Source organism: Elaeis guineensis, chromosome 8, assembly GCF_000442705.2.
Source record: "Elaeis guineensis isolate ETL-2024a chromosome 8, EG11, whole genome shotgun sequence".
Lineage (NCBI taxonomy): Eukaryota > Viridiplantae > Streptophyta > Magnoliopsida > Arecales > Arecaceae > Elaeis > Elaeis guineensis.
This window is the reverse complement of record NC_026000.2, coordinates 4,774,826-4,885,585: the sequence shown is the minus strand read 5'-3', so window position 1 is coordinate 4,885,585 and position 110,760 is coordinate 4,774,826. Positions and strand designations below refer to the sequence as shown.

The 110,760-nt window shown below is 37.0% G+C and overlaps 5 protein-coding genes and 1 long non-coding RNA gene across 11 annotated transcripts; 2 read left to right on the top strand and 4 right to left on the bottom strand.

The window, feature by feature from the left end:
* Window positions 1-10,245: 10,245 nt before the first annotated feature.
* Window positions 10,246-21,026, bottom strand: LOC105050927 (transcription initiation factor TFIID subunit 10). Of its 3 annotated transcripts, XR_012143244.1 has the most exons (7): window positions 20,834-21,026; window positions 20,688-20,752; window positions 19,418-19,480; window positions 16,371-16,425; window positions 16,240-16,290; window positions 11,661-11,798; window positions 10,246-10,651 (listed from the first exon to the last, which is right to left on the bottom strand). XR_012143244.1 is itself a non-coding variant. In XM_073261681.1 (6 exons), the coding sequence occupies exons 1-6, from the start codon at window positions 20,933-20,935 to the stop codon at window positions 10,571-10,573; spliced, it is 417 nt and encodes a 138-aa protein (XP_073117782.1). In that variant the 5' UTR covers window positions 20,936-21,022; the 3' UTR covers window positions 10,246-10,570. The 3 variants fall into 3 exon arrangements, 2 of the variants coding, with proteins under 2 accessions (XP_073117782.1, XP_073117783.1); XM_073261681.1 differs by lacking the exon at window positions 11,661-11,798 and having other exon boundaries at window positions 20,834-21,022; XM_073261682.1 differs by lacking the exon at window positions 11,661-11,798 and having other exon boundaries at window positions 20,849-21,022.
* Window positions 21,027-23,725: 2,699 nt separating this feature from the next.
* On the bottom strand, window positions 23,726-30,557 carry LOC105050674 (protein FLX-like 2). Of its 3 annotated transcripts, XM_073262243.1 has the most exons (6): window positions 30,250-30,308; window positions 27,612-27,692; window positions 25,750-26,320; window positions 25,456-25,613; window positions 25,244-25,344; window positions 23,726-24,587 (listed from the first exon to the last, which is right to left on the bottom strand). In XM_073262243.1, exons 2-6 carry the CDS (start codon window positions 27,619-27,621, stop codon window positions 24,150-24,152), a joined length of 1,278 nt encoding a protein of 425 aa, XP_073118344.1. In that variant the 5' UTR covers window positions 27,622-27,692; window positions 30,250-30,308; the 3' UTR covers window positions 23,726-24,149. The 3 variants fall into 3 exon arrangements, with proteins under 3 accessions (XP_073118344.1, XP_073118343.1, XP_073118345.1); XM_073262242.1 differs by lacking the exon at window positions 27,612-27,692 and having other exon boundaries at window positions 30,250-30,557; XM_073262244.1 differs by lacking the exon at window positions 27,612-27,692 and having other exon boundaries at window positions 30,182-30,320.
* Window positions 30,558-35,689: 5,132 nt separating this feature from the next.
* On the top strand, window positions 35,690-39,546 carry LOC105050675 (protein trichome birefringence-like 19). Its single transcript, XM_010930788.2, is given in 5 exon segments — window positions 35,690-36,245; window positions 38,470-39,007; window positions 39,010-39,138; window positions 39,141-39,179; window positions 39,182-39,546. Coding segments are annotated over 5 exon segments (1,359 nt in total). The 5' UTR covers window positions 35,690-35,702; the 3' UTR covers window positions 39,292-39,546.
* A 6,696-nt stretch (window positions 39,547-46,242) lies between these two features.
* On the top strand, window positions 46,243-51,129 carry LOC105050677 (uncharacterized). The gene is made up of 6 exons (XM_010930789.4): window positions 46,243-46,565; window positions 47,131-47,253; window positions 47,609-47,788; window positions 47,870-47,951; window positions 50,584-50,648; window positions 50,737-51,129. The coding sequence occupies exons 1-6, from the start codon at window positions 46,284-46,286 to the stop codon at window positions 51,034-51,036; spliced, it is 1,032 nt and encodes a 343-aa protein (XP_010929091.2). The 5' UTR covers window positions 46,243-46,283; the 3' UTR covers window positions 51,037-51,129.
* An 11,003-nt stretch (window positions 51,130-62,132) lies between these two features.
* On the bottom strand, window positions 62,133-65,594 carry LOC105050678 (uncharacterized). 2 transcript variants are annotated; one of them, XR_012143403.1, is made up of 2 exons: window positions 62,489-65,594; window positions 62,133-62,407 (listed from the first exon to the last, which is right to left on the bottom strand). It is a non-coding gene; the product is annotated as an uncharacterized lncRNA (long non-coding RNA). The 2 variants fall into 2 exon arrangements; XR_833061.3 differs by having other exon boundaries at window positions 62,505-65,594.
* A 10,832-nt stretch (window positions 65,595-76,426) lies between these two features.
* On the bottom strand, window positions 76,427-104,690 carry LOC105050679 (methyl-CpG-binding domain-containing protein 9). Its single transcript, XM_010930790.4, is given in 11 exon segments — window positions 76,427-77,176; window positions 79,307-80,124; window positions 80,127-81,642; window positions 85,499-85,930; window positions 86,819-86,917; window positions 90,512-90,844; window positions 91,773-92,081; window positions 96,654-97,346; window positions 97,487-98,629; window positions 99,033-99,717; window positions 103,774-104,690. Coding segments are annotated over 11 exon segments (6,798 nt in total). The 5' UTR covers window positions 104,301-104,690; the 3' UTR covers window positions 76,427-76,933.
* Window positions 104,691-110,760: the final 6,070 nt, after the last annotated feature.

The window sequence follows — 110,760 nt, the reverse complement described above, 5'->3', positions numbered from 1 at the left end:
TTGAGATGAAGGATATGGGTAAAGCCTCTTATGTCATTGGTATAGAGATTCACAGAGATAGGTCACGAAAGATTTTAGGTTTGCCTCAAAGGGCTTATATAAAAAAAATTTAGAAAAGATTTAAAATGTTAGATTGTACTCCTACAGTTGCATTCATTATGAAAGGTGATAAATTTAGTCAGAACCAATGTCCACAAAATAAATTAGAAAAGGAGCAGATGAAGAATATTATATATGCATCTACAGTGAGAAGCTTGATGTATGTGCAGGTCTGTACAAGATCTGATATTGTATATGCAGTAAAAATTTTGGATAGATACCAAAGCAATCCAGACCTTAATCATTGGAAAGCTGCAAAGAAAGTTATGCGGTATCTACAAGAAATCAAGTATTATATGCTTACCTACAGACACACCGATCACTTAGAGGTGGTTGGTTATTCGGACTCAGATTTTGGTAGATGTGTGGATATAAAGAAATCTACTTTAGGATACATTTTTCTTCTTATTGATAATGCTGTATCTTGGAGAAGTAATAAGCAATCTATAGTTACTTCATCTACCATGGAGACAAAGTTCGTTGCATGCCATAAAGCTGCTTCACAAATAATATAGTTGAGGAATCTTATTTCTAATTTGAGAGTTGTCGATTCTATTGCAAGGCCAATAAAAATTTATTGTGACAACTCCACTGTAATTTTTTTTTTCTAAGAATGATAAAAGTAGATGTCGCAGCAAGCACATCGATATAAAATATCTTACTGTTAAAGATCACATCAAGAAGCATGAAGTGGATATTCAGCTTATCAGTACTGAATTAATGATTACAAACCCCATGACTAAAGGATTATCGGTCACATAGTTTAGAGATCATGTGGATCATATGGGAATTATTAGTTCTATTCTTGTTTGATTCACTTCTTGTATAAATATTTATGACATTCTTAGAAATAAAGGACATTATTTTGTTTTGTGCACATAAAGTTCATATCATAAAGTTGAACTCTGAATAACTTATAGAAAGTTATTCATAAAGAAAAGTATAAAGTGCTTAAATAAGAGGTTTCATGCATTGTAACACATGGAAGAGAGTATTCATTTTATATAATATAACCATCATGATTCGTATATTGAATTTTTTATTTAAGTGGGAATTTTTGATTTGAGTTGATTTATGGCCGTACTATAATTTTGTTTATCATCTATTTAGTATCTTGATTGTAACATGTGGGCCAAGTGGGAGAATGTTATGCTCGTCCGAATATTAGGAATTTGATGTGGCCCACATATGACCTAATCTTAAAGACAATTCAAGATAATTAAGGTGATAATAAATAATTAAAACTCTTTTGAGATAAAGTTAGACTTTGGTCAAATTAAGGACTCCACAATGGTTATGATTTTTTGATGAACAAAAATTTATGTTAATCTAAAAGATTCCCTGGTCTAGCCATAAATACAGCCTATGACTCTCCATCAGTAATAGGCATCGAGATCCTCTAGGCATAGATTGGAAGAACTTTTTTTCAGTTTCTTTTTCAGGATAGAAGCAAGGCAGATCCGTATCGCAGATTTGTCTTCCAGTGTTCTCGCAATATTTTTCATCTCTAATCTATTTTTGGACTTGAACAACAATGGCTGGAGGTATGTTATTTTTGCATCAAGATTAAATTTTCTTATATGATTATCCAAGGACTCATTTGGTTGATGGGAAGTGGAGGGGTAAGAGGCATTTCCTCAGAAGTAGACAGAGGGCCTCATGTTTAATTGAAGTTTTAAGAGGAGAGAGAGTGACAAAAATTATTTTCATTGGAAGTCGCTTCCCACATTTTATGAGAAGTGAAAATCTATAAGGGAGCTGAGTTTTGGCACTTTCTATGAAATGAAAAGTGGTGCTACTTTATTTTTTCTCAAAATATCCTGTTAGATCAATGTCTAAGATTTTACAAAATATCAATGGATGGTTAAGATAAAATACTGAATAGTGATATAATATAATATTAATATTAATATAATATATATCAATATAATATTATATATTAATATAATATAATATATTATTATATATTAATATATAATATATATTTATATTTATATCTATATTAATAAATTTATTATATTAAAATATTAATATTATATTAATATATACTCGTATAACATTAACATAATAAATTATTATAGTCTAATATTATATTATAATATATTAATATTATTTTTATATTAATATAAATATTATTTTAATTTTAATATTTAAATAAAATTTAAGAGTAAAAAGATATGGTCTTATATCTATTAAGGATATAATAGGTATTTTATATAATTTTTTTAAAAAATAAATATTTAACTAAATATAAATTACTCTGAAATAATCATTTTTTCATGATCAATTAAATATATCAAAATTTTATTTTTAAAAAAAATAATTTTTTTATAAATTAAATGAGTTTCAATATATATATATATATATATATATATATATATATATATATATAAAGAAGAAGCAGATTAGAGTTGTTGGAAAGCGTCACTTTTATTAAAATGATCATTGTCTAAGCGAAAGCCATCCCCACTCAGTTATCTTCTAGTCCTGCTTCAATCGAATCGTAACTAAATATTTAATGGTCAATCACATTGTATATTAAATGAATATAGGCAGAATCTTAATCACATGGAGAGCCCTCCATTGTTAAGTAAAGCACGTCCATCTCTGTGGGATGTGAGATTCTTATGGTATCAGTACATTGACTGGACAGCTGTCACGACGATGAGAAAGAGGACGTTCAACAGGGTGCAAGATTTTTAAAATGGAGGTTTGTACATGCTAGCTGACTGGTACCAACAGGACATATGTAGCAGCACCATCTTGGGAGTCCATTACCCAAATAATATTAAATCTTTTTTTTACAAAAATAATATATTATTTTAACTTATTTATAAAATTAATACAAAACTATAAAATGCCATTTAGAATGGTATTTTCTTGATAGAAAACGTCATTTCAAATAGCGATTCTTCACTCCACGTCACCTCTCCCCATCCTCCATGGACCATCCCCCATCACCTCCCCCCATCCCCCGTAGACGTGGATCCCCTTTGAAAATGGTATTAGGAATGGTATTTTTGAACATGCCATTCAAAATGGTGTTTTCAATCCTCACCTGTCCATCGAAAAAAAATGAAGTCGGCCATAGAAAAAAAAATAATATAGGAAAAAAAGGATTAAAAATAGAAAAAAAAAAAAAACCATCCCGTCAGGACACATAGGAAAAGAAATTAAAAAAAAAAAGAGAGAAGCACTGTGTGAAATGGCGTTTTTGAAAGCGTCATTCAACATGACGTTTTTGAAAACGCTATTTCCACTTTCGTTTCTCCTATATATATATAATCATACAAAAAAAAATCATACATCTTCCTCCTCTCCGGCAGCGACTTCCTCCTCTCCCCCTCTCCGACGGTGACTGATCTCTCCTCCTCCTCCTCCATGCCGGTAAACTCCTCTCCTTCTTCTCTCTTCCTCCTCTTCTCTCTCTCTTCCTCTTCTCTCCCTCTACCACTACAGGCGGCAGCCACCCCTCGGCCACCCCCCACCCTCCCGACCCCGGCAGCTCCACCCCCCTTTTGGCTTGAGGCGGTAGCTACACCCACCCCCCTTTAGCCCCTGCCCCCCTTTGGTCCGACGGCAGCCCCGCCCTTGGCGGCGACCACCCCCATCCCCCTCACTCGCCTCCCCTCACCCCCTGGTGGCAGCCTCGCCCCCCGACGGCGATCGCCCCCTCCCCACTCGCCTCCCCTCTATCCCCGACGATAATGGTCCGATGGCATCCCTGTCTTCCGGCAACGGCTGCGCCACCTCCCCACCTGCCTCCCCTCACCCCCACTGACGACAGTGGGCTGGTGGCAGCCTCACCCCCTGGTGGCGACCGCCCCCCCTCTCCTCCTGCCTCCCCTCACTCCCTTTAGCGGCAGTGGCCGACGGCAGCCCCCCCGGCATCCGCCCCCCCTTCCCACCCACCTCCCTCACCCTCTGGAAGCAGCGGCTACCCTTGCCCCCCTCACCCCCTCTGACGGTTCCTCTCTTATCGTGGGACCCTCCTCACACATTTTCAATCGTGTGGGGAGAACTAAAGAGAAATACTGTCGAAATTTTTTTCTGTCCCTATTGCGTATCATTTAATTACTGTGATTAACTTAAAGAATTGATGCAATTTATGAATGGGATAGAATCTATCTTTACCTATTAGTTGATGATAAGATGCATTTATTATGTAAGTCATTTGAAATGATAAAATAATTATTAATACAAAATTTTTGATTTTGATATTGTCATAGATTTTTGTGAGAAAATATTCACTACCCGGGTTCGTCTACTATTGTATTATGATGGCATAATACAGAATGACGAAGATAGCGTGCAGTACAGTCACCCTATAAATCGGATGATTAGGGTATCTTCATCATTATCACGTTAAAAATTATTGGACTATTTATACAGTAGTATTCTTGTAGACAAAAAAACATATGAACTCAAATTGAAATGGAGATCTCCTAATCTGTTGGGGCAGTTAATGCAAAGTAGGTATATCTTAGTACCAATTGATGATGATGAAGATGTCCAAGAAATACTGACATTTTCTTTGAAATATTCAGAATGTCAATTTTTGAAATTATATATTGAAAAGAAAGATGTACCGAGTTTTGGATACTATAGTCGGCTTTTAACCTAAGATGGCAATATTCTTGAGCCTTCCTCTCCTTTAGTAACTCCGATGGTGCAAATGGATAGTATTGAGACTATGTTTGCAGAACAATATTCTACTACTGCTGGTCCTAGTTATCCAATTATTCAAAGTCCTATGATGACTTCTCCTATGATATCTTCTGCTATGGTGACTTCTCCTAGGTGGAAATAGTAGTAAGTACAGGATACGAGACTCATATAGGAGATGATGATTGGGTAACTGGTGGAATAAATTCTGATAATGTAGATTTTGAGTCAGATGAAAGTGAGGATGAAGACTATGGATGGATGAGGACAGTAGCGGTGATGATGATGAAGATGAAGATGGTGATGAAGATATTCAGCCTGATATTAATGTGGGAGAACCTCAATCTCATTTGCACGAACCTTCATAATTTTTTAACAATATAAATTTAGATGATGGTGGTTGTGTTAGTGCTGGTCGAAGATTGAATTCTGACTATCAATTTTGAAACTCCTCGATGACTGAATTTTTTAAAGGTCTAATGTTTGAGAGTAAAGATTATCTAAAGAGAGCTGTTGATCTTTATCACATAATGAAGCATCGGACATACAATATGGTACAGTCATATTCAAAATTGTGATCCGTATAATGTGCATCATCAGATAATGTACAAAATTATAAATGGAGGATTCGTGCTGTATTGTTGAAAAAGCATAGATATTTTTAAATTATAAAATATGAGAGTCCTCATATTTATTTACGGAGTTGAGTCGAGACCACAAACATATCAGTGGAAGGATGATTGGCACACTAGTCCAACATATTATTGAGAAGAATCCTAGTGTTAGAGTTGAATCTATTGTGGTAACCATTAATGATCAATTTCAGTACACAATATCTTAAAGGAAAGCATGGTGTGAAAAGCAAAAGGCATTGATTGATATTTATGGAGAATAGGAGCCGTCTTATACAAAATTATCTTATTACATGGCTGCACTCCAACATGCAAACCCCGATACTGTTATTTCATGAAATTTTTTTCAAATTATAAATTTCGATGTTCGGATATTTTTTGGACTTTCAAACCATCCATCCAGGATTTTAGGCACTACCGTCCTGTAATCAGTATTGATGGCACGTGCTTGTATGAAAAGTTTAAAAATAAGATGTTAATTGCAACAGGAATTGATGTAGATAATGAGATTTTTCTCTTAGTATATGCAATTATGGATGAAGAGACGACTGCCAGTTGGAGTTCGTTTCTTTTTCAGCTCAGAACACATGTCATCAAAGACAGAAATGGAGTATGCTTAATTTCGGACAGGCATCCAGATATATTAAATGCCATTACAGATAAATCTATTTGATGGAGTCCACCACGTGCCTATCACCGATATTGCTTACGACATATCTGCAATAATTTCAACACTCATTTTAAAAATATGCAGCTTAAAAGAGCAGTATGGTAAGCAGGAAGCACTCATCAAGTTCACAAGTTCAATTTTATCATGGATAGGATTAGAACAGTGAATAAAGAGGCTCGAAGTTGGTTGACTAAGTTAGAAAAAAAGAAGTGAACATTGGCACATGATGACGGTCTGCGCTATGGTGTGTTAACTACAAATTTATCGGAGATTTTTAACAATATTTTATGAGGAGCTAGAAATGTGTCAATTACAGCTCGTGTTCAAATGATATTTTACCATCTCGTGAAATACTTTAATACGAGACATACCCAAACCTTAAGATATATATACAGGAGAACTCAAATAATTTTTTTACTCCTCATATTGCTATTAAAATTGCTGAAGATTAAGTTAAAGCTAATCAATATCGAGTAACGGTGTTCAACCTTCAAAGAGGCATATATGAAGTGCTGACAAGGAGAGCAAGTGCAGGGTTACGAGATGGAAAAAATTCATATACTGTTACTTTAAGTGAAAGAAAATATTCTGATGAAAAGTGGAGCATGTACAAATATACATGTTCACACATTTTAGCTGTATGCCAAGAAATTACTGTATATTTTAGTGGATTTATGGATGATGCATATACAATTACAGCATATATGAATGCTTGGAGTGGTGAGTTTAATCTATTACCACATGAAGATTATTGGATGCATACAGGTATGTTCAAATATATTCCTGATCATCATCGTTTGAGACTCAAGCAGAAAGGCAAACCAAAGTCAACAAGACTGCGAAATGAGATGAATGATAGGCAAATAAGAAGCAAAAATCATTGTGGTATTTGTAAGGATAGGGTCATGATCACTGCCATTGTCCTAAGATACTTCAACACACTTCAACTTCAAGCAGTGGAAGAAATTAAAGGCTGCAGAGATATATTTTTAATATTATTTTATGTCTTTTTGTGGGCTTTATTTTAAATATTGTTTTATATCCAGAAACGTATTATGTGACAATGTTGTGCTACCAGACATTTACTAGTAATGAAATAATCACATCATGGTTTTCATATATTGAAAATTATATTTCTTATGCTCTAATACACTTGGGATATATATCATTATTTTAGATATATTAGCGTATTATGGCATACGATCTACGACATCCAGACCCTCGAGACAGGAGTATTCTTATATTACAGGAGCACCATCGATCACAGACTATTTTAGATGACGGTGTAAGCATTCCATACCTACTCTTACTATTTATATTTTTTATAAAAAATATTGTTAAAGTCCTATACATTATCTAATTATTGTATCTTATTTCAGGAGCCCAGACACCTTCGACTACGACAATCTGATGCTGACTTCTGGAAGACAGAGCATATTCCAGCTAGAGTGCTAGATTATTTACGATATCTAAAATTCTATGGAGTATATCAGATTGGTCGCATACAGATGGATGTTGGTCTTATTACTGCCTTGCTTGAGAGATGGCATCCAGAGACACATACATTTCATCTTCCATTCGGCGAGGTGACCATCATATTACAGATAGTTAACACCTAATTTTTTTTATTTTTTTAAATGAAATGCCACTATCTATAATTAATTAAAAAAATTAAAAAAAATTAGGTGCCTAACCTGGATTGTAGGCGCCTACAATCCAGATGTAGGCGCTTACATCTGCTTAGGAGCCTATTTTTTAGTTTTTTTCAAAATGAGATGTAGGCGCCTACAATCCAAATATAGGCACCTACATGGATGCTTAATTTTTTTGATTTTTGTCAAAATTGGATTGTAGGTGCCTACAATCCATGGTTAGGAGGCGCCTACAATCAGATGTAGGCACCTACATCTGGTTAGTCCTGTTGGGTCACGGGTGGCTCACTGGGTCACGGGTCGGTCAGATCACAGAAACTTTAGGTCACGGGTTGGTTAGATCACAAGAACTTTAGGTCAAATCACAGTATACTTTAGGTCAGGTCAGGTCACACTGAACTTTAGGTCAGATTAGATTACAGTGTTCTGTCCACATTAGTGCACATCACAAGATTGCTTGGATATTAGCAACCTCTGGTTTAGGGTTTAAGGTTTAAGATTTAGGGTTTGGGTTTAGGGTTTAGGGTTTAGGTTTAAGGTTTAGGGTTTAGGGTTTAGAGTTTAGGATTTATTGGTCGGTCAGCATCCATTCACACATCCATGATGATGATGGTTTGGAGATCATCCCCTGATTGATCATCGAAAGTTTGATTTTTTGAAAACGTCATTTCAAATGGCGCTTTCGATTTTTTCTACCAGGATGACGTGTACCAAAGTTTGATTTTTGATGCCATGGAGGCCACGGAGGTGGGGACGTGTAGCGGAAAAAATGCCATTCCAAATGGCGTTTTCTACCAAATAAACGCCATTTCAAATTACATTTTGTAGTTTTACATTACTTCTATAAATAAGTTAAAAGATGCATTACTTTTATAAATTTTTTTTTTAATATTATTTGGGTAAAGAACTCACCGTCTTGGCAAGTGGTCTTCTATTTAAAAGAAAATGATGGGATTAGAATCTTATCTCAAATATGTTAAAAACCCAGTAACTGTTTAGTCTAAAAATTGGTTGTAATCTTCTTTTTTTTTTTTTTTTTAAGAAATAAAATTAGTTGTAATCTTACTAAACAAGTAGATTTGGTTAGAAAGTGGTAGAATAGGAAAAGAGATGTCAGGCCGTGCCCATTTTTGGGTGGCTTGTGTTCTACTAAGCTTTCAAATTCCACCAAGTTCATCGTTGTAGACACATCCACAGCCGAAAAGAGAGGATCCTTAACGCTGGTATTATCTACTAAATGTACGTTGAGGACGACTATTTTTATTTCTCCTACCTATAGTTTCAATTTTCAGGCAGTGCAAGTCAACTTGAAACAACTGTTTTACAGCAGACTCCGAAAGCTCTCTCTCTCACTTTCACAGCCTACCATTCCAACTCCGGTCTAATCTAAGTTGCATGGTCTCCCGCCACCATTCAATCCACCCAACTCCAAAAGTTTATGACAGTAGTTGTTTCCATATTTTCTTGGAGGTAGTCCAATCTTCAAGATGCTGATACTGCAACAGATCATGCACTACAGATGTCATGTTTGAAACAGAGCAACGATTAACCCGTCCCAAGCTGAATATAAATTTCATGAATGTGAGCACAAAGGTTCGACAGCACGGCACAAACAGCAACATAGCTGAATGTCCACATATTGCATCAGAGTCGGAGAACAAGATGTCATGAAATTGAGCAGTGATCGAAGCAAATAACTTCCAGATCACTGAGCCTACAACGAATGTTGACATCCAATCCACCACAAAGGAGCTGGACAAAAAAAGAAGCGCAATCTTATGCTATGAGGTGGAAGGAATATTAAGCTCGGTTCGTGTATGTTGATACGAATATTCAAGATAGCATATGGCTGTAATTTACCTGCATTATAAAATACTATTTATAAGATTCGAGTGCATAAACGCAAGCATTATAAATATACTCAGTGAACTAAATAAATATCTTCAACACGTGTTTACAACTGCTTTTTGGTTTCCCTCTTTTAAGGTGCTGCAAGTGGCTCAACCTGGCCAGCTCACATGGTCCCAAATAAATTGAATAGAATAGCTATAGCATTGCAGACAGAAGACCAGGTCCCTAATTGCCCACCAGGCCGCATTGCCTGCAGTTAACCCAGTTCAACCATTCATCTGGTCCGGTTCTTTGAGTATGAAAAAATTGCCTTTTAAATAGTAATGCCTGGCTTACCAAAAAAAGAATAGTAATGCCAGCACTAAGTCTACTCTCTAGCTCAGCACCGGGCAACGGTATGCATAGCAAAAAGAATCTGCTGCATTTGCATGAGAGTGAGGAATGATGCTTCAGATAACTGCAATAAAACACCAGAATCAAGACAATGAAAACATTGTTCCCAGTGTCACGATCATTCACTGGCTAGTTACCATTCCTCGTTAGTAGATCACTGATGTCCAACGCCATCATTGGTGCAACCTTGCCAAAAAATGCTGCTAACTGTTAATAAAGGAAATTATAGGTGGCAGAAACTCCTTTCTCGCAGACATCTAATGAACTGCTAATGCAGTGAGAGTATTGCAAAAACAGAACCATGGAATAAATAGGTGAAACATACAGCATGTTTTCAGAAAGCCGAAAAATAGGACAAAGCAAATAGAGTTGGCCTGTAACTTCTACCACAAATGTCTGGCTTTGACAGTAGTGACTCTACAACATATGCTAGCTGAAGCCCGTCACATATGATCAGAGAAACCAACAATGGAGAACCAATGATAGTAGTGATCAATCAAAAATAATAATACATCAATGACCCCAACATGGCCTCTAACTGCCCAAGTAAACGGCCTTCAGCCTCTCCAATGGGTCCTGAGGAAGTCAGAGACATCATCCATCATTAACTATTCTTCTCTTGACGAAGGTTCCATTCCAGTCGAGGGACTGTCAGCAAAATACTCTTGGTGTTTCAGGTTTACACCATACTGTCAGGTAACAATGAATAAATGTCAGTTTGAAATCTAAGCTTTTAAAAACGAAAAACCAATCATACTAATAACAATAATAACAACAACAACAACAACAACAATAACAATAAAAAGAACAAGAACAATAACAACAACAACAACAACAACAATAATAATAGTAAACACAGACATGCGCATGCATTTATATATATATGGACATATATGAATTTAGATATGGATATAGATTGATATATTTGATTGATGGTAGGCAGGTAGGTAGATGGATAGACAGATGGATAAAGAAACATACTTGCACAAAGAGTCATCGATTTTTATCCACAAATACGAAAATAGGAAAAAGAATACGTGGTACAAATATTCAAGACCTACTAGGAATAGGAATGATGAAGACACCAAAGAGAGTTGGCGCCAGAATGAAAGTAGACAAATAAAAAGCCTAAGCTGTGATCACCTGTATCTGAATAAGTATAAAATGAGATTAATATCTACATTACCGTGATATTAAACAATGAAATATAAATAGCAAATTGAGACCAAGTGAATTTAAGTATTTAACTGATCTCTACTCATGATAATATTCACTAATAATCTACTGATGGCATCCATTTGCCTTTTATTTGATACACTTCCAATGACGAACTGAAGCTCCAGCTGTTGATGTTCATCAAGCAGTCTGATCAATGATGGGCCCATACCAGAGGCCAATCACTATCTGATGGTCCTTAAAGTTCAAAAAGATCAAAAAATTAAAAGGCATGAAATGAAATGTACATTTAAAGGACAGGCGATTTTAAAGTTTGCATTTGCTTGTCTCATCATTTGCATGGTTTAAGTGAACTGTCTTACAGCGGTTCATTAATTGAATGACAGGAACATATACAACACAGACATGCACTTGGTGGTGTATGATACCCATGGCCATGAGGAACCATAAGATGCAATTATCATGTAAATATGGAAAAATATGGAAAGGCCAGTGCATTAAGACAATTTTGACCAATCTTACACTTTAGAATGTCCAGCACAAGGTTGAATCTTCGACAACCATATGAACAGATTAGCATAGGACTGGCTAGCAATATGGGCAATTCAATAACCAGATTCATCAGCTAGAGGCCATTTTTTCTGCCTGCAATTAAATTACCTACAATTCACGTGCAGGCTGTCATTGGAAATGCTGCCATTCGAATTGCAACTGTGAAAAATATATCTATTTGGTTTACATAAATGAAAATTGCAAATGCAATCATATCTGTTTGGTTTTATGATCCTGAAAAACCTACGATAACCCTGCTAATATTCTGGTAAGGTTGCCCCCCAGAAAATAGTGCACTATGTACTTTTTCTATTATGGTATAATAATTATCATATCATTTTTATATTTTTAACAGAATGAATTATAATATTAGTAAATTATTATTCAGTTATAATAACAATAACCACTACAGTAACTATATCACTATAAAATAATTTGACATTATGACAATTAGATACACTATTTTGATCACAACAATATATTTATTATAATGTATTATTATGATCACTAATAATTACTATGATAACTATTATAATACAATTATATTTAACTAATATTATAATTATTATTATAATAATAACAATTAAATAAATATATTATCTTCAATTATAGTATAATAATTATCGTATTATTTTATAATTTTAATGGAAAAAGGAATATTATCATTAAATTATTAACGGATCATTCTAACAATAACTACTATAGTAGTTATATCGCCATAAAATAATTTGATATTTTGGACATATGATTACGAAACATAAATACATATTTGTCATATATTATTATTAATATTTAACAAGTATTATATAAATAAAAACTATAATAGAATTGTGATTTTAATTACTATAATATTACATCTAATTATAATTAGAATCATTATAATATACAATAATAACAATTAAATATGTAATGATCATCATCATAATAGACATACTATTAATATTATATAAATATGATAGTAATATGATATTATAATCTTTATTTTACATTATAATAATAATGCAGGTCATACCAACAAATGTATAATTTACAATATATTCATCAAAATAATTAAGATATATCGAATATATTAAAATATATAATATTAAATTTCAAGGGTTGGAGAGTGGTGAGGGGACTCCTTCGATTGGTTGCTTCCGGTTGTAACAGATCTTGTAACTATAGCCAATTTTGCTTGCAATTCTAATTATAAGATCTGGACATCTTTTTACAATTCAAGTATGGCCTACAGTTGCAATTGGGTCCTTTTTTGCCGAATACCGGCAATAATGGCACTTACAACTACCACCTGTCCAAGTGTAGGCAAACAAAACCCTTAGATGATTTTAGTCGGACCTTTGACCCAGAAGCTTTAGAGAGATAATAGATCAAGAGTGCACACATGCAACATGTGTGCATTTTTCCCTACATTTTGGTAAGAACTTATCAATAAATAAGCATAGTTATGATCTTTCTTCAAACTAGTGTTGTAGCTTCTCTCTCTAACCTTTTCTAGATAGAGAAGCTCTTGGTTTGCGCCCCCCCTCCCCCCCTGATAGGTTGACTCAGTCCACTAACTGCACATTATCGACGAGCAAAAAATAAGCCCCACCAAGATGAGGAATGTGAGACCCCAACCTCTCAACATATTGCCTACCACAGCAACAAAAGCAAGAACCAAAAAAGTCATCGAAGCTATTGGGTTGTTGCCTTTAGCCTTATAGAGGGTTGGGATTTAGGAACAAGGGACCCGACAAGGAGGAGATAGCAGAAGAGGAAAAGTGTAGCCAATTGAGAAAAAGTGGTCAGGGAAGGGGAGGAGGAATAGCACAACCAATTGAGTAGAAGCGGTCATGAAAGACTCATGAGGGGGGAAAAGAAAGTTGGGACACTGGGAGTAAGAGGAGGAGAAAGGAAAGGATCGGACAGTGAAGTGGTAGTGGCAGAGGTGAGGTTAAAGAGTGTCAGAATTTCAGCAATCGCCAGAGAAATCAGGTCAAAGAGTATGTCAAAGCTGAGTCAAGGATGTAGAGGCGATGGAATGCAACAAGGGCAGGCGTGATATGGCCAAAGCGGAAGTGGCAACTAAGCAAGGAAGAGGCGGCTGAGGAAGAGGAAAAGAGAGGGAACATGGGACCAGAAAGGATAGAGAGGTGATCGAGGGTAGGTTTGAGATGGTCGGCCAGGGCCAGAAAGGAAGGTCAGTCAGCGGAAGGGTGCCGATGCATAAAAAATGATGCCCAAGAAGGTGCATGGCATCCATGGCGAAGTTCCACCGGATGGAACGTAGATCCCAACGGATGGAAGAGCCTAACAGAATTTCAAATTTTGAGTACGAATTTCAAATCCCAAATTTGAATTTCAAATCTAGATTGTAATTGGGCTATTTGAAATGGAATTGGCTTAAGATGGGCAAGCAGATCTTGATTGTGGTTGGGCCCAATCAGTTTTGTGGGCTGAATTTTTGTTTGACCAGGCTTTGATGTTAGGACTGGATATTGTTGGTTGTCATTTCCTTTCTTCTCTCTTTATTTTTTTCCTTCTTTCCCTCTCATTCCATTTACCAATAAAGTGTTAGTTGGCTTGCCACCATTTTGCTCAAAAAAGAATAGGCATAATTATGCGACATGTACAATCCACTATTTACAGATAACTTTTCATGTTTTGCCTCCCATCCCAAGACCACTTGGTTACCCCAGCTCAATTGTCATGGTCCTAATGTTCTCCTATGATTGGCATTGGTTGTGTCCAACATTAGCATTAAGCCACAAGGTCACTGACCTTGTGCCTTGCGCCCTTGCCTCTAACTCAAGTATATCCCTTCCTCTTTCAATTGCTTATTATTAAGCCTTTTGTTCTATCGATGCATTGGATTGGTATCTTGTAGGATCTTATAGTTCGTGATCCTTGTTTGAATGTATGAAGTGACTGACCAAGCAAGATGATGAAAAACAAAAGAAGTGGAGGAGAAAAGAGAGGGAAACAAGAGAATCACCGCACGACCGCCCGCATACGCCCGCATGCATGCATGCATACGTACATATATATGCGTACGTACATACATATGTATGTATAGGGACGCATGCATGCATGTATAGGGACGCATGCATATGTGTATGTATAGAGACGCATAGACATATATGTATATACTTATCCCCAAGTTCAACTCCATTTGCTCCATCAGCTAATCAACATGTTTGACAGGCTCAACACAACCATCCCATGATAGTACAATCTGGAAACCTTTGGATAGATGGCCAGATACAGAAGGGCGATGCTATTGGGTCAGTAATGGCGTTAATGACTTGAGAGTCTTGCACCACACAATATGCAGATACACATGCATTTAAGTAGATGATTTGCGTTATTCCATGAACCATGGAAATGCAGGACCAACAGCCTGCAACAAACTGTGTAGTTGGTGGAGATAAATGTTAGTATTAGGTTCAGATATTTTGAGTTTTAAATTTAAGGTTTTATTTCAGTTAATCTGCCGATTTATTGAGCATTAGGAATATCTCCTCTCAATCTTTTAGGGAGCACAACATTACTTGTTCTGCATTCTCTTGCAACATGTGCTGATATTTAGAGCTATTTTTAATTGGGTTTTCAATTACTTTAAATAGAGCCAATGTCCATTAGACATAGCTAAGGAATAGAAAGAAATGAAATCTGTACGGAAATTTAAAATGAGTTTCCAAGTGATTTTGATGGCTATCTAATGTAAGGTTTTATGGTATCCAAATTTTTCTTTTTTTGTGAAAAGTCTTACTATATTTCATTCCAAGAATTCAATAATTGGCTTATCACTGTCCTTAGAATTATTTTACTTATGTTATAGAAGGAGAAAAAGGAAGAGGAAGAAACTAAGGGTTTACATGATGAACGAAACAAACCTAATTTTCCTATGTTCTTTTCTTTGTTGAGTATTAGCCCTGAATTGTGCATTCAATTGCGCCAGGCTTTTCGACGTTCTCAGGCTGATTTTCAGCAAGAAGGAACTTGAACTTAATTTAGGTTCAACACAATTCAGATTAGATGCCTGCCTCAGATCCAACCGCTTCAAAGATTCCATTTTTTAATTGGATCTACACAACCAATCTTTCCTGTTTCTCCTTTATCCCATGTCTTAGCTTTAGTTAATTCAAAGGATTCAACTTATCTTTTCCCATCCATGCAGTATGGGCATCCAAACCCACCCACCAAACAATCCTCCACCTCCACCCTAACCCACCATATGGCTATAACACTGTTTATGTAGAGCATTTTTTCTATCTGATAATATGCAGTGCTTCATTTAATCGAAATATTGCATCCCAATGCGAGATATTAAGATGTCATTTCCCAAACAATAGCTTGAGAAAATAACCAGCAGATTCTTTTTCCATTTCTAAATAATTTTTTTAAGAAGCCAGATCAGTTCTACATATCCTCCAACATGGAGAACACTACCTTGCTAGACTTTAATCATAACAAACTTTTTTTTCTTTTCGATCAGTAAACAATAGATTAAAATGCCAAAGAAAGTAACTTCAAAAAAGTAAATGGAAGAGACTGTCAATTTTCTCACCTCACGCAGGGCTTTCGAAAGATCCTCCATTGTCAAGACAAGACGCTTATCCTGTAACATAGAAAGTTCAGTGTTCCTTCTATACCTTTCAATAAAAATGAAATGCTAAAATTAAGAAGCAAAGTTTGCACCTTGGGTTGCTTGCTCTTATCCTTAACTGGTGCTGCTTGCCTTGCCTTGCAATGCCTATTTCATAAAGGTAAAAATGAATGAAAAGGAAATTATTAATAAAATTTCTGTCAAATCAGAAAAGTTGAAAATCCTAGAAAGTATACGACCTGGAAACTTGAAAGGTCTTACCTAAAAAATCACCTTAATGGAAAGTCTTGTTTCAACCCTGCTGGACTTTCAAATAATTGTTTCTATAATAATGTATGAAATACAGAAGTAGGCCCTAAAAGAGCAATACCTTCCCTGGGTCCTTAGAGAAAATTAGAAAACGATATATCAAGTTAACCAGGATGATGCTTTTGACTCTGTCTCATTCATGGGACAAATATGGCATAATTGGGCAAGCAGCTTTGGAATGACCAAGGATAGTCGAATCTGTGGAGAGCATAATATTAAGGTCTATCATAGAGGATTGTGAGAAGGGGTTCTTTTTTTACTGTGACATGGCTGTTATGCATTATGAATTGAATATCAAACTTTAGCACATCAATAAGGAAGAAGAACAACCAAAAGGAAATGTATTGACCAAGTCACAAGGTATTAAAAAGGTCAATCATGATCTGCAGCAACTAGCTACAACACTAGAAAATCTGTTAGTAGTTTACATAAGAATTAATAGGTGTGCCCTTGGACTCACTTGGCTGCTACATCTGTTTTATCATAATTGTGACGAATGCATCTTCATACTGTCCTTAGCATGTTACAAATATTTTCAATGAGTTTCGTTTATTAGTTAACTGGTTATTTTAATTTTTTTTTTTTTTTTAACATCACAAGTTGGGTTATCACCAGTAAAAAGTGTAATTGGCTAATAGATTCATGTTGGAAGCTTAGTTTAGTAGCAGGAATCTTCTGTTTAAGATGGCACACCCACTTCCGAATCTCCCCAAAAACTCATCCCCACACCCACTTCCTCCATATTTTTTCATTAATTTTTTTTTAAAAAGACCTGCTTCCTCATACCTCCACCAGACCCACTTCTGGTAACCAAAGTTTGAAGTTTGCTTGCTGCTAAGACACCAGAGGTACTTTTTAACAGCAAAAAGATTGAAATTTAGGAACCTCGAGATCAACCATAGATAGGTGAGATAAGGCCTGATGCTCATGATTATGCTGTTACAATTACTGCTAAACACTACTATGGCTAGGTTTCTTAATTTAAGGCCCTGTTTGGATGCCAGAATCCATTATCCTGCTGATACAGGATGATGACAGAGGTTCTAGTTTAAACAGATGAAAAAAAAAAAGCTGTGAGAGAGAATCACACGGCCCACTGATGCCCCCTTATCCTGATCTCTCAGGGATTAATGATTCCAGTCCAGAGTTTATTTAACTTAGAAAAAATAGGATAACTCATGCAAATGGTGCCCCAATTCCATCCAACCCCTCCCTATCAACTTTCCTTTCCAACAGAAATTTTCAATGATGACAACCTTGCACCAATAAGGTGATAACATACTCTAGTATCCAAACAGGCTCTTAAGGGTTTGGCATATGCTGGAAGCAAAAGACAGCAAGTAAACAGCAAAACAGAAGCTAAAATTCAGCAAGATTGAAACAGAAACATGAACAATAGATTTTAGATATGTAAATCATTAACTCCTGAAACAAGAACAAGATGGGAGTCTAAAAGACTATTTGTACTAGGGTACAGCAGCTCTCTAATCTCAGCCCTTAATCACAAGTAACCCCTATCTAATCCTAGCCATCCAAATTTATTAAAAGGTCATATGGCTACTTAATATAAACTAAAAACATAATTACTGGCCATAAACTAAAATAAAGTAACAAAAGAACATATTAAAAATAGCTAATTAAGCAAACTTCTTGGATGGTCCTACATCAATATTACTTCTATTTTATTGCAAAGAATGGATATTCTAAAATGACCAATACTACAAAACTTGTGTGACAAAAATTATCAAAAGAATGCAAAGGACATCTCTTATGAAACCCAGACATCTGACCAGCATTCTTGGTCATAGAAATAATCAGGACTATCAGAAATAATCTGGTCAGGATGGTCATCAAGCAACCTGGTCAAGATGCATGATGTGTTGCTCAAGCTATCCAAGCTAGAGATAGCAGGCACACACCTTCACTAAATGCACTAATTAAATATTTATTGGGTTGCTGCACATTATCATGGTGCAACTACATTAGTTGATGTATGGGAGTTCATAAACTAACAAAGTGAAACTTTTTGGTGTATACAAGACCAGGTTAAAGAACAAAACGAGTGACCCAAGTTGTAGCATGCCCAGGTACCAGACAGCATATATAGCATGTTCTGTCATGCAGTACATGCTGGATATATATACTTTGCTATTTGGTTTTATCAAATAACCATATCTATACAGATGAGGATTATCTATATGGCTAAAGCCTGCACGTGCAAAAGAATAAAAGATAAGGAAGTTGAGAACAAGTTATGCAATGTTGAACAATAAAATATAAAGGGAACTACGGAAGCCATTAGGATTAAACTTGACAAGAAATTCTAGACAATGACAGCAGCTTTATAAACACAATTTCAGGCATAAGTACAGAAAAACTGGCCACTTAGGGAGGTTACACTCAATAAATGGACAGTTCATACCCATGATATCATTGTAAAAAGAGTTTGGAAAAAAATAAACATGATGTATTAGAAAAAAGGATCCACATAGTTAGAAAGGAAATATTGTAGGTGCTGCCTTAACCAGTTGTACAAAGCTAACCATATGAGAGGTAGACATACTTCAATAATCATGATTCATGAAAAGTGGATTGGCATACTTCATCAAATGTGTTGGTCCAAAATACATACCATGAACTTAGCACACTAACAAAGACCTAGGTTAGGAAGAATATGAGAAAAACGGATTGATGGCATAGAGTATTTATGGTCCTAAGAAACTACAATAATTTATATGAAATTATACAAGTAGAGTACTGACAATAAAATACATGATACATAGTTCACTGGAGCAAAAGAATGCCAGAAATTGAAAAAGACAGAACATACTGAAGAGCATCACTTGCAACCTCCGAAATGAACTTTTGAGCAGCTACAGCTACCAGCCTTGTTCTGCCAGAAAATAAAAGTTAAAAAAAAAAAAAAAAAACACTAATGGTGTATAAAAAGTACTAGCACAAGAAAAAGCTTTGACCATGACTGATGAATTATTAAGGAAAACATGGCAGCATCTAGAGAATATACTATAAATGCACCTCCCATAGCATACACAACAAACACATGTAAACAATAAACTTGTGCTGAAATATGAGTAATCAATGTTTTTGTCTCCTCAAAAAAGGAATCAAGTTTTTTTTTCCCTTGTGTAAGTTAGCGGAGCATGCCCACAAACTTCCAACTTGGTGGATATTATATGGTCCTGTAATGGCATCTTTGACTAAATTCCCTTAACAGAAAGGAAGCAGCATATTACTCAAGCATATTAAAGAGTAAAAGTTGTGTTTGGTTGTCCCATAGTGATGACATATTAACAAGCAACTTTTAAGGAATAGGAGAGTATGAATGAATACGGCATTCAATTTTAAATCCCCCTTCACATTCAATCTGATCTCCCACTGTTGCCACGTATAAGTGGATTTCTTTCACTTTCCAAAGTAATATATCTCAAGCAAAAGAGGTTGTCCAAACTCCAAAAGCAACGGTTACATCCCTCATCTTGCCCTCTTTTCTTTTGATCCTTCACACGAAAGAAATCAAGATCGTACTCTCAACTCTGCTCCTCTACTCCACCTCACAAGGACCCCAATTAACACCCCCAAAGTGCTCATCAAATAATTTTGACTTTTAAGAGACAAATCAAAAGAAAGTTTCATGCTTCCATCAAATCATCCAGCATCATCATCAGTACTCAAACTAGAGGGGAAACGGTCTATATTCTCTCACCTAAAATCTTATTATTTGCAACAAATTTATCCACCGCTTAATTTTCAACCAGCATGATCTATCCAATATGACCATCCACGATACAAAAACTACTGTTTAGCATATAGGATCAATTTCAAGAAAGTCGAATAGCGATTAGACCATCGTGAAGAACAATCAATGTACAAGAAGCATCAAAGCATCACAATTTTCTAGGATTAGAATCAACGGTTTTAAAAATCCAAAGAAAGTTTCACGTTTTTGCCAAATTCTCTAGATTAGGATCAAAATAACAAGGCATCTGGGAGATGGCAGGGACGAAGTGGGGAGTGGGGGTGATTGAAGAAGGGGAGAAGAGGGGGAGAAAAAAGCAAGGAGAGGGGGAGAGAATACCTACAGTCTTAAGTCGGGGCAGTGGAAGCCGCTCCTGGAGAGGTAGTGCTCCACCAGCTCGTCCGGAATCTGCTTCTCTCACCCACACCACCGGAATCAATAAGAAATCAAGATCGAGATAGAAAAAGAGAGGAAGGGTTTCAGTTATACTCCGACGAGACATACGGTGGGGGTGTAGTCCATGAGGGAAGCGAGGAATTCCGCGAGAGCGGAGTCGTCGTCGTGCCTCCCTTCGCCCGATGATGAGTTCATGTCGCCTCCCCGCCCTTCTCTCCGGCAACGGAATCTCGAGATGTTCCGCCCGCACGCCCCCTCACGGTTACGGGCTGTGGTCCTGCAGTCCCTGCTTATATAGCCGGCCGACTAGCTTCATTAGCGCGTGTGATGCACGCGACATAGCGATGGACGGCCGTGATGCCATCTTATGTGATTGATTCTTTGGCCATCAACCATGAATCATAAACAAGCTTTTTTTTTTTTTTCAAAAATTTATATTTTTTTAGATAAATATCTTCCGAACAATATTTAGATAAAAAAATAATTTATTTATCTTTTTTTATCCATGAAAAAGTAGATTCGAAATATATTATCATATTCTTTTGCATTATTATTTTTATGAATAAGCTGCTAAAATTTATCCATATTTCTTATAATACCCTTTATGCTTTTTAGATTTGGAGAATGTGAATGGCTTAGTTATTGGACATTGAATAATGGAGATATTAGAAATGATGATAGATATTTTAGAAATAACATTAAATGCCTACTTTATTAGCTGATGGAAAAATGATTTAACCATCTCTTAGGAGCCTATTCTTTTGTGGGTAAATATCATAAAAAAGCTGATTAACTTTTCTATTGACCAACTTACTTATATTCTCATATTTTTTAAGATAAGTAAGTAACTTTCTCATAAATAACATTTATCCATAAAATAAAAAAAATTTTATCCATCTAGGAGGTGTTTAAATTATTTTCATATCAACTGAAAAAATAGCATTTCTCATTGATTCCTAATATACCCTTGACCTTACAATAATAATATAATATATAATATATTATTATATATTATTATAATATAATATAATATATTTTAATATAGTATATTATAATATAATATAAAATACTATATTATAATATTTATAATAAATTATTATAATATAATATATTATATTATATATAATAATATATTATGGTAATATAAGATATTGACATAATATATTATATTATATTATAATAATAATAATATAATAATATAATATGTTTATATATCATAATATATACTAATATAATATACTATACTATATTATTATATATAATAATATTATATAATATATATATTGTATTATTATAAGATATTAATATATTATATTATATTATATTATTATAATATATAATAATAAAATATTATATTATATTATTTAATTATATATAATAAAGGGTATTATAGAAAATATGAATAGATCTTAATAATTTATTTAGAAAACGGGTAATGCAAAAGAATATAGATAAATTATTCTCCTATCTAAATATTATTTAAGAAATACTTATTCAGAAAAATATAAATTTCTGGATAAATTTTTTACCCTCAAAAGAGTAGGCCCTAAATGAGTTAAGATTGTCTCTTAATTTTATGGATAAATGCTATTAATAGAAAGTAATTTATTTATCTTGAAAAATATAAGAATATAGATAAGTTGGTCAATAAAAAAATTGATCAATTTTTTCATAATATTTATCCATAAAAAAATAGATCTTTAAAAAATTAAAATATAAATATGGCAAGTGGTAACTTTGTATAGTTTTTGGAAGAGCACTTGTCTTTTTGTGTTACAAAAGCAGACTAGCCTGGCCCATGAATGCAAATTGTTGATTCAAGAGCAGGGAATGCTTGGCTCATGAGCTGGTTGGATCCATTGAATGGACGCATCATAACTTATCATAACTTAGCAAGACATACATGTGAAGAATTACTAAGGTATGTAGTAGATAACTATGACCCATTCCAGATGTTTGAGTCATGTTCATTTGCTTGCAAGATGTTTGACATCTTCTGAGCTGCTGCTCTCGGGTATGAATATGCGACGCTAACCACGACAATTTGCTCTAACAGAGAAGATCTCCTGCAAATGGCTGGATTTTCAAAGATGTCTGTTAGATAGAAATGTCAGGGTTAACTTAGCAAATTCAAACCCCAAGGGCTTTGGCTAAAATATTCTTGAAAAGCTTTCTTGGCCTCTTCAATGTGGTTTTGTGCCATCTCAACTTCTGGAGGTCTTACATGCTTTCATGATCATGCAATCCAGAGCATTATTTCGGTTTAGCTCGTGATCATGGTGCCTTCGTCACTATATCCAATTTTGTTCACTTTTTGCCTCTTACGCTAGCTTGCCTTCTTCCTTTCCCATCGTTATATTTAGTGTCATGGTGAGTTTGCTTAAACACTAAATATCTCTATATTACATGATTGGGCATCCAAACATTAAATATAATGTCATATGCATGTCTTGACAAGTAATATGTTATACCTACTTATGGTGAGTTTGATTAAACATCTGTGCTCTTGGAGTGAAATGCATGATTCTATACGCATACACCGGAATTTTGCTTTTAGACAAAAAAACGACATGAAGAGGTCCCACACTAGTCCGTCTTAAATACTGACCTCTGGTAAGCATACCATCCAATAATTTTTATCAGGTTGTAGATGGTTTTTTTTTTTTTTTTGAATTTAGCACACAGTTACCATAAAAGCCACTTTAGCACCTTGCCATTGAAGCTCCATCAGCTACCGAACAGTGAAACTACACGGTGACCATGATCCATGCTTTAGCGTAACACCACTCTACAGCTCATTCAGTGCTGCTACGAGGCATATCCTCTGCTACATGGCCAGGGTGCTTGCTGATAACATACACGCACTTTACAAGAGAGATTGATCAGAGAGCTAACAAGTTCCACAGCAATGAAACCGACACAGCACAACTCACATTATTGAAAGGAAAAAAAAAAAAAAAAAAAAAAATTGTGCAAACTTGCTGATACAGTAATATGGCAAGACCTGGAACGCTATGAATAGGCATCAAGGTGCAAGGCATGTTTTCTTATGCCCACGAGGCCATCAAACAACAAAAATATCCGTGCCAGCAACCCATAATATTTCAGAGAAGCATAAAGAGCATGGGAAAAAAAAGAAGGATAAACATTTGAAATTTAGTAAGCAAATGGAAGAAGATAATTACTCATAAAAAAATCCTAGCTGATCACTAACCAGCTTGTGCATTCCTGTTCACCAAGTATTCTCCACCTCCTGTAAGTCACTAGTTCTAGGAACATCAACAAGAGCTTCCATCAAGTCAGTACGGTGGAATCCTTGAAACCGGTGATGTTTTATAGGGAGGGAATTATCATCTGGAAATCTCCATAGTAAAAAAACCAGAAAATGCTTGGTGGGATGAATTCAAGCTTATCTTCGTACTGCATTCCCACCACGAGGTGCTTCATAACCACCTCCTGCTCGAGTTGGAGTCTGCCCTGATCCATAGGTCGGAGGCTGTGTCGATCCATAGGGTGATGGCATCTGAGCTGACCCATAGGCAGGCGGTGCCTGTGTTGAGCCATAGGGTGCAGCATTGCTGCCAGCAGCAACTGCTGCCTGAGGCACCCCTGATCCTCGAGGAGCATCATATCCAGATCTTATAGGAGCCTCGTAGCCAGCACCTCTGGGTGCCTCATAGCTGCTGCCTCTGGAAGCATCGTAGCCGGCAATCCTGGATGCATCATAACTTGCATTTCTTGGGGCATCATATGTGGGGCCCCTGGGTGCATCATATCCAGCCTGGACAGAAGCAGGTCCAGCTGGACCTCCACCATATGAAGCTGCACCACTTGAAGGCCCACGTCCCTGTAGTTCAGTAATTACAGGGCGTCTTAGATTATCCAGAAGAGACATAAAAAATAGTATGAATCAATAATCTGTCTATTTGGTCCACTGATAATTAATTAAGAACTGAAATGACCAAAGTTATAATTGAAGCCAAATGCAAATACTGTTTTTAAGCAAGGACTGCAACTAAAACAAAATGGTACCACCAAAGTGAAATTCAGAGACAGCCCTTTTTCTTATCATCCATGAACAAAGGAAAAATTAGCAATGCCCATTTATTCAGCATACACTGCCTGCTGGAAAGCCTTTTAATATTTTGAGGTGGCACCTTATTGATTAAAATTTTCTAAAGCAGTGCTTTTTCAGAATCTTCTTAATGGCACAAACTAAATGCTACTGTTTTTCCAGTACAAAAATGCCTACTGCATAATGTCATCAGAATCAATGGCTGTTGGTTGCTTGAAGCAAAAAAGACTGTGCATTAGTGCACAAGCACCTAGTTGATATGCAACTTGAAATTAGACAGCACAGTTAATAAGTCAGCACATTAGAATACATTATATTGTCAAGCAAATGATCTTGAAATGTGGGGCATGCAGATGAAAATTATCTCAGTCAATTATTAAACAGTAATTGGACGAACTTCACCAAAACAAAGTGAAGATGATGCCCACCTGCGAAACTCTGTAACCTTCCTCATAAGCATTTTGTCCACCAGAATGATGCCCAGATGAATCATTTTCCCTGTGTACAGCACTGGTACCAAATGGGCCCCCTGCAACACATTACAAGAGCCATATGAAAAACTTAATATCCACTAGTCACTATAAGTTAAAAAGCGATTGCATGCAGAAAGGCAGGCAGGCAATTATGTGTCTACGCATACCTAAAGCACTGGCACCACTTCTATCAAGGTTAGTAGCATTTGTCAATTCAGCACGCAGTTTTTCCACCTCCCTAACCATGGAAATGTAGTTCCTCTCCATTACCTGAAGAGACTCATAGTGGTCGATGCGCAGTTTCCTTTCATAATCATATGTAGCTCTGCTATGGAAAAGCATGATAATTGAACTAATACATTTAGATTTCACTTTAAAAAAAAAAAAAATATATATATATATATATATATATATATATATGACCTTGCTAAAAAAAACAAACTTAGAACAGAGATCATGACCTGCAATGTTGATATTCTTGTCTAACAGCATCCAGTTCAGACATCAGTGCAGGGATTTGCTGAAGATCCCCATAGCTCTTCTGCAGATCCTGGGTCAGCTGTTGCACTTTTGGAATAAGTTCCTCTCTCGCTGCTATCAAGCTTTGGGCTTCTGCACGAGCATGTTGCAACTCCACTTTAATAGGCTCAGCAGCTTTCAAGTCAGCTTCCATCATTGCTATCTTCTCTTTGAGACCTCTCAACTGTTGCTCTTGCTCAGCATGGACAGCACCACTACGGGTCTGCAATCTCTGCAAATCTTGTTGCGCAGCAGCTAGTTGTTGCCTCAGAGTGGAATGTGTTGCTGCAAGCCTTTGGTTCTCTGTTGCAAGCCTTTGCATCTCCATATGTTGATGAGCAAGCTTCTGCTCCATAATTTCTGGAGGCAACACGTCAAAAGGAAAGGCACCAGGTGGAGGGCGGATGCCTGGACCAAATGGCTCAGGGTGCAGCATGCCAGGGACAGGAAGAGACCGCCGTAAATGAGGTGGTAGACGGCCTTTGCTTGCCATCACAGTCAACAGAATCCTGTCTGCAAATGATGGAATAACAGAAACTTGTCAGCCTAGGGAACATTATTAGACTAATAAATTTACTACTACATAAAAGAAGAGATGTCAAAATGCACACCAAAGACAGGAAAAAGATGATTACAATGTTATCAATTGACAGAACTCAACATAATGCAGTAAACAACTGTGGGCTTAGTATATCTTCTGTCATCATCTCACTCATACCACAATCCAACATTCAGATGACAGGCAAAACACAAAAAATATAGCATATAAAGGAGCAAAATTCCAAAGTGGAATTTATCGCAGTCTCAAGTTCAAGCACCATATTTTAGACATAACAATAGCCAACCAATATCAAAGAGATAAGTGGATTAGGTTTGCAGCTTGTTGTTACTAGATATTTACTCCTCGAACTCACTATGGCTTATATCCAGGGAACAATTTATCTTTCCTGCAAAAATTCAGCAACCTGCATCCAATGAGGGAGCAAGTGCCATGAACCATTTCCCACATCTTTTAGCATAAGAAAAGATAATCAGCAAGCATACCACCTTCCAAATACCACAAAACAAGCCAACATGATCAAGCTTCCCTCTTCTCCTGGCAAGGATGCATTAGACAATTCCTCTATCAAGAATGTTTTAAAGAATACTATAAGTCTTAAAGGGCAAAATCATCCCAGGCCACTGCCGCAAAGAAGCAAAAAGCATGCTGCCACTTAACAAGGAATGCCTCTAATTATTATTGCGGATGAACACATCTAAATATGTAAATGAAGCAAGAAATGAAGATAAATGGAAAGAAAGTGAAATAACAAAAGAGAAAAGACAGGGAAATTTTACTTATTAGCATTGATTTTTTTTTCTCTCAATATGAAAAGGGTAGTTAAACAAAGACAGCAATCACTTGGAAAGGGAAGGAGTAAATACAAGACAATTAAGATAATTGGTTGGAGGCATTCCTTTCAGCAACCACCGCCTGCCGCGCCCCCTCCCCCCCCCCCCCAACCCAACAGAAATAAAATAAAATACTGTGTTCGTTTTTCAATTTCATATGCACTTTGATCTTGTGGATCAAAAAGCCAGTAGAAGTAAGACATTCACCAAACCATGAGCATCTATAATAACTATTGAAATAGAAAATGAGACAAATGACTTGATCCATAAGTGATCAACATCAATCATCCAAATCCTTGGAAACACCCATACCACCTTGAACAAAGCAAAGAATAAATTCCAAATCTGGAAGTAAAACATGCAATGAGGAATGGATGATGAACTAGATCACAATTTCAATGTAATTACCCACCACAAGTCATGGAACATAAGTCTTAAGAGCTTCCAAAAGGCACAAATGCCAATAAGTAAAGGAGGAATGCACACTGCAGACCTGAAATTAGACTCCTCCAGTAATTATAAATCTAAGGACCACAGTCGCAAGTTTAGCATTTAAGAAAAGCAATCAGAAAATTCAGCAAAAGTTTGGAAAGGATCTAGATAGCAGAAGGTTCAAAGTAAATCAACAGAAATAGAATATAAGATTACAGAATAATTTATACGTTTATTAACATAAAACCAGCATGGAAGAGCAAGAACAGGAAATAAGCCAAAATAAACAGCACTGGCATCAGAGAAATAGCAACATCTATGCATGGTTCATATATTTTTCTTATATTATTAGTGATTCATGAATGATACACTGGTAGATCATAAAACTTGTGAACAACTGGGCAATTCTCGAGTAATCTGTATACTGAGAATAAATTCAGATTTTTCAATGATTTGGAGAATGTTGTTAGCCTGGTATGAACAATATTTAACCCTCTTTGCCTTTTGTATCATCCATCTTTAGTTTTTGAATTTTAAAAAAAAAATCATCAAGGAGTCTTTCAGTCATATCCTCTCATTTACACATTTGCAACATGTAAGAAGCATAGCATACCAGATCACCACCAAGTGCTCCACCACTCAGAGTAATTTAGCAATCCCATCTTGTTTCGCATGAGCAACACACATGCATGCACACACGAGCGCGCACGCGCACACACATAGAGAGGGGCAGAAGTCTTGCACAGGAGAAAACTACAAAACATATTGCTCCAAAATACTGTATGCAGCTTCCAATTTCCACTTTATATTTAGCACCCCATAAGAAGCCAACAACCAGAACTCACATTCTGTGATTACCAATGCTCACTAGAACTGTGATGTATGTGGATTAAAGAACCTTACCCAGGCTCAACAAATGGATTGTGTTCTCTCTGTTTATACTTATTTCATGCAAAAAGTTTCTTATGATTGACTCAAGTTTTCTCCCTCATTAGCTAGAATCACATAAACAGATATTGAGATTAAGAAAACTTGAGGAACGACAAGTTAGCTGCTAAGATTTTCCCATCCAATAAGTCAACTTTGCTGTGCATGCACTCTGATACAACCTAAAACATGGTTGGGTAGCCGGCAACTTAGTTCCATATACGGTGTCTTTCATCCTTTTTCCCCTCCTCTTCAATTGGACACAAGGTTTTCACTCTGGCCAAGGTTATCGGTATTAAGGGCAACCCCCAACCACAAAATGATATACAGTCATATATGAAATATTAGCACATAATATCTTGGCAAATAATAAACCTAAAAATTCCAAGACATCAATCAGTGCAAGACAAACATATCAACTAATATTTCCAATCACCTTTTTGCTTCCTTATATGAGTTTCCTAACTGATTAATTTCAAAATCGATGGACAAACATAGCATCTAACCTTGAATTTGGTATATGGGTCAAGATTTTGATATATCGGTACTAAAATGTCAGCTCTAATATTGAAAAAATCTTAGTTCGTTCCATGTTTTTCTAGTTTCACTTTGTCAAGGTAAACCAAGATCTCAGTTCATTTTGGCCTTGGCCACCCATCGAGATGACCGAGAACTCAGTTTTCCAAAACCATGACTGCACCCCTCCTCTCTTCTCCTCTTTCCCTCTCTCTTTTTTAACCCTTTCCTTCACCCTTCTCCCTCTCTACCTCCTTTCTCTCCTCCGATATAACCAAGAGTGAAGCTCTCACAACATCTCCTCTTCTTCTAATGATCCCACTTTGATAAGACACAAATGCGAGGACCAGGTGCACCACAACCCACAAGACTCTTTTCCCACAATTTAGTGATTTTTTTTCATCCTTTCCTTTAGACTACTTTCTCCTATTCCCCTTATCTAGCATAAACTCTCCACCGTAGTTGCAATTAAAATAAACAGGAGTGATTCCCGCGCCTATCTGGAGCATATTTGCTTCTCTTCTCATTGCTCTCTAAATCCTACTTTAAATCATATTGTTTGCCGCATCCAGGTGTTCAAAAACGAAAGCATTTTGATGTTTGTTGTAACCAATTGGCCTTATTCATCTATATGCACTTGGGATTAAATTTTAATCCTTGCTCACCAATCATTCAAGCAATATATGCTATGAGAAAACTTTTCCGACAATTGGGCTTTCCTTAGATGTCTTATCCAATCAGCTCAATAGAAAACTGGAGAACATAGGTTTCCTCCACCATCGCTCTAACGATCCCGAATCATTGCATCTCACTTCATTTTTTCCTTAATAAAAGTGAAAACCCGCAACAATGAACCAAAATACGGAGACCAGCAGTGATGTGGAACGACTGGTTATCTTTACAATCGTAAAATAAACAACCGATCCTACTCGAAATCCAACACAGGTTCGCGATTCTATCTATGTTTCTTATAAAAGAGCCCAAAAATCAAATCAATAAACCGAAAAGAAAACAAAACTTTGACATAAGAGAAAGCTACAACAAGTTAAAATCCACAGAAGATAAAAACATCGAAGAAAAGAGACAATGCAACAAAAGAACACTAACCCTAGGGGTTCGCCGGTCAAGAACGATCGGCGGGAGAACGAAACGGAAGCAAGAAAAGGAGGACTCACAGGTTCTGCGCTCGCAAGGGTTCGGGTTGGGATTCGTCCAGCCTTCGAGCAGTCGATAGGGAGAATGAGCAGGGGAAGGGGGGCCGCCGGAGGGGGTTGTATTAGGGTTTGGGGGATTTTTCGCGACTTGATCTCTGGCGCAGGATGTGGTCACCGCCAGTAAGCACTGTGCACGCATCACGAAGCAGATCACCTGTGGACGGTGCAGATAACTTGTACAGAGATTTCTGTGCGTCCGCAAGATCTGCCGTCCAATGGAAGATCCTCGTGTTTCGTTAGGTTGGTGAGAGTTTCTCACAGTGTTCATATTGTTTGGGCGTGTGCTAGATCTCTGCATTACAAATTCTATTTTATAGTAAAGCATTGCCGAACCGAGATTTATTTATCTATCGTGGATTTGATGAAACGCTTTAAACACAACATATCTGTGAATCTGTGAAGGAAATGAGTGAAGATCTCCTTCATTCAAAAGCCAAAAGTAAAAGAAACCTAGTGGGAGTGCAACTGCCTCCTCAACAACATCATCCATTTCTAAGGACGACTACTAATATCAAGTCAACTATTGGTTACCAATTTTATTATTGTTCTGACACGTTGCCACAAGTTAAATTATCAATTCACTAATGTTTTGGTTTATTGCTATTGCTCATTGGCTCCTACGTACAACTGGTCAGGCATTAAGGTTGATAGACACTGTGAATTCCTATGGATGGTAGTAGTACACTCACTCTTCAGGCTGCAAGAACACTCACATGGCTTTATCTCGTGTCAATTGCATGCTTGGTGGACCCAAACTTTGTAAAATTGGGACTAAGATGATAGTAGAGAAGACTAAAACTAGATTGGCTTCCAAATTGCATTTATGCACCCAGCATTTTACCCTATAAAGCATATTTTGAACCCATTTGGTGGCTAGTAATTGAACCAATGCCCAGCATTTGTATGACCGGTTAACTGGGTTCTGTTTTTTGACCATGCGATGGCATGTTCCTTTTTTTTGAGATTTGGTACTAGGTATGGTTGCGTATTTTGGTGCAGTTTCTCAATTCGTTGTTGCGTCATTTTGTTTTGGTTAGCATAAATGGTTAAAGCAACGACCAGGATTTAGTTAGAATGAGCACATATAATTTGGTCAGATTAAAGTGACCATCACTGGCTAGTCTTACCACAAAATGCATGATTAGCGTATAAGGATGCAGGATGCCAAGAGAATTCCTTTTTTTTTATTTTAGGCTACTAGGGAGCAGTTTAACAAAAATAATTAAAAAAAAAAAAACTTAGTTCAGGCACTTTAGCACTTATATAAAACTTCACTCCATGAGGTTATTGCATGCTTGACAACATTGGTGCACACCATCAATTGTTGAGATACTCGTACATAAATTCTATTCATTATGCGCTCATCTCAATGATGACTCACCACAATACACTATAGCTATTAGTGACATGCACCGATATGGCTATGCATACAATATTTTTTCTCACTCCAGATCCCACTTTACTACACTTCTTGCCCTGCACCCTAATTCACTTTAGCCCCCCACCCACGTAGTCACCATTCACAAGTTACAACTAAACCTATCTCCAAATTCTAAACTATAACTAAAGCCTGATTATTTGTTACTGGCTTCCATACAAATCATTCAGATTGGAGATTGGATCGCATGGGATCTGACACAAATTTCTGCTATCGGTGTTAATTAAATAATTAATTTTCATGAGATGTGATTGATGATTTATTGCATAAACATTTAGGTTGCCAACATCTCATTAGTTAATATATAAGTATCATGCATTTTCATAGGCAATGATGTGAGATATTAATTATTGTAATGTAGAAGGGAGAGTATCATTAGTTCCACATTAGTTGTAAATCAAAACGGACTCTGGCTTATATAGGAAGGGACCATCCTTCCTATGTAAGATGTATTTTGAAGAATAAAACTATAAGGACCATGAGTTAGAGTAAATAATATCTTACGTGCTGAGTCATGAATCTTTGGCTGCAACAGTAACGCACCAGATAGGTGGCCATCTTTATAACTATGGGGCTCCTCCCGCTCGTATATCTTATATAATAATAAAGAATCATTCTTTCAACGTGAGACACTTTTTGAAGAATAAAACTGGGAGGCTCATAGATCAGAGTGGATGATATCTCACGTGCCGAGTCATGAGCTCTTAGCTATAATTATAATATTAAAATTTAATTATATTTTTTTCTTCCGGCAGTGTATTGCTCATCACTTGCTCACACAGTGCAGGTGAAGTGCCCTAAATTGCAAAAGTTCATGGCCTTTTGTGTCAATTCTCTAATGAGTCTTTGTGCTTTTTGGCGGGGGTAGGAGATGACATGGATCATTGTGGATTATCCCATTCATGCAAAGGATATCATACTTTTTTTCCCTATAACTGTGATTCTATATGTGTTTAGAACAGCACGAAAGGTACTCAATCTCTAGGTTCCGAAAGCATGAGAACCGATATGAGAACAATCTTTATGTCACCATTCACCAGGCAGACCATTTCTAAAGAGAATTTTGTAATTATTCCCCCCTCCCGGCTTACACAAAATTTCCCTCCGACCAGATCTTCTGCAGTAAGCGATCATTTCATGGGCGCTTAGCAAATTCTGGATAATTGATCTACCTTTGACACAAGCTGATTGGGATTCATCAATAAGAAAAACAAATCCTTTTGTGTTCCGATTTCAATTCCTCAAACTGGCTACAAATTCCTCTCACTCACCTCATAAACAAGTTCAAATCCCTTTGTGTCTTTTGTTTGGTCCATAAACGGCGGACTTCAGAGCTTGACAATACCAGTCCCTGAGAGAGAGATCAGTTTTGGATAGAAGTTCTGATAGAGAAATGACAAGAATTCCATCCAATCAAAATCCCTCCTGATGAGCCATCGGAATCCAGATAAGACCATTCATCAATTCTAGGCTCATCATAGGTGATGCCACTTTGGCCTTCTGGATAAGCACAATACCACAAGAAGATATGCTTAAATGTTCAACGGCCTTCATTTTTGCTGGAGCACTAGAGCCTCTCACATTCCAATAGATAATGATCAGGGGGTTCTAGAATTCGGCTGGTCCATATCTTGCTAAAAGGACTTAACCCATGGAAAGAACTGATTACAGTAAATGGGACTGGGTTGGTCAATATCTTGCACTACGACAAATTCTGAGTATGAGTTTGGGTTGGTGAGGAGGATGATTAGCATGGAACACCAACCAAATAATACCAACAAACTAATCGTATAATGTATTTTTTATACCTAAGGATTTATTTTGATCAATTAGAATTATAACAACCCATGCATGCTTTCCTACCTCTCTTCATCCTCCATTTTGGAGCCTTCATGATGGCCCTTTGGCAAAGATGCCTGTCGGCATGGTTTGGGTGTATCACTTGGAAACCTAGATGGCGCTTTCGACAGTGACCAAATATGGTGGGTATGGTGTCACCATAGAACTACCACCTCAGAATCATTCAAGTTGCAAAAATTTATGGTTTTATGGATAAAGACAATCACTATAATAAAATGAGCAAATGTTTAAACAATAAATTTAAAAATTTGAAGGCAAAGGCGAATTCTAAAATTCCCTAACGGTTAAGCTCAATGTTGGGCATTTTGTTCACTTTAGATTGGATGAGGCCCTTGTCACCTGCGAAAAAATTATTGGGATATACATTATATTGATTCTTGTGAGTCACACCATTCTCAATTCTTATGTTAACTGAAAAAAATGAAGATAGAACAGTCATTGTCAGGAATAAACCAATTGTGGATCATAATTCCCACAAAATTGACCTTGTACTAGATTGGATAGCGAAGCTTAAGATGCAATTCTACAAATTGAATAACTGCAGCAAATTCTGCACAGATTTCTCCATTAATTGCTTTGTGAATATATATGGCTTTTTTTAAGGTTTTACATGTAGACTATTTAAAAGAATAAAACCAACATCATACATAGTTAACAGAATTATTTAGATGAAACATATCTTCATTCCAATGCTTATCAAACTAATCCAAGTTTAGGTTGACAGATTCATAGAAATTAAATGTTAGCATTGATCTGGTATTCGATTAGGCAGGGTAAACAAATCCAAATGCTCTTGCTTATGAACCCTATTAAGCCAGATTTCATCCAATTTCATGTTTGCATACCCAGCCCAAATACTTTCCAATGCACGGGTGATCAATCTAGGTGGGCAAGACATATCCGATGACTGTGTTTATCATTAGATGTCAGACGCATTGATTAAACCAAGTGCCGCCCGTTCTTCTATCTTTCTTGCTCATAAAATGGCTATTTATCTTTATATAAATCATTCGATCTATCATAATTATTCCTCTGAACAAGGTAATTAATTATGAATGGATTCATTTTGTTATCTAATGTGTGGAAAAGCCTATGGTTGCAAGGGTACACACTCATGGACTAGCATGTGATTGGCTGCACGCCCATGTAATGCTGTGTAAAAGTGTGGTCTTGCACGCCCAGGTGAGCCTCTATTTCATTTGTCAATCATCTCAAGGGAACAGCTTAACTTGGATGGATCTACTTCCCCACTAATATGTATGTATGTATATCTCTGTGTGTGTGTGTGTATGGTATAAACTATGGGATAGCAAACCGGACACCAAAGCCACCACGAGGAAGATCACATTGCTTAAAAATTTGCTGACAAAATCCACAGATTCTATCTGCAGCGAAGGTAATTATAAACTATGCTGTAATTGATTAAATTATCTATGTTTGGTACAGATAATCCGAATCCCTACTTCATGAGTGATGGATAAAATTCTTTTGCTATGTATCTAACAACCTATATAGCTTACACATCATCTGGAGCTTCTATATAATGCATGTCAGTTAAGGATTCCTTTTAGAAACTTCCAAACAAACTAATATGGCAAAGTTATAATGAAGACCCCATTCATAGTGTTTAGGAAGTGGGCCTCACATTAATATAATTTGTGTTACATGAAGGGAGAGGAAGGACATTATCGACCTCTTTTCCTTCTTAGCAGCATCTGCAGTGAGAGTTCATTGGCTATCCAAACACATTATTTAAAGCTATGGTTGACCTGCTTTCACCTGAAAGCTTATATCCTCTCAATATACTCCTTATTTTCTACCACTAAATTTTAATTTCCCACCTACCAAAAAAAAAAGGAAATTTTAACTCCGTATGGATAGGAGTGTCTTCCTTTTAGAATGGGCATTTAGGGAACTTCTCAGTGGCCTTTCGCAAAATATTATCTCATTTTATGTAATAATTACACGAACTTATATTGGTAACAAATATTAAAGGGATGTGAGAAGAGTTTTTTAAATCTAGGGTGTTATTTGTAAGATGGACAATCAAAATGTTCTATAAGTGCAGACACTAGCTTGCAAAATTGTACAAGCTATCTTCTTCCTTTTCCATTTCATGCACGTCTTCTTCTCATCATCCTATTCCACTCCAATGAAGCCTTATGCATCAGAGCTTCCCTCTTTTAGGAAAACAAACCCCGAAAACACCCCAAAAAAAGTTCTTTTTCTAACACTAACACTAGTCCTCCTCACCATTGCTCCCATCTATTTCTACCCTTTACTAGGCTCATCATTTCCATGGAAGAGTAGTGCTGCCTCTGCATCCTCTTCTCCTCCTTCTAATGAAGACATCGATCCGATAAGGAGAGTAGGATTGTCTAAGAAATGTGATATCTTTAAAGGGGAATGGGTTCCAAATCCTAAAGCGCCATACTATACGAATGCGACGTGTTGGGCGATCCATGAGCACCAAAACTGTATGAAGTATGGAAGGCCTGACACTGACTTCATGAAGTGGAGATGGAAACCTAATGACTGTGAGCTACCCATCTTCAACCCTGCTCAGTTCCTAGAGCTTGTTAGAGGAAAGTCCTTGGCCTTTGTTGGAGACTCCGTTGGAAGAAACCAGATGCAGTCTTTGGTGTGTCTCCTATCTAGGGTAAGCCACTTCAATTTTCTTTCATCTGTTCAATTTTTTTCACATCCATTTAGTCATAATAATTTGTCAAATACTATGCTGCACTGCAAGGATGGAACACTTTCTAACCGGTCACGTAGCAGGCAAAGAATCTCATAGGCTTTGCCAAGTTCCCGAATTGAGTCGACAAGGTTCGAAATTGATCCAAGCATGCATGTGGAGTTTCCTTGCGTCTTCATCACTGATCCAAATAAAAAGTTACATGTTCAACTGAATTTTTAGCCATTCACGATTCATATCCATAATATGGATGGCATGACTGAACATTCGCAATATAATTAACCCATATGCCGTTGTCATCATTATCCAAACTATTGACCATAAATTGCAACATTAAAAATATCCAAATGAATTTCCATATTAAATGTTCTTGCAATGAATAAACATTCTAAAGCATAATTTGACAATAGTTTGCGAGTGTTTGAACCAAATAAATGTTGTTTGCACATCGATCCATACATATTTCAAGAGGTCATATTGTTTAACGATTTCAATGGTTTTCTTGAAACCATTTCTCGTTATCCTGTGAAGGATGCAAGTAGTGCGTTGGCTGGGACCAGCTGCGATCACGTCGGTTCTGGCCATGCCTCTTGGCAAGCATTTTGTTAAACATTACATGCATCTGGTAGGTTAGGCTGAGTTTTCGTATTACGATACAAATATTTAAAATTTGGACTGCGGGCTTTGGCTTCCATCTATTGTGCGGTAGACATTCCAACTATCTTTTAATTATGCAACCATAATAGCGGCCTTGCATGCCCCTAATTAATAATGTCATATCTCTCTATATAATATCCTTATCCAACTATTTCCATACCTAACGTGCATGCGCTACGATCACAGCTAATAACATCAAGCATGATAGTGTGTGTTACCAAATTTGGTGGTCCCATCAAAGAATCATGGATCAAAATACATGTCAATCCACAACTAATTGAGTTGGGTGGCTAGGTGGCCCCCTTCAAAATGCACAATTCCATGTCCACATATTTCTTTCATGTGGAGCCCTAGAGAGCTAGCCATTGGAATTTTAAGAATGATGGCTTGCATATGTCGTTTCAAAGTAGGAATCGCTTAAATCGGACATTTTAACCAACATGACAAGGCAAGACTAGGGCAAGCTAACAGCCTCGCATAATTGTGACATGCAAACATGATTTTAGTCCAAAGAATGTGCCTATCTCTTGTTGAGAGGGGGTTTCATTTTAGAATCCACTTATTCTCTAGGTGTATGTCATTAGCAATTGTTAGCCATGATACCAACATTTCGAAAGATTGCCATCGATATGGACCAATGGTCAACATTTTAATATTGATAGTCCCACTTAGGGTGGAAATTGATCTAAATATACTTGATTTAGACCAGCACTCAATTTGATTTAGACATGACCCACATGCAAATTCCGGACCTGTAGATTGTGGTTTAGGTCCCAAACTACCAACAAAAAGTTGAATCAAAATATAGCAAATTTGGGTCCAAAATAGTAAGATTTTAGTTCTATCAAAGATTAAATCCAGTCAGGAACGTGGTTCTATCTCTTGTGAGAAATAATAATAATAATAATAATAATAATAATAATAATAATAATAATAATATAATGTCTAAAATCTAGATCTGGTCCAAATATAATGGGAAATTGAACCCTACCTTACTTGACTAATCGAAATGAATGAACCAGATTTCAAAATTAAACCTAAACTCAAAGCCGATTCAGACCAGATCAAAAAAAATTAATCAGGCTAGAGCGCCCAATACTCAACCAGGTCTAATCATAATTACATAACTTATTGTACAAAAAATTGAGATTTTTTCCCATCCGTGGTAACCGGTAGCACTTAATTATTGGGTCAAGTCTGAAACACTTTCCTAGTCTTGAATCCATTTGTACGCAAATTATTCAAATGGTCTATTTCAAGCTTGGCACAAACAGATTTCAAGGCCGAGACCATATCTGCATCCTTAGCAACAAATATATCAACACACACACACATGTTTACAGATGCGGAAGTTGAGATTATTTTTAAAAATTTCTCAGATTTTTTAATAAAAAACAAAGGAATATATATTGCAACCTGCAGAACTATGGTATTCAAGGATATCCAACTAGTTGGAACAAAAATTTTTTAATTAATGTGTAAGATTGTAACTTTCCCTTGCACTTCCTCTTTCATCCACTATTTTCAGGTAACATACTTGGAAGATGTATCCCCAGCTACATTTGATGGCAAGTCCAGGCGCTATTTCTACCCAACCCATAACTTCACTCTAGCCAACATCTGGTCGCCATATCTCGTGAAGGCTTATGATGCTGATCCCAATGGCCCACTACTCACTGGTCTCTACGACCTCTACTTAGATGAACCTGATACCAATTGGACGACCAAGATCGAGGAGTTCGACTACGTTATCGTGTCCGCCGGACACTGGTTCTTCCGGCCCACCATGTACTATGAGAACAACCAACTTGTAGGGTGCTTCTACTGCAAAAAAGAGAACATCACTGATCTCACCATGTATTACGGCTATAGGATGGCCTTCAGAACCACATTCCAAGCCTTGCTCAATCTCAAAGGCTATAAAGGTATGACATTCCTTAGAACTTTTGCTCCAGCCCACTTCGAGAACGGTGAGTGGGACAAGGGAGGGGACTGCATTAGAAAGAGACCTTTCAGAAGCAACGAGACAAGACTGGAGACCTTCAATCTTGAGCTCTATTTGACACAATGGAGGAGTTCAAAGCGGCTGAGAAGGAGGGCAGAGAGAAGGGTCTCAAGTTTAGGTTGTTGGATACTACTGAAGTCATGCTGCTGAGACCGGATGGGCACCCCGGTCGTTATGGCCATCTGCCAAATGCCAAGTTGCATTGAACAATGACTGTGTCCATTGGTGTTTGCCGGGCCAATCGACACGTGGAATGATTTCTTGCTTCATATGTTGAAGATGGAGGGTGGGAGATCGTCCTCAGGCCGGCTTAATTGGAGTGAGAGAAAGATGAGGATCAGATAAAATTGGATAAAAGAGGGATCAATTATTAGTTGTACGATGCTTTTCGTTATTGTTTTATGTACATGCATGATTTGTGATTTTAAGTTATTGTAATTATATTGGCTCGCAAGGCAGGTGCGTTGCACTGCATAAAGCTACATTCCTGAAATAAAAGTAAATTTTCAGCAAGATCTAAAACAAGATGATCTTTTGTTAGAGGTGCATGTATAGATTAATGGGAGGTTGAAGGAGGCTTGGAAATGGTAGGATTAGGTAATAATGGAAATGGGAGCCCTGAGATACAAGATATGTATGGCTGCGAACCCCACCTTCATAAAAAAAACCCTTTATGTTACCTGGTGCACCTCTTATGATTCTCTCCCTTAAAAAAAAAAAAATTAAAAGATAAAAAAGAACAAAACAGAAAGGGTCCATTTATTCAGGATAGGAGCAGGTACGTACAATTAGTGTTATGGCTGAATTTGTGTTATTACAATAGACGTTTCATATGAACATGGCAAATGATTTGCCGTCTCCATCAAATGATACGTCCTAATCCGACCAGTTTCAGTTCTACGCTATTCGTGTAAAAAGATTTGAATTTATGTGAAAATTATTACCGGCTAATCTTCTAATTCTCCCAAAGAAATTTCTTCCACATTATAACGAGGCATTTCCCTCACATTTCTAAACGCAACGTTACCTTACTTCAAATTTACCCTGTTTCTCAATTTAATGCATAATTTATAAGTATTCATAATGAAACAAAGGATTCATATATAAGTTTCCTCAATAAATCAACATACAATTTTTTTTTTCATACTTCTAAGTAATTCTGGTTCAAAAAAAGACCGGAAAATAATTTTTCCTCGATGTACACTGTACGCTAATGCGAGGCTGGTATATATTCAACGTCAAATTAAGTCGGCAGATGTTGCCGACTCTAAGCAGGGATCGTACTCGAAGAGCTAATGAGTAATTTTCGTTGCAAGGAAGGGCCAGTAAACAATTTTGCCTCGACGTACAGTATGCGCCGCCGTACGGATTCCTTGGAACGCTGGCAATTATCGGATGGCGGTCCTCTCCTCGCTTCCCGCCTCTCTTGTATGTCCTCCTCGAGAAGAAAAGAGAGATTCTTCTCGCTGAGCGCCGTTTCCGTTCCAAAAACCCAAAGCCCCAAGATTAGGGTTTCCCACGAAGGAGTAGAAGAAGAAGTCGGGATTTAAGCGACCTCCGCCTCTGGCGGCGAGCGTGCCGATCGTTGGTGGCGGTACCAGTCGGCCGCATCGCCTACTCCGCCCCACTCATGGAGGAGCTCCCCTCCGAACCCTTATACCCTTATATCAATCGTTCCTGTCTTCTTTGATTCCGATTTGTGTAGGGAGTCGTTCGAATCATCTCCCCTGTTCTAGGGATTAAAAATTCCACCAGACAACGTATAGGGAGTTGTTCGAATCAGCTTGGGGAATTTCTTGTTCTTTACCATCGTGGCAATTCTGATGGCGGGAATCGAGAGTCAGAAGAATCCGCGCAATCGTGTACGCCATGCGGGTGGGTGGTGAAGATAGTTTTCTGGGGCGTGCTGGTGATTCTCATGTTCTTCGTTCCCGATGGCCTCGTCACCTTCTACGGTGAGATTTCGGAGCTTTATGTGATTGAATTTTTATTTAGTGGATTTGTTGGATTTGTTCTTTAAAGGAGAAATCTTGGTCGATAGAAGATGACAGTTTCTTGAGGTAGAAACTGTGCTTTCTTTTCGTAAATTTAATGGAGATTTTGTTGGGTTGATAAGTTCAAACTGGGTTCTCATCGTGTATATGTATCTGTAAACTTTGATCTAATAAATTTTGGGTGGCAAAGCTTTGCTTCCCTTTCCATCAAAAAAAGATAAGTTCAAACTGGGAATAATTAGATTGGGTTGTTGGGAAATCCCTGCTTATTCGAGGAGGGTCGGATGATTTCGCTCATAGATAGTTTAAGGCCAAGACTCTAAGATGAAGCCAAAATGTGGTGCTAATGGAGGATGAAGTGATAGGTGATGAGTCGCTGTTTGGTATGATGTAATGAAGGCAAGATATGGCAAAAGGTGAGGTTAGGTCTCAGATGTTAGTGAGTGTGTATGAATGAACCCCATAGAAGCACCATTGCAGGCTATGACAAAGTTTTGGGAAGTTCTCATTATATAAGACAACTTTTAAATATGAACGATGAAATAACAGCAAAGAAGTCTTCCAAATTGCTGTGCTGAAGCTGTGTAGTTATGGTCGTTCTACGTGTATCTGCTACATGTATTGTGACATCATATTTGAGCTTCTTCATTTGAATAAGTTAATAATCAAAGTTTCATCAGCTACTCAGGAAGATGGCTGAGTGTATGTATCACTCTTAGTTGAGCTTGTATTGTTTGCTAATGTGTTTGATTGTTATCTTGTGACCTGAATGCTCGGTTGTTTCAAGTCTCACTACTCCTCATTATCAAATACTTGAAGCTTTTGAAAAAAAGGTTCTGTAATCGTGTGATATTTTATTGAAGATGCCGGGATTTGCTTGAATTGTGTCTTCAAAGGCACATGGTTCTTCCATTTCCAGTTATTGTGGGCTATACGTTCTGATCTTGCTGTAAGTTTTTGACACACTAACTGTTTTTGTGAACCAACACAAAAACAAGCTGTTTCTTTTTTCCCTTTCTGTTTTGGATTAGAATTTGCAAAACAAACCTGACAAACCAGTAGAAAGTCTAATATTTTCTTGATGTATGATATTATGAACTATTGAGGCGAACCAGAAGCCTTTCTTGTGCGATGGCCCTGGCAATAATCTTATAATCAACTTTATTATTGTAGAGAAAACATCATAATTTGGGCCAGGATTATTCCTTCTGGGGCAGGTTTTTCTCTTTTTGGATTTTGTACATGGATAGAAGATCAACTGGGTTGTGAAAAATGAGCAGTTTTGTTTGTCTTCACCTATGCATATAGCCTAATACTCTTTGTTGCTGATAGATTCTAGGCTTAGGGTAATAATCATCTTTGCATATGGCTTAAAAGAATTTGGAGTTTTCTCTTAGACCTTTCTATTGTAGATACACGGCATTGTTCGTTGTATCACTTGTTTGCAATTTAGCTACGCTCTCCTTTACAGGACTGCTCTTCTAATGGTTTATTCCATCTGGACATGACTCTGGCCTCGACACCTTTAGTATTATTTTGACACTGATTTCATTTTTCATTTTTGCAACTGTTGTTCTGCAACCAAAGGTATAACCTTACCATAATCATTAACTTCACTGATCTGTTCATTGAATTATACAGCATTTTTAATTCTTTTAAACACTCAAACATTTTTTTGGTTATTTTTTGTGTTGTTCGCCTTATCAGGTTGGTTTATCACAAAAACACTCTATGAATAATACATAAGCATTCTGTCTAGTTTTGATTTTTATTCCTTATTTCAACTCATATATATACTTATTCTTTGTTACTTTTTTTTAATTTTTATTCAGTTGGTATGAGGACTCCCGTGATGCTATAATAATATAGCCTACCAGCCATCAACTGACTTATGTCATTAAAATTATCTGGAATTTCTTTCTCTTCTTTCAGATATCTTACACACATCTGTATATTTTTCCTTCTTCATGTATCCTGCTGACATGTAGATTGAACTCATGGTTTTGATTGCTATTTCACAATTCCCTAGGCCAGAATCTTTTCTTTTTTGCTGCCAGGTTTTATATCTATATACGGTTCATTTATTTTTCTATGGCCATGTTTGTTTTTTGTGGAAATGCAAAAAGTTATTCTGTTGGAATCTGATTAAAAGAAAAAAATTATCATGTTTCAATAAAAGTAATGTTAAGAGTTCAAATGAGAACTTTAAAGGTTGAAGAAGTTTTGCAAAGCAGTCATTGCATTGGCCATTGACTTATTCCCCTTAAAAAGGCTCAGGTCGGTCCCAAGGCAATTCTAGTGGATTGCTCACTGCTCAAATGTGCTCCACTGTTCAACCACCAACTAATGTCTTCCTAGATATCAATAAGCTTTCTACATCACTTGAGACTTCTCTTGTGCCTAAAATTAACTTGTCCAAGAATTTAACAAGGATATTGGAGAGTTGATGTTGGATTAACAGCTGCTTATAGTGTTCTACTCAATTCTTCTGCGGAGCCACCCTCGGCTTTGATCTTTATGGCTGACCTACTTGTTGGAAAACTGACGATAATGATAATATAATAGCTAGATTTGTCAAGTCCTTGTTATGTCTTGGCTAGAATTTTTATTTCACGGAGAAAGAGAGGTGTACAAATGAGGCAAAAATTGTATGGTAAGGTTGTAGGCACAAAGCATTATGATAGACAGCAAGGTATGTTGTGAATTGCCGTATTTCATGGGCATGAGAGCTCTGGACCCAAAAACTCTGGATTGGGAACTCAATTGTGTAAATCATATGGGCAGTTTTTTCACTTGGTTGTGAATTTTATGAATATGGATATTGACAAATATACAATTTTCCTGCAAATCAGGAAGCAGTCTAGTTATTGCACCCATCCTTTTGGAAGAGGTTCCCACTCTGTGTTCAAGCCTTGAGTTCCTCCAAGCTTTTTGACCTGGGTAATTCTCCCATCATTTCATTGAATGATTAGTGATGGCCTCTGCATACAGACTAGATAATGTGACTAGATCCTTCTTTTTTTTTTTTAAATGAATTAACAGATAGAAAGGAGGGTTAACTCAGGTGGCGTAGACCTCACATTAGTAGAGGATGGGTAATTGTAATCTAACATGAGAGAGTAAGGGACTGGGAGATCCTAAAGTACCGGATCATAGTATACTCAGAAGAGGTTAGTGTTCTTTTACAACCGTTGCACATGAATTAGTGTTTGAATTGATGTACCAGTTTAAAAGGTTTCCTTTCTGTTTCAGCACACACTATGAAGTGCATGGAATCCTCTGAGTCTAGAGTGTAGAAGTATTCGAAAGGGGATGGTGTTCTTTTCCAATTGATGAACATGAACATGCATTTGAGGTGATGCACTGGTGCGAATCGAGAATAGGGACTAATTGTATGACTGTCTGGGTCCCATCTTTGGCCAATCCTATGTCTAAAACTTTCCAACATTCAAAGAAAGTGTTCCTATCCCATGTTCGAAACATGCGCATGTGGATTAAATAAGGGAGTGGATGCTCTATGTCCTGATCGATCCATAGAAATGCTATCTGGTCTACTTGATGGTCGTTGGGCATGGAGTAAGTACTCACATGTGAAAAGAAATTTCTCGACTCAGATGAAGAGAATCGCCATTTGAGTCTTGTATGATTTGTGATTCGATGATTGGTCATAAACGAAAGTCATGCGAATCGAATATTTTTTTAATAATAATAATAAAATATTTTTTTATTACAGTAGATCTGATCCTCGGTACCAACCTTAGAACTGTTCCGTTTCTTTTTAAGTACTTGCCTGGATTCTTCTTCTCGTAGCTTTTCGGCTTAGGGTCTCTTGAAAGATTAATCAGTCCCTACTGCCTGTTAAGTAAGTGATATTATTAATGTCACTTTTTTTTTTTCTAATCTACAATTCTTTTTTTCTGACAAGAAATTTGTGGTGTTTTTTTTATGTTTTATATTTCCATCTCCAGAAAAACCTTGCAGTCTTTCCTTAAATCATAAATTTTGGTTTTGATGCGTTTTACCAGATGGGTTTCTAAAAAGTTATATAGGTCTGATTTGTTGGTGGTGTTATGACGTTTTGGCTTACGTCCTAGTGCCCGATCTGGCGTGGTCAAGAAAATGCTATCCCGTTCTAAAGCACACTACCATGCCTTGAATGTTGATTCTGTGTCATCGTGCATCTTTTCTAGTCCTCTATTTATCAAGAATAATGCAATAATCCTGATAAAGCTAAGGGGAAACATACTATGATCCCAAAATCAAAAGCTTTCAACGTATCAAAGGCCAAACAAAATTGAATAAGTACAGAAAGTTTTTTGTCACTTCTCGTGTGTCAGATTGGTTTTACATTAACATGACATCCAGCCCTTACATGCTATCAGCAAATTTTTTGGTTAATAGGATAGCTACAAGTTCAGCACAATGAAAGTAGTTTGTTCGAGAGTAAAGCTTGAGTTTTTGCAAAGAAATTGAGTGATGTTCACCAGAGCCTATGAAAGAATTCAACAATGAAAACTGGAATAATCAAAAATGTATCAACACATGAAATAATTTTTTATGGCAATATGCAACAGCATGCAGTTGAACCAATGGCAACAAAATGACCACCAATAAATAAAATACGCTTTGTCAATTAGCAAATGTAGTTGATCGTGTATCATACTTTCTCTAAATAGGATAATGGTGCGGATATAAAGCTCTGAATTTCTTCTTTTTTTTTTTTCTTCTTAGAAGAAAAACCAAAAATTATCTACTTATGCCCGGGATTCTTTTCCATAAAGAATCACTGATCATGATACCGTGAGTTTGAGATCAACCCTTTTTTTTTTTCTCCTTTTTTGATTAGAGTTGCAGTTTTATATGGCCCTTGGGGTATACATATCCCCTAGCATCAGTTATCAAAATATCCTATAATATCTAAAATAATGACATTGATGTCCCTAATAGCACGAATCCATCGTAATTGATCATAAAAGATGCTATCCAATCAGTTGTACTCTATAGATATATCCAATCAACTCTTTCTTCAGCTGATTGAGTATACAACCCTAGCCCAACTTGGCTCTAGCTTATCAAGTAAACTTGTCTCCCATCCTAACCGGACTCTACAAATTCTAATCCAAGCATAGGTCAGGTCATTCGTGTGAAAACGTGTGGATAAATTCGATTAGATTGGATGGAGAGAGAATATGGAGAAATTGAGTCTAGGTTGGGTCAGGTTGCCGTTAACCCAAACCCAATGTAGCCCAGTAATCCTGCCTCGCGTCCATCTCGCTGCATCAAAAGGGGGAGGGAGGGAGGGGGGGAGGGAGACTCAGAGAGGGGGAGAGAGGAGACTGAGAGATGGCGGGTCTGTTGGCGTGGGCGGCGGACGTGGTGGGCGGGAGCGGGCAGGGCGAGGAGGAGGAGGAGCGGCTGCCGGTGGTGTTCACGCCGGAGCAGCAGCAGTACGCGCTGGAGCTGGACCAGAAGGCGGCCTCCCTGAGGAGATCGATCCAGGATCTGCGGATCCGGATCCCTCCCGCACACATCTCCCAGCGCCTCCCCCACCTCCACGCCCACACCCTCGCCTCCAACGCCGCCCTCGCCCTCCAACTCAACGCCCACTCCGCCACCCGAGAACAAGTATGTCTAATCCCTCCTCTGTCCGTTCCCTAAATCAATTTCTATACCATAAAAAATTCCATTAAATTCCATTCCGCCTTTGTAATTTCATGTATATTCTGTTGCATTTGTATGGATCGCATGAAATTTTCGTGTAAAAATATGTTCATCCATTGTTTTCTTCATTAATTTTCCTTATTTGGGTTTTGGGGCATTGGGATTGACCACATCAGATCTCTCTCTCTCTCTCTATGTGATTAGTTGATAAAATTATGTTATTTGAAAGAATTCTCAAGAACGCGTCGAAAAGATTATTCTTTAAATCAAAAGGAAAGACCAATTTGAATATTATGCGTGAAATAAAATCAGAGTGATCGAGTACAACTTGCATACTTGTTCTGCCATATCAGTCTTTTGCATTTAGTCAACTTCATTCATTTTGATTTCTGCTTTTTATTCCGCTGCATGTTCTTTTTTTTTGGTTGCTATAGTTTGTATCCGGACCAGTTGCTTAGAACTTGTCATGAAGCTGACTGCTTTCATTTCTTGTTTTATATCCCTAGTTTAACATTGAGATTTTCTGCAGGCACAATTAAGAGAGGTCACTCTGCAAGAAGAAAATGCTGCATATGAAAAGGCTATATCAAACTGCCAGAAGAAAATTCAGGAGAAGTTGCATGAGGCTGACCTACTTCAGAGTAAACTGAGGGTCAGGAGCGATAACTTCCAAACCATTTCTCTTTACTTCTTCCTTCATTAGCTCTGTTAACTGCTGGAGGTTTAACTGCATTTCAAATTTGTTTTCACCTTAATATTTAGATGTTCACTAAGTATAAATTCCTTGGTGCAGTGCTTTTACTTTTGCTTTACTGATATGCCCGTGTTCCTTCAAGTTTATCCTTACCTTAGAATTCAATGAGCGTAACTCAACAAATGCTTGTCACCCAGGAGAATTTATAAATTTCTCAACTATCAAATAGTTGTTTTATTTTTACATTAATTTTCTTTGATAGGCATTTTTATTTTTCACTGGCAAATATTATTCTAAAGATGTTTGCTTGCAGGAAATGGACCTAATCGAGAAGGATTTAAAGACTGATCTGGAAAGGGCACTTGCTGCAAAGGAATTTAATCAACATGAAGTATCGATTGCTAAGTCCAATAGTACAGAAAATTTACATTTGGAGAAAGGATCATCAAACAGTGTCAAATTAGAAGAATTAGAGGAGAAGAAAAGAGAGTTGGTTCGTTCCATTCTTCATTTCATTTAATAACATCAACTATCAGTTTTGGATGACACTGTTACTCTTCATCTTTCCTGTCAGAGTTCAATGGAAGAAATGGTCCATAGATTGGAGAATGAGTGGTCACTAGTTCAACAAGAGTCAATCAAGAAGCCTTCACCAGGTACTTTGAATGTCACTTTACATCAAAGAGTTTTTTTTGATCCATGTGGGTTGCCTGCATGCTGCCCTGCTAGTTTAGTCTAATAAGAGCACCATATACGCCATGTAGAAAATGGCATTCAGATAGTTCACTATCAATCGCATTATGTATTACTAAGAAGGCCAATCATTAAGGAGGCTGTTTTCTTGATCGGACACATGGCTTTACTTGACTGGGAAGCACTAAATAGAGTATCAAAGACATAAAATGATGGGGTCAAGGACCTGATATATGTCTAAAGATATCTGTGAGTTTTAAAAGAAACTGTCCTGAGATAAGCAATTTCTGAAAATGATATGCTTAGTATTAATATAAATGAGAATGAGGTCCTGATAGAATTGATAGCCAAAGATATCTCATTACGATCTTTTTGCTATCAGGGATTGATTGTACAAAGTGATAGGACATATACAATCTAATTAGGACAGGAGTGGTGAAGTTGAGAGAAGTATTTGAGTTTGTCATTCCTATATCAAGTTTCCAATACAATCTTCCAAGTATAGACTAAATTATGACATCATTTTCTTTCTACTTTAGAGGGTGAATGGGACCACAAACGTGTGAAATTCATTGGTGACTCCAGCCATGGCAGTAAGGCCTACAAGCATGTGGCATGGCAGCAAATGAACCAAGCTGTTCGTGAACAGCTTGGCCTTCGCTCAATAACAGCCTCAATTGAGCTCATTCTAGTAGGAAACCAGCCAAGCTCAAACTGCATTTAGACCTTTGACTTATAAATAAGCAGATTCTGAACACTTTGGGCTTGCAAAATAGAAGCTCTGGCTCAGTCATAACAAGCTCCGTCAGTTAACAAAGAAGCAAAGCCTGAAAATCTGTCACTAAGTCAAGCTTGAGCTCAAATACCCCTTTCATATAATGAGCTGATTCTGAGCAGCCCAAGGTTTGGCGTTGCTCATGCCAAATGTAGGTGACAGACTTCTGCCTCTTATTTGACCATGGATTATCCATCACTGAATTCAAATTTATTATTTCTTTCTATACTTATTCCAATTTTGAACTTTATTTCTCTTATAAAAGGACAGATGTAATGAATTGCTTACATTTATATGCTGAATAATAAAGGTTAAGAATACTTCATAAATTAGACAGTCATAATGGTGGAATGTTGGAAGACCTGTGCTTTGAAATTTTTTGCAGCTTCTTTAATAATTTAAATTATTTTGTTAACTTTTAGCTATCACCATCCATTTAAATTTCCAGTCCATATCTCAAAGTTTAATTATGAAACTTCTTGTGGGAATTCCTGATCATTTATGTAAGAAAACGAGACTGAGTTCTTTTGGGTATTGATTATTCACCAAAATGTTAATAGTCTCTCTCTCTCTCTCTGTTTGTGTGTGTGTGTGTGTGTGTGTGTGTTCCCTAGTTATGCACCACTGACACATCTATCTGATATTATGGTTAAGTTCAGTAGACAACATTCAGCGTTTCATGCTTGCTTGCATTCAAGGTTGTGCTTTAACCAACAGGCATGAGTTCGTAAGCTGGTGTGTGAACTAAGAATTTTTGTGGGTTGGCTCTCAATATTTGATCTTAGTTTCATATGAACGATCATTTTTGCATGTACAAGTTAGAACTGCATGTAAAATCTTATGAATTTCAAAATTTCAAGATGCACAGACGTACGTACCCACTATGCTTTGTCCATTTGCATTATATTTGATTTTAACTCTAAATTGTATATGTACTTATGCACATTTGCATTTCCTTGTCAAGATATCCGCTTAACACTACAATTTTGAATTTCTACCCCTTGATCTACATAACTACATTAGAATGAAGACTTATCAATTCGACTGGGCAGATGAAGAGAAGTGTTTCTAAAATATATGATTCATACATGCTTTTAAGACCAAAAGGATACAGTAGCAAGGCCTTTCATTTTCTTTGGTTCAGAACACTACATTTTTGTGAAAACCTATGCACACATGATAAAGGCTTACCAAGAGAAGGTAAAAGAACGGTAGGTGTAAGATGGTGGTGGACATATGGTAATATTAAGAAGAATATGGTGATGAACAACAAAGTAAAAGAAAGCACAATGGTTATACCATTGAGACAGGTGCAGAACTGTTGGAGATGGTTTGGGCATGACTAATGAAGATCTGAGGAGGCCTCTTCAATAGAGGGGCTAATATTTGAGAAGGTTGGGTTGGGGTGGGGGGGGAGAGAGAGAGAGTAAACACCCAGAATAACATGGATGATGGTAGGGGAAATCAATAGGGAAAATCATGCAGTGTAACCATAAAGGATACGCTCGTCCGAGGACTTTAAAGCCAATACGGCAATACCATGTTGTTTTGAGTAAGGCTCAACGGATATGGTAGTGTTTACGTTAGTAATGCTAATGTGAAATCCACTGCTTACTCCCAAATTTTATACCTGTCAGACATAGTTATTGTGAAATTGATTCTGGTAAATCATATGCTCATTCATATTGGCATCCCCTTCTCCTGCAGTCTTATGTATGAATGCCTACAATTCTATGCTTGCTTTTGCTTCCAATATTAGTTCTGCTGGTAGAAACCAATGGATCACTTATACATTATAATATTGATTCTCTTATATCCAGCTCAAAGGGAGAAGCTATTGGAGAAGCAGCTCCATAGCCTTATTGAACAATTGACAGCAAAGCAAGTCAGTGACTCTCTCTCTCTTTCTAGCAAAAACTGTAATATTATCAAATTTTCGTGCTGTCACTTGTACATCCCTTTTTATTTTATAGGCACAAGCGGAAGGCCTGGTCGCTGAGATACGTGACAAAGAAAAGGAATTAGAGAGATTGAATGTATTACGGAGAAATCTTGACAGTGGAAGCTTGGATGTGAATACTACGAGGAACCGGTTTGGACGAGGCTTTGCGAGATCTGGAACTTCTGCAGATTATACCATCGAGGCCCACCGGAGACCTTTCCAAACTGCAGGCAGGATAGAAAGCCAGCAGAAGTTAATGCTTCTAAGGTCTGCTTTTGTTCTGTATATTCTAGCCCTTCATGTGATTGTTTTCATAAAGATCTCCTTTTGAGTTGAAGTTTGCTTCGATGATTGATTTTTCTTTTCCATGTCATACTATGACTTATCGTAATTGTGTATGATATCAGTTTTTTGTTTCAGTTCATATTACCCATCACAATATTGTACATTACCAAATCGTGTGGCTGCGGTGTTGAAAGTTGAAATGACGTTGTTTTTGATACCTTTGAAGTGTGATAGGAAAATTTTGTGTGTACGTTTTGTTTGAGACGTGCGAATAAATCTCGCCCATTCTGGACCGCTTACATTTTTGTTGGCTCAGTAAAACCATTCGCTCTTCAACATACCCCCCCCCCCCCCCCCGAAACATTCATATCCAAAATATTTAAAATATATATATATATAATGGAAGGATATCAGAAAAATAAATACATCCGATCAAATATCCGTTCTAGAATAGTTGGCAATATAGCTAGTCACTCAATCGACGACGCTATTTGTCTCTCTATATATATGTCTCACGTCGATGGAGATGTATTCTGCAAACACACATCAGATGTCACAAATGAATGGATTGGAGGTTGAGTTCCCGCTCCGTCTCTATAACCAACTGATAATTATAGCTGAGTCATTCTCCACTATCAAACGATCAGCTCGGAGTTGTATCCTCAGAAAAGATATACTCTCTCAAGCAGCCCATAATTTCACAATTAGAACAGCTGTCTGAACATACGACTTTCGCCTACCGCAATAAACTTGGAGTCCGAACCACCAATCATAAAACTAGCACCATCATATCCATCAGTAACATTGCCATCAAAGTTGATCTTAAGAAGGTCGAGGGTGGGAGCTCCCAAGAAATGAACACCCTATGAGGCGTTGAGAAAGTGAGGGAGGGAGTCTCAGATGTCCTAACTTCTTATGGTCGGCCCTGACAGTGGCAACTCCAGAATCTCGACAGTTTGGAAAGAGATCCTCTCGAATACAAACCTCGCCGACATCCACCTAGTCTCAAAAAGACCGATGTTTCAGGCTAGCCAAATCAGATAAGCCACATAAGCTACCCTGATACCCTCAAGCCTCATAGCTTGATCCTGAGTACTCCACTGCAAGGCCTTCGCAAAGGCATGACTAGATCTCTCACCAAGGGTGATCATAGGAAGGAGGCCAGCAAGCTACCACATCCATACCGTCCGAGCACACCGAAAGAGGACATGATCCTGTGACTTCTCCACCAGCCACAACCCGAACAAATAGGTGAGACATTCATCCCTTAGACCTGTAATAAAGCTCTGTTAGGGAGCTGACTCCATGCCACCTTCCAAATAAATAGGCAAACCTCGGATGAGCACCCAGCCTCCAAATCCAAGCACCATCAATCTGCCTGACCGGCTCCCCTCGGTGGAGATCATATAGGTCCCTGATCACCACCTTAGGAGTGCTGGATGACTGCCAGATCCTAACATCTGGACCTCCGATAATCGGAATCGCTTGGGCCATAATCCTCTCAGCCAGCTGGCCACCAAAGAAACGAGTCACCAACTACTCATTCCAACCCCTCCCCTCAGACTGAATCAAATCATTGACCATGAGGGTATCCCCCACCTCGGAGCTAATGAAGGTTGGCCATCGGACAAGTAGAAGGTCGGCTATCTACTGATCACGGATCACATCAATCGTCCGACCATCATCCACAACAAAGCTAGTCTAGGCCATCACATCTAGAAAACGAGAGCACATCTCCTTCCACCAAAAGGAGCTCCCCCAGCTAGTTTGAGCAACTCCCTTAGAGGAAATCTGCCCATATCTCACTCGCATCATCGAGCTCCACAAGCCATTCGATTGAATCAAAATCTCGCAGCATGTCTAGTAATCAAGGCTTCTCTCCTGATTAACAGAGACTGAATGCTGAGGCCCCCTTTGCTGACCCGCTGACAGATCACATCCCATGCCAGAAGATGCACCCCTCTCTCATTGTTGCGAGATCGCCAAAGAAACTCTTTGAGGAGCTGCTCGAGCTTCAAGAGAAAGGATCTCGACAGAATGGTATGAGATAACAGATATACAGGAACCGTACTGAGAACCGATCTTACCAAGGTAATCCTGACCATCATCGATAAAGCCCTAAACTGCCAACCTTTGAGATGATCCCAGATCGAGACCTCCAACTCCTAGCACTAAGTCCTCTACAGCCTCCGCCTAGTAATCGGCACCCCAGGTATCGAAGGGCCCCTATTTGCTCAGAGATGCCCAACAGCTCCTGAATCACCTGCCTGTGCTGAGACCTAGTCTTCGGACTGAAGTGGACCACCGATTTGAGAAGGTTGACCTTCTGCCCTGATGCCACACAATATCCTCCAAGATCCTCCTAAAGACCACCGCATACGAATAGTGGCCCAGCTCAATAAGAGGCAATCATCTGCAAAGAGTAGGTGCAAGAACGACTAAGTCCTCGAGGCTAGCACATAAGGATCTAAGGCTTGCCCAAGAGATGTCACTCGCAGTGCTTTAGAAAGAGCGTCAACACAAATGATAAATAGATAGGATGAAAGGGGACAACCTTGGCGAAGACCAACTGATGAGTAGAAGAAATCCATCAGTGTACCGTTGATCAAGACAGCAAAAAAAGGGGCAAGCATGCAACCTCTGATCCAATTGATCTAGCCTCTGTGGAATTCGAAGTCCTCCAAAGTATGAAAGAGAAAATCCCAACGTATCCGATCATAAGCTCGCTCCATTTCGAGCTTAATAGTCATAAGACATCGATAACCAGAAGCTCTGTGCAGATCATGCATAAACTCCTAAGCAATCAGAATATTGTCAGAGATAGTACGATCCTCAATAAAAGCATCCTGCTCAGAACTGATCAGTCTAAAAAAAATCGACTTCATCCTGCTGACAAGGATCTTAGCACAAATCTCGTACATGGTGGTACACAGACTAATGGATCTAAAATGATTTGGCTTAGAAGCGTCCTGTCTTTTCGGATGAAGAGTGATGTGGATCCTCTTTCAAACCACCGGCATGCAACCAGCGGCAAAAAACAACTAAACGGCTTCAATCATCTCATCATAAACAATGACCCAATACAAACTATTCACTCTTCTGGCAACCAGGGATCCCCCTCCAGGGGCGGCTCAACATATTTGGAGGCCTAAAGCTAAATACTAAAATATAATTTTTTTAATTAAAATTTATATATTTTTTTATTAAAATTTTATTTTTTTAGCTTTTTGAGATGCAAAATTTTTAATTAAATTTTTAAAATCAAGTTCTTCTTACATTTTTTTTTCAATTGATAATATAGCCAATCCATTTTATCTTTCTTAAGACATTGTTGATCTTAAGTAAGATTTTATTAATTTTAATTTTGAAAAATTTTTTTCTGCCAATGCAATACTTATTGAAATTGTTAACATTATTCTAAAAATAATATATACATTTAGAAAAGAGTCGAGTCATCTTATATGATTGAGTATGTCTATTGGACTATTATCTTCCACTTATATAATTTTTTTTAAAATTTTTAGCTCTGAAAATAAATCTAAACCATCAATATCAAAGTAGTTATTATATTTTAAAAAATATTCAAGATTAAGACAATATTCTTTCAAACTATCATCGTCTAATGACTTTAATTTTTTATCACTAAATAAAAAATAAAAAATATTTTTATATATCTTAAATTATTCAAATCTATTTTGAAGTAACAAAATTACTTGATCTACTATATATAAGAAATAATTAATTCTAAATGATTCTTCAAGAGATTTTGTTATTTCATTATCAACATCCTTATCAAATTATTTCTTTCTACGAATGATATGCCTATCATAAAATTTAGATTCTATTTTTATTTCAGATATAATTTTTTTAGAAGAAATCGTAGCAGATGCAAATTCATCTTCTCTATATTTTTCAAAAAAGGAAAGATGATCTTTTAATTGTTCTATAGCAACATTAATATGCATATCTTTTGATTGTAAATTTTTACTAACTAAGTTAACAGCAAATAATATATCATACCAAATAGTCATGTCAATAAAAACTCAAAATTTTCAAGCTCATATGTTACTAAGCAATTAGCTTCACTTTTAATTTTAGGATCTTCACTAACTTCTGCTAATTCTAATAAAGCATCTTTTATTTGTGGAGCTTGAAATCTTATTGCTTTAACACTTTTAATATTACTTTCTCAATATTTTTGTGATAATGATTTAAGAGTTAGATCGAAAATATTATCTTGTAAAATTTTTCATCATTTAGTAGAAGAAAAAAATAGTAAATATATACGTTGTACCACTCTAAAAAATAATATAGCTTTAGTACCAGAACTAGCTATATCACAAAGTACTAAATTTAGACTATACAATTACATGGTGTATAAAAAGATCTAGAATTTATATCTAAAAGTCTTTTTTGCACTCCTTACTATTTGCCCTTCATATTAGATCCATTATCATATCTCCGTCCTTTTAAATTATTAATATTAAATTCAATATATTTTATTTCATCCATAATTATATCAAAAAAAAAAATTTCGATTGTATCATTACTTTTAAGAATTCAAAAAAATATTTCATAATTTTGATTGTACTTGATGAAATATCTATACATCATAATATAAAAGATATTTACTCTTGATGACTTACATCTGGAGTGTAATCAAGTATTATTGAAAAATATTTTACTTTCATAATTTTTTTATAATTTTATTTTTAATTTCACTTGCTAACAAATTTATCAATTCATTTTGTACATTATGTCCAAGATAATAAGTATGAATTTTATTATCTTTAATACGTCGAATATGTTCTTGCATCATCGGATTAAATTCTGCAATCATTTTAATTAGACTTAAAAAAATTTATTCTTTTTTTGATAGATTTTTTTATTTTTTTCATAAAAAATTAAATTTTTTTATCAAAAATTTTTACTACAGCAAGAATTCTTAATAATACTTTTTTTCAATATTCTTCATCTCTATTTATTTATTTTTAAATATTTTTATTAATTATTTTATTTTTAACAACCTCATTTCTAAATCAATCTATGAACACATATTAATAATATGCTCATTACTCATCTCATGACTCTTAAGCTTAGCACTAAAGTTTCTCCAATCTCTACTACCAACATTAACTAGTTTACTTATACTAAAAGTAACATTAAATAATTTACAACAAAAGCAAAATACTCTGTCTAAGTCTTTTAAATAAACTAGCTATCTTCTTTCATGTTTCTCTCCGTTTGCCAACTTTTGAATATAGTATGTAGTAGAAAAATATCTTGAGAATTCATCTTTAGAAAAATCTATATCATCAATTCTAATTGGATCTTTTTCTACTAATAAATCTCTCAAATTTGTATCAATATTTATCCATTAACTTGGATCATAAATATTTTTAGAAATACAATCATTTAAATTAATCGACTGGTTCTCTTCACAATGACTTTGAGGATCATTTTGAATCTCTTCATTGAATTCTTCTCGTTCTAATATTTTATTATCATCTAACTCTAAAAAATCATTAACTTATTCATTTAAAGAACATTCATTAATAATTTTTGATTTATTATTTTTATTACTTATAAAAAATTTATCAAGAGCTCCTTTTTGAGATTGTATTAAACTTTCAATTTTTTTTTTAAATTTTGATTAATCATATTCATATTTTTGAGTTGACATATTTAAATTCTTATTATGAATTATCAAAAAAAATTAACTATTACAATTATCTTATATTTTTTAAATAGCTAATACAAGATCAACAATCAAAATTTTTAATTTAATGAATTAAGTATTAAATAAGATAGAGATAATATATAATAAAGTAATATAATTTTTAAATTAAATAAAGAATATGTAAAGATTAGAATAATAATACCCGATTGTTGAATGCTGATTGCAAATGAGATGATTAATAATCAACTAATTTATAGTATCCGATTGTTGAATGCTGTTGTACAAGAGTGCAAACTGCAAAAAATATGAGTTAAAGTTATTATCAAGAAAAAGAGTAAAAAGAATAATAAAAGAAGAATTAAGAAATAGATATTATAAATTAAAAAAAATATTTTTTTTTGTAGAAAAGGAGAACTGTATTAATCTAGAGAAAAAAATGGATAATCCTGTTGAACTTACAAACACAGAATAATCCAAACTACAAAATATCAAAGTATCAAATACTTTCCAACCCCAACTAATTTTGAGAATTTACAAATCTTCTGAAGGAGTACAAAAGTAGATAACAAAAAAAAATTCAAAAACTGAACAAAATTCTATATTTCTATGGAGCTGTATATGCTGTGTAAAATATGGAGCATTCACAATATTTCTGTCAAAATATAACTTTATAAGAAAATAATCTATTTTTATAAAAGATAAAAGAAAATGATCATTGGTGGACTAACTTGGTAATTGGCCACTGTTAATGAAGCAGGCTGCCTGCCATCTGCTCCTTTTTTTTTCTCCCACACTGCTGCACATAGTAACCCCCTACAGTCTACCACGTGTCCCTGAAAAACTTAAAAAAGAAAAAAAAAAAGGCTGATGGACCTTTTGTCTTCCACTATTCCTTGTCACCGGTGACCCGTGACCGGTCGATCGACCGTCGACGACCGCTCGCCACTCAGGACCTCTACTGAGCGACGCCATTCATCTTCTCGCAGGCCGAGCAGGGGGGACTTGGGGGTAGGGGCCTTCCGAAAAATGAAAAAAAAAGATCGTCTTCCAGAGACCAGGGGCCTTCGATCCTCCATCCTTGGAAGAGTTTGATGCGCGGTGATGGCGGCCCGACGCCGTTCATCTTCTCGCGGGCCGAGCCGGGGGGACCTGGGAGAAGGGGCCTTCCAAAAAATGAAAAAAAAAAAATCTTCCAGGGGCCTTCGATCCTTGGAAGAGTTTGATGGACGACGCCGGTGGTTCGGCGCCGTTCATCTTCTCGCAGGCCGAGTGGGGGTGGGAGGTCCTGGAGGCGGGGGCTTTTTGGAAAAAAAAAAGACCGTCCCATCCACCATCGTGTCGCTTGCTGAGATCTTCGATCCTTTAGTGACCCATCTTTCTCACCATCGATGACTAGCCGATCGTGCGCTCAGCTGTTCTTCTTCTCGCGGGCCGAGCGGGACGTCGAGGTTGGGGGTCTGGAGTCGGCCGAGCAGAGGCCTTCTAGGGTGGAGGCATCTTACCGTTTCATCTTCTTGGAGACTGAGCAGGGGGTATGGGGGTGGAGCTGCAGAGGAAGATCTTATCAGGGTGGGGCCATGAAGGTGGGGAGGGGGAGGGAGCGGGGTGCCTTTTGGAGGTGGGAATTTGAGGAAAAGGCTTCGGTGGCTTTGCCGTTCACCCCTGACCACCCCCTCACCCAAAAAAAGGGCAAAAAAAAAACTATTCTCTTGAGATCGCTCTAGCAAATCTTAAAGCATCAGCAGGAGTTTTGTGTCATGGATATCTGATAGTACGGTAAAGCGGCCTCAGACCTCTTCTAATGCATGACACAAAACCACCCGTACATCTCCACTCGTCTCTGGCTCACGCATGCAAGTACGGGTTATGATTGTATCATACGCCATCATGACAGCAAAACTGTCCAATTATGAATATCTCAAATCATGAAGTCCAGCAGTGTCGTTTCCATAGCAGTGGGTTCCAAGCGCACCCACCATAAAGGCCAACACAGCAATTATTTCCGTTCGGTCGAGGAAAAGCAAAGTGGGTCCCTCGAACTCCAAAGAGGCAGAGAAAGTGCAGGCTTTTTCTCAAAAAAAAAAAAAAGATTTCAGCTACGGCGCTCAGAGATGGAATTTTCATACTAAAACAAGCTAAGTATGGTTTTTTTTTTTTTTTTTTGTTATATACAAGCTAGGTATGGTTAACATTCAAAAAAGTAATTTTTTTGCACGCAGTATATGGTACAATAACAGTACTTTTTTTTCTTATTGAATCATATAATCATACTTTTAATATATATTAAATATATTAATTTTATTTTTTAATTTAAAATTTTAAATGATAAAAAAATTATTTTAAAAAAATTATAATATTTCGTGATTATGACATCCGTAGATATATTTTTTTTAAATAAAAAATTATAAAAATAAAAAAATATTTTTATCATTAAAAATTTTATGAAAATGAAAGATACATCCAATAGAATGCATGATGTATTTCACATCAATTTTATTATACTACATGCGATGCATAAAATATTTCTCTATTCAAAATTTTGCCAAAATACATCCTAAAGTGACGGCCAGAAAAGATGCAAACAACTGATAATTAGATGTTACAAAACATAAAAAATATGTTATCTTCAGGGAAACTTTTCTCATAAATAATGCTCTCCAGTGACAGAAGCCAGAGGGACAAGGGGGTCAATTGCCCCCACTATAATTCTCGAATTTATCTAAGGTGGGCTGTTGTCTGGTTTATTTGCTAAAATGGGCATTCATAGCTGAGTTTTTACTTTTTAGGTCTACTTTCCTAGAAGTCCGAAAATAACTCTTTCGATCCACCTGTGACTTGGGATCTCCTTCCCCTCCAGCCCACTGCCCTGCAAATCTATGATGCATCCTCATATCTCGAAACTAAACACAAAATGATTTTAGTACGGGCTTAAGCAAGTAGGTATAAGAAAAGATTTTTAAGTGGAATGTAGGAGAAAGAGGAGGAAGACGCTAAGAGAGGTGCAGCGACAAACCTATGATCGAGCATTTACCATCTCCACTACTAAAAAGGAAACCCAATCTGCTCCCCACTTTCTTATTATCGTCCCGTGTCTTCACTAATAGTAAGCAACACTAGCAGTAGCTTTCTAAAGTATTCCATTATCGCGTTGAGTTTTTGGACTTGACCATATAACGCTATGTTTTGATAAATGGATGGCGCATGACCTAGGAGCTTTCTTGTTTAAACAATTTCCTGTTTGCAAATATTAAATTTATAACAATTTGACATTATCATGTGAGTTCATTTGGTTAACAATAAATTAATAAGTTTTACCATTGCCACCCGCCACAAACCACACACCCCACCACCCAATGTGGGCCTCTTCTTATCACCTTTAAGCACTCCCCCTTGTATAGACAAAGATAAGATGCACACGTCATGATGGTCACAACTTGACATGCGGGATATCAACATAAGATGAGCCCTCTCCATCCTGTGAGCCAGAAATTGGTTACCAATGCAGCCAAATACAATTCAGGCTCAAACCTGAAGTGCACATATGCATATGATACCAGAGCTACAGCGATCCACATCAATGACAAACCTTGACTGGCATGGCTTGCACCATAGATACTGCAGACACGCTAAGGTACTGCAATGGATTGACCTCAAAAAGACTTAGCGATAAGGAAGCAAGCATCGGTAACTCACACAAGTTGCAATGTTAAGTTTATTCAGCTCAACCAACATCTAACAAAAGAGAAGTTCAACTTGTGACTTTGATGCACATTGCAACATTCTAACCAGTCACCTGAGTAGTTACGAGGGCAGCAAAAGATTACTCCGATAAACACTTGGTTTCTGGATTTTGATCCTCAAAATCCAGGAAACTAACTTGAGATGGTACCATCCAATGTCAGCTGGGTATCAACTCAAACATATCAGCCATATTATATGGAGTCACATATCTATAGCGTGCAAAAGCTTTAGTTGTTTCAACATAATCTTTAATAGCCAAACTTCATGATAAGGTTCTGGCATTCAATCCTAATGCTATGGTTCCAATCATTTACCAACAGTTTCATCCCCCAACAAGCAGCAGCAGCAAAATTGTTAATAAGATCTGCATTGGATAATTCATCCGCATGGCTTATTGCTCTCATAATTTGATTAATCAGTATTTTTTTTTTCAGAAGAGACAAAAGAAGACCCTTGGGCAATATTATTAGAATGTTGAAGTCTATTTCCAGCTCATGCTACTAACATCTTGTATGCTGGATGCTATTGAGGCTACAAATAGGTCCATAACCTGAAGCATAAAAACAAGTTGATGTGACGCTGGGGCATCTCTGCAAATGTGGACAGAGTTGGTGTGCCCTATCAAAGTGGAAATACATAACTCAAAACACTTTGCGATAGTTATATTGCTAAAAATATAAGAAATACAGACATACAAAACAATGAGGCAGAATTCAGTAAGACAAACATTGACCACGAGTTCATTTACACAAATTAATAAGGATGGTGGATAGTGTGTAATTGGAGGTAACTATTGTCGAGCGACAGGTGAAAATAGTGCAACAAGGTAGGCAGAACCTTAAGCTATTAAGATTCCAAATAAGTTAAAAGGACTGTGCAAGAGTCCTCCGATGTAAATCACATGCTGCAAATGGTGATATGTGGAGTGGAAAAAATTTTATGTCATTCTGTTTCCAAAGAAAAGGACATTCTACATGGGTATGATAGTCATTATCAAGCTAAGGGCATATTGTAGAATTAGAATAATAAAATCAGCTTCACCAAATCACAAGAATTTCATTGGCAGGCCACAGGCATATACCAGATTTGCATGGTTGGTTATAGACTTGAAAATGAAAAGTATAATTATGACCAAGTGTTGGCCAATACAATATCAAAAGATGGATCTTCAAAATGACTTGAGCTTTTCATGATGAAACAAGGAAGCTACACATCACTTTGAGCTTATTTGCAACCCAGCTCAAGTTCATACCAGTGACATATGATTGCACTTGTACATTTATGCACGAAAGCAAGGTTTGAAGCTGGGTAGGAAGTAAATTGTAAAATATTTTAAAAAAATAGGGAGACCAAAATATAAAATGAATTACATTCATTTAATTTAAAAGTGCAAGTGAAACTTTCTGCACACAAGCTAAAATGAAGTAGGAATGCCAAAGCTAAACACGAAGAAAAGAAGTTGAGAACTAGATATCCATTTAACATCAAAAAGTTAAAGATACAACTATTCCGATCTCTAATCTTTATAACAGTCAATAACAAAATTCATTTGCAAATGTTCCTTTCACAGAACTTGGAATTGGTATATACAAGTTTTTGACTACATCATTTAGACAAAAAACCTTCATCCCATAAAAACTTTTTCTGCATGCACAGCCTTATTTTCATGGTTCTTTATCAAATTTCTTTTCCTTACCAGTTAAATAAGAACCTCAATTAGATAGCAATCAATTAAATGATTCACAACATTGACTTCATTATTGTCTTTGTACAACATAGACATTCTAAATCTTCATTTGCTTATTTACATGAGTTTCTTAGAACCTGAGTAAAAGCAAATTAGGAAGGATTTGCCTGATGATTCAAGATCATCTATTGATATATAAAAATAAGGTATACATCAACCTCATGGGAGCTAAATGTTTCATTACAACCATGACATATAAGAAATTCTCTTACAGCCAGGCAACTATAGAAGTTTCACAAAGCTCTGAACCTGCAAAATAAGATGTTTTAGATCACAATTGCTGATGTTTCAAGAAACCAACGCTTAATCATTTTGAACTTGGTATACAACCTTGCTTATAACAAACCTGAAATATTTTCCATTATGGAGATAAACCTATCAGATCTCAGCATTAAATCCAACTACAAATAAAAACAAAAGAGGTGGTGGATAAACAAATCAAGAAAATTAATTATGCATACTATTTACAAGCACCCAGTTGTGGAAAGGTCAGAGCAAACCTTCTGAAGTTGGATATCTATTTTTCAATTTTGTCTACTAGATGGTCATCTTAGAAATATACGTGAAGTCTTGGTGTGTGGAGATCAAATGAAAATTTTACAACACATCAAAGTGCAGAGCAAGTAAGAAAATTCACGAAAGTACACAGAATCATATAACAATAACTTAGGTAAGGTGTCTTAATAGGACAACAATGTTATAAAATGAAAAGTTACTTGATAAGATTTTTGAATGGTATCTTGGCCATCTCACTGGATGGCCAGAACCAAGATGCACCAAGATCAGTGAGATGGCCAGAACCAAGATGCACCAAGATCTTGGTTTATGTCAGTGAAGATGGAAGGCTAGAAAAATTTGTAAACTAGCGAGAAATTCATAGTTCTTGGCCAATATACAGAAACTGGGATTAACTACTATTTAAATAATTGGCTTTGACATTTGATAACTTAAAAGCCCATTTAATATTGTTGCTCACAAAATATTAAAAAATCAAGGCCAATATGTTGAATATCAGCCAATGTCAACTCAGGACATGTCTCATTACATCAGTTGAGATAGCAAGGGCTGGCAAGTTTCCAATACCAATAGGAACCAATTTCTAGGCCAAGATGAAGACCTTGCAGACTGAAGGTAAGAAAAGGCATCCAAAGAAAATACAAATAGTGCATGCTCAAGCCTGGAAGAGATGTCAGCTCTAAGGTGGCTAACCAAAAGAAAAAAAAAAGTCATGTCATTGTCATCAAAACATAAGGAATATTATAAAAAGATGATGCCTTATAAAACTATTGAACCAGTTTATCTTTCTTCCTTTGCATGTAGATTCTCTCTTTTTTTTTTCTTTTTTTTTTTCTTTTTTTTGTTTTGTGGGGGGTGAAATTTACTTATAGATACTTTCAATAATATAAGTTCTAGCACTTGAGTACCAGTACCATACTAATACAGTATGGTATGATACAGTATCCTTCATATCTGCACATCATACATTGTTGGAGTCAGCAAAGCACTCATACCATGCGTTGGTAAGGGAGTGTACCAAGCCCCCAAATTGGTACCATTACTAGGCAAATGGGGTACACATACCACCCAATACATTTTGGTACTTAAAACACTGGTTTTTTAATTGATGAATATTACAAGAACTCATTTTTATCTTCTTCATTCACTAATAGGAGATGATAAGTTTGCCCTCAGCTACCGGCAGTGGGTGCAAGTATAGGGATGAGTTTCCATGAAGATTTGGAGCAGGTCCACTATCCTTAGAAAATGCTTCCTGCTAGTATTAGACAAATATACATATGCAACTCACTGCATGCAGATCCATATACAGATAATGTGTATCAGCCATCCCGACATGTCATTATGTATGAATTTGGGGACTTCATCTCTAGCAAGTATCTAATGTACTCATGTGATGATTATACTCATATGAATCATACTGAGGTAATAGGACTGTATGAGATGAACTCCAATAAAAGGCATAAGACTTGTTGGATTATGCTTATGGTTACCAAGTAGTATTATTTTAGAAATGTGACATTTGGCTTGTGATCTGATGGCATTAAGGAACATGAGGAAATAATTTGGTTAACTTCTTGAATTACTTAATTGCAGAAGATATTTCAGTACCGATCATAATGAATGATAATTTTCCTTTATGCACAGATCAGCATAGATTTCATAATATATTTACTGGCATGAAAAATTCTGAACAAAAAGGAGCATTCAATAAATTTCTGAACAATGGGAGTAAGTAGCAGCCATAAATACAGAGCATCTCTGAATCACCTGAACCGCCAATTATTTAGGTACATTGCATCAATGTACATCAGAAATATAGATATCTTACCATACATGGCAAAACCTGACAAGGAAAATCATTTTGCCAACAGGATCCCTTATTCCTGCCAATGATGGATGACAAATAAATGAAAGACTGAAAAAATAAATAATAAACATCATCCCACAATTTATATTTCTTGATTCATGATCAGGACTCCTACTCTTATAATCGATTAAGAGAACAAGAATTTTCAAACAACATAACGAACCATCCTATTACAAAGAAGTTTACCATCACATTCTTGACCTTCTTGACTCCGTAATGATCATACATCGTGAACCATGCTTCATCTTACCATAAGCACCCTACCATCCATCCCCTTAAAAAACTTTTCTTTCACCACTTGATATTCCAGATTCAATATTATCAAGTTATTTCTGTAGTCAAATCTACAAATTCCAGATCAAAATCTGCATCAAGCGGGAAACCTAAGAGCCTAATAGCTTTGCAACGCTACGAATTTCCTTTTCCCAATCCTAATCGTCTATGTATTAAGACGATCTGATGTTGAATCCACCGCAATTATAACCAATCAATCAGATGGCTCGAAAAATACCAACTTCTTTTTTTGGACAGGGAAAGATAACAAAAACTAGAGTAAAATGGCACAAGAAAAAGAAGCCCTAGTAAAAGAAAAGTAATGAAGATTAAGCGTTGGGGGTGTGGGAGATGTGAGAGCCGGATGCAGAGGTTTATCGACCGATTCCCGCTTTGTAGCATCCTCGACTCCTTCCTTTTCTTGCTTTCTTGACGTCACCACACCCCATCCACCAAATCACCAACTCACAAGGCCGGGAAGAGATCGATAAACCGCTGCGTCCAGAAATCACATAAAAAAAAAGAGAGAGAAAGAGTGAAGAAGTAGAGATCTGACCCACAGTCTGAATCACTTGCCGCAGACAATACGAGGATTGTTGATTCACCGGAGAAGAGAGGTTGATTGGGGGGAGGATGGAGGCGAGAATGGGAGAAAACGAGGGTGAGAAAAAAAGGAAGAGAACACCGGAGAGGGGAGAGATTTCCTCCAAACCGAGAAGAGGAGAGCCCTCAGATGATAGCAGGCGGGTGACGAGATGGGGTAGGGGTGGGGCTCGCTATGAGCTCAGCATGACTGATGCCGAAGCGGCTGGGCTCCTTATATAGTGGAGCTTGGATTCCATTTTACTTTGATACCCCCTTGACCAAGGTAACGGACACGGTTAAGGTGAACAAAAATCCTACAGCATGATCACTTTCTTTTTTTTTACAAAACGAGAAATTCTTTGTACACGTGGGTGGTGCAAAAAATTTGACGTGCATATATAAATTAATCTATATAAATATTATTTTTTAATATATATTTAATATATATAATTTTATTTTTTTATTTAAAAATTTTATATAATAAAAATATTTTTATTTTTTAAAAAAATTATAATATTATATAGTATATTATGATTTTCTACGCATAGAATATCATAATATGGTCTAAAAATTATGACATCCTATATCAAATTATGATTTTCTGCATGCAGAATGTTATAGTATAGTCCAAGATGCCATAATATGGGTTAGAATATCATAATATAGAAGGGACATTTTTATCCAATCACTTTTCAATGTATATTTATTGTTTGTAATTTTATTTTTTATTTAAAAATTTTGAATGATAAAATATCTCTATTTTTTTAAAAAAATTATGACATTCCGTGACATATTATGATATCTTGCACCAAACATAAAATATTATAATTTTTTTAAAATATAAAAATATTTTTATTATTTAAAATTTTTAAATAAAAAAATTTCAGACATTAAATGAAAGTGGTGGCTATATAGAGTGGTGCACTCCACGTCGGATTTTCTATGCGGCCCACGATGCATAAATTTTTTTTTTTACAATATATATCCCATGGCATTTTTTTCTTTTAAGTAAAAATTAAAAAAAAAAAAAGAAAACGTAAAGCATCCTCGCACTGTCCGTACATAAAGAATTTCCCTTTACAATATACATCCAATGGCATTTTTTCCTTTAAGTAAAAATTCAAAAAACAAAAAAAGAAGAAAACGTAAAGCATCCTCACACCGTCCGTGGAAAAAGGGATGCTGGAGCCCATGTTTACCAAAATCTCGAATATTAGAATAATATGGAAGATGTACGATCAGTACTTCTAATAGAAAAAGATTCTTATTTATCCATAATTTACCGATGTTGGGGTCACATGGGAGCAAATCTCAACATTAAAATGAAATTTAATTTGAAAGATCAATAATCAAGTTTCTCTAAGGGGGCCAAAAAGAACAAAAAAAAAAAAAAAAAATCAAGTGCTCAATATTTATTTACTTCCTGCATGACCCTAAGGTCAACTTTCGAATTGAAGATAGTGCCTGCATACGTACCGGAAATGTATACATACGTACGCTAGCAAACAAATACATGCAATACACTTTTAAAAGCTCGTCTCAGGAGAAGTTTATTATAAGCTACGACAACTGAGGTCGATCTGAGGCAGTGCCTACATCCATAATGGTATCAAAAGACCCCTCTAACCCTCTATTTGCACTTTTGTAAGGGGCGTAGGTTCCTGCTGGATAGAGAAATTGAGAACAGGATTTTTGGCCGACAATACTTGATTCAAATCAGTGCTCGGGTTTTACATGGAAATGGGTTTGGACAACTGTCTTGAGAAAATAAAACTGAGATCAAATCCTATCCGTAAATTTTTTTTTTTTTTTTTTGAATAAAGCAGAATGCACATCCAAATAAAAAAAAAAAAAATCTTTCAAAATGATCGAGGGATAACCTCATAAGATCATCCGGTAGCTAATAATACTGTTGGACTCGTGGTAGATATAGTGTATATTGATGGATATATAAGTCCTCGTCATGCATCAAATACGATGAAGTATAGCGTTGATCTACAAGTTGACGTGAGCCCCCTGATCCATCAGTACATCTTGGCACTGTGGCCCATATTTTATGGGCACCGACGGAGTGGAAGTGTCCTCTGGAGTGAACAGTGGTGGCTTGTGTGGTCATCCATCGAACGCAGTGAAAACCATGCTGGCATCTCCACGTACCTAGGAAGGAGGCCAGACTAGAGCTGGATCAGACTTCACAGGAGCACTACTGTATTATCACTCTCAGTGGCACTGACTACATCGAGCACTCATTCATCGGATGCAGACGTGTGGGTGTATGAACTAGGGGACACGTATCGCTCCCTCCCCCGCCCCACCCCTCTTTCAACCTTAGATCTCAAAAAGATGAGTCCTTGGAGATGAAGGTTGAACCAACAAGATTAAAAATTGTTGGCTTTCTTCTCCCTTTCTCGTCGATATATGCACTTGTTGAAAAAAAATGAAATATTATAAAATTTTATCCTCTCAATCAACTAGTGAGGTGGTTGCTGTGCTGATAGAACCTAGTCAACCAATTAGCTAGCTGGATTTTTCTTTGGCATGGCAAGCATGTCCTTGAGGAATTTAGGATTATATGGCTGTATTTGATGATGGCATTACTAAGCTTCTAGTTGGTTGGTGTGAGCAAACCGGGTGCAACCGCAAACTAGCTGTTAGTCTCATATTGATACGAAGGATGCCCTGTGGGTTTGGGCCAGTTCATCGCTTGCTCCAATTAGCCTCTGTTTTAGTCTCATTAAGCCATGTTATCATTGGATTGTGTGAAGCACAACTAGGAATAAAAGCTTCCCCTGTCCCGAATTGGGGTGAACTCGAATGATTGAAGCACCATTTATAGCCATATAGCAATGTGACGTGACCCTCATATAATATAGGTATGTTCACTTAGTGTAAGTGCATTCTCAACAAAGGTTGAAACACAACAAAATAAGAATAAGGTGGCATCATGGCTTGACATATGGAATCATTAAAGTGCTTATGCACTAGTTTTTTCTAAACAAATTGGAGGGGAAAGAAAAGCCATTTCACTATTTACTGTCTGAGGAGACGGTTTGCTTGTGCGCTGAATTGGGCCCAAGATGCCCAAACTGTGATTGGGCCAGCGAAGCTCGGAATAGGATGGGCTCAGTTTGGAGTTTGTCCTGTTCTTATTTTCCCGATCTGTGGGCTGGATTGTTTTGAGTTTGGGATGACAGGTTGGGCTGAGCCCCTTGCTATCTTTAATGCTAGCTCTTTCTATATTTTTTCTTTTAAACAGTTGGTGGAAGCGAAAATTCTTTGTACACTGCCTGCGGTGTAAAAAATCCGACGTGGAGCGCGCCGCCTCACCCGATTGGTCCATATGGCACTCTCTGGCTCAATATGATCGGACATTCGAGAGCACGAAGAAAATGGAGGTATTGCACTGTTCCATCATCGGAATATATATTTAATGCACGTCATAATTTATTTTTCAAATTTAACGTGACGAAAATATCCATTCTCCCCAAGACGATATTTTTACTATTTTATAGTCTGGTTGGATATTTCGAATGCTACTCTTTTCTTTCTTCTTCCTCATTTTGTTGAGCTTCTGCCCATCCAAAAAAAAAAAATTTCAACCACAATTATATGTCCATGGTGGAAGGAAAAATTTTACTAGTACAATTGTACGTTCAAGGTTCTTGATTGTACCTAGATAATATTATCCATCCAAGCAATATGTCCCATCCATCAGAAAGTAAATTGCTATATGTAGATCTTTTATTAAATTTTTGTGGTAGTTCTTTTATTATAGCAGCTCTTTTGAAAGTTAAACGAACTTGATACATTTCATGGGTTCAAATAATGTTCTTTTTTCAATTTAAATGCTGCATATATAAAATTTTAATAAAAAGTCATATAATAAGTCAGGATATCATGACTTTTACGATATCATGTAGTTCAAATGTCGCTCGAAGTTAATTTTAACACTATTATGACATCTAAGATCAAAATTATGACATATTAGATTAATATTATGACATCTTGTAAGTAAAACAATGTAATACATTAATTTCATTTAACTACCAAGGAGCTGCTGTAATACAAAAACTACCACAAAATCGTAATAAAACATCTACAGATGTCATTTTACTTCTTGATGGATTGAACATGTAACTTGATGGATAATATTATTTAGATGCTAATCAACAACCTCAAGTGCATAATTGTGATTGAAAAATTTTTTCTTGGACGAACAGAAGCTCAACAAAATAAAGAAGAAAAGAGAGAAGAGTATTCGAAATATCATCCAACTAGACTGTAAAATAATAAAAATTTTATTTTTTTAAAAAATATTTTCATTATGTTAAATTTAAAAAATAAATTATAATATGTATTAAATATATTCATCAATAGAACAGTATATCATCTCCATTTTTTTCATACCATCGAATATCTGATCATATTACGCTGCGAGGGCGTCACATGAATCAATTGAATGAGGTGGTGTACTCGACGTCAGATTTTCTGCACTGCAGGCAGTGTACAAAAAATTTTGCTTTGGTGAAAGATGCTCGGTGTCCCGCCATCATTATTTCTTAAAAAAATAGATCTTTTATGGAGCTCAATATTGCTTTGCGTCAGTTATTTTCACTGATATCATAAATACATGGTATAATTTTGATGAGCCAATGACTAGCTAGATATTTTTTTAAAAAAAATTATTTGAGATTATTATGCTTGATCAGTGAATCTTTTTTTGATATATGCTATAACTTTTTTTTTTCCTTTTTGTGAGGAAAGAATTGATGGTATAACATTTCATAATATCTTGGTTCCTCTGGCTATTCTTTTCATACTTTAGTTTGTGATATATCCACAGCAATATCTTTAAATTGTGGGCTCTTGATAAATTTGAAGTAGATTAGTCCTGTCTCGGGATATGTTCTATGGTTTTTAGATCCATTTTAGGAATTTGTTGTCTGAAGAAAAAGAGAAGAAACTCTATGATGTAGAGCTCTATTTTGGTTCAATGCCTATAAATCATTAAGCTTAAACTTCAATTTTCATCTTGTAAAGCCATTGATTCAGTACATCTTCATACTACTGGCCCTAGTAATTCCTTCGCAATCATTAATTCACAACTAATAACAAAGCAAGATAACATATTTTGATTAAATTTATGGTGCAAACAAGCATTGCTTATGCTTTACTTTTCATATGATGCTTTAAGAATATAAAGTTATGCCAATATGCATGGAGAGAACCATTGCGATTGATATAATGTTGGTGGCTGAAGATTTATTTGAAGCTGGTGCTCTGACTGTTACTGTTGAGATTTCTGATCTCCCCTGATTGTTTTCTTTGAGATGTCCGGAACATGTCATTCTTTTGGAAATTGTCATTTACCATGAATTGATCTTAGGGTCGGTCCTGAGACAGGTCGAACTGAGCAACCGCCCAAGATTCCAGACTCTGCATTGATGTTCTAATAAGATGTGAGGATGACTTTCTACAATATTATAACAAAAAATAATTAAATAATTAATAATAAATTTTATATATTATTTAATGAATATATCTATAAAAAATTATTGTATGTAGATTAATTTTTCAATAATAATTAATATTTAAAATATGTTAATTTTTAATAGAGAATGCTCCATTTTTTTATTTGACTCTGAGTCTAAAAAATATCAGGACCGGATCTGATTGATCTCGGCTGAAACGTGTCTTTATGGCAACTGTTCCTAATTGTTCCATTTATACTTCCGTATTTCACTCATCCTGTTTCCACTGAATTTGCAACTTCTTTTTTTCTTTTTTTTTTTTTCCTCCAACTAGAATGCCAAGGTACTATCTTTATTTTAAAAATATATTATCTTAAAAATTTTATTTTTTATTAATTATATAATTATTTAAAAAATAATTATTCAGCACAACGTTCCTATTTCGAACCAATAGAAGCCAGGAGCAGGATTCCGGCCCTCCGACAGCCACCACCTTTTTTTTTTAAGGGCAGAGGTGATGTTTACACACACACACAAAACGGAGGTAATCCAATGCACACTAAGGAGATCTCTCGATGCAAAAGGATCTCACGGACACCAACACCAACCTGGTGCCACTAATTATTCATGCATGCAAGCATCTTTTATTCAGGTGAAATAACTGGTCAGATGACCCCTAAAAAAAAGGAGACTCAGGCTTCCGATTCCCCCCATTTCCACTCCACAGTAAGCTTTCAGGGCATTCCGAGGTGCTTTCTCTCCTTCCCCCCGAGAAGCAGAACTGCAGGTACGCCGAGTAATCATAAGGCTCGTAGAGCCGTGGGTGCTCTTCGTCAACCAACTCTTCTGGGGCTTGCACCAAGTAGCCATCCTTTGGGTTCACACCATATCCCACAGAGTACCTCTTCTCGTTACCAGCATTTATGATAGGTAGGCTCAAGTCTTCCATTAGACCATGCCTATCAAAAAAATAGATAACAACAATAGAATCATTAGAAAGGAGGAAATCCAAATCATAAGAAATTAACTACTAATTAACACCCATTCTGGTCTTCAGCTAGCCCATCAGATCTCTCACCTAGCAACTACCTTATCAACACATTAATTGCGTATTGCCTTCATTCAGTTATCACTATTCTACCATTAACAAATTCAGATGCATAATTGGAGGTATTTGGTTATATTTGGAATCAAAATCAAAATGGCTATAATATCTTCAACATGGTTCGTGATCAGAATCAGAATGAAATTTGAATAGTAAAAAATATAAAGGCTAAGTTTTTGAGAATCGAAGCATTTTCATTTTCAGTGGGAATGAGACTCTCCTCGACCCTGATTTTCATTCCCAATCTCATTCCAGAATCCAACTCCCCTAACCAAACATATCCTAAGTCCTAACCTCGTTGAAAGCTCCTTTGGAGCCGAAGGTAGGGAAGGAAGAATGATGCACAACCTGAGAGGTTCCCCGGTGAAGACAGTGAAGGAGTTTGGCGTGGGGGGGGGACATGGATCCATTGCCCATCTTTGTCTCCACTTCGAGCCCTCCCACTTGGTGCTGGCAAATTATGGTCAGAACGTTCATGTTGTTGTGTGCCTTCCCTCCGGATTGAGCCCCATACTCCATGAGCACGAACCGTACTGTAGGTGGAATCCACAAAGGACTCGAAGTGCTGCTATACACCCAAGCCCTCCAACACTATCATCCGGACCATCCGCTCCAGCTCTTGTAGATGCTTAGCAAACGTCCACACCGTATTACCAATGCAAAAATGCACCATTAACCATCAAGTAAATTAGTCTTCCTTTAAATATGTAGAAATGCATCAACTTGGGCAGCCTTTCTGACCAGAAGGTTGGATTTCCCTGGGCCACATGAGGTTGGTGAAGGCTTGGGAGCCTTGGAGGAGCGGCGCATCGTCGATGACGAGACTCTCGTAGGCCCAGCCGGGGATTTGGCCGATGTAGCCATGAAGGCTCTTATAGGAAACGTTCTGCATCTTGGTCTCCACGGGGAGGCCGACCAGCTCCTTTGCAGCGGTGCCAAAGAGCTCATTGCGAAGCTCTCGGTGGAGACCTTATCGAAGATGCATGGCCTCGAACCAGCCCCAGGACTGCAATGCCTCCAAGGACTTGGGACCTCATGACTGTGTCCCAGCCATCGCTTCCTCTTTTCTTTAGCTCCAGCCCCGAGAAGTCTATCTTGGGAAGCTGGAGAGCAATAGGAGGACCCATTTCTATCTCCACCGTCTTGTTCTCCAAGTCTCCCTCGCCACTTTGAGGGATCCGGAGAAGAAAGGCCAACTCGTTCAAGCAAAGCAGCAGTATCACGTGCACCGAGAGTGCATGGCTGTAATGGCTCAGTTACCTAGAACAGGATTTGTTTCGATATTAAATTAATAATGTCTATAAAGATCCAAGAAGGAGAAATAAAATATTGTTATTATAGAAATTAGGTATCGGTTAACATATTTATCAGTTATTGTTATATTATATCAGCAATGGTCAACGTTTCCATTATATCAAGTGGTGTATGATGGGGTCCAACGCACCTCCACGTCCCGTTCCATTCCACCCGCCTCTTGCACATGCTGGTCTAGGCACGTTCATCACACTCATGCACATACGAGAAATTAGTACAAATAATAAATTTAAACTAGCTATTATTTAAATAATAATATAATATTAATTATTTTGCATTCAAAAACATATGATAATAATTATTTTGATCCTGTGAAGATTATGTGAATGGCTGCAAAGATTTTTATGTAGAAATACCTGCACAGAGTCTGATAGTATATGAAATAGCGCATTTTTAGATCAAATATGTCCATTCAAGATTTAGAATAAGCATCATTAATTTGATCAGCATACAGAAAGAATAGATACCAGAGAGTATAAATTTTCATTAATAATAAAAGTCTTATTAATAGTAAAAATTTATATAATTTGAACGAAACTTAAGAAATCAGATAGTACATTAAAGAACTCTCTTAATTTCTATTTCACGAGGATGCCTCAATATCAAAATATCATAACACTAAAAAAAAAACTTGCATAATCTGAAGGCATACGCTAAGTAAATGCTCCAACCAAAAGTACTTGAATCTTCAAAAAGAAAAATTATCAGATGGATTATATCCATCTTGAACTTAGGATGTATTGGGATAATCAATTCTGCTATCCTAATTCACACTTGGTGCATGATATCTCCGACTCAACAATGGCATTTGACTACGTGTCGCCGATTGATGTCCGATCGAATGGTCTAATCGATCAAAAGAGTTGACAATTCGTCACACCAATTACCTTATCAGCATTCGACATCGACAATTTATTACCGTTTGTCTACTTAAGTCGTGACTGATTAAGACGATCCAACATCCAGTCGGTACCAGTATCCTGTCGACATCCAGTCGGTAGTAATATCCTGTTAGCATGCCATCGACGACTCCAACGAAATATTGGGGTCACCGACTACCAATCAATATCACCGACCCTCAGTCGGTTATCAAAAACTGCCAGCGTAAAAAATGTATAACGGCCACATATCATGATCATCAATGGGCATTAACTATTCATCTCACGATCACGTAGTGCCAGAATAAACGGGATCCCTAACTGTTACAAATGGTTATCAATAACTCGTCTATAAAAAAAAAAGTAAATGAACAGCATTGGTAAGACACTTCTTGGCTAATACTATGTCAATTTTAATATTCTATCTATTGTTCACCACTTTCCACTGATTTAAGTATCGGAGAATCTCCGTCGGATACAATTTCAGTCAGTGAACTTCTTTTGCAGATTGCTCTTCGTCAAAATCAGACGTAACAAGAGATTGACCGCAGCAGAATGAAATGAATCCATCTAATAATTTTATTTTAAGATGAAATCAATCGACTTTGGATGATTTTATTTTAGGCCCATGATGGATCGAATCCATTTAACAATATTTGCTCCAACATGAATGCAATGAGCCAAAAGTCTCCTGTACTTCATTTTTTTTTTTCACTTCTAGCAGATTTCAAAATATACTCGTGGTGGATAAAGCAATGGTGGATTTGTGTGAAAGAGAATCCGTTATCGCAGCCGACAGATTTCAACGAGTTTGGATTGCATCTTTCGCAGCATCAGTTGTTGGATTGTCCTTTGCACATCTTTGAAAACATGATGGATCTCTTTTTTTTCCATTTCAGCATAGATCAGGAAGCTAATATCGTGCTTTAAAAGATGTGCAAAATGCAATTTAATAGTGGACGTGATGAACCATTCTCTGGTGCAGAGGATCCCACCCGAATGACACTCACCAAGCACTATAACTAAGAACCTGCCATATCGCAGTCGCTGCTCTCTCTCTCTTTTTTTGGCCCCTTCATGGTGAGGACGGACGGCACGGGCACAGCAAGGATGCAGAGCTTGGGTGAGATGGGTGGTGCTTGTAAAACTCCTTGCCACTCCAAGACACCGGTTCTCCTTTAAGAGACGAGAGTAAAAGGCAAAGGATAAGCTAAATGAGATGGATGAGATGAGCAACTGCTTATTTCGGGAAAACTGCATCACGGTGCATGCTTGACGAATGGGGCATTCAGAAACGGGCGGTTATAATTGGTGGCGAGTTGCTAATTTGACCGATCATATGATAGATGATTCGCTAGGCCTTTTTAACTAGTTATGTACTCACCAAAATGAATGGTTTGCCCATTTGGAGGCCTTAAAATTTCTCGTACCTTTTTTGGGTAGAAAAAATTTCTACCTACAGTAATGAATAGCCACAACAAGTATTATCTAAATTTTACCGGCTCAAAAATTACACCAACTTGTCAAAGTGTTGCACTCTTTATCAGCTCAAAATAACCAATTAGAACACTACCAGGCGAAAAAATTGATTGCAAATGCTGAGGCTCCATTCCCGCAGTTTGATTTTTGAAACGTACGCTGATAGATAAAAAAACCAAAAAATGGAAAAAAGACATACCACCTATACAACGGATTATGAAGAAGAAAGCCCCCGATTGAGACAGCAGATAGAGCCAAACAAGGGTAGATTACATGAAGCCACCGACACAATCACACCTACAACAGCCACCACGAGAATTGAGAAACACTGCCACCGAGGCTCTCACCTAAATGTTTCACACAAGCATGGGTAAAGAAACATCAGTGCAAGGAACGTACATTTCATTATCTAATAACAAATTTCAATTAATGAGTACAAATATCCAGATATACATCAGTTAATCTTCACATCAAGCTTTGTTATTTTCACAGCGTTAGCTAGAAGGCTTTTTTTTTGCCCCCTACTCCAAACTACTACAGAAATTCAAACAAGTACCAGTACCGAGTTCTCTACATCTTCTCTGATGTATGAACTTGCTTGACATGAGGATAATGCAACTTCATCTGGCTGCCTGCTTGCTCAACCGAGAAACCATCCCAACCATAAAAATGAGTTAGAAATTCACAGAAGCATCCGTCCATCCTCACAAAAACCATAACCATAACCCTAACTAAAAGGCACAAGTGCATTTAATTATGATACAAAGAAACAAAAGGTGGGCTAAGAATCACAATTAAACGTAAAAAATGTTGCCACAGAGAGAGAGAGAGAGAGAAAGAGAGAGAGAGAGGACCAAATTTCATATTTGGTAGTTTGACTAAACTTACATACAACACTGCTTTTACATTGGTTGCATTCTGTATGTCGTGTTAATCTTTGCCACATTGGTGAGTCCCTCTGCAAACAGCCTGCTGCTGAGTTGGTTCATTCTGCAAGAAACTTGTGCACTATCAGACAGCCCAACCTACTTCCATCCAACGGAAATATACAAATCCCCAATAGGTCTCTGATTCTCAATCGGGCAACCACCCTGTCAAATCCGGTCAGTTGAAAACTCTTTAAACATATGTACATAGGTGACAAGGGAAATAACACTGAAATCTTCTCTTTTTTCCTGGTACTAAGAGAATCAGGACTCATGAGGCAGAGTATCAAAGGCTGCCACCACACATCCCACAGGAATGAAGATCTGGTTTCAGTAATTTAACTGTATCACTAAGACCCTATTCAACTTCTTTTCTCTTCTTCCCTATCTTGTTTGTCAACCTAAAACTTTCCATTGTGTCTGAATTGGGAAGCACGTCCTTGACATGGATGATAGAATCATCAAGAGTGTATATTCGGAGAGCAAGGGATGAAACAGTCGGGGTCTTCGCTGCAGCTGTGAGTGAGGACCAGAACCACCAACTGTTTTTCAGGTATTCTGTCTTGATCATGCCCTCAAACAAGATTGTTGCTTGAATCATCTACAAGAAAATACCATAAGAACACAGTCAGACCTGTATAAAAGAAATCCTTTTTGAAGGGACTTCCAAAGAGATCAAAGTGGATTCTTAATCCCAAAGTGGTCATTAGCACTTCCCTCTAATTGACCAATTTCTCGTTTCATACCAGTTAGTTCCTCCTTGACCAATTTTGCAATCCTTTGGCTAATATTGGTCGAGACAGTTTCAAAAAATTCTGCGTGCCAAAAAATCACAACTTCTCTCACGAAAAATCTTTATGTAATAAGCTCCCATGCTTTCTACCTTCGATAAATTAGTTTCACCTACCCAAAGATATTATTATTTTATCAAAACCCCTCTAGTATATGCTCTCTGGTCAACTAGCCGATCAAAACTTGTGGGCTCAAAGCTATGAATATAATATCACCAGATGAATCCATGCTAAGGAATCAGGGAAAACTTGTTGCAGTGTTTGTAGTCTTCCATCATCTAATGATTTTATTCAAGACATTTGCAATGCACATTAAACGAACCAGTAAAAATAAAAAAATGACTATAAGATATTAAATTGTATTAAATATAGATAGATATAAAATAAAAAAGTAATACATAAGAATATATAAAAATAGGGCATAAGAAATTCACATATATGAAAAATCATAGGACAAATAAGGATAATATTGCAAGTCTTTGAATTAGTGCAAATAAAAATAAATTAAAATGGATAAATTGAATGCACGAGAGGGATAGAATAGGGAAAGAAAGGGGTTGGGGGGGGTGCTGCGGTGCACGGGGGTAACAGAGCTCTTTTTTTTCTCTTTTTCTTTTCTTTTTTGTGCACAAACACTCCAACTAATTTAAGTTGCTAATTTGATAAATATTGTTAAGTGAAAATAACGAATTCAGAATCAATTTTGGTTTTGATATGTATGTTTAAAAAGGAAATATCTGCGGAACTTAAGGTGTATTTTTCTAGATTATTATTAAGGCTATTTTGATCATGAAATTTGACAGACAGTATCTGTCAAAGAAAATATCAAAATTTGAAGCTCTCTTTTTAATCTATAGTATAGATAAAACAGAACATTCTATGAGAAAAAAATTGTAATTAATTTTCTGAATGGCATTCCTCATACAATGGACATAAGTCTATGGATCTTGCTTATTGATGCTTAAATGCTTTACTTCTGGCCTGAATCTTGAATTGCAGAATGTATTGGTATGGTCATGAGCTACATAATGACATTTTACTTGTAGCAGTTCTTGACACAAGCAAGCAGCATACATGCTTACCACCATGGAAGTTTTGGAGTTGATCAACCAGACTTAAAAACATCTGGTTTAGGGGTGGCTTTGCTTTGCTCCTTAAACAAGCGAAGCTACTTATCTAGATGCATATTGATCTTATTGCGAACTGCTTCATGGTCCTTCACCAACAGACTAACTATATGGTCATGCCTGCTACAAGTCACAAACATAACAACAAGATCGAACAGAGGATAGTTTACATAATAGAGTTTTTGAGACAGCAATGGAACCCAATTACCATTAGCATTTAGGTTTTATTTAAAGTCTCATGCCTTTCTAAGCAAATGAAGCAAAACAATAGCAATCGAGGCACACATAAGAGAAGGCAAAGTCTCTAGCTCGTGTTAACAGATTGGTTAGGAGGACAAAACTAAACATAATTGGAAAACAAGCTGAAACCACAACCATTCTACAAACGAAGTTAGCTAAAGTATCCTGTTATTCAGGGCTACACTCCCCTGCTCATATATATTTGTTAGGATATCTAAATGTACGTCTCTGCTGTAGGAAGCTGCAAGTCAGTATTTTGGTTCTCCAACATTATTCACATAAAATTTATAAACTAGTCATCTCATAACGACCTCCAGGATTGACCATAACCAGCAATTAATCCAGTCAGTAGTTTTTATGCATCCAACTTTCTGACAACAAAAGTTTGATGGTATCACTATGTTAACATGCCGCAATTCATCTAATAGAAGTATTAGTAAGTCCTAGACAATAATTCTATACCTGGTAAACTAGCAATATTCTGACAGCAAAAACATCAGAAACATGTCAAACTACAAGACAGCTGCAAATTAAAATGCAATTAAGAAGTAACATAAGGCGAATCCAACTTGCCTCAAATATTGACTCTGAAGACTTGACAAATGCACGCCAAGCACATCTTTTCATCAAGTGCGACTTAGAAGGTCTTAGTGCTTCCTCAGGCAGGGCTGCATCCATATCAAGTAAATTGATCTTGAGTTGCTTTAATATTTGAGCAATTTTACCCACAAGGGGCCTGAATGATGACTCAGGAATTGTGCATCGGTGACTAACTTCCAGTCCTTGTGTCTTAGTAGTTATGAGGGGTGTTCGCTCTCCATCACCTGTATAATCTGATGAGGATCCCTTTCTTTTTATCAACTGGTCATCAGAACCATTGCTTACACAATTTTGCACTGACTTAGTGGCTCCTTCGGTGCCATTTCTTATGCCATCCCTGGATGCAGTTGCACCAGCTTGTTCCCTTTGCATGGACATTGGCAGCCACTCTTCTGATAAGGCTAATCCAGCATCCTGACCAGCATCAGATTTTTTACTTTGGTTCAGCACTAATGTGGGATTAAGAAGAAATACAGGTGAAGGGACAAAAGATGGGACCCCATTTGAACCAATAAGCCCTACTTCCTGCACCAAATCCTTGTTAGAATTTTTGATGATGAATTTCTTACTTATCTCATCAAGGTCATAAGGACATACTTTCCTTGGAAACTTAACCAACCTCCAGCAGATTAACTTTTTATTGTTTGATGTCTCAACAATATCAACCTCATCAGAGTGCTCCTTTTCTTTGATGCTCTCTGACCTTCCCCCTTTTCCTTTTAATTGATCATCACTTTCTTTGCTTTCTTCAGAAGCTGGATTAGTTGGAATGCACTTTCCATCGCTATGCCCTCAAGTTCAATGACCGTGCAAAAAGTCTGGTGACAGGAAAGACAGTGGTATCTAGAAGACCATACAGGTTCTAAGCACACACATCTATACATTCTCTCCTCATATCCTATTTTTGTCTTCCCCCCTCGTTTTCTTGGGATTTCACTTGCTTCTGGCTCTAAGCAAGGACCATACCTGCTCTCAAGAATCTTTGCAGCCTTTGTACTTAAACAATGTGGAACTGCAGATTTTTCACTGACAGAGGACTTTGATATTTGTTGAAAATCATCAGGTTGATGGTTCGTATCCTGATACAACAGAAGTCTTAGCCACTGCAAGATACATTCCTTCAATTCTCTTTCTCTAGGATCACTATCCCTCAACCAACCAACAAGTTCTTGAATTTCATTATCAGATTCAAATAAAGCCCAAAAGTTATTCCGATCAGAATTAAAAGGGCTACAAGTATGAGACCCACTCAGATATGCATCTCTTCTTTCAGATGCTGCTGGCATGCTTCCATCAGCCACAAACCAAGGACGTTTACCAGGCCTACCTATAACCCAGTACAATCGGCCGGAAGAATCCCTACCTAGAAATTCCCTTCTTACTGATGTCAGCATAACTTGTGACTCCAAACTGGCAATTGAATCCTGCAAACATGAAATCTCATTTTTTAAAGATTCCATCTCAAGGTAACTGCCTTCAGGCTCAGTTACATTGGCATGAATATCGTTATCACTTCCTTCAAGTGTTCTATCCCGATTGGGAGTTGAGAACTCTCCCACTAAGGTATTGACTGCAGAACATGTGGACATTGAATGAGCACACTCTTCCAAATCAGTTCTCCTACCATCAGAAAACTGATGAGATCCATGAAGAATAGCAGCTTTTAATGGAATAGGGGCATTCTTTTCAACATTTACAATGTTCATCACCACTTCTCTCCCAGCTTCATCACCTTCTCCTTGTGAAGAAACTACTGTGGATTTTTCATCTTGTCCATTGAATTGATCTCTTCTACTAACATTCATACTAGAGGATAAGTTTTCAGGAAATGATTTATCGAAAGCAGGTTCATCAATTGTGTGCATCTGGGGTCTCTTAGCATGGGCATTTGTGTCCATTATGCTCTTCGGTAAGTAGTCCTTGCCAACAGCAACTTGTCCAGTCTCCACAAGGCATTCCTCCATCATTATGGATGCCCCCTTCAGTGGATTTGCTGAACCCATTACACTATTGTTCATTTTGTTGCTGAAATGTTGTTGCTGTCCCATCAATCTAGCATGGCCGGCACACATAGCAGTTGTACCATCTTCTCTTGCAACATCACCAAGTCCGCTAAGTTTGCTTGTACTTTCCTTTACAGCACTCGTTGCCAGTAATTCTTCTTTGTTTTTCAAGGTTCTCCACTCTACACCTAGATTACGCAATTTTTGCTGCATCTCATTTGATTTATCAGCAGACTGTTCTAGGTGTTCTCGAACAAGTGCAGTGTTCAGCACTTCATCACATAGAAACTTCAGCAAAAATATTCTCTGCAATCAACATAATTCAGCAGAAAATATGAGAATAATACAGATGGTAAGTAAAATTTTATGTAGTAGGAAAGTCAAGCAAGCAAAGTGCATTGTTAACATATTGGCATAACATTTCAATAATCACATTGACAATATAATGCAAGGACCACATACTAAAATCCAACAGGTATAGCTTAAAAATTCATATAATTGATTAGCTATAATTCAAGAAAAAAATTCGAGTATAATGTTCACAGTCATGTTAAAAAAATATGCACACATTCCCAATGCATGCTAATACAAGGGCACATAATCATAAATATCCTTGTATCCTTCCACGCCAAAACAACACAGGAAGAATGGGCATTCAATAACATGAAACCCAGAAAAGTAAACTTTGCCGTTTAATAATCAAATTGCTAAATGGGTTAGACCACCAGCTAATAAGAAATGCATACAGCATTTATAAAATCTTAAAGAGAAGACAGATTACGTATCATACTTAGCACAGGAGACAGAATGGAGAGAGAGAGAGATTACTTGTTATGTAAAATAAGGACTAAGATTATTTTAGCATTTAGCTGCCCTGCTATTTCTAATTACCATGTTCCAATATGAAAAAGAGGCCCATGCATCAGAGGTTTCATGATTGGGCCATGACAATTTATGAACCAAACATCACTAGCTCATATGGTTACGGGCAGTCCAGACATCCTAGACTTTATACCCATTCATCCATAAGAAGTAACCTGTATTGTGCAATTCACTCAAACAAGTCAGACTATGTATTACATATCACATAAGGATTGAACACATACCTCATTACTTTTTCCCCTAGGCAGATTTAAATGAAGACAGATGGCATCAACATACCTAGCAGTTGTAATAATAGGAACATATTGATCTACAACTTGTCATACTACTATTAAGAAGAACAAACATGACACTGTCAACACGTGAATTGCAGTTGATGATATCAAAAAAAATAAATCGATCTAAATGCATCGGTCTACTTTAACTTTTTTTTCTAGAACAAGGATATGGCACAGATCACATAAATTTTTTTCCACCTACGCTTCTTTCACAATTGGATTGCATGATAACTTTCATCTAGATAACTGAGAAGTAAAATGGACATGATAGTGTCAAAAATAAAAATAGTTGATGCAATGATAAAAGAGTGCGCAGATTGGCCGATCGGAAAGACGGTTTGAAGATAATTACAAGCAAGATGAATATGCAGCTGACCAAGGCTTCAAGCAGGAATAAAGAAGAATGACATACTAACAGATTTTCACAAATTTACTTGACCAGAGGAGAGCAACTAATAGATTCAACTCGCATATTAATATATTCAAATGGTTAGTTTGATTGACCAATAATAAATCAAATTGAAATTATCTGACATACCCAATAAGTAGTATCAATCTCAAATTTTGTTTCAGAAGGAAATAAATCATTTCCGTTTATTAGATAAGAGACGCAAGTGAGTCGGGTTGCTACAAACGGTATTGGGCCTATAATTTGACAAAACACATGTTTTTCCTACATTTGTGCCACATGCACATATCAAGCAGAATTAAACGTATCCTAAGATAAAAGAGAACCAATTGTTACAATATGTATTTGAAGTTTTTCAGTAATATTTGCAAAATAATCAAGTATTTTTCACCATTAACAAGATGTTACTTCATTATAGTGTGCCCTTTTTTAATATTTTGAATCTTTTTCTTTGTTTCTCAATTAAAACATCCTCCTGTGCATTGCACATATCTTTTGCCTGCTCCCAATTACATAGTTCAATAAAAACAGGGACTAGACAAGGTGACAAATGCAATAAAGTACTTCCACAAAATTTCAATATGCTCCAACCTGCATCAAGTGTAATACAAGATTACCTAAAACAGTCAGGTTATCACACCGCGAAATGAATGGTACACCACATAACTAATAGCATCATATGTCTCGAGATGGAAGGGAAAAAAAAAATTCAAAGAATTGAACCATTTAATTGATAGCTCTAAACAACATAACATAGAAATACTCATGCCCTGCATCCTCTTCTGTAGACTGTAGAGTGAAAAGAAAACATGTTATAGGTGAAAGATCTCATAGTTCTGTAATACCATCATTTAATCACTTATATTTGGTTTTCTCACCAAAAATTGGAAGAAAAATTTTCCAAATTTCAAGACCATGATTGCAGTACATTCATTACAAATTATATTAGTTACGTTTGACATAGCTGCAGCCATGGCCTTTGAAGAGTTCACCAAGGACTACACTCATCTGATAATACCAGTTTCTGTATTGTGTCTCATATGCATCAAGAACATGGACTAGGAGTCTATGACCTGAAACTGTGCCTTGACAGACTGCAAAGACAACCATTTGCTTTTGGAGGAAGCATTTCTATCCTGCCATCGCTTTACACAGTTTAACTGAAGCTAAACAAACAAATTGTACAATCTAGCTGTTACAAGCTCTTTTGCAAGCTGTAATAGTTCTCCAGTATAACATCCTCACCCTCAAGAAAATATACAGGTTATATGATTTGAATGACATGCAACTACCAAATTTAGCAACTGAGGGTGCTGTAGAAGTACTGAGAGCCCGCCGGTCAAGGAGCATCTTATAACCTTGCAAGCTTGCTCGGTAGAATGCACAACTAAAGGCAAGGAGAGAGAATAAGAGTAAAATTCTGTGGAATGATGGAAAGAATAGGTTCGCAGGTACAAGCGTCAAAACACATTAAAGTAAATGAACCAAACTGATTTGCTTATAGTACAAAGAGTTGTACATTAGCTTCCCCAATATGGAAAAGCAAGGTATAGTTTTCAAGATACTTAAAAAGATGCAAAATTTATATGATTTGGCAGATTTACCTAGAGAAATTATAACCATACAGCATGCATCTATTATATCCACCAATAAAAGGAGAGCAATCTAAGAGTTCAGAGCATTGATCTCCCTCTAAGGGAGAGGAGGAGAAGGAGCTCTCAAAATTATTATTCAGTTCACCATGCGAAATTCTCTCATATTTGGAATTCTATACTGGAAAAGCCCATGTAGCCATGTTTAATAACAAGGACAATTGAACAGGATAGATCCTTAGAGAGTTGCTCTCCATTTAATAGACATGATAATCGGAAAGCAGTAAAGCTTGCTAATTGTGTGGCTGTAATATGTGAAAAGAATATCAAATCCTAGCATGCTTAAAAAATGCTGAACTAAACCTAAGATAAGATTCTTCATGACCAACAATATCAAACGCCACAATCCATATTCCAGATGATGCGTTTATATTTTAGAAAGTGGTATTTTGGTTTCTTACATATTTGAATACGACATAATTAGCACATGAATTTTATTTTTAAGGGAAACAATTTTTTACTTTTGGTGGGCTTTGTATATTTTGCTGATATCATAAAAAAATGAATCATAGAAGTTTTTTCCCTTTTTTGGGGAAAAGTAGGACACAGTGTATAATGAGTTTCCATTAGGGTAACGAAAAACAAACTCCAAACTCCAAGGATCTCCTGGTAAGTACCAGACCTGGAATCTAGAGTAAGCCAAAGGACAAGAGTTTTTTTTCCGCCTCTTTAAAAAAAAAATTAGGAATGCAAATATATAGTCAGCTTTATGGGACCACATGACTGCAGAGTTTAAATTAAATTCTTGAAATTATATTCAACAAAACAAATGCCTAATGTAAGTGATATCACATAAAAAATTTGTTACAGTGCTAGACAAGTTTGTCAAATCATTAGTGAGAGACTAATGACACAGGGTCACAGAACAAAAGAAAACATCGCATAGTCATGCACCATTTGTAAGGCCAAAATGGGAAGAGAAAAAAAAGAAATATGCAAACCTCTTCCATGCAGAACTCCCAATATTCTCTTTCTTCCATTGTGACTGCTAGCTGATTTAGAGCCTCCTGGAAAGCACGAGCTTCGTCTCCCAGATGTCTCCTTGGATGGCGTTTAATAAATTGAGAATGCATCCGCGAATCTGGCATCTTAGATTGACTCTGAACACAGGATGGACAGTACCAATTCCCTTCTGGAATTCGAGCTAGTGGAGGGTTCAAACAGTATGTATGATATTCAGAATCACACTTATCACAAAGTAAAACACTGTCATCATCTTTATCAATGCCACAGACTTTGCAGACTCCTTCCTCCCAAGGGGCTTTAGGTAGCTCATTTGCTGTAAGAAGAACATCATGCAGCTCCTTCCACGTTTCGGAAGCAAAATGCTTGGCACCAGCATGATCTAAACACTTCTGAGCCAGGCTGAGCACCTGTACTCAGAACAGAAGTTTTTAACAAAGTACAAAAGCAGCAGTCTTACATGCACACTCACACACATCAGAAATATACATATATGCATGTGAGGAGAAGTCAGGAGAAAAAGAAAATAAATAGAAAATTTTCTGCAGAATGATTGCATGTTAAAAATATATTATCTGCATATAATTATGTCCTTATATGTCCCCTCTTCCCCATACCTAGAAATTATAGAAGTGAAATACTAGACACCAAAAACAATATTCAGAATTAGTGAATCATCAGACATGTACAATGCAGATACAATATTTGATTGTAAATGTGCTTCTAGTTGAAGATCATCTCACAACATGACAAAGAAAGAGATATCGCATTGCCAGTTTAGACATAACAAAAGAATAAAGATCTAGACTTCACTTCCCTGAAATGATAATCCACACACTCTAACCTAATCTTTGTTCATCATACCCTATTATTTACCCAATGTTGTAACAATTCTAAAATTCTAACTGACTACCGTAAACTTCATTAGCGGGTAGTATGAAGAGTACAAATATAAAATAAGACATTATAAAGTTAGAAGATTAGACACTCTAACTAATCTAGATACAAAATTTGATTGTAAATGTGCTTCTAGTTGAAGATCGTCTCACAACATGACAAAGAAAGAGATATCGCATTGCCAGTTTAGACATAACAAAAGAATAAAGATCTAGATTTCACTTCCCTGAAATGATAATCCACACACTCTAACCCAATCTTTGTTCATCATACTCTATTATTTACCGAATGTTGTAACAATTCTAAAATTCTAACTGACTACAATAAACTTCATTAGCGGGTAGTATGAAGAGTACAAATATAAAATAAGAAATTATAAAGTTAGAAGATTAGACCCAGACCTCCTCCTCAAACAATGACTCAAAATTCTGTGACAATGTTTCCGCCAATTGCATCAGATCAGGCCGATCCCCATATGCTGTACATATATTATGCCAGACCTGCCATCAGAAGCAAGACGTAGATATGTCATAATGGTGGCCACTTGTACTTCAATAACAGTACACCTCAACTACCTCATTACTTGCATGGATATATGAAAGAGTATATACACATACATAAATGTATATACATATATGTCCCGATGTAAATTACAGACCACCTAATAACCAACTGTATAGACCAATAATTTCTCATATTAAAACATATCAGTTACACAGTTAATTCAAATATATACTAATTAATAAAATCACGCTGTAGACTCACACTAAGAGTGCATATACAAACACAGAGAATGAACAAACAAATGAATACATGAACACAAGCAACCATAAAATGCGTACATATGGACGTCATGACAAGACACTAATCATCTCCAAAGAACACAATCCTAGAATTCAAATTATGGCAAAACCTTCTCTTTTGTTTTGGCTACCTCTATTTATTGAATTACTAAGATATTTAAGACATAAAATATACCTAACAAACAGTAAGAACATGGTCATATGACATAGGTGACATTAACTCAAGATCCAGAAAATAAAATTCTACGTGAATATAGCAGCACTTAATTATCTTTGAAAATGCATGTGAATTTGATAATTTGAATTTCCTACATACATGCACATCCACACTCGTAGAAAAGAAGGATTAAAGAATGCTCAAATAGAAAAAGGGAAGAAAATAATAAGGATTTGGCATGGAAATTGAGATGGTTTGCTATATAGCTTGGATCAGGGGAGACTCCATTTAGAAGAGGAACAAATAACAATAGAAGGACCAAGAAAAAGGATAGGCCCAATTAAGCTTTATGAAGGTGGTGCAGAAAGTTATGAAAAGGCTTAATCCAAGGTCTAAACCAGATTTTGATGGCGGATCGGATCTCAAGAGTGGGTCCTAAGAAATTGCAAGATAAGAGTGAAACGGATGACCTTCCAGGTTGTTACCATTAAGTTGAGATATAAGTTAAACAGCAATACATATCAAACTTTTGTTTTATTTGCAAAATGTTATGGTGTCTGGAGGCTTTCTGTGTTCTGGAGGCTTCCCCAAAACTCACTTTAAAAGCAATAAACCTAGACATGATGACAGGAACCTTGGGGTTGGGGAAGTGAAAACTTTGCGAACTTTTAGCAGGAATCTAATATTACACCTCTTCTCTTAATTTGAACCCTATACGTGAAACAAAACACAATTACTTCACAGAAGCTAATATTTATCCATGATCTAATGGTTGCAAATAAAAGAGAAAGAGATAATGGACCACTGGAATATGAGAGGGAAAGGAAGAACGGAGTGTGTGTAGTCAACCCCATCTTTTTCTTTTTCCTACCTTTTTCTGTCTCCTCTTTCCTTTCTTCTCTCCCTAGTCCCTCATATCTTTGCTTTATTCCTTTTTTTTCCCAGTAGCCAAAAGCCAAACCCACAAACCTTATTGGCCGCAGACTACAGAAGTCATGCAGCTCCCTCATGCCAAAAACTTGTGGAAAGGCAGACTACATACAAGCAGCTGGACACGGTCTGGCTGGAAGGATAAATTATAGCCCTGCGAACTAAAATATGTTATGCAAGCAAAGCAACTGCATCCGACCTCTCACCTTAACTATCAGACCAAAAATACATAAAACTCATGAACCCAAAAAAATCCTAGGATAACTTAAAACACTTAAGATTAAACAGTTTAGATCTGGCCCTTTTGGTGGCCAAGTCAGAATCTTGTCTGGAATGCATGATCTTCTCCCCAAATTATATCATGTCCATCCAGCTAAGAGGAATGTAGCTCTTACATGCTAGCTCAAGAACCACAAGAAACTGCTTTTGTCTACTCTGTCCTTTAACTTGACAAGAATGTGACATGAAATTTTCTGCCATTATTCTTTTCAACACTGCAAGGTTGAGGTGTTTTGCTCGCATTAAGTATACACATCCCTTCTTGATCTTTGGCACAACATCACACCATATCTCCAACAAGTCTTCAACCACAAATCATCACAAGCACTAGAATTTTAGAACTAGTTCCTCACTTTCATGCGACCATGCACTTTAACTGTTGATCAACAATTCTTTAAGAGTTTAAAAGGAATGTGAGAGATAATGCTAGGTTGTTGGAGATTATGTGAAACTATATTGCCAGTTTAAAAGGAGATATCTGAGATGATGTCAGATATAGTCATGCAGTAGCATGTATGAGCAACGTTTCACCGTACTGACACATACCACCCTCTATCGAGCACACTGTACTGTACCAGTACTGAATCGAGACTCGGTAGATGGGTGGCAAACCAAGTCTTGTTACACGGAACCGACACCCGTGCCAGGTATACCGACACTATAGCAACATGGTAACGAAATAGGATCTAGTACCAAGGTTGGTGGAACCGGTACCGGTGGCCGGATCGGCCGGCCGGCGGTACGGTACGGCACGTCTCTGTTCCGTTCTGAACCGAGGCGAACCGACAAAGGAAAACACGGACGAACCAGAGAAGAAAAAGAGAGAAAGAGAGAGAAATAGAGAGAGAGGGAGGGAGGAAAATCCACCGGAGGGCAGCCGTGGCCGTCGGGCGGCGGAAAGGGCTCCCGCGGCTCCGCGCGGGGAACAGGGGCGATCCGCCCCTGTTTCTCGGAGCTTTTTTTTAAAAATCCTTTTCAAAGTGAACCAGCAAAACCCTTGCCGGCTTCACTTAAGTGAAGCCGGCAAAATCCTTGCCGGTGAAGCCGGCAAAACCCATGCCGACTTCACTTTGAAAAGGCTTTTTTAAAAAAAAACCCGAGAAACAGAGGCGGATCGCCCCTGTTCCCCGCACGGAGCCGCGGGAGCCCTTTCCGCCGCCCGACGACTGCCCTCCGACGGATTCTCCTCCTTCTTTTTCTTCCTCCCTCCCTCTCTCTCTCTCTATTTCTCTCTCTTTTTCTCTTTTTCTTCTCCAGCACCGGCATGTGCCGTTTTGCATGTCGGAACCGTCTCGGTTCTCCGCCGGGATGGTTCGGCACGCCCCGTACCGGGCGGTTCAATCCGGTACGGCAATCTTTATCTAGTACCAAGACAACGAACCTTGTGTATGAGTGCTATGTGAATAACCTACATATATGTATATGTTGGGTTATTTGCAGCATTCCTACATTTAGTCTATAGCTAAAAAAATATACATTTTCTGCAAAATCAAAAAATGGGAAACAATCAATTTGAATTGCCTTGATAACTAGCAACATAATTTCTCTGTGAAAAAGCTACGATTTCTTAGCAAATATTTATGATAGCAATATCACATGTCAATCAAATTATCTACAACTTCTCAGTTGTGTTAATATGTTCAAAACTATGATATCCCATATTTAATTCATATAAGAGTAGAACAGAAAACAAAAAAAATATACAAAAGGTTGAAAGATATAGATAATAATTATGCGGTATAAAACCATCCTAGTAACTAATATGAGCTGCATCGAAGCTATTTGTATTCATTATAAAGAAAAACTTATATACCAGTTTTAAAGCAATAGACACTCCTTAAGACACATCGAAGGCAATAATAAAATGGTCGACCAAAAAATAACTTGTGCTATCTAAAACAAAAGAAAACAGGAAAAGGACAAACCTCCCGAACATCCTCAAGAAAAGCCTCATGGGATCCACCGTAAGCCCCAACAGCCAGTCTTAGATCAATTGCACGGAAGTCCAAAGGACGAGAAACCATAGCAGGAAATCCGAGAATACCATCATCTTCATTGTCATTAGAATACGTTAGGGCAGCTCCAAGCAAATTGCAGAAAACTTTTGCCTCATCAGCAGAAACAGCACGTCGTAGCACAATACGACATTTTTTCATAATGACATCTGATAGAGAAATCGGACTCTTCTCTTTCCGTCCCTTGGGTTTCTGCTGCAGACCTCCAGCAGATGCCTCTGCCAGCACAGATAGAACAGCTTTCTGTACCCAACCAACAAGAAATGTCAATAGATTAATTGCACGGTTTGCCATTAAAGAAAATATGAACTCCAAATCAATAAATAAATAAATAAAGTATAAAATCTACAAAAATATGATTCTGCAACAGCATTACCAAGCATATAAAGGATGTCCACACGATGAGGAAAGAACAATAGCTAAATAACAGCTGATACATGGGGAAAAAAAAAAGAAAGAAAGAAGATGCATAAAGTGCAATTTTCACAGGCAAATTCTGGATAAACATACAATGATGGAAGGATCTAAAATTAGCAACATATCCAAGCTCATCATTCAAATTATTTAGGTAGAATGAACTAAGAAAACAATTAATATTAGCAATAATAAGACACAGAAAAAAAAAAACTGTCAAATGGGTGACTAAATTGTGACCACAATTTCTCCAGGTCAAGAGTAGCAATAGTTAAGTGTGCCTCAAATTTGAGATGAATTCTCTTATAGCTTGCTGACATGCAAAAGTTGGTGATGCTGCTCAATACTGTTTTACCTAGCTAAACTAGACAATAATGTCAAAGATATGTTATGATTCTATCATGCTAATCCAAGAATGATAGCATTAGAGATTCCACATTAAATGTTACATCATATTCATTAATAAATAATAGCATTAGATATCATATCATCATATTATCCGTAAATAAGACAGATGGATTTTTAATGGAAAAGAAAAGTAAACAAAATCAATTTACAACATTAACAAACAATATCTGATATGCACATACTCAATTCCAAAACATTATCTAAAAATGTCTACAACTAAAAGAATAATAGTGAAAATTATAACTGCCTCGCATGATGAGGAATTTCAAAATCTGTTTGTAAAAAGCTTATCATAATTTTGGAGCAAATATTGGACAATTACAGCACGATAAAACTGTGAGCAATTTACCTTGGTCGGCCCCGATGCATTTCCCTTATAAACTTCTTTACTGATTGAATGCTCCAAAATTTTCTTCGCCCATTCTGGTGGATTTTTCTCCAGAGAATCATAGATGCACTTTCTTATTCTTGTTCCCACATTGGTTGGTAACTTTTTCACAGGCTCCAGAGGCTGTGCCCACTCAGGAAGACTATTGCTATTCACAACAGCTGGCTCAGAAGCAACTATTGCTGCATCAAAATCCTTGTCATCCACAGGCAAAACTTCATTATCCCGCTTCATATGACCAGATATTTGTCTTTCAGCTTCCGCAAGCAGCTGAGAATCAAAAATTTTAGTTTCAACAATTTCAATCTAATCTGCTAAAGATTCTTAACCATAAACTCAAACACTGACCAATCCATTCAGAATACCGGATTTACTGCATATATATTAAACATAAATTTAAAAAATTGTGACAAGTCACAGGGTCAAATCGGAGACCTCAAAAGTTGTTCCAAGAAAATCTATGGGTGATTCATAGATGTCATGCATGGAGCCAGCTCTCATCGTTAGGCACTTCTTAATATCAGAATATTGCTTGCTCAGTCAAAACTCAAAAGACTATACAACTTTGGGTTCTGTGCTAGCAAATTTACACCATTAGTTGTTTTATAACATATGCCAATTGGGTAAGCAAAGTGGATGTACTAAGTGTACTCACAGAAGTTTTAAAGATGAAATTAAATTATGTGATATACGTGCATCATGTGTACATTTAAATAAAAATATAATATCAATTGGGATGACTCATGAGTTATGAATTTCTTTAAAAATGACCAAAGTCTGGAACTCTCTTCTTGCCTTGCTCATGGATGTTCTTCAACTCTCTAAGGGGTGCACCTAGAAACTTCAGTGTTTTAGGAATCTTGGAATGCCAATAGTCCTAGACACTTGGACAAACCAGGCACTCGAAAAAGAATAACAATTATGCTACATCAGCTGAAAGTGTCAGCACTTGGCATGGTTTTTTGGAGTGTCCAGCAAAAGGACACTTTAGTCTAAGCGATGGCACTTAATCAATACTAAGCGCTAAATCAAGGGTTAAAGTCTAAACTACCAAGGCGTGGTACATGCCATGGTAGATCACCATACTGACACAGGATAACAGCAGGCATGGCAGGCACCCCTGTATGATATGGACGGTAAGAACTGAGCCACACACCCTTGAATTGACTAGTAGGTGAATCCATGCACTAGATTATACTAGCCTAAAGTGTTAAACAAAACTTTTATTCAACTGAAAGTGTCAATAATATATTTACCACTAGCTTATAACCCCATTATAACCCCATGTGATGCCTGGGATGTAATTTTTTTAAATCGATATTTAATTTTTTTTATCTTATGAAGATCCGACCTACAAAGATTGGAGGAGGAAGTCCGATACATATACCTTTATTTTAATTTATATATATATTAAATATTAAATTAGATATATTAAATTAAATTAGATTAAACTTTCAAAACCTCAAGGGACCAACTCACACTACCACAACTCGCACAAAATCCCATATCTTTTGGGGAAAAAAGCAGTCGGGACTTGAGAAACCCCTGTAATCTCTCTCATGCGATCTCCTTTCCCATGAGCTTTGAAAAAATAATAAAATAAAATGAAAAAAAATGAAAAGAAAAAAAAATCTAAATGGGGAAGGTTAGATATATTACATTAAATTGGATTAAGCTCTCAAAACCTCAAGGGACCAACTCACTCCGCCACAACTCGCACATTCCGACGGCCATTCCCAACGTTCTCCTTCTAACCCTTTGCTCCTCTCTTTTCTCTTTCCCTTTTCCTTTCCCCCAGACCATTCCAAAGCTTCCAAAAAGCAGAAAGAGTCCAAGAAATAGGAAAGAGAAAAACCACGATCGGGAATGTAGACCGGCCCTCTCCTCTTTTTTGCTGTCCATGGAGGTCCAAAAATGGCGACAGATAGTGATTTCTAAGTCTTGGGATGGTAGAATGTAGTACAGGTGAAGCTTTTCTATCATTTCTTTTGCTTTCTTGAACTTTGGCTCAGAAAAGGGCCGCATTGGATGAGCGTTTAAGTTTGATTAGGCTGAGAAGAGTTATACTCGCTTCTTGCAAGGGTTTGGAGGTGTTTTTACCCCCCTTTTCTTCGGAGCCAATGAAGCTTTTGTAGATCTTTTTGTTTATTTCCCCTTTCGATGAGAATGGCGGAAGTGAGTGGTGTGTTGCCGTAAGCGCGATAAGCTTCTTCAGGAGCTCCCCAATTTCATGGTCTTTAGATGCGGACGACGGACGACAGAGAGGCGGAGGCCACTGCCCATCGAGAACGAGCGACGGAGAGGCGGAGGCCACCAAGGACGACGCGCGACGAGCACTTTTGCAAACTTTCGCGAGCATGCCACATGCCAAATGGAGCTTCCGCAAGCATACCACATGTCAAACAGAGGCCCTACATTGGCAGAGGCCTCCGTTTTAATATATATATATATATATATATATTAATTAGATATGGCAGTTACCCCCTACTTTTGTTTTTCAAGGTTGAGGTGTAGAACAACTGGACATTTGTGACCTGTGCCAAGTGTCTCTAGGTAACTAAATTTGTGAATCTTCAATTTATATATATATATATATATATATATATATATATATATTAGATATGGCAGTGCCCCCCTGCTTTTGCTTTTCAAGGTTGAGGTGTAGAACAACTGGACATTTGTGACCCGTAACAAGTGTCTCTAGGTAACTAAATTTGTGAATCTTCAATTTGGATGAATACAGTATATAAAATTGACTGGCCATAAAATGGAATTTGCAACCCATTTGATTTATGAATTTAAGCTCCAAACCTGCAAAGATCTATACAACCAAGGACCGTCAAACCGAAACTAGACCCCGTGCTGGCCAGCCGACAGTACGATTTGGTACAGATCCATATCGGTCTGTGCCGGGCCAACCAATATGGCAAAAAAGGGGGGAGATAAAGAGAGAGAAGAAAGATAGGAAGAGAGAACGGGGGAGGGAGAAGGAGAGGGAGAGGGCCGTCAGAGGCTGCCGGAGGCCATCTGAGTTCTTGCCGAGCTCGATAAAAATGGAGGAAGGAAAGAAAAGAGAGGGGGAGGTCCTTACCAAGTGTCCAGAGAGTGTTGGAGACCATTGGACGAACGGCGACGCCACCGTGACATCTCCGACAGTCGGCAAGCCTACTCCAAGGGGCCTGAGAGCGACCGAGGCCGAAGGAGGGCCTCCACCCTCCTCCAGTGCGAAACAAGAATTCGCCCTTGTTTCGCCTTTTTTTGGGTTTGATCGCGCAAAGTTGGCAATTCACTTATTTTGTTGGTTGCCGACTCCAACCGAAATGATAAAAAAAATAAAGTAGACAAGTCAACAACTTAGTTGCCTATTTCGCACGATAAAACCTAAAAAAAAAGACAAAACATGGGCGAACCCCTATTTCGCACTGGAGGAGGGCAGAGGCCCTCCTCTGCCCTCGACCACTCTCAGGCCCCTCGACACAGGCCCGAACAGCCTCCGACGGCCCTCTTTTCCTCTCCCTCTCGTTCTGCCCTTCCCCCCTCCCTCCTCTCTTTCTTCTCTCTCCCTCCAAGACGGCCGCTGTGCCATTTTGTACGTGAGAACCAGACCGGTTTTCCACCAGTACTATTTGATGAATGATGTATATGACGAATATCTAATTGTAGTCTTTCAGTCTCTATACACTGTAATTAATAATATTGGTCCTTGGTACTTGATATGATGACAATCATCATTCTTCATATCCCTATGCAGCTTTATATTTGTGCATTTAACTCTTCCATATATTTATCAAGTTATGTATTAGATAGATTGTTATTTAATAACTGAATAACATGTTGCAGTTTTTGATTCATGTGCCATATGATTCCTTGATATCCTCATTGGTTTTTAATATAATAATAAAATTATACAAACATACAGTTCTTAGTAACAAAAACTAATGTTAAACCATCGATAATCATTCAACATTACAATCCTTGATTCTTTAGTCAATGGTCATGTGACAATCTATGCCAAATAAAATTTAATTCATTTTATGAGATTCACTATACCGGTTCCCTACCAATGCGATATGGTAATTACAATACTTGTACAAACAGAAGGTTGGGAGGCCCTTTTCTCATACCCAACTATAGTACCACCTAAAACAGGACAGTCCGAGTTGATACAATAAAAAAATAGATGGAACTAACTGATTCCACCTAGTACAGGCTATTTTGACCCATGTGCCACACCGAACCTTGATACTACATCGGTACCTTGCTAGTATGGTACGTTAGGCTAGTAAAGGTTGGTATGACAAACCATGTTCCCTAAGCACTTGTTTACCAAGTATCCAAGTGAAAGAAGCATTCAACACAGCTTCCACACATAGTAAAGGACAAAGCATGACTTATATTTCATATGTGTATAACATACGGCATATCAAAGTGCAATATAGAAAATGACTGAAATTCAAATGTGTTATCAATCAATGCACGACATGTGTAGAGAAACAATCCTTGCTTATAATATTTGTTCTCTGCAATATATTCATGCACAAGTCACTAAATATCAAATTATCTATGAAAACTAGCAAATATTTTAAGAATGCATATTAAAGTTCTTAATATTGAATATACTGTCAATGCACAGGGCTCTAGATCAGACAGCACATCAAAGCTCTCACCTAATAATGCATGCAGTAATGTGAGTGTTTATTTAGAAGAGAATTCATAGAACATGAGTCATGAATCTTGCACATTTTGGTACTCACCAATTTTTTCAAAATATAGCTTCAACTGAAAATTTATTAGACACTACATATCACATAAGGGCAGATAAAATGAAATGTGCCCTCTTACCAATGCATCTGCTTCCATTGAAGAAACTCCTGAAAGTGAGCCACAGAGCACACCACCATCACCCTGGAAGCAGCGGAACAACTTCATACCTTCGCGACTATAGACATCTGGTGAATCCATGCAACCATTCACAGATGAGACAGCTAAAATATATCTCCGGGCTAATTCTGGCCATGTCAGTTCATTAATAGTTAGCATATCGATCTTTGTTTCTTTTGCAGGTGGGGAGTTATCAACATCTTTCTTTCTTCCACGTCTCGGTTTTGATTCTCTAGCATCAAAATTTGGATCTACGAAAACTGCAACCTTGCAAAGTAGCTCACTGACCAACACTTTCAGCAATGCAATATGAATCTTTGTCAAAGCTACTCCATTGCATCTGCCATAAGTATATGATGCCAATCTAGCTTGAGCGGCTTCCCTTGCAGACGCTGTTTCAATTGGCATAAATGCGAATGGACTCTCTTCATGAGCTACTGGACCAGATTCACCAGTTGGAAATGAGGTTGAGCCATTTGCACTATTATTTAGTTGTGAAGCAGGGTCCTTACATTTCTGAATTTCCTTTTGTAATTTCTCCAAATTATATGACCCAATAGGCCACGGATCAATAAGCTCTTCTTCAAGCTCTTCAAATGATGGAGGTTCTTTCAGACCCAAAATTTCATAAAAACGCCACAGCAATTCCCATATCTTTTTTTTTTTTTTGTGTTAATAAAAAAGAGAAATGTAAAAAGGCAGCTACATAAGAGACATAGCTCAAAATTTAAATATGATAAATGTCTTTTGATTGAGAGAAAAAATGAAAACAAATTGCAATGTGAATAAAGTACCTGAAGAACATCCCCAACCAACTCTGCTGGAAGCCTGCTGTTCATAGGTTTCCCTGGTGGGTGCTGGTAGTCTCTTGATTGGTCGTCTTCAGCAAAGTCCTGCAGCCTAGATTTTTTATGCCCTCTGTATAAACTATATAATGCAACTTCTTCTCCATCTTGTTCTCCATTCTTTTGGATGGCTATTAGCATCCCACTCGCAACAGTCAATGATGTCGAAAAATCAGTCCTATCATTCAAAAATTGGTAATGCGAACAAGCATGAGATCCAGGAAGGCTTTCAATAATTTCTTGTACAAAGCCCATATCCAATCCAAACCTATCCTGGTTTAACCATTCTGCAAGTGATTTGCATGTAGCTTCTAGTTCACTGTCTTTCTGGATTACTCGTGGTGTACCAATCGGCCCATGGAAACAGCAAAATTTAGCTAGGGGACCAAGATGATCAAGAGTTTCTAGAATTCCATTACCTGAATATGATGAAAGCTTTCTACCATCGTGCATGCAGCTAAATTGCAAACAGCCTGATTGCTTGTACACTTCGCGGCAAGCATCAAGAAGAGTATGAGAGACCATCTTCCATACTGACTGTGATGACCTTCCTTCTACATAGAATTCTCCTATTTCATCTCTCATTCCTGAAGCCTCAGCAGACCTTTCTGAATGGCAATTCAGATCGGGTGTTAAAACAGCTGCCTTTTGCATATTAATTTGCACAGAGGATTCATATGATGTTTCACCAAGATTGCTGCTAAAGCATGATAACAAGTCTTGCTGTGATTGATCTGGATCTGATAGCAGCATTAGAATGTCTTCATCTTTATCATAATCTGCATCAACAGTCGTGCTAGTACTTTCCATCCTTTGTGGCATATTATCTTTGTTAACACTTTTATGAAACAGAACAGTTGCCCCATTGGGTATAGGTGATATTAAACATGGACGCCTCCGCACCTTGAAAACAGGCCCAGCGTTACCACCATCTGACACCTCACACTCAAAAAGTGAACCTGTAATTATATCATGCCAACAGGATTTATATCCCACAGGCCAAATCTGATAGCTGTCATGATATGTTATTCGTAAATCAATTTTCCCCAGACTGACCACAAAGAAATCTTCATATTGAATTGGAAGACCAACCTGGAAGGAGAGTTTTGAAGATGATGAAAAATCAAGCATTAACTGTTGTAGCCTAATTAAAAAAAGAAAGGAATAAACATATGATGTATGCATTTATCTATCCAAATACACATACATATCAATGGAATAATAATCACCTCATATACCCATATCTACGTGCATGCATAGCGTATGTATATATGCACAATGACTAGGTATACAGATATGCATGCATGTATAAGTACATATATGTGATTATGTATACCCATGTATGCCATTTGGCAGGTAGCTAAGCAGATGTACACATATGACATATCTACATATAGAATAAGCCATAACATTCTAAACTTGAAATGACAGAATGAAGAAAGCAGGACCAAAACGAATGAATCTAGAACAAATAGGAAAATGCGTGGCTGCTTACAGTCACATCTTGCGATTCATTGCCACAATTCTCCTCCATGGAAGTTTTTGCAAAACTTGATTCCAGGAACTCTGTATCAGATGAGGGCTCCATTCCACAGCTGACCTGCACACTGTCCTGATTTTCATTATAACTTGTTATCATTGAATTTCTGGCAAGATCTTTTTTCCTTCTGCGAAGGGTCAATGACTTCTGTGCAGTGCCCGAACCATCACTTCTTTCATCAATGTCCATAGAAGGGAAGAATGAGTTTATCCCGAGATATTGGGAAACACCAGCCACTGACTCAAACCTTTTTCCATCTGGTGCACAATATACAGCATATGGACCAGATCTGTTCTCCAATTCTTTAAATTCCACTGACCAACCGTCACCCAGAAAGCCTCCCCTATCCATAATAAAGTTTCTTAATGACTGAAGAAACATCTCTCCCTGTGACTGACCTGATACCGTTACAATATTGACCGCAGACCTTCCTAAAAGAGAAGAGCTCGAAACTGGATCTTCGAAATCTCTACTTGCAAATAGTCCATGGTGTGAAACACCTTCCGAATTTTTTTTCATGTCATCACTTACTATTTCAGTATCCTTGCCTAAATCAAAAGCATTTCTTATGTGACCAACATTTAAATGTGGAAATGATGCACCAAACCCACCAAATGAAGATCCATCAGGATTGTTTATTCTGCATGCAGCATAGATCACAATCATTCACTTGTATTAGTAAGTGCAAAAGGATTGATCAAAGACTAAGTTGGCTAAAAATAAAATTTTTGGTCAGCAAAAAGTTTAAACAAATATAAGACTGTAATATATGCAATGTTTTTAGATCAAAAACTTTGGAAATAGAATTTAAAATCATAAAGGTCTTCCACTTCATAATAGGTCTTTTAGATGAAAAACCATTAAGATGACTTCGTCATTAGTAGAAAAGAAGAAGATGTACATCCAATTAGGAATATCTGGGTTTGGGTTAAAGAAATATTAGACCATTATGGCTATTTAAGATGTAGATGGCTTGGTCAGCATTATTTTGAGGAAGCTTATAAACAAGATTTCATGACCCTAGGATGAACATGCTGAACAAACAAAAGCATAAACATGGACTCATTATTTGATGATGGTTGCCTGGAAAGATTGCATGCACATTACATGAGTAACATGTAACAGATTACATGGATGAGATGAGATGATCATGTGGCAACAATAGCATTACAAAAATTGTAAGTAACAAGCTGAATCCCAACTGTTCCGGTTGTTTCATAAAAATATTCCTTTGCTAATTCGTTCCTCCTAAGAGCTACAGCCTGCTTGGTGGAAACTTTTCGAAATCCCTTATCTCAACATCATTCTATGTAATCTAAACTCTTTACTTTCTCATTAGTAAACTTTCAAGTTTCAACACAAATACGAGTCACTCTCCATGCAATTCTTTACTAGAGCTTCAGCATATCTCACTAAAGATGCATGTTCCTACCAACTAACTCAATGCTCCACCATGGAATTCTCAATTAGTGTAACTTTAATGCTTCCTCCAATTAACTTTCTGGAGTCCTATCACCTAAACCCGCATCTCTACCATGCTCATCTACGTGCCGGACCCCTCTTTATTGCCCAACAATGGGTGAGATTAGGGGATTACAAAAGAATGCCCATCTCAACACACCCCCCCCCCAAATCCTTCCCCCTCCCTGCATCAGTGCTGTAGGGGAAGAGAGGAAAGGAAGAAAATGGGATAATAGAAGAGAATAAGGAGGAAGAGAGGAAAGATAATTTAGGCATTCAGGTAAGTAGTGAAGGTACATGGCACACCAAAACTAGTATTTTTTTCATCTTCCACTTTCTCTTCCTTTCCTTCCTTCTCTCCCTCCCTCATGGTCTCATCTTCCTCATTTTTCCACTTTACTACCTGCCTCCAGATCATGTAGTCGCTCCTACCACCGAAGGCAGCACTAACAATTCATTGCTGCAGTCTACAGAGGAAAAGAGGACAAGGGAAGAGAAAGAACAGGAAGGAAATGGAAAAAGATTATAGATCCAGTCTATTCAAGCTATGTTTGTAAATTGGGAGAATTGAGACAGTTGACTCTTTTTCTGTGCCAGATACATTACGCCCTTTGCCATTTGGCATGTGTTTCTTCCCTCTCTCCTACATGGACATCACTTTGTCTCTTCTCCCTCTCCAAGATGTCATGCACACAACTCTATCCTACTCTTTCTCCTCTTTTGCTATATTTGCTTATTTTACTAAGCTTTTTGGATATTTAGGTGTCTTGAACTCAGGGCCTTCAGATGAAACCAGGTAAACCCATGGTTTCATGATTTGTGCCTAATATTTTCAGAAAAATTAAATAGTTTATATTCTTCTGCTTACGGCATATTTGAATCCTACATTAGGGTGAATTTGAAGAAAACATAAAAGTCTCTGTCTCCCTTATTTGCAGTCAAAGTTAATATTCTGAAACCATGTGCATTCAAGAAAACAAACAGATTCTGACAATACAAGGCTTTAGGTTGATAAGAAATCATTCTAAATTCAAAATAAATTATAGAAGACTAGGGTAATGATAGTAATTAAAAAGTCTTGGTGCATCTAAATAGGGGGATCATCATTGTATTTGATCATACATTGCATCAATGCATTGATGGACATGAAATGTAACCAAAAGTTTCAACAGCATGACAATCAGTTAGCTAGCCCTCATTGTTGTATTTCTAACTTGCAACAAAGGATCGATAATCCATCAATGAATCCATTGAATTCATGGTTTTCATGAAGAAAATGGATATGAAACAGGTAGAAGAAGTTGAGGAAGCTCAAGATCTACCACTAATAGATACTATAGTCAAAAATCTACAAGTCGGTTGACCCTTCGGCTTGCAACATGACAACAAAAATTTTGATAGTAAAAGAAGAAATGATTATTATAAATGATCCAGGAATTAAAGAGATGATCTAAGATTGTTTTCCAATAATTATGACTCTTGGCACAAGTGACACAGGTAATAATCATTAGCAACCACTTAACTCCATGTCCTAACATAGTAAGCAAAAGATGTAATATCGTGTGGTTGCACGAAGAATACCTCATCATTTCATGTGATTGAAAAATCACTTACGTATTCAAGCAAGGTTTGCTAGTATTTATCTATACTAATATTTGTTTTTTAGTTAGTAAACTTTCTTTCTTATATTTAGAGTTAGATCTATGGTTTTTGGCTCAAAATCATGGTGGGTCAAAATGCAAACTCATGAAGAAGCTCGTACACAATGGAAGCATATGGTGTGGGGAAATAAAATACCATAGTTTTAATTTGATGCTATCCATGGATTTTGCTTAGGTGAATTTTAAGGATAAACGTTTTCATATTTGTTTTCCATTAATATTTTTGGAAAGTTCTATCAACCATAGACAACCCAAATGATTAACCATGTAGCTGACTACCCTCATGGATCCCACTTATCTTGGACAAAGAAACACAAGAATGTACATTTCTCACCCTATAGCCAAAGAAGTAAGCGCCAACATTTCTTGAGCACAAATTAAGGTTGAAGAGGAAATGTTGGAAGAGGAAAGAATCATTAATATTGGGTTTCATGAAGAACAATATTGTTAGCTTCACTTCATTCCGCCATGTAGTGTAAAACACAAGCTGAAACGATGCATCATCAACTAATAGCTGTAAGATGCCAAAAAGCCCAAAGACCAGTTTTGACTATAGAGCAAAGTCAGCAGACTATAACCAAAAACTATAAAACTATTACACTCAGAAAAGCATAATTAGTAACTGCCAAAACTCCCTTAAGCTTATTAAAACCTCTTTCTTCCTCAACCGAAGCCTTAATGCAACAATTACCCATTATAACTAGCATTTAGGGTCCCTCCAGTACTTTGAGAACTCACTATAACCACTCCCTATTCCTAATCTATAAGATTTTTTTGTTGATCTTCCCATAACCAGATTATGAGAGAACAAGCACCAAAATAACATAAGCCATCAAATTTCAGAGTTCTAGCATTCCCAGCATGTTAAACACGATCCAATCACCTAGGCATGACAACAATAGTGAAACAAAGCATAGAAGCATCAAAACAACGAAATTGCCAGATTTTGTTGTCAAACCCATCATAAAATTACTCTCCCGCTCATGATCTTTGCAGCACTTCCAATGGTAACAGAAAAAGATTGTGTTCCTTTCACTTTCTCACATTTGCACCGCTACATTCTAAGCAATGGAGATAGAGTCATAATATGTTATTAACTTATTAGCTGGAAAACAATAAATTTTGATGTAGTGCTGCCACATTGTCCTTCATCCTTATGATCTAGCGTAAACCATCATTTGCCAAAACTTTTTTGATAGAAAAACTAATATGAATACTGCGAGTGTGCCCAGGTCGAAAGCAGGTTTATCTACATATATTATGAGTTGAGAGACTGCAAGTTTCACCAATTCATGTTCTGGTTTGATACATTATGGGATCCTCCCAATTATTTGCTTGCAAGGGGGTATAGAAATTTGCTCTTTTGATTACTATATTTATGACAAGACACTTTCTAAGCTTCTAGATATGCATCCATCAATAGCAAGTAGAAGAAGATGGAGAACATGAAAATAATCAGAGAAAACATGGTAGCAACAATCAACGGTTATATTCCAGTATTGTGAATCCACAAGTAATACAGAAGAATACTGAAACTTTCGCAAATGAACGAAGAGTAAAGAGAAAAAAGATGCCTGTTTAGCCCGCCGTTTCCGCCGACGTGCAACTCCTCCGAGGTGTTCGCTTCCCCATCTCCCTCGCTCGGCGGCAGGGCATTGATATCAAGAAGCCTCGCAGCCCCAAGAGCCCACCTCTTATTCGGCACCCCATTCAGGGTGCACTCGGCGCAGACCCACTCCTCAAACGCGACATGCTGCCGCGCCCGAACCCGGGCGCAGCTGAGGTGGAACCCCCTCTCGCATCCGTCGCAGACGACGGTACCGCCCTGGCTCTCGGGGCGGCCGCAGAGCCCACACGGGAGGGGCCGGCCGACGCCGGTCTCCCCCGGGAACTCCGCCGCGAGGCCGGCGGCGGGGGCAAGATTCCCATGGAACCTACACGCCAAGGCGTAGGCATCGAAGGGCAAGAAAGCGGGAGGAACCGGCGGGCCAAGAATGGGGATGGGTGGCGCCGCCGGGGCCGGGGCGGCGGGAGGGGTGTCGCAGGGGGGCGGGGGGAACTCGTTGAGGTCGATGACGAGGGGGGCGGGGCGGTGATCCATCAGGGGCGAGGATCTGGGGCGGGCATCCTCGGGTGTATCGGCGACATTCTTGTATATTTTTGGAGGCGGGGCGGGATCTAGGGATTTGGCAACTGCGTGGCGGCGAATGGAAAGGGAGGAGGGAATTTGATTCTGGAGAAAGGAGAGAACGCTCGGTTTCAGTGGATTTCGGTGGGATCGTAGGAAAAGCGGGGTGGCGGGTGGTGTAGAAGGCGGTGCTGGGCGGAAGGACGGGCGGCCGAAACGAGCGGTGTCCGGGAGCGGCGAACCGGGACAGGAAAAGGGTTTCGGTGTGACGTGGGACGCGTGGAGATAAGTGGGGTGGGAGTTGGTGAGTGGTGTGTGCTGGGGCAGGGGTAGGTGATCGGGAGCTCGTCAAGGTTAGGAGGGGAGGCGACCGGTGGGCAAAAGGTGGCAGTGCACGCGGGTTACGTGTGACCGGACGGAGCGACGCGAAATGGATGTACCTGGAAGGGCAGGAGGGTAGGATTGGCTGTTGTGGTTGAGATAGCAAATGGACTTCTTTGCTAATCAGGATTCGACACGCAGTTGGCCCTTAACCCATGGGTCCAAAAATGTTTGTTCAGACGGATTTTTTGGACCATCATGGTTGGAGTCCGGTTTGGAGTTGGACGGTGGATGGGGATTAAAACAACCACAAGCAAGAGGTCAACCACGCTAGGAGTGCGACAGAATGGCCGCACTGGACCTGCTTATCGGATGGACCAAGTTGGGTTCAGGCTGGGCTCAGTCACAAATCTAACCACAAATAGAAAAGTCGGAGCCCACACCGAGTTTGAGGCTTATTTCCTCGGTCCGAGCCCAATATCTTTGGATGTCGGGCTGGGCCTCGGGCATTTTAGATCTCGAGCAACAAGAGAGGAAAAGGAGGACACAGCAACGCCGAAAGAGGGAGCGGATGATGCAATGGTGATGATAAAAGGAGCAGCCGATGTGGCGATAGCGAGAAAGGAAGCGGATGACGCGGCGAGGAGGCATGATAAGGCGATGGGAATGGGATTTAATGGATTTGGTAAATATAGTTCTAATTTTATGGGTGAAGTTAGGAGTCCATGGGAAACTAGCTCTTATATCCAAATTTCTTGAGTTGCCTTTGAAATTAAACAAAAATATTATTCCGTAAATAAAATAGTCATGTATTAGTTTAAATGGTTAGTAACTTTAAAAAACTAAATCAATATAAAATTTGTACAGATGAAGCTAGTATTAAGGGGGAAGATGCACATAACAAGATAAATTATTTCTTGTTTTAATCTAAGCACATGTTTGACACATATGTTTTTAAAACAATTCTACTTCATAAATAAAGGCAAAAACACTAGGTTATAAAAAAAAAAAAAAAAAAAAAAAAAAAGCTAAATCTACCGCATCATTAACTACTAGAATTATTACATCAGTGGGATAAATAAGAGTATTGTTGATACTAATCTATTCTTTTAAATATAAATTTTGCTATGATAAAAATGGGTGAAAGCGAAAGCAAAAGCGATAAACAATAGCAAAATATCACAAAGCAACACCACTTCGTAATTGATGCTTTCTTATTGGATAGGAAATAAAAATTTCTTAATCATTTGATTATCCATAAGCGAGGCCAAGACTAAAACTCTTGATCATTTAAGAATTTTTTTATCTCCAAAATAATATATTCATTCAAGCTATCTAGTCATCAAATGAAGTGTCAACTGAATGGTTTTCTCAGCATAAGCAGTTTTTATTTGGACAAGACCAATGTATTTATTTATTTATTGGTTCTCATCGCGACTCAACTTTGTCGGACGGCTTGTTTGATTTGGAAATCATGTGCAACACATAAATCCATTAGCACTATTTTGCATCAGTCTCCAGTATATTCGGCCATTAAATGTCTCAAACAATCATGTCATATTCTCAACATGCTTACACTGGGTGGTCCCACTAATTTGCGTGACATCATAGCTATCAATTTTTTAGAGTTCTTTGCCTAAATTTAACTCAAATTCTTATACAGGTGGCTAAACTTATTCAGTCCACTCTTTTGTTCATGCTTATCATGAGCTAGTTTTTCTTTCCATTATAAGGAGGCCCAGCTTGCATTGAGCTGGACGTCGTCAAGTAACTATCCGCTAAAAACCAAAGTCCAAGGGCGTAGGTGTACAATAGTTATAATGACTCACCAAGATGTCGGTGCGAGACATCACATCCCGTACCATTAGATATAGTTTGGTAATGCAAATAAAATTATAATAATAATTTAAAATTATCAATAATTTGAATCGTCGATGATCTACTCATCGATAATCTAAGATCACTGTATTTGATAACCCACGATTCAGATCCTGAATATTTATAAATAATCTATTTGATATTCTGTTAAAATTTAAGATCATTACTTATATAATATCAAATTATTTATAATATATTTTACAAAAATATATCTATTAATCATATATAATATTATATAAATAAATATTAATATTTTATTAATATATTAATAATTAATAGGTTCTATAAAAATATATCTATTAGTCCTATAAAATATTAATCCTATAAAAATATATTAATTACTATTATAGAATTAATATTTTTATGTATACTTATTATATATTATTTATTAATATAAATATTTATTTTGATTAAAAAATAAGATAAATAGAAGTAATATATTAAATATTTTTATTATATAAATATAAAGTACAGTAAGATATTTTTACTCTAATTGAAAGTTATTATTGAATCATCACATGATTAATAATATGTTATAACATAATATATATGTCACGCCCCCGATCCGAGATTATGAATGGAGGGTCATGGCAACCGCCGCATACTCATAGAAAACTTTTTCATAAGCATGCAAGGCATTTTATCATGCTATCCTAAAATAACAGTGGAATAATTAGTCAACAATTTAAATCTAAAATATAACGACTTAAATTTTTTCTTTAATATCTCAATAAATTCAACAATGATTCATAGGCCTTACATCAAATTCAATAAGACTTTCAACCGAAAATAAAAGTATAGAGATTCTGCTTCTGATCACTCTTCCATTCATATCTTGTATCATCTTAATTCCTCAACATTGTAAAAATAGTAAAATAGGAGGTAATGAGCTAGACAGCCCAGTAATAATGATCACTTCTCAACAGATTTCATCAGGCATTTAAATAAATAATCATTTATAGAAAATAAGTATATAGAGTTCATCAATTCGAAAATAATTTCAATTATGCAACATAATTCATGCCAATTTCATTTCTTTTTCAAAATTCAAATTTCTTTCCAATTTCAATTTCTTTCGTTCTTAAATTCTTTTCGTCAACCATGAGCTATGACCAATTTTTCCTGTGGCAGGTCATAACACCACTATCTTCTTGCGGTGAGCTCGAATCATCTGGCAGCAAAGTCCTTCGAAACCGTTGGTCTCTCTGGCGGTTTGTCGCTGATCTCTCTGGCGACGTAAACCCTCAGGATAAATCAATTACCAACGTATATGCCCCATTGGCGGGGTCCTTTACATAGTCAGGTTGTCAATTCATAATGTTTCTTATATCATAATTCTTCTTAAATTATATTTCATATTCTAATTTGATAATAAAATATATAATTATGTAGTATCGAAATCAATCAATATAATGCATCGTGGAATCAATATGTTTAATCATGCTTCATCATAACATTTCAAATAAGATATTTTCATAACAAAATATCATTCTTCCAATTCATGCATCGTTTCACAAATCATGTCAGAAAAATATATTATAATTTATCGATAAATCTAAAAAAAGTGAAACATTACTTACCTCGAACGCATTCCAATAAATCTACATAATTCTATAAATTTTCTTCCAAAAGTTCTGTTCGTAGATCATATCGCGATATCCCATGATCAAACATCTACAATCCTATACAGAATCAATTTCAATAATTAGAAAGAATACGAATACCATATTTCAACGGTTTAGATTGGGTCCGATCATCTAATTTCATCTAATCAAAATCTAATTATGACCTAAATGATCCAAAGTTTGACTATCAGATCAAATCGGATTCAAGTGATAGGACCGAGATTTCTTCATCGATTTCATAAAATCAAGTAGAGAGAGACAATTAGAAGAGAGAGAATTCATGAGGTACAATTCGAATTAATCAGTGACACAATCCAACATTACGATTGATCCAATATCTCGATTGGTGAAATTAATCATGATCAAATCAAGTCATGGCTAGATCGAAATCATGATGATCAAATCTAAAGATTCATGATCTGATTAAGGTGGGTGCCAGTACGCTGTTTGACAATCATGGATCAGGATTCTTCATTAGAATCAGATCAAGACTATTAAAAAAAATTCCATTCACTAACCTTTTTAGAGAGAGAATATTTTAGAGAGAGAAAATTCTAGAGAGAGAAAACTCATCTTAAATTCTTCAGATAATATGATTCAATAAATTCGATCGATCAGATCAAATCATGTTAAGATTATCATGTGACAATTCAATAAAATCATAAGAAATAAAATCTAAAAATACTGATCTGATCAAAGTGGATGTCGGTTTACCGTCCGACGATCACAGATCAAAAATCCATCACGAGGATCATTTAAATTCATCATCATTCTTCTCAAAATTCTAAAAACCTTAGGAGAGAGAAATAATCTAGAGGAAAGATTCTAGAGAGAGAAAGTAGAGAGAGAAAGTCCAATTCTAGAGAGAGAAAATACTAGTTCAGGCTGAAAGAAGAGAGGGAAGAGAGAGAAACTCTCTTTCTCATATTTTATTATTTATATCATTATTTATTAATTAATTTATTTTATTTTTTTTCTTCTTTTCTTTCTCTCTTTCTTTTTTTTTCTTTTTCTTCACGAAGAAAGAGGAGAAAATCCTATTTATTATTATTATATTATTATTACATTATTTTTTTTCTTTTTTTTCTTTTTTTTTCTTTTCCTTCTTTTTCTTTTCTTTTTCTTTTTCTTTTCTTTTCCTTCTTTTTCTTTTCTTTTTTCTTTTCTTTTCCTTCTTCTTCTTCTTTCTTCTTTGGGCTCTTCCCTGGCCGAAACAAGGGACCGGCAAGTCTCCTCCTTGGAGTTCCGACGGGTGGTGCAGCCGCATGGGGCGGCCGTCGGCAGGAGGGGGCGACTCGCCGTCCGAATGAGCCCAAACCGGTGGCCGTGACGACCACCGGCACCCAAGAAAAATCAAAAGAAATCGAACCTCCTTTTTCATGAAAATCCGACGACTCTGATCGTCGGTGAACATGCATACTGACACAGGAAGGAAGGGGGAGAAGAGAGGAAGGGGAGGAGGCTTACCTCCGACGCCGATGAGGTTTTTCCGACGAGCAATTGGATGGCACAGGTTGGTCTTTTGTGGTGGATTTTCCAGCGATCTCTACCGTTTTGCCCCGAGATTTCTCGATGAGAGGGAGAGAGGAGGGTTCTCCTCCTTAAATAGGGCCAGAAGGAGCTCTTTCCGACTCCGATTGGGAGCCGACGAGAGGAGGAAGAAGACTCCCTTTGGGAGTCTTCTCTCCTGTTTTTCTTTCTTTTTTTTTCATTTTAGGCTTTGGTGGGCTGGGATTCTTATTCGGGCCGGGCCATCACGTTCTTCTCCTCTAAAAAAAATTTCGTCCTCGAAATTTTTCTTGCTTGAGTCTTCATAGTTTCTTACTTGAATCTCATCCACAAATATTTCAATATTCTAATTCTTGGTATGAATTCATTGTTAAATCATTTCATAAGAAAAAAGTCGACACATCAAATATCGATCTGAAATGGAACCATTCATTTTCTTATTTAACAAAATTAACATCTCAAAGATTTTTAATGTTTCAAGATTTCGAAATTATGGTCTCATTCCCTATAAAATAATGTTCAATACCTCATGACTAAATCAAAATCAAATCTATCACTTGTGAATAGAAGAAAATCAATGTCTCTATTCTTGCATAAGAACTTCATTCATCATCATCATTCATTTTTTTTTAAATATTAATCACTCTTAATTTCAACCCATCATAAGATAGAAAAATATACTTTTATGAATCATTTGATGACATCCTAATCAATCAAAATTTTAAAAAAAAAATTCTTATTCATACTTTCAAAAGTTGAAGATTTATCATTTCAATCTCATTCTCAACTTTTGATATTTTAATTCTCGATACAACTTCATCATTAAGTCATTTCATAAAGATCAATATCACCATTGTTGATTGAATCAATATCACTATTTCTAGTCATCAAAATTTTCTTACTCAAACCCTCAAACTCTTAAATATTCTAATTCTTGAAGCAAATTTTATCATTAAGTCATTCCATAATAAAAATCAATAACTCAAAAATTGATCTAAATCAAAACTATATTTTTCTTATAATCAAAATCAATGTCTCTATTCTAAGTAAGTATATCAATTTGCTTTATCTAAATATTCATTACTCTTAATAATCGATTA

What these genes read in the sequence shown, in the direction of transcription:
- LOC105050927 (XM_073261681.1), bottom strand. Translation starts at nt 20,935, where the DNA reads ATGAACTCATCATCGGGCGAAGGGAGGCACGACGACGACTCCGCTCTC. An exon ending in CACTGCCCCGACTTAAGACT is followed by an intron (nt 19,481 to 20,687) that starts GTAGGTATTCTC and finishes ATTTTCTGGCAG; the next exon opens with AACAAGGCTGGTAGCTGTAG. An exon ending in ATAAGAGCAAGCAACCCAAG is followed by an intron (nt 16,291 to 16,370) that starts GTGCAAACTTTG and finishes TCTATGTTACAG; the next exon opens with GATAAGCGTCTTGTCTTGAC.
- LOC105050674 (XM_073262242.1), bottom strand. Translation starts at nt 30,556, where the DNA reads ATGAACACTGTGAGAAACTCTCACCAACCTAACGAAACACGAGGATCT. An exon ending in AAGTGGTGCCAGTGCTTTAG is followed by an intron (nt 25,345 to 25,455) that starts GTATGCGTAGAC and finishes AATGTGTTGCAG; the next exon opens with GGGGCCCATTTGGTACCAGT. An exon ending in AAGGTTACAGAGTTTCGCAG is followed by an intron (nt 24,588 to 25,243) that starts GTGGGCATCATC and finishes ACTGAACTACAG; the next exon opens with GGACGTGGGCCTTCAAGTGG.
- LOC105050677 (XM_010930789.4), top strand. Translation starts at nt 46,284, where the DNA reads ATGGCGGGTCTGTTGGCGTGGGCGGCGGACGTGGTGGGCGGGAGCGGG. An exon ending in TACTTCAGAGTAAACTGAGG is followed by an intron (nt 47,254 to 47,608) that starts GTCAGGAGCGAT and finishes GTTTGCTTGCAG; the next exon opens with GAAATGGACCTAATCGAGAA. An exon ending in AGGAGAAGAAAAGAGAGTTG is followed by an intron (nt 47,789 to 47,869) that starts GTTCGTTCCATT and finishes CTTTCCTGTCAG; the next exon opens with AGTTCAATGGAAGAAATGGT.